This window comes from Ranitomeya imitator, chromosome 2, assembly GCF_032444005.1.
Source record: "Ranitomeya imitator isolate aRanImi1 chromosome 2, aRanImi1.pri, whole genome shotgun sequence".
Lineage (NCBI taxonomy): Eukaryota > Metazoa > Chordata > Amphibia > Anura > Dendrobatidae > Ranitomeya > Ranitomeya imitator.
Window position 1 is genome coordinate 37,677,215 of NC_091283.1, and position 144,179 is coordinate 37,821,393.

A 144,179-nucleotide genomic window follows, 5' to 3' on the forward strand; every position below is an offset into this window, starting at 1 on the left:
TTACATAGTAACATAGTAACATAGTTAGTAAAGCCGAAAAAAGACATTTGTCCATCCAGTTCAGCCTATATTCCATCATAATAAATCCCCAGATCTACGTCCTTCTACAGAACCTAATTGTATGATACAATATTGTTCTGCTCCAGGAAGACATCCAGGCCTCTCTTGAACCCCTCGACTGAGTTCGCCATCACCACCTCCTCAGGCAATGTCCTGTCCAATATGGAAAAAAAAATCAGAAAAGAAGAAGAAATTAAGCAAGGAAACTTGTAAATATTTTTAGAACTTAGCTTTAAATTAAGCAAAATAAAAAGAAATTGACAGCAGCATTTAACTCGCACTTAGGAAGCGTGTCACTAATCCTGCCCATTGGTGACCCTGTCACACGATCGTGGCTCACCGATGGGTCGGCACGAGAACTAGAGGTCTGCAGCAGACCTCGATGTTTGTCATTTCCAGATTGCTATGAGCGTCGCCCCAGGGTCGGTGCTCATAGCGAGTGAGCATTTCTGCTACGTACAGCCGATCTGATCATCGCCTGTGTGTAGCAGAGGCGATCAAAGTACTGCAGCTTCTAGTCTCTCATCGAGAAAAATGTTTAAAAATATTAAAAAAATATATACAGTACAGACCAAAAGTTTCACACCTTCTCATTTAAAGATTTTTCTTTATTTTCATGACTATGAAAATTGTACTGTAAGGAGGTGAAGCACAAGAAGAGTCCGGGAGCGGTTACCTTCTTGGCTCCGTGCCTGGAACCATTGAGCTCTGCTACAGGATCCCCAGGGGGCAGACTTAGAGACCGGGACAGGAAGGAAGCCGGGCAGAGAACGGGAAAGGTGCACATGCAAGGGTCAGAGCAGCGGTCAGAGTAGTGTGAGCAGCGGTCAGAGCAGGACGCAGCTGCGCTCCGGGAAAGAGAGAGAGCTCCCAGTCAGAGGACAAATACAGGGAGATCGCCCAAAAAGACTGCATCTTGTGAGTACATGAAAGCAGACTCTGCTGTGACTGGACAGTGGCCCGTGCAGAGGCTGTGACCCCTGGTACCCACGGTACCAGAGCCATTGATTCCTGTTGAGTGACTTATAAATAGACTGACCATTGTTTTACCGGGATAGGCTGTGCTGTAAAAGTTAATGACTCAGAGCCGGCGTGTGTATCACATTAACTCCCGAAACCCCAGGCAGCGGGTTCCTCCAGACTACTCAGCCCACGGACAACAGAGGGGCGACAAGTGCCGCTGTATCTCGGCGCCTATATTGGAGAAGACGACCCTTCAAGCAAGTCCTCACCAGACTGATAAGTGTTTTTCCCAAGAAATTCCATTTTATACTGTTACACTGTTTGACTCCCATATTTTTGCACTGTTATATTGTTAGTTATATTCCACTGCTTCCTCCCTGCGAGGAGAACCTGATTCCTGTTAATAAACCCCTCAACTGTTCGTCTGTCTGTTCCGTGGTGACACACTCAGTACCTGCATACTATTACATTACATTCACACTGAAGGCATCAAAACTATGAATTAATTAAAAATGTGGAATTATATACTTAACAAAAAGTGTGAACAACTGAAATTATGTCTTATATTCTAGGTTCTTCAAAGTAGCCACCTTTTGCTTTGATGACTGCTTTGCACACTCTTGGCATTCTCTTGATGAGCTTCAAGAGGTAGTCACCGGAAATGGTCTTCCAACAATCTTGAAGGAGTTCCCAGAGATGCTTAGCACTTGTTGGCCCTTTTGCCTTCACTCTGCGGTCCAGCTCACCCCAAACCATCTCGATTGGGTTCAGGTCTGGTGACTGTGGAGGCCAGGTCATCTGGTGTAGCACCCCATTACTCTCCTTCTTGGTCAAATAGCCCTTACACAGCCTGGAGGTGTGTTTGGGGTCATTGTCCTGTTGAAAATAAATGATGGTCCAACTAAACTCAAACCGGATGGAAGAGCATTCCACTGCAAGATGCTGTGGTAGCCATGCTGGTTCAGTATGCCTTCAATTTTGAATAAATCCCCAATAGAGTCACCAGCAAAGCACCCCCATACAGCACACCTCCTCCTCCATGCTTCACGGTGGGAACCAGGCATGTAGAGTCCATCCGTTCACCTTTTCTGCGTCGCACAAAGGCACGGTGGTTGGAACCAAAGATCTCAAATTTGGACTCATCAGACCAAAGCACAGATTTCCACTGGTCTAATGTCCATTCCTTGTGTTCTTTAGCCCAAACAAGTCTCCTCTGCTTGTTGCCTGTCCTTAGCAGTGGTTTCCTAGCAGCTATTTTGCCATGAAGGCCTGCTGCACAAAGTCTCCTCTTAACAGTTGTTGTAGAGATGGGTCTGCTGCTAGAACTCTGTGGCATTGACCTGGTCTCTAATCTGAGCTGCTGTTAACCTGCGATTTCTGAGGCTGGTGACTCAGATAAACTTATCCTCAGAAGCAGAGGTGACTCTTGGTCTTCCTTTCCTGGGGCAGTCCTCATGTGAGCCAGTTTCTTTGTTGTGCTTGATGGTTTTTGCCACTGCACTTGGGGACACTTTCAAAGTTTTCCCAATTTTTCGGACTGACTGACCTTCATTTCTTAAAGTAATGATGGCCACTTGTTTTTCTTTACTTAGCTGCTTTTTTCTTGCCATAATGCAAATTCTAACAGTCTATTCAGTAGGACTATCAGCTGTGTATCCACCAGACTTCTGCTCAACACAACTGATGGTCCCAACCCCATTTATAAGGCAAGAAATCCCACTTATTAAACCTGACAGGGCACACCTGTGAAGTGAAAACCATTTCCGGTAACTACCTCTTGAAGCTCATCAAGAGAATGCCAAGGTGGCTACTTTGAAGATCCTAGAATATAAGACATATTTTCAGTTGTTTCACACTTTTTGTTAAGTATATAATTCCACATGTGTTAATTCATAGTTTTGATGCCTTCAGTGTGAATTTACAATTTTCACAGTCATGAAAATACAGAAAAATCTTTAAATGAGAAGGTGTTTCCAAACTTTTGGTCTATACTGTATATGAGGCCTGTCACGGAAATAGCACACTGCCAAATATGTGGCCTGAATTTTTAGTTTAATGCAAGATAGTGCTGTGTATAAGTTGACTAACAGACAGGAAAAAAGTGGTAAACCGGCCTACAATGCCCAAACTTTGAGCACGCAGATATATGAGGCCTGTCATGGAAATACCACACTGCCAAATATGTGGCCTGTTTTTTTAGAACGCAAAATAGTGCTGTATACAATTAGAGTAACAGACAGGAAAAACAGTGGCAAAACCGCCTAAAATGCCCAAACTTGGAGCACGCAGATATATGAGGCCTTTTTTTGGTGAATTTAAAACACAAAAAACACATAAAAAACACAGTGGCACAAGGCTAGCACACACAACTATGCTGCATATGCCTGCCAAACTATGATTTTTAAACAGGCCTCAGTCTGACAGAACAGACTGGATAATTTTTTTTTTTTTTTGGGTGGGGGGGGAGGGGGGTGAATTTTTGGGGAAAAAAAATGCAACTAGCTATATAGTAAAGAAGCTGCAGCAGCAGCAGACAGTTATGGAGCTTTGGGAGGGATGCAGTGGGAGCAATATTCGCACATACAGTGCCTGCAGGCCTTGCACTGATGTGGATATGCTGTGCCCTGCCTACCTAGCGCTGCAATATCGGGACCCACGAATTAGCCTTAAAAAGAACTGTTGGTTTCTCAGGAGTTGTGGATTTAACAGTTGCAGACCTACACTAATTATAAAAACCACGATTCTGACCCTATCTCGGCAGCAGCTCTCCCTACTCTCGCTGAATCTGGAGCTGAATACGGCGAGCAGGGCGGCGCCAGGTCTCTTATACTCGGGATGATGCTGTGTGGCCAAGCCAATCACTGCACGACCACAATAGAGATGGCTGTGGCGTTTCATGGCCTGGCAGACAGTCCCTGCAGTGTGATTGGGTCTCTAAAGTCCGCCAAAAATGCTGGGTGGAGACACCAGTTACCGCCGAATAATTCTTCGGTGCTCGGGCGAGTAACGAGTAGTGGCGAGCATGTTCGCTCATCACTAATATTTATATGACGTGTTCACTTTGGCCAAGGTTTGGGGCCCTACAGTTCTGCTCGACTAATGCCCCGACCCTCTCAGCCGAGGAGATGGAGACTGCTCTATTCGAATGCACCTTCAGTTTTTCTGGAGGGGAAATCCCTTCTGAACTATGCACCAAGGAAATTGTTGAGATGATCCACTTTCCTATAGTGGGCTTGGAAGCTTTCTTCCCCCTATTCTTGCCCTCATACTGAACAAACAGATTGGAATCCTGCCTCCAACTGCACGTGGCCTACAAGTACTTTATGACTGCCTTCCTAACATCCAGAGTATGGAAGAGGGATTCCTTCTGATTTGCCGGATGTTCACAAAAAGAGAGTAGCACTATCTCCTGGTTTAGGTTCTGGACAGACACTACCTTAGTCAGAAAATTCGGGTCTAATTTAAGGACTATCCAGTCATCCAGAATCTGGAGATATGGATCCCGGATGGACATGGCCTGGATCTCCCCTACCCTTTTAGCGGAGGTAATGGCCACTAAGAATGCTGTTTTGAAGCCAAGTCTGGATATGCTTATGTGTTTTACAGGCATGTAAGGGGTCTTACAAAAGACGTTAAGAACTAAGTTTAAATACCACTAAGTTTAATAAGGCACAAATTGCCTTATTGTAGGTCTCAACTTCTGCACTGCTTTAATAAATCTAGACACCCACGGGTGAGATGCCAAGGGATGATCGAGGAAGATGCTCATGGCCGACATCTGAATAAGTGTTAAAGCCTGCTTAAAGAAAATCCAAAATCAATATACCTAAGTCAATATTGGAACTGCAACACTCCATACAAAACCTCTTCCAAATTTTATTATACATTACCGATGTGAACGGCTTCCTACTGGCCTGGATCATATATATGACTTGGTCAGATAGACCCCAGGCCTTTAAGATATTCCTTTCAGGATCCAAGTTAACAGATGGAGTCTCTCCATGTTGTGGTGAAAGACTGGACCCTGATGAATTAAGTCTTTTCTCCGAGGAAGCAACATAGGATCTTCCAGAGCCATGGTCTTTAGCAGAGGGAACCAACTTCTTCTTCGCCAGAAAGGAGCAATTAGAAATACATTCTCCCATTCCCCCTGAATCTACCTGAGCACTCTTGGAATGAGCGCTACTGGAGTAAAGGCGTATGACAGGCTCCACTTCCACTTCTGGCTTAATACGTTGATCCCTTCCGGATGGTCTGCGGAGTTCAGGGAGTAGAATCTGATAACCATTGCATTTTTACCTGTTGCAAACAGATCTATCTGGTGAGTCCACCAAAGGTGGCAAAACTGCTGAAATACATCCTTGTTCAACTCGCATTCTGTAGGTCAGATTTCCCATCTGCTCAGATATCTGCTACATTGTTCTGGGCTCCTTCCAGATGAACATCTGAGATTGATCGGACTGTTTTTTCTGCCCAGGTGAAGATAACTGAGGACAAATCTTGGAGTGGTCAATGTCTTGGGCTACCTGATGGCGCAGAAAGGACACTGTTGTCATATTGTCTGACATGATCTTCACATGCTGTCCTCCTTAGTGATGAGCGATTTTGTCAGGTTTAAGCAGATTCTTCTGTCGAGCGTAACCTGGCGTCTGTCCCAGGAGGTTAGGATAGCCCTCTGTTGACTCCTGGAATGGAACTGGGCCCACTGAACGCAAGGAATGCAGAATGTGAGTAACCCTAGGATCTTCATTGCCGTCCTGATCAAACTGTGACTGTTTAGGAACAGCTGGACCTTGACCTTCAAGGACTTCTGTTTTTCCTCTGGTAAGAAGGATGTTCTTAGCTTTGAATTCAGCAGGACACCCAAGAAAATCTTCCTGGTGTCTGGCTCTAAATCTGATATCTTCAGATTTAGGATCTAACCAAGATGCTCCAAAGTTGCTATCGTCCTCTTCTTGTGAGCCTAAAGTTCTTCCACTGAGTTGCCGTGACAGGATTGCTTTCGCTTTTTTTTTTTTTTCTTTTAGTGCCTGTCCTCAAGGTCCATACTCTGTTCACGAATGTTGGAAGAGTGAAACCAGCCTAAGGTCAGAGACAGACTGCTGCTTTTCTCATGCAAGAATCACATCGTAAAGCTCATACGGGTAATCAGTTCTCCGACCTCGACAGCTGCATAGAAATACATCATACTGTTGTGGTGCCCCTGAGGATCCAGTCGCCACAGAGTACTGCACCTCACCCAGAGATGTGGGACTTCGCTCTCAGGTAAGGAGGGGCACGGCACAGAGCCCTACACCCACATCCAACACAGACAATTCAGTCAAGGCCAGGCTGGATAGGAAAGGGAGTTAGGAGGAGTAGGTGGGGGTAGGTAGAGGAGCTTGTCAGGGACGAGAGCGCGTGCGAGAGCAAGATGGAGCTGAGCAGATGTGGGGGGTCTGCACCTCCTGGCAGACAAAGAAAGACTGAAAGACAGAAAGGCACTCCCAGAGAGAGGAAGTGGAAGAAAAGTGAAATGACAAAGAACTGAAGGAAGGGGGTCCTAGAGGCACGGGTAGTGAGAAGTCCACCTGTGGGGCTCGTATCCACACTGACCATCGTCAGGCGGAGGGACCGGCCCTCAAACTAGTGGAGAAACTATGAACTCAGCTAGCTAACTGGAGGCTATAGCTTTTGCTAGAGGCACAATCACATCTGCACACATTCACTGAAAAGGCAGCAGTATAGGATTCAGTGAGTAGAAGAAAAATTACCGCAATCCAGGACAGCGCAGCTGGGCGCGGGATGCGCCGCTGACTCCCGGACAAGCACGCAGGACAGCTCCACATGCTGCGGCCCACCCTAAACAGGATCCTTTTACCTATACCACAGGAGCAATTACTGGACTTACTATAAGGTTATGCCTTAAAGGGACCATTGTCTTGCCTTCTATCACTGCCACTCCTATGTTTGTGTATCAAAAGAGTTAAGTAACCCCATGAATAAGACCCAGGAAGGTCAAAACGTTGGGTTTCTATCTACGAATTATCACAGCGGCAATTCTAAATGTTGACTTGTTTTTTTGAATAAATCTGGCATATATGGAGTGCCCCCAGACACAGGGCCGCGGGTGACTCGGTACCGGTCCTCTCTGTCTCGGTGCTGGGGTTGTCACAGTGGCTGGACCCGGTCCGTGACCCTACTAAGGGGCGTCCAATGAAAGGGGTGATGGTAGTTTGTCAAGGGTTTGTGACGCCACCTGTGGTCTTCGGTCAGGGTGACCGACGCTGCTTGGGGGGTCCGCTGGGGTGATGGAATGCAGCTAGATGTTATACCTTCCCACAGGTGAAGTGTATCCCCAGGGCTTCCCAGTAGTGTAGGTGGCGATGATGTGAGGCGCAGTTAATAACGAGGACACAAGATTGCAGTCTCTTTACCTTTTACTGAAGACTTCAGGATCCGCAATCCAGAGCACTGCTAACAGGGCTGGCTGGGTCCGGCCGGTCCGAAGGCACATCCAGAGTTCCCTTTGCAGGTGGAAATCAGTGCCTACCAACTAGTGCCTGTGTGTTGTAGTTCTTCCCTGCTGAGCATTTGGGATAGTCCTCACAACTTTCTTATCTGTTCTCTTTCTCTCAGTCCCAAGTTATTGTCTGGATAGGACGCACCCGTATGAGGGGAAGGCTCGGAGCTATTCTGGGACCCTAGAGACGCCCCTCTCCAACTTTGCCCCCCTATGTCTGCTTAGGTGATGTAAGGTAGACAGCCAACCTAAAATCAACTGTCCTGCCGCTGTTTGAAGTAATGCTTGGAGTCTGTTACTTCGGCGTTCCGGCCACCGGCTACGCGCCTCAGTAGGATGTTGCCGTTCTCGGGGCACGACTCCTACTGGATATCTCCTTGTGCTGCGATTTTGTTTCTCACTTCTCCACAATATCCTTCACTTCGTGTCCTTCCTTAGGATGCCATTGCAAGGTAGTGCAGGCGCAGCTCCGTACGTTCTGTCCTTTCTGCTAGGTACCTGCCAGGAACCCACCCCTAACAGGTCCTCCCTGGAGCTCTCCCAGGCTGCGTTCTCTAACCCTTCCTATCAAACACCCAGTTTTACCAAAGTGTGAGGAGTGGCCTAATACATAGTGTTTTTTGCTCCCCCTGGTGCCCGGAGTGTGAAGTGTAATGTGTGACTGATACCTGGTCAGGTGAACTCCTTTAGTGCAATCAGACATATCACTCCCCTTAGCGGCAGAGCGACATAACTGCAACGACCAGGAGTCTGGGGCGCTGCATATACCTTTTTGCATCATACCAGTTTCGAGTGTGCGGTAATTTTTCTTCTACTATTGACTTGACCACACGGTCTGTTTTATCAGCACCTCCATGTCCTTGACCAGAGTGCACACCATTATCCTTGTCCATAGGATTCAGTGAGGACTTGGCACTCACCACCCGGCAGGATCTGTGGCCGCTGGCTTGGGACACTGGCAGGTGCAGGGCAGGAGAGGCAAAGCCAGCGCAGAAAGATGGCCAGAGAAAGGAACATAAGAAAGTGGGTTCAGGAAAGTGAACCCAAATCGCTTGAGAGCTGGCTGGACCACAAACCTGGAGGACACAGCACCACGGCTGGGGCAACCAAGAACTGTGAGTAAAGCTTTGGAAACTGCACCACGCTGGGTCCTCACATTTATTGACTGCGCCATCCACCCTGCACCAGAGCTACTACAACTACCACAAGCACCATCTTCACCTTTAACACTACAGCTGCCCTGCGGTTTAGCTCTACCTGTGGAGAGCTGTACCAACTCTGCTGCATCACCATCGGCCCCAGCGGACTCCTTTAAGCAGAGTCGGCTAACAGGTGGCATCACAAACAAACTTTATTCCCATTTAAAATACTCTTTTATTGGATGCTCAGGGCCATGTACAGGGTCATTGCCGCTGTGACCACCCTTTAAGAACAGAACCGGTACCGAGTACCCCATGGCCCTAACCATGAGAAATATAGCAGTGTCTCTGCCCTAAGAGTCAAGATTGTTGGTCATAAATGTACGATAGTTGGTGGTTCAAGATGTGGAAACCCAACTATCAGAATACTCAGGGTCAGATGGTTGTTTAGCAGTATTGGTTAGTAGGCACATTCAGGCAGAGACTGAATGAAGAAGTCACTTTTCAAGCTTGGATGAGTCAGTAACATCTGGACCACACAACCAGTGATCAGGTGTAACAGTTCATTAAAAGGAAAAACCCTGAACTTTCTGCCCCCTCCCCCCAGACAGAAAACACTGGAATGTTACATAAAAAAAAAAAAACTTTATTGAAAATTTGGAAGACAGAGCAAATTGCCAGATAAGTTACATTTTGTGGGGAGAGGGGAGATACAAGTTACATTGATTAGTAGTAATACCAGTATATGGAACAAAGACTCATTAGTGCAATGGAAACAAAAACAAAAACACACACAGATCCTACAGGTACAGGCTTAGAAAACTTTAGCAAGTACCAGAGCAAGAATGGCAGCAATTCCAGTTATCGCTGAAACTTTAGGGACAGCGGCTGTATTACATAGGTTGGTAATACAACAGCTACGTGTTGTAGTCACAGTTAAGCCCAGATAGGTGACAGACGACTCGCTCATGCAGTCTGTTAAGTTAATGCATCCTTTCTTCTTCAAGCCGACGTAACCTGCAAGAAATAAGAGGACAGCGTTAAAGTAAAACAGTAAAGAATCCCAGTTGTCTCAAGTGGCAAGGAGTTAGTTGTGACCTTAAGAATTGAAACGTCCAGGTCAGTCTTTGCAGCTGAAGAGGAATGTCACCTGAAAAGTGGCACGTTGGACAGCTACTTTGCTTTTTTTTGGGTTCTTGAGCGAATGTCACTGAACAAATGGTTAGCTAACCAGGTGACTGCTAGTGTCTAGGGCTTGAGGAACTTTCCAACCTCCAGGTACTTTCACTAGTAAGAAGTTATAGTAATTTTAACCTTCTAGCCAAAGTCATACATTCCCACCATGTAGCATGTCCCCATAGCCATGTGTAATGACAACGTTATCCAGACTTCTATTTTCAGCTGGTTAAGAACCATAAGACTTGTCATACGAGTCTTAAATGTTGTGATATGCTTGAATGACTGTTTGCCTCTTATATCAGCTCCTAAGCTTATTGTCTGCCATCTTTGCAAGACAGATGAAGGGTCATTAAACAATGGATGTTTGATAATAGGCATTAAGTAAATAAGGCAGCACACTGCAGCGCTAAAACATGCAAACATGAAACACGAAAATTGAACTGCATTACTGCACTAGAAATACGAAAAATGAGAGCGTTTAGCGCATAAAAATGGCCAATTTTATGTGTACCTGGTAGCCACATTAGGGCATCTCTCTTATACCAGGTCCTAAACTTGCCTTTCCTCGCTGAGAATAAACGTCTCCATCTGAATGGGTACCTGTGAAACCTCTTAGACTAAAATTCTCTCTCTCAGGCTGGTTTCACACTTGCGTTTTAAAACGCATGCGTTAAAAAAAAAAGACGCATGGTGAAAAAACGCATGTAAACGCTGCGTTTTTTTAGATGCATGCGTTTTTGCATGTGGTGAAAAATATGCGGCGTTTTGACGCGTTTACGTTTTTTTAAACGCATGATGAGAAGTGTGCGACAGCTACCAATCATCAAAATCAAGCAAAAAACCCACTATAAACAGAAATAGCTAGGGTTAGGGCTACCAGGTACACATAAAATTTTTAGGGTAGTAATGCAGTTCAATTTTCGTGTTTCATGTTTGCATGTTTTAGCGCTGCAGTGTGCTGCTTTATTTACTTAACTATATATGAGTTGGCAACTTCAGGTTCAGCACCTGTTCACACTTAGTCTATGTTTGGATGCGACGGTCAGGTTTTTGAAATAATAGGCATTAGACCTACCGGTAATTATTTTTCCAGGAGTCCATCCTGACAGCACCCTGGAGGACGTCCTCCTCCTCCTTGCCAGGACAAGAAACACATGAGAGTTTAAAGGACCGGTCCCACCCCCAATTCCTCAGTGTTGTAACAAGAACCATCTCATGGAAAATGCAAACACTTTAATGACAGGATCATATTACATATAAACAAGACAGGGGGAACTACCAGTGCTGTCAGGATTGACTCCTGGAAACAATTACCGGTAGGTCTAATGCCTATTTTACAGGATGTCCCTCCTGATAGCACCCTGGAGAGCACCAAAACACCTCCTTAGGGTGGGATTACCGCTTGGAGGACCTTTCTCCCAAAAGCGGTCTGCTGGCCAGATATAACATCAAGTTTGCAATGTTTACAGAAGGTGTCAGCACTGGCCCATGTTGCTGCCCTACAAATCTGTTCTAATGATGCTCCTGCCCGCTCAGCCCAGGAAGCAGAAACCGTGTGTAGAGTGGGCACTTAGACCTACTGGAGGGGAAATCCCCTCAGACTGATAAGCATCTGAGATTACGGTCGTGATCCAACGTGCAATTGAGGCCTTTTACCCCTGTTATTTCCCCCAAAAAGAATAAAGAGGATTTGGTCTACCCGCCAAGTACTTGTGGCCTCTAGATAATCTATGACCGCCTGTCTGACATCCAGTGAATGGAGGGCTTTCTCCTTCGCGTTGGAAGGGTTGTTCCACAAGTAAGGAAGCACCATCTCCTGATCTCTATTATTAGCAGAGCCTACCTTTGGTATGAATGCGGGGTCTAGTTTCAGGAATAAGCCATCATCCCTGATCTGGAGATCCAGGCCCTATGTACCAGACCTGTATCTCCCCAACCCTATTGGCCGTGGTAATCGCCACTAGAAACAGTTTTTCGTGAGCGAGTTGATATAGGCATATCACCCAGAGCGTAAGAACCCTTACACAAGGACCTGAGGACTAAGTTAAGGTCCCAAGATGGAGACAACTGCCTAATGGTGGGACGCATCCTCTGGGTAGCCCAAATGAACCTTACTATCCATGGGTGAGATGCTGAAGGATAGTCAAAGAAAGAGCTTAATCCTGAATCTTGTACCTTTAAGGTGCTGGGTCTAAGACCCTTGTTGAACCCTTCCTGAAGGAAGTTTAAGATACTAGGAATGTCCGGAGAGCCTGTCACAACGTCAGACCTGCCACCCTCCAGACAGAATCGTTACCAAATTTTTAGGTAAATTGCTGAGGTTTTCTACTAGCCTGGATAGTGGCTATGACCTGATCTGATAAGTCTTTAGCCTTCAAGATGTCCCTTTCAGGATCCAAGCTGAAAGAAGGAGCTTTCCTGGGTTCGGACAGTAAATCGGACCCTAGTGAATGACATCCTCCCGAACAGGCAGGTCGATTGACAACCCAATCGCTAAGGCCCCTAGTAGAGGGATCCAGCCTCTTCTTGGCCAGACCAGAGCAATCAAAATGACCTTTGCTTGGTCCTCTGTAGCAGCTGGAATCAGTGCCAGGGGTGGAAACTCATATGAGAGAGGTTCCACCCAGTGGCGTATCTAGGGGGAGGGGAGGGCAGCCGGGGGAAGGGCTTCGGGGCGCAGCCGGGCCACCTAATGCAGCAGTCCGCAGCGTCTCCCCTGGCGGCTGCTTTCTGCTGCCCCCCCGGACTGGGAGTCAGCTGTAGCGCACCGGCTCCCAGCGTTCAATTGTACTGCATCTGAGATGCGAGTACAACTGAAGCTCTGACTGCCGGGTCAGAGCGACGCCAGCAGTGTGATCAGGTCATGTGATCACGCTGCTGATGTCACTCACCCGCGCTGCAGAGCAGAGTCATAGACGCTGATCGGTGGCAAGTGGAGCTGAAGACACCGAAGGTGTAGGGGTGGGGATTTATTATTGTTGGATGGGGAGCTTTAATATGAGTGGAGATGGGGGGGGGGGGATTGAATGTGTGGGGGGAGATTTGTCATGGGGATGGGGTTATTTATTGTGTGGGGGAGATCTGAGGACACAGAATGAAGAGCAAAGGGGGAGATGGGGCATGTATGAGGAAACAGTACAGGGGAATGGGGGGGCATGTAGACAGTATGAGTAGCAATGTGAAAAGCGTACGTGGACAGAGTACAGGGAGTGAGGATGATGGGATGTGTGCATGCGTGGCATGGGGGGGGGGGGGACAATATACCAAGGAGGGGGGAGTTTGATGAGAGTACACTATAAATACTGGACCCTATAGGGGGACACAGTATGAGAGGACAGTGTGAAGAGGGGGCCGGTATGGAAAGGAGAGGTCCGTGAAAAGAGCATGTACCATAAGAGGGACAGTGTGGGGGTCATATTTTATGCAGACAATATAGTGAGGGGCATTTTTTTTTTTATTCAGGAGCATTATAATGACACTTGTATCTTTAAGGGCATCATGTGGATATTTTCTGCAAAAGTGCGGAGAAGAGGGAAGTCTGCAGAGACAGCTGTAGATGAGAAAACTCATCATGGGATCTGGAAAAGATGAAGAAAGGAAGAACGGCTCCAGAGACGACATCTATAAGGTACCTGGATGTAAATGTTATGTGTGATACTAACTAATTCTCATGTTTTTATTTATGTTAGGAGCATTAAAGGGGATGTCCAGGTATGGAATGAGTCTGCAGTCATTCTTTGTGACTGCTGACTTCTCACAGTGCGCACTGCACGCTGTCAGGATTCTCTCGTGCTGGCGATTTACATACATGCGGTCACGTGCTGACTAGACATGTGTGGCCTCAGTCACTGAAAATGAACTGAGTGAGGCCGGGCACGTCTAGTCAGAATGTGGTCAGAAGTATACAAATCACATACTTGTGCTGACATGACTGTCCACCAGCCAGGGAGAATCCTAAAAGTGTGCAGTGCATGTGTTGTGAGAAATCAGAAGCCTGCGATGCCAGGATTCAGCTCTGCAGGTTCCAGTAGTCGTCACATGGACACTTAACTCATATGTGACTTTCATACTTGTGGTCCTGTGACAACGAGCTTCTCTTCTGCCTCTTTCAGTTTTTCACTGAACATTGAGAGCATTAGAGAGAGGAGCTCGTCGGTACATGACCAAGTGTGAAAAATCGCATGTGTCCTTGGTGGGGGGGGGGGGGGTTGGAGCCAAAATGAATTCTTGCCCCGGGTGCCAGAAACCCTATAGATACACCTCTGGTTCCACCCACCTTTGGCTCATGGCATCTATCCCGTCTGGAAGATCCAAGGGGTTCAGAGAAGAATTTTAAGTGCTTCGAGTTTCTTCTGTTTGCAAATAAGTCAATATTGGGGATTCCCCAATGATGACAATTTCTGGAAGATATCCCGGTTCAGCTCCCACTCTGTTGGGCACACTCACCGTCTGATATGTTCTGAGAGCCTTCCAGGTGGATTGCCATTATGGATAGAACTGTATCTTCTGCCCTGCTGAACATTGTTTCTGCTAGGTCCTGCAGTGGTTGATGTCTCAGGCCTCCCTGATGTTTCAAGAATGAGACAGTTGTCACATTGTCAGAAAATATTCTGACATGACAATTTGAGAACATGAGCCGATTTCATCTTAAGGCCTCCCAAACGGCATATAGTTCTTTGAAGTTGGAAGATCTGTCTCTGATGTTTACTGGCCACCTGCCCTGGAGGATTCTGCCTTGTAGATGCGCTCCCTAGCCCCATGCGCTGGCGTCTGTAGTGACCACTACGTAGGGGGGAGGTGGACCATAATACGCCCACCTTTAGGTTCTCTGTGTGTCCACTAGTGGAGAGACCTCCGTACTGGTCCTGATAGCCTCAAGGGAGTGTCTAGGGAAGATTAGTGGCGATCCCAAATGGACAGAATCTGTCTCTGCAGCAGTTGTAAGAGAATGCTCAGTCATAACATATTGAACAGCCATGTTGGCTTTAGCAGCCATCTTGTGCAAAGTTAGACCAACTAATTCTAAGATGTACTTCTGAAGATCATAGACCGATTGGAGACAAGATGAGATCATGGCCTTTAGCAGGTATAGTGGACATACACAGGTTAATTGGATCAGCTGCAGGGCAATGAGAAAATAGAAAAAGGGTAAACATATGGTAAATAAGTGTATTAAGTGAACAATGACAGTTACAAGAGGAACATGGAGATTTACGAGTTCTAATGGAGTTTGGTGTAAAGATCCTCAGTCATTACATTTAACCATGGTTTTGTCCGTGAATGTGAATGTGTTTTTCTCTGCAGTATGATGTTATGTAAACACCCTTTTTGCCGCAATGTGCATTTTGTCTTTGTCTGTATCACGTATTAAAAGCCCCTGTTACTGTTGTTCAGGGCCATTACATCGCCAACCTGCTGCCGTGCCACAATATGGCCATTCCATCGCCATTCTGCCACCGTGCCACACCATGGAGAGGCTATGGCCAGATATCCCAGCGATACTTTGTCTGGACTTCTGTTCGTGCTCACATGCTTTATTTCACCGACTATCCATGTGCTGTCCTGCTGCGAATCTCAGAATAAACCTCAGTCTCTGCTTGATAAAAGGAGTTGTCCACATTTTTCCCAGCTCTTCCAGCTCTCAGTAAGGACTTTTACAGTGGTCTTGAGTGTGACTTTGCCCATCTAACACATGGTATACATGCCGTCATTAGGCCTAGTACATTCATAGCAATCCTTATGGAAATTTGATGTTCCAGGAAGTACCTGACTCGGACTCGAATTTTCTCCTGCTTGTCCTCTGGTAAGTGGGATATTCTGCGTCTGGAGTCTAGACACACTCCCAGGAAGATTTTTCTGTGTTCTGTTAACAGGTCGGATTTCTGCCAGTTTATGACCCAGCCTAGATGTTCCAGAACCGATATTGTCCGGATCCTGTGATCCGTCAAAGCTTCTACTGATTTTGCCATGAGGAGAAAGTCGTCCAGGTATGGAATTATTATGATACCCTGGATTCTCAGGAAGACCACCACCTCTGACACCAGCTTTGTGAAGGTATGGGGTGCCGAAGACAGCCCGAAGGGGAGGCCTTGAAACTGGTAGTGGCAGGTCCAGGTTGGCAGTGCTACCGCAAACCTTAGATTCTGTGAGGAGGTTTGCACCGGGACCTGATAGGCACTCTTCAGGTTGAGAGTGCACATTACAGCGTCCTGATCTATGAGATGAACTGCCGATAGATTCCATTCAGCACCTTTTGTATCTGACCCATGCATTCAAAGGATTTAGATTTATAATAGTGTGGGTTTCACCGGACGGCTTTGTGATGGCTAATAGGGATGAATAGTGCCCCCTTCCTATTTCTGATGGAGGAATGGGAATTATGACTGCCGCACTGAGCATGTCCTGCAAGTCTATCAGTATGGCCGAATCTGCCGAGACTATGGTAGGAGAGATGTAACTTTCTGGATGAGGGGCGTGAAGCTCTATGCTGTATCCCTCCGATACAGTTCTGCGAACCCACCGATTCTGAGTTATTGGGCCCAAATTTCCTGCAAAGTGATGTAGCCTTCCCCCAATGCAAGTGGCGTCATTGTGTCCTGGTTTTGGAGGTCGAGTTAAAGAAGAAACCTCTGCTCTCATTACCCTGGCTACGGGAGCCCCTGTAGGACCCTCTGATGGACATAACTCTGCCCTCTGAAATCATTCTGCTTTCTGGAGAAGAATACTCTCCGAAAAGGCTGGGGCCGTTTAGGTTTGTCCTCAGGGAACCCCTTCTTTTTGTCAGAGGCCGATTCAAGGATACTATCTAATGCTGGTCCAAATACACTTTGCCCTGAGAATGGTATGGAGCAGAGCTTGGTCTTAGAGGCATTATCTCCTGACCAGGACCTTAAGGCTACTTGCACACTGGCGTTTTTTGCAATATGTCGCAATGCGTCGTTTATGGCAAAAAAACGCATCCTGCAAAGTTTTTTGCAGGATGCGTTTTTGCCCCATAGATTAACATTAGTGACGCATTGCCACACGTAGCAACTGTCGTGTGACGTTGCGCCGTGTTGTGGCGGACCGCCGGGAGCAAAAACCGTTAAATTTAACGTTTTTTGCTGCCGACGGACCGCTTTTTCTGACCGCACATGCACGGCCGGAACTCCGCCCCCACAATGGGGCAGCGGATGCGCCGGAGAAATGCATCCGCTGCACCCATTGTGCGGCGCATCAAACGCTAGCGTCGGAATCTCGGCCCGACACATTGCGACGGGCAGATTCCGACGCTAGTGTGAAAGTAGCCTAACCATACAGCCCTCCTAGCAGCATTAAATAGGGAACTGTTCTGGCTGAAAATCTAACCGACTCAGCCGTCATCAGATAGGAATGTCATGGCCAACTTCATAATAGGAAGGGAACTCAGAATGTCGGATCTAGGGGTCTTATTGGACAAATGTTCTTCCAACTGACCCATCCATAGGTACATAGATCTGGCCACGGAAGTGGCTGTTATGTTTGTCCTAATTAGGGTCGCAGAATCTTCCCAGGCACTCTTTAGGAGAATGTCAGCTTTTCTATCCATAGGGTCACACAAGTTAGAAGAGTCCTCAAAAGGTATGGCAGTCTTTTTGGTGACCTTTGCTATAGGAACATCAATTTTAGGCATTTCCTCCCATAACTTGACTTCCTCGGGGTCACGAGATAGCACCAGCCGGCGCTCAGCATCCTTTTACTCCTCTAGAATCATAGCCTTAATATGTTCACTTATAGGGAAAAGTGTCTGATTTCACGACATAAGTCCCCCGAACATCAAGTCCTGTCTGGACTGTGGCTTGGAGGTCTCCTCGATCTGCATGGTACTTCCCACTGCCTGGACAAGCTCGTCCATCTCTTCTGACTGGAAAAGCTACTTTCGATCCTGGTCCTGGTTTTCTGCTGGGAGCTCCCCCCCTTCTTCTGAAAGAAGAAGGAACCTTCATCAGAATTATACTCTGGCTCCCTTTGGTCTCTCTCCCGCCTGGCTCGCTTGCGGCCTGAGATGGGGCTGGACGAATGTGGCTGTGAGGCTGGACATAGAGGCCTGAAACTCCTCCCGAATTAGGGATCTCATCTCTGAAAGCAGCGATGACTGCTCATCTTTCATGACCCTTGATGAACAAGATGCACAGAGTCTTGCCATGGGAGTCTGGAAGTTTTACGTGGCATACAGGACATCTGTTAGACTTCACCAAGACTTTGCCGGATTTTTTAGTTGTGACCGGGGGAGAAGTGGGGGTTCCCTTATCCTAAATAACATCAGATAGGGAGTAATAGGCTAGAAGGCGTGCTGGGATCTTTATCTGAGGTGAGGGTGGACTGCGCCAGGCGCACTTACCCCTCCGTCCTCGATCATGTCTCCTTCCATAGATGCGATCCGAAGCTGGAGCCAGAAGCACCCCAGCACAACGCTGGAAGCCATCATGAGCGACCACGCTGCTGTGCGTTTTACCGCTGGAGCACTCGCTCTACCCCGCTTTCAACACGTCACCAGAAGTGACGTTACCGGAAGTGATGCGGCTCCACTGAGACTCCTGAAGCCGCTGCTTGGAAGCTCTGCGTGCCATGCTGGATGTAGCATCGCAGGACAGCGCCCCCCCCCACTGACTGCAAAATGCTCTTCACACCAGGATTTTCATCCTTGCGGCACCGCTTCCTGAGCCTGCCACTGGGAGGAACGGCTCTATCCCGGAGCCTCGTCCTGCTCCAGGCATTTGGGGTAGAGGGACTTACCCCTACCCCTGGAAAGTTTCGACCCTGAGCCTCTTGACAGGGGGGAAGGTTATTGGCAAGCCGCACGATCGCCTTGAGCCCGGTAAGCTTGCGCAGCTCTTCTCGTGTGTCCCTCCATGCAGGGACAGCAAAAACACTGAGGAATTGGGGGTGGGACTGGACCTTTAAACTCTCATGTTTCCTGTCCCAGCAAGGAGGAGGAGGAGGAGGAGGAGGAGGAGGAGGAGGATGATGAGGATGATGAGGATGAGGATGTCCTCCAGGGTGCTGTCAGGAGGGACGTCCTAGAAAATATGATGGTTGACCATCCTGTGGCTTGAAAAACAGGAGTAAGAACTATGCAAGTTGACTAAATACTCACACCACCACAAGTTAATCTGATCACACCTCCTTGATGTCTGGATGATGGCTTGAAAGACAAGCGTTGTGAAATATATAAAGGAAATATGCCTCTAGCAAGAGGAGAAAAAAAAAAAAAAAAAAAAAGCCAGGAATGCCCTACAAGACAGTTGCCAGAACATCTTGGCCCCATCATGAAGGACACCATTTTGACTTTCTACAGCAGTGTTTCTCAACTACAATCCGAGACCCACCAACAGGTCAAGTTTTCTGGATTTCCTTAGTATTGCATAGGTGATGGAATTAATGCTTGAGCAGGTGAGGAAACCACCTGTGCAATACTAAGGAAATCCTGAAAGCTTGACCTATTGGTGGATCTTGAGGACTGGAGTTGAGAAACATTGTTCTACAGAATTCCAGCTTAGGGGACCCTGGCTGAATGAACACAGATCTAATACATTAACCATCACTGAACCCATGCATGTGTTTGAGGGAAGTCAGGTTGTGACCCTCCTGTCACCTGGCTTTGTACCTCAATGGACTGTCAGCTTCCTAAGGTTGTCGTTACCTCTTCTTTGAGTTCCACAGGTGGGGGTGGTTGGCCCTGGAAGTCACAGCTGAATTTTATCCCAGGGAGTCAGCGGAAGGGTCAGACTAATTTTGCACCAGGTCTGATATTTTGCTGGGACTTTTCTACATGTTATTTGCCAGTTTTGTGGTTCAATAAAGTACTGCCTCACTGTTTTACTTTCACCCTGTGTTGTCTGAGTAGTATTATGCCCATGTAAGAGCAGGCATTCAGTGGGATTCTCCCTGGTCCATGTCGTCTTGAGCCAGCAGATTAGAGCACCTTCTGACCCCTGTGTCTCCACACCATGCATTTGGGATCAATGATCTAGATCAGCCTTTCCAAACCCCACCCCTAACTCCAGTCGCCAAAAGTCATCAGATTTTTTTATTTTTTTTAATAAGTATTGCCCAGGAGATAATTCCATCCCCTAGGCAGCAATGCTCAGGAAATCCTGAAAGCATGATCTGTTGGTGGCCCTTTAGGACTGTAGTTGGGAAACCCTGATCTAGACCATACTGACAAGCACCATATTTTAGGCTGCCAGTCAATGCCCCCCCCCCCATTTTTTTTTTTTTTATTTAAAAAAGAAAAATGACCACAAATATTTGCACTATAAAAGTGTACAGATATATTACATATACAGTACCTCAATATGTTTTACTCCCAGTTGACCCACTTGTTAAAGCATTATTCTGGCTTTACTCACTTTCATTTCATGAGATAAGCAATATCAGTCACATGCATTGATATCTCCATGATTGGCATGCATCATACACCGGTCCTGTTCATTAGGATATGACTGGAGTACAACATCTATCAACCCTGTCTGCACCTCTGAAGGCATCAGTAGATGCAACATCACCTCTTTGTATTGAAAAAGTGGAGCCAGAACAAATGGAACTACTTCTATAAACATTTCGGAGGTCCACACTTAGTAAGCAGCTTACATAAGATCTTACAGTTCTGTGGAAGGGTGGAGAGCCAGTTATCAGACACAGCCAGACTCCCCACAGAAGGACAAATATGGTTTATTACTATACGTTTACCTACTTCACCACTGTGTACATGGATTAAAGAGCACAGACAGCACTTCCTTCTTCAGATCCAGCGCTCATGTTATTCCTGTGTGTAGGGAGTGAGCTGGAACTGTTAGATCATAGGAGATCCAGTCAGCTCTGCAAGCAGGAGGCTGAGAGTCCCCTGGAACTAATAGACAGAAGGGGGGCTGTAATGGGCGCAGCTGGATGAAAGCCCCCACATGACTGCGTTGCCAAGAAGGGAGTTTTAGAGTTTTGAATAAAAAAAGGGATCTTATAGGTGATTGGTGGAAATTTTTGAATAAGGGGTGGACCTAGTGGGGAAAGGAGGCAGGGGCTGGAGAAGTGCGGGAAGGATCACTTGTGAGGTGAATCATCAGGAGAGAAGAAGTGTGCAGCTACTCACCATGGCCTCCATAGACAGCCTCGTGGAGCAGCTGCGCAGGGAATCCAGGTCCAGGAGCGATGGATGGCTGGAAGAGCAGCTCACCAGGCTGCTGGGCGACTGCGGGAGCCGGGGCAGCAGGACCAGGAGAACCCGGCCCCCAGAAAGATTGTCCCCCGACATGTCACCGCGCGGCAGGCGCAGGCCGCGGAGCCCCTCCGGGGACCCTGCGGGGGCTGCGGGACGCGGCGCGACCATCCTGCCCGTCCCCCCCTCCGGCAGGAATCCACCCGGCGGCTCTGCCGGCGCGAGGCGGCGACGTGGAGCGGCGACCAGCCAGGCACGGCCCGATGCCAGGGCCGCAGCGGAAGCCAGGGCCGCAACGGAAGTGCGGCCTAGTCCGGGAGCGAGCGGCGGTGCGGCGCCCTCTAGCGGTGCCAGAAGCAGCCGGAGCACAGCGCGGGCAGCGGCGGCAGAGTCAGGAGGAGAAGGGAGCACAGCGACGTCAGCGGTGAGGGCCGCACAGGTAGTGCGGCCTAGTCCGGGATCGAGGGGAAGTGCGGCGCCCCCCAGCGGCGCCAGGAACAGCAGACTTACAGCACAGTCAGCGGCGGCGACAACAGGAGGAGCCAGGAGTCCAGCGACGGCAGCAGTGAGGGGGAGCTATGGAGCAGCGGTGACAGCGGCGGGCTCACCTCCCCTAGGTGGGCCGGGCAGCGGCACGAGACGACAGAGTAGGGCGACGGGCAGGCTGGCATCGGTGGTTCAGCTGGGCCCGGGACGCGTTGGTCGTGGGGCAGGTGCCGGTCGGGCAAGTAGGCCAGGAGGCCGAGGTGGATTGCAAACAGCCGTCAGGTCAAGATCCGCCAGGAGGTCCAGCGACAGGAGTGTATCGCCAGTCTCGGTCCCCCCTGGTGACGTGGAGGCCAGGGGCGCGGGCCTGGGGCAATTCAGCGGCAGCGACGACCCCGGATCTGAGAGCGAACATCCAGAAGATGGCGAACAGCGGGATTCCGGAGACACGGCTGGTGGGGACACAGCACCTGCGCAGCCTCGTGAGTACATGTCTATTCCTATTTCGGTGCCGGGTACGGTGGGGTTAGTGGAGGGGGTAGGGGACGCTGGTTCTGGGCTTCCTGGCGTTAGAGAGCTTTTGGCAGGTATGTCGCATATTTTGAGGCGATTGGACGCGGGGCCAGCAAGTAATATGGGAGGGTCACCTGCTGGGGCTTGGTTGGTGGATCCTGTTAGTACAGCCGGGGGAGGGGGCTCCGGTGAATTAGTGAGGTCTGGGGCGGCCGCGTCGGCCCAGGCAGCTGGGGTGTCAGTGTCGGTTCAAACGGAGACGGGTAAGAAGGATGAGATAAAGTTGGATGATTGGGCAAAAGGGGAGGTCTTTGTGTGCTTTGAGGGTCCCCTCGGTGCCCATTTAAAGAAGGAGGTGAAGGAGAAGATCTGGAAGGATGAATTTGTCGAGATTTTCTCCCTCCTCCCTTTGGAAAAATTTAATCTGGACAAAGGGAAAAAAGATGATAGCAAAAAGGAAGAGGAGGAAAAAAGGCGTTGGCGCCTGATTCCGCAAACGTTTGTTAATTGGCAACAGGCTTTTGCTATCTTGGCCAGTGTGATAGGAGAAAAATTCCCGGAAAATTGCTCGGGTCTTTTCTGTTACTTTGATTCTATTGGTGAGGCACATCGTACGTATGGGGGCCAGGCTTGGCAGCGTTACGATGAACAATTCAGGCAGCGGAAGGCGGTTAGGCCTGAGATAAAATGGGAGCATAAGGACATTGGATTGTGGCTGAAGGTGATGGCCCCTGTGAGGTACGGGCAGTCCTTTCAAGGGGGCGCGGGGAGTAGTAGTCAGCAATCAGGACAAGGGGGAGGAGGAGGACAGGGGTATCAAGGGGCGAAGGAAAAAACGGGAACGTGCTGGCAGTTCAATGACGGCCAGTGCAAGTATGGCAATACCTGCAGGTTTAAGCACGTGTGTTCCCATTGTAGCGGAGCTTCACACGGGGCTTCAAAATGTTTCAGAAAAGCAAGGGGCAAGCCAGCAGGGGGTAGCGGTCATGGGGGTGACGCCGGTGAGGCTTCAAAAGATGGCCCCTTATCTAAGTAGATATCCGGACCGGTTGAAGGCGGTGGTGATTAGGGACGGTTTTGCTGAAGGTTTTAGGATTCCTCACCCGAATCATACGGTCCCCTTTTCTACAAAAAATCTGAGGTCAGCAAGTTTACATGCGGATGTTGTTTCGAGTAAGTTAGCAAAAGAGGTGGAGTTAGGAAGAATGGCGGGCCCGTTTAGTTCGCTGCCTATGGAAGGGGTGATCGTTTCTCCATTGGGGGTGGTGCCCAAGAAGGAGCCAAATAAGTTTCGTTTAATCCAGCACCTATCGTACCCAAAAGGTTGTTCTGTTAACGATGGCATTGCGGAGGAATTATGCTCGGTTGTATACACGTCGTTCGATGCGGCAGTGCAATGGGTTCGTATGTACGGAGCGGGGGCCTTGATGGCGAAGACAGACATCGAGTCTGCCTTTCGGCTTCTGCCGGTACATCCGGAGAGCATTCCGTTACTAGGTTGTTTTTGGAATGGAGAATTTTATTTAGACAGGTGTTTGCCGATGGGCTGTTCCATTTCTTGCTCGTTGTTTGAAACTTTCAGTACTTTTTTGGAATGGGTTGTTAGAGACGTTTCTGATGTTGCTTCGGTCATTCATTATTTGGATGACTTCATGTTTGTGGGCCCCCCGGACTCTGCGGTTTGCGGTAATTTATTGGCCACCATGGAATGGGTGTCCGGGCATTTCGGGGTCCCTTTGGCGCAGGAGAAAACAGAGGGTCCCTGTACGGTCTTAAGTTTTCTCGGGATTCTTATCGATTCTAGAAAGATGGAATGCAGGTTGCCCGACGACAAATTGTTGTTGCTGAAGCAGGAGGTGTCCAGAATCGGAAAATTGAGGAAAGTGACGTTGAAGGAGTTACAGTCGTTGCTAGGGCGCTTAAATTTTGCGTGCCGGATCATGCCTATGGGCCGGATTTTTTGCCGAAGGTTGTCCAGAGCTACGGCGGGAGTCCGTGCAGCTCATCATTTCATACGTTTGAGCCGGGAGCACAAGGACGATCTGTTGGTTTGGCAGCGTTTCTTGGAAAATTATAATGGCAGATCATTGATTCAGCAGGAGGATTTGAACGCCTTTGATTGTGAAATTTATACGGACGCAGCAGGGGGAGCCGGTTATGGCGCCTACTGTGCAGGCAAATGGAGTGTTGGAGTGTGGCCGGAAGAATGGCGGCAAAACGGGCTAACCAAAAATTTGGCATTGTTGGAGTTGTTCCCAATTGTAGTGGCAGCGTTTATTTGGGGCGAGAATTTTAAGGATCGTCGGGTACGATTCCATTGTGATAACTTGAGTGTCGTGTCAGTTATCAACAGTTTATCTTCCTCTTCTCCTCCCGTGATTAGGTTGGTTAGGGAATTGGTGTTGAGGTGTTTGGAATTGAATTCGTGGATTTCGGCGGTGCATGTACCAGGTGTCCAAAACAATATAGCTGATGCTTTATCTCGTTTTCAGTGGGACCGATTCCGGGAACTGGCGCCAGATTCGGAACCTACAGGAGCGGGATGTCCTTCGCATCTGTGGCAGATTGTTGCGGAAGGGGAGGTCGCTTGATACAGGCCTCACTGTCGAGCAGGACATGGTCGGATTATGCAGCGGCGTGGGAGATGTGGGAAGGTTGGTTGGTCCAATGCGGCCCAGTGGAATCCGACGGCGATAAGATTATGGCTCTGCTGGCTTTGATGGGTAAGGCGGCCGAATGGGGATGGTCCGTTTCGAGGTTAAACAAAGTTGTTGCGGGTCTGGCCTTTGGTTTTCGGTTGCAAGGTTCAGCTGATCTGACAAAAGATTTTTTGATAAGGCAGGCTTTGAAGGGTTTTCGGAAGGGCAATGTGTCTTTTGATAAGCGTAGGCCGATTTCTTTTGGTATGCTGGAACGGCTTGGGGAGGCTTTGGGCGGTATTTGTAGTTCGCAGTTTGAGGTTGTATTGTTTAGGTTAGCCTTCTCTTTAGCGTTCTTTGGCGCTTTGCGCCTGGGGGAGCTGGTGTCCCCAAATAAAAATAAGGTGGGTGGTCTGTTAGCGGAAGATGTTGACTTTTGGGCAGGAGGTATTGTATTTTGGATCAGGCGTTCTAAGACTGATCAGCTTGGTAGGGGTAGGCGAGTGGTGCTGGGGAGAGTTGACGGTAGCGGGATGTGCCCGCAGCACTGTTTGGAATCTTATTGGCGTCAGTCGGCACTGAGGGCAGGCCCTTTGTTACGACATCAGAACGGGGAATTTTTGTCGCGCTACCAATTTACGGCGCTGTTGAAGAGGGGTTTGGGATCGTTGGGTGTTGACCCGAAGAATTTCGGGTCGCATTCATTTCGAATTGGTGCTGCGTCCGAGGCGGATGGTCTGGGCCTAGGCGTTGATGTTATCAAAAGAATAGGCAGATGGAGTTCGGATCGATATCTGTCTTATATTAGGAATTAGGTCTGTGGGGGAGAGAGCCTTGTTATGGTGTTAATCATTGTTGTGTTTTTTCAGGTCGAACCTCCCTCCTGGCATGGATTATCGGACATTCATTTGTTCATTGGGGTGCGCTTCGTGCGGATGTCAGGCGAAATGGTAGGCAATTAGGCTTTGTAAGGGATTCGGTGGTTATTAGATGGTTGGGATTCCGGGGTATGTTATGGCGGAGTTTGTTGCCGGCAGTTGCCAACGCCGCTAGATTGGATCGACCCCCGGACATTTTGGTGGTTCACCTTGGAGGAAATGATTTGGGAGTTAGGCCAGTGAGGGAGTTGATCAGAGACATTCGTTTTGATTTTTTACGGTTGTGGGTATCTTTCCCGGGTGTTGTGACGGTGTGGTCGGACATTGTACCAAGGCGGAAGTGGCGTGATGTACGGTCCCATAGAGGGATCAATAGAGCCCGGGTGAAGCTGAATAGGGCGGTGGCAGGATTTGTGTCTCGGAACGGGGGTATTGCCGTTAGACATTTGGAGCTGGAGGATGGGATTGGCAATTATTGGAGGGATGATGGAGTGCATCTTAATGATGTTGGTATGGATTTATGGGCACTCGGGCTACAGGAAGGAGTCGAGAGAGCTTTGGTGGCGGTGGGGCACTCACGAGCCTGAGGTGGTCAGGGCTGTTCGTGTGTGGCGGGGGGTGGGGTTCTTGGAGGTGGTGATGACGTTTTTACGGGGTTGATCTGGCTTTTGTTTACGGGCTCTGGACGGGGAATTTACCTCGGGAGCTTTGGGGTTTTGGTTTGCCCGAAATGGGTTACATGGTGCCCTTGAGCTGGTGGTCACGGCTGAGGGTAAAGAAGTGTTTGGTTTTAAAGTTGGTGGTGGCTTTATGCCTATTTTTGAGCCAGATTTCTTACCCCCAAGAACCCTCCCCTCCAGGTTTTTACATATGGTATATATGTTGTTATTTATGTTATTGTTTGTTTAATAAAATGGCCGCTGTGGCCAAAATTATCCAAAGAAATTTACGTGTTGGTGTTTAATTTAAATTTACAGGAGAAGGGGAGAATGGCCCCCTGGGGATGGGGTGGGGGTCAGGAAGATTGAGTACGGGAAAGACCCTGTTTTGGCGATACGCGGTCAAGAAGGGGGGCTGTAATGGGCGCAGCTGGATGAAAGCCCCCACATGACTGCGTTGCCAAGAAGGGAGTTTTAGAGTTTTGAATAAAAAAAGGGATCTTATAGGTGATTGGTGGAAATTTTTGAATAAGGGGTGGACCTAGTGGGGAAAGGAGGCAGGGGCTGGAGAAGTGCGGGAAGGATCACTTGTGAGGTGAATCATCAGGAGAGAAGCCCACCCTCCCTCCCTTTATTGTGGATTAGTTTAAGTGAACAGTTTGATGGAGGGGTAGCCGGGGAGTTGGGTTTTTTCTCATCTCGGTTTTTTAATCAGTTATTGCCAGAGGGGAGTTTTCGTTATCATTGTCACAGTGGCAGTTTTGGCGGGGGGTGGGGTTCTTGGAGGTGGTGATGACGTTTTTACGGGGTTGATCTGGCTTTTGTTTACGGGCTCTGGACGGGGAATTTACCTCGGGAGCTTTGGGGTTTTGGTTTGCCCGAAATGGGTTACATGGTGCCCTTGAGCTGGTGGTCACGGCTGAGGGTAAAGAAGTGTTTGGTTTTAAAGTTGGTGGTGGCTTTATGCCTATTTTTGAGCCAGATTTCTTACCCCCAAGAACCCTCCCCTCCAGGTTTTTACATATGGTATATATGTTGTTATTTATGTTATTGTTTGTTTAATAAAATGGCCGCTGTGGCCAAAATTATCCAAAGAAATTTACGTGTTGGTGTTTAATTTAAATTTACAGGAGAAGGGGAGAATGGCCCCCTGGGGATGGGGTGGGGGTCAGGAAGATTGAGTACGGGAAAGACCCTGTTTTGGCGATACGCGGTCATGTATAGATATGTTAAAGTGTCCCCAAAACAAACCTGAAAATGTGCCTGGTCTGGAACAAGAGAAGAGACTTGGTCATGTACTGGGGAATAATTGCTCACCTGCTTTTGCAGTCTCCGTTCCACAAGATTGTAGAAAACTACATGTTGTCTTTGAGGGAAATAAACAGGTTCCATAGTCACAAGAATAGCAGTCAAGAGCTTGACCTAGAACAAAAGCATACAAAAGATAATTAAACAAAAGACTGGCACTTCCAAATCAGAAAACTGGTGCGACCCAGGACTAGCCATTTCTTTACATAAATTATAGAGAGACTTGACTCATCCGAAACATTCTTATAATCCATAGCACAGGGTCACTTCATACTGAGTGTAAGGAGGATCCAATTTGGCACTGTTAGCACAAAACGCCATGGCCAATTCCCACCCCGTGGGGAGGGGGGCATTTAGCCTGCTAAATACCAAAGTGCCTGTACTAATTCCCATAGCTACTACGATGTTGCACAAAGTCTTTGACTGGTGGTGGGAGGGCCAATATATTTACATACTTTGAATATTGACGTGTGATTGATTTTTATTTAATTTGTCTTCCATTTCATTCCCATGATGCTGTTCGTTAGACTGAGTAAAGGGGATGTGTGCACCTGAAACAGCAGTCTGTCATGATTTTTTTGTGGATGGAATAAAGCAATTCGTTTAGGAAGTACCGTGCATCTTTGGATTACAAGTATTGTTTGCTGTGGATCACTAGCGCATGGTACTTGATTATACGAGGCTGGTGACTTCATGCACTGACAGTGGTAAACTCAGCTTCTCATTTTAGGTCATCAAATACAATCTGACAAGCCAAAGGCTTGTGTTCACACACTGACTAGACATTCAAAAACACTCCTTCAACTATTGTCTTAACCAAAAATTGCAAGCTGAAAGTCTAATACATGACCAATAGAGTATGTGTAAAAATAGTAGTCAATGAGCTTCAGAAGTTTTTCCTAAAGGACAAAATGTTCCCATTAACGTACTTCTTCTGGTCAGTTATCGATTCTAAACTTCAGGGTGGTACTTTAGTCCCATTCTAAGGTATCCATCACCAACTCCATTCCACATAACCCTAGAAGCAGGAAACTGGACAGTACCACTTTAGTTTATCTTAATTCTGCTTTTGTATTACATGCTACAACCCTTAAAGGGAACCTGTCACCCCGTTTTTTGAGATTGAGCTATAAATACTGTTAAATAGGGCCTGCGCTGTGCGTTACTATAGTGTATGTAGTGTACCCTGATTCCCCATGTATGCTGAGAAATACATTACCAAAGTCGCCGTTTTCGCCTGTCAATCAGGCTGGTCTGGTCAGGTGGGCGTGTTCACAGCGCTCTTTTCTTCCCCAGCTTTCCGTTGGTGGCGTAGTGGTGTGCGCATGTCCAGAGTTCCGACTTCCCTGCGCCCACGTGAAGACAGCGCGCGATCTGCGCTGTAATCCCTTGCATCGGTGGGGGCGGCCATCTTCCTGGGGCCGCGCGTGCGCAGATGGAGTGCTCTGCTGCACAGGGCTTCAGGAAAATGGCCGCGGGATGCCGCGCGTGCGCATTAGAGATCGCGGCGGCCATTTTCCCAAAGCCGAGTTTGCACCTCGGCTTTGGGAAAATGGCAGCCGCGATCTCTAATGCGCACGCGCGGCATCCCGCGGCCATTTTCCTGAAGCCCTGTGCAGCAGAGCACTCCATCTGCGCACGCGCGGCCCCAGGAAGATGGCCGCCCCCACCGATGCAAGGGATTACAGCGCAGATCGCGCGCTGTCTTCACGTGGGCGCAGGGAAGTCGGAACTCTGGACATGCGCACACCACTACGCCACCAACGGAAAGCTGGGGAAGAAAAGAGCGCTGTGAACACGCCCACCTGACCAGACCAGCCTGATTGACAGGCGAAAACGGCGACTTTGGTAATGTATTTCTCAGCATACATGGGGAATCAGGGTACACTACATACACTATAGTAACGCACAGCGCAGGCCCTATTTAACAGTATTTATAGCTCAATCTGAAAAAACGGGGTGACAGGTTCCCTTTAAAACTCTAATGTGTGAACCAGGACTAAAAAGGATCAGGATTTCATCCTTGACCACAAGTGCCCACCAGAAAGGTTTACCCTACATACTGATGGCATTAGGTCAATCCGTCAGTGGTGAGGAATAGCTCTATACTGCAGAAACTGGGGTGTATTTTGATATCTTATAGAGTAAGGTATATTTCACATTCTAAAATGGATGCAAGATCTAGACATCCTCATGATTCAAGTGAGCTGAACTTAAGATGGTTATGGGTTCTATAGTTATGCAAGTTTGGATAGGTAGAGAGATTTTTTTTTTTTTTCAGTCTGAGGTTTTGTTGTACAGATGCTTCCCCATTCTTGGGACAGATCAGACAAGGGGAACTCCGAACTCATGCGCAACCACATGATTGTCATAATTATATTTCCACAAGCTTCTTCTTCCCCGGGCACCCACCGAGAGCACCTGTCCTACTCTTGCATGCCAACGTGTCAGGCATGCATCCTGATCTGGTCAAAGTATTTTACGAAGGACCATGCTTCAGGGTATTCCAGCAGATAAGTTCCAGAACTGGAACCAGTTAAACTTGATGGTCACAAAAGCAATATTTGATACCTAGTCACACGATAGAAGCATGATTGCCAGTGGTATCGACCAAGACTTCCCCTCTCTCCATCAAGCCCAAAATTTGGGCTCCAGAAATGATAGTGATTGGAGCAGTATTGCAAGTACGTGCAACCACAACACCTTGAGCTACAGAAATAATGAAGTAGTGGCCACACATGCTCACCAACAATGTACTCACAAATGGGACCTTCTACGAATCAAGAGGATTGAGAGGGGGTGGGATGTCCCAAGGGTCACACTTATCACCTATCCACATGACAGGTTTAGGAAACAACCCCCACCTTAGATGAGATCACCTTCAGTATGACCAGTCCTCTACCCTCCTACTAGAAACATTAACCCCTAGTTCCACAGCAAGGAACCATCAGCTGCACTGGACATATTGGTGCCATAGGGAGGCTTTATTGGGAGGGGGGGGGGATGATGAAGGTCACTACATGTAACTCCACTTATCAAGCAGCACTACAACGTGCCAGCAGATTTCTTTCTTAGCTATTTTTATACAGTCAGCCATTAGAAGAACGGTTATTTATTCATGGACCTAAAAATGAAGCGAAGATAGAACCTCCGGCAGCAAGTGAGCTCTAATGAAACCCACCGCTCTTAACGAAGGCTGGCGGGTCGGGTCGCAGGATCTGCTATATGGCTGCAGTTACTGGCAAACTTATCCAGACACTTAAAATTACAACACAATCCTCTTTATTTCTGTCAATCATATGGTAAAATAGAACAATACATTTCATATTTCCGCACCAGCTAAAATATCAGGAAAAGAATCTAAAAGGCAGCATTCATTTTGTCAAGACAATGCATATCTGCACTGCAGGACGAAAACCCATTCAAAGGCTACAGAAAAAAAAAAAAAAAAAAATTATATATTATAAATTTATTCACACATACACAAGCTTTAGCATTTTGGATAATCCACAGCTTTACCTACCAGTTAATGTTATGGATTATTTTTTTTGGTAAAAAGCATTTTTGGCTCCCATATAAAAAAAAAAAGAACACTACGTAATATAAAATGCTAAATATATATTATATTCTATGCACATGACGCGTCCACCCACATAGACCAGGTCTACATCTCTGCAGATGCCTCCATCCACATTACCTATATGGCAGCAGCTCAATAGGAGGAGGCCAGCAATTATCACTCCTTTCCCCTTCATGTCTTCTCCAGGATGTGGCTCAGCTCTGCAGTTTGCCTCTCTTTGTCTGTCTTAAATTGAGACCCCTCCCTGCATTGCTACATGGACTGGAAACCACTAAGGTGTGGGCCCTAGCGGGGGATGGAGCAATGATGTAGAAAGGCACAAAAGAAACTGATCTAGTTTTCGTTTTCCCCGAAAAGGGCACCGCTCTACGGTCATACACATCTCACAAGAGCAAGATGACACAATACAGTCCCCGCTTAACTGTAAAGTGCTGCGGAATATATTGGCGCTATATAAATAAAAATTATTATTATTGATATTATTCATACAACATATATACTTCTCAAAGAAATAAATCCAGCAAAGGCCCCGATTAATTAAACTTCAGTCCAGATTGGCTGTGTTCACACATTGCAGTTTTTCGTCTGAATTGAACAATAAAAAAAAAATCAAAGAAACGCTCCATTTGCTTCCATTTAAAAAAAATAATAAATGGCGCAAAAAGGTTGAGGTTGTGTAAAAAAAAAAATATACGTGTGAACACCATCTTCGAAAGCAGAAGTAATGGCGAATCGACTTCACCTGCTTTGGTGCAATTGAAAGTGACAACAGGTAGAATGGAGGGGCAACAGCAAGATAGCCACCAAAAAGGTGGTGTACACTGACAATCAGGCGTTCACAATCTTGAGGAGTTTTTCTGGGGCAGATCCTCTCCTAAATCCACTTTAAAAAAAATTGCTTCAAAAACTCTTGTAAAACATGGCCTAATCATGTCTATGGGAAATCCTGTTTGCTGTACTTATGAGGGTTTTCATTGCCTTTTTTTTTCTGGAGGACATTTTCCTTTTTTATAGAGAGTCAATTAGATTATGTGTACAAAGTTTTTTGAGCAGTTTTTTTCAGCCGAGACTGAGCATACGCCAAGTATAAACTTTTCAAATCCTCCCCTGAAAATACAAAACTCCTTAAAAAGTTTGAGTTTCTGCTCAGAAAACTCTGCAAAATGACTCTGTGTGCACATTGCCATACATAGTTGCCAACATTGGCTGGAATCTTCTTGACATAAGTATTGTCGACCACCGTGAATAAGTGTCTCCCCAAGGGGTCTCCGACCCCGCTTTCCTTCCCAACCTCCGAATAACGACATGATTCTCAAGTTGGATATAATTGGCCACAGCGGCCTTTATTATAAACAAACAAAACATAACCGTAACATGATCTGGGAAGGGGTCCTTGAAGCTAAAAGTCTGGTGTTAACCATAGTATAAACAAGTGGACAAGAGACCAACTGTAGATTACTCTCAGCCGTTACCCCACAGGCTCAAGAGCACCAAAATACCCCGAAGGGTTACCCTTGTCCACTTCCAACTTAGGAATCTGGCCCACCGTTACCAAGATTCCCCCAAATCACCAGACCCGCAACCAAAACTTATACCAACTGGAGAATCTGTATCCCGACGGACCCCCCAGGCCAATTTAGCACCAACTCCAAGGACCCCTCCCCCACCTACAGCCACTATGACCCAAAAACAGAAAGCCAACTGAAATTTTCAAACACACAAACATAAAGGGCAGGTGACCGGGCTCTGCTCACAGGTCCTCAGAGCGGGAAGTGATCGGCTCCTCCCCCCCACTCACCCCATACCCTCTCTGGCCAGCATTAACCCTCCCCTAGGAGCGAACCCCATGCCACCTTCTTCATGCTCCAAACCCCCTGTCATGGCGGCTTTCACGTACACCGCCTGGGGGAGGGGGTGGGGCGGCTCGCTCCAGCCTGGTCTTGACATTGGTATTGTCGACCACCGTGAATAAGTGACTCCCCAAGGGGTCTCCGACCCCCCTTTCCTTCCCAACCTCCGAATAACGACATGAGTCTCAAGTTGGATATAATTGGCTACAGCAGCCTTTATTATAAAAAAACAAAACATATAACCGTAACATGATCTGGGAAGGGGTCCTTGAAGCTAAAAGTCTGGTGTTAACCATAGTATAGACAAGTGGAAAAGAGACTAACCGTAGATTACTCTCAGCCGTTACCCCACAGGTTCAAGAGCACCAAAATACCCCAAAGCGTTACCCTTGTCCACTTCCAACTTAGGAATCTGGCCCACCGTTACCAAGATTTCCCCAAATCACCAGACCCGCAACCAAAACTTATACCAACTGGAGAATCCGTAACCCGAGGGACCCCCCAGGCCAATTTAGCACCAATTGCAAGGACCCTTCCCCCACCACCACAAGGATACTTGACCCCCTCAAGTACCCGAGACCCCACCAACCTTAACCACTATGGCTTGTTCAATTCAAGACTGCAGCCCCAGGGCCCACAAATCAATGCCCACCGCGTTCAGATGAACGCCATCACCCAAAAGAAATTGGTCACCACCACGCTCCAACTCAAAATGACGCACGGCAAAACCCCCATTCCGCACGACAAACCCAGACACGGCCCGATTCACCTTGATGCGGACTTTATTAATCTTGTCCACCGACCTAGCGTGCCTCCAGGATTTCCGTGGAACAATCTCCGACCACACAATAGACATGTCCCGAAAGGAAACCCATAACCGCAGCAAGTCATGTTTAATGTCCCGTATCAACTCACGACAAGGACGAACTCCCAAGTCGTTTCCCCCAATGTGTAAAACCAAAATGTTGGGAGGCCTGTCCATCCGAACGCCATTGTGTACTTCCTGCAGGACTCTGTTCCAACCTAAGTCCCGAAACCCCAACCCCCTTATGACGGCCACGTCCCTGGAAAAGCCGAGCTGTCTTCCATCCTGTCGGATGTCTGCCCGCTTTGCGCCCCAGTACACATAAGAGTGGCCGACAATCCACACCAACAGCGAGGATGAACCTGAAAAACATAAACAGCTTAGACACGCGCCAACAACGAGTACAATGACCGAACAGTCCCCAGCTTCTCAGGGCCTCACATAACTCCGATAATGGCCAGACTCCCACCGCCTTATCCTCTGTACCACCGCAGGAGCCAATCCGCTCCACACCGCCTCCGTAGCGGCCCCGATCCGAAAAGAATGCGAGAAGAACCTGGAAGAATCCACACCGATGGCCTCCAACAACTGCCGAAAAACTGCTACAAACTGATATTTAGACAGAAAAGACCCGTCCTCGTGACATAACAAAGGCCCATCACCATGCAGGTGAAGCCTATCAAAATCCTGCCAGCAACGAACAGGACACATAACGGAACCGGGAATGGCGCCCAAAACCACCTTTTTACCCCGTCCCGTCTGATCTGTCTTAGACTTCCGAATCCAAAATTGAAACGACCCCTCGGAAACAAAAAAGTCCCCCGCCCAAATGCCCCCTTGACGAATTGTAGTAGGAGATACCAACTCCCCAACCCTCAAAGCTCCATAAAAGGCCAACAAAAAGCTAGGCGAAATAGCGCAACCTCGAAGCTGGAAACACATATATCACCCAGACGTGCCCGCAACCGCTCCAACATCTCAAAAGACACTGGGCGCCTGCGATCGCCTCGGCTACCTGATCTTCTCAACCCCTTCGCAGCTTGCTTTACCAAAAAAGACTTCGTTAAGTCTTGTAGGCCCCGGAGCCTGAAACCAAAAGCTAAAGCTGCTATAGTCCTATCAACCTTTGCTGCCGACCATCCCTGGTCCGCACCTTGCCTCATCCATAACAACAATGCCCCTACTTGGTCCCGACCAGTACCCGCAACACCACAAGACGCCAACCAGCTCTCTCAAGTGCTCCATACCACCTGATAACACGACCATGTACTCGGCGCCAAGGACGCTTGAATTAAAGGTTCTGCAGCCCGGACACCACGCTCCAAAGCTCCGCCGGGCATTCCAGCCCCGTCTCCTCGGCCTCCGGAGCATGCGACCGAAAATGCTCCCACTGGAAACGAGATAGAGAATCGGCAATACAGTTATTAACACCAGGCACGTGTGATGACGTGAAATAAGCATTCAAGGATAAACAAGACAAAACCAACTGCTGAAGAACTCTGATCACAGGGGGCGATGCTGTCGTCAAACTGTTAATGGCACACACGACCGCCATATTATCACAATTAAAACGAACCCTTTTATTTCAAAAATCATCGCCCCAAAGCTGCACCGCCACCAAAATCGGAAAAATCTCCAACAAAATAATGTTCCGTACCAACCCTGTTGCAAACCAAGCTTCCGGCCATCTAGCAGCACACCAACGGCCCCCGAAAAAAGCCCCAAATCCAATACCGCCTGACGCGTCAGTAAACAAATCCAAGTCAGCATACTGCTTCCTCCATGAACAATGAACGCCCGTTGTAACAGGACAAAAAACAGTCCCAAACCTCCAAGTCGGCCTTGTGTTCGGACGACAAACGAACAAAATGATGTGGGGCGGTAATCCCGGCCGTAGCGCTAGCCACTCTACGTGAAAAAATCCTCCCCATTGGGATAATTCGGTATGCAAAATTCAATTTCCCCATAAGTGACTGCACCTCTCGCAGCGGCAATTTCTTCAAACGTCTAGCACGGGCCACCTCATCTCTCAAGTTGCCAACAACCGGCAACCTAAACTCCCACTTCACGGAGTCGATGACAATACCCAAAAAAGACAGACTCGTGCACGGACCCTCAGTCTTGCCCGGTGCCAGCGGGACCCCAAAACGCCCAGCAACCCAAACAACCGTGCTCAACAAGACCTCACAACATTGAGACTGATCGGGGCCAATGCACAAGAATCCATAATAATGAATCACTGAATCCAAACCAGACACATCCAGCACCGCCCACTCAAAAAAAGAACTGAAGGCCTCAAAATAAGCGAACAGCCCATCGGCAAACAACGGTCAACATAAAAACCGCCGGCCCAATAACAGCCTAACAACCTCACGCTATCGGGGTGAACCGGAAATAAGCAAAAGGCTGACTCAATATCGGTCTTAGCCAACAATGCCCCTTTACCACAACTGCACACCCACCTGGCTGCCTCGTCAAATGACGTATACACCACCAAACAAAGCTCTGGATCAATCCCATCATTCACGGACCTCCCTTTCGGGTATGACAAATGCTGAATGAGCCTAAATTTATTGGGCTCCTTCTTGGGGACCACACCCAACGGCGACACCACCAAATCGTTCAAGGGAGGAGTGGGAAACGGTCCAGACATCCTACCCAAAGCCACCTCTTTGCTTAAAATTTCTGACACGACTGATGCGTGCAACACGGCCGATCTGAGGTTCTTCAAACTCGGTGGTACCACAAAAGCCGGGGCAGGTATACAAAAACCAACACTAAACCCAGCTCGGAGCAACTCTGCCCTCTCCCTGTTGGGAAACCTATTTAGATAGGGGGCCATCGCGTCCAACCTAACTGGAGTCACCCCCTTTGGAATTACCCTCTGGCTTCCCTTTTTTCTTAAAACACTTGGAAGCTCCGTGTGAAGCGCCATTGCAGTTCGAGCACAAAAATGCTTGAACTTACAAGTCGCTCCGAACTTACACTGGCCCTCGTTGAACTGCCAACACACGCCGTGCTTCAGACCGCCGGATTGTCCCGACTGACCCCCGATTCCTGAAGATGAACCTTGCGAAACGCTTTGGCCAGAAGTTCCGGCCCCGCTTTGAAAGGAGTGACCAAACTTCGATGGTGCCATCACCCGCAACCACAAACCAATGTCCTTGTGATCCCACCGGATCGCAGGACGAACCGCCTTCCGCTGCCGGAACTGCTCATCGTATCGTAACCATGCTTGACCACCATAGGCCCTATGCGCCTAACCTATGGAATCCATATAACAAAACAAGAGACTAAAACCAAAGCAGTGAACCAGGAAAACCACCAGAAAGTATACCAATTCAAGGGTAATTAAAATTATGCCTTTATTTTAAACAAGTGGCAAATGATTACATAAAATGTGCAAAAGAGATATATAAATAAATATACACAAAAAATACACAAAAAAGTGCGCAAGAGCAGGATAAAATCATAGATATAGCCCCCTGACGAAGGACAGTGCTCCGAAACGCGCGTCGGGTGTGCGCAGATACGGGACCCAGCTCACCCCATAGGCATATGAGATATATATATATATCGCTGTGCTATCTCAAATTTCTTTGCACATATCCTCACATGATTGGTGTGGTGTGCACAGTTTTTGACCTTAAAGGCCCCGTCACACATAGCGACGCTTGAGCGATTCCGACAACGATACGACCTGTCAGGGATCGCTCAAGCGTCGCTATGTGGTCGCTGGTGAGATGTCACACAGTGCGATCTCCCCAACGACGCAGCAGCGATGCGGCGAACTGTAGCGACCTGTAGCGACCTGTAGAACGATGCTATTTCATGATGATTCAATGGGACGTCCTGTCAGCGAGGTCGTTGGTAAGGTGTCAAACACAGCGATGTGTGCTACCCAGCGGGACCTCAACGATCAAAAAATGGCCCAGGCCATTCCGACATGACCAGCGATCTCACAGCAGGGGCCTGGTCGCTGCTACGTGTCACACATAGCGAGATCGCTACTGAGATCGCTGTTGCGTCACAAAACTTGTGACTCAGCAGCGATCTCGATAGCGATCTCGCTGTGTGTGACGGGGGCTTTACTTTGGTCGTGGCACTTTGGCACTTTATTTGTTCAGCTTATAGATATATTTTTTTTAATCAAATCCATTTATGCACATTAGCACCTTTTTAACTGTTGCAAATCTTTACATTTTTTTTGCCCTTATTAACATATTTTTAAATAATTTTTCACTAATTAGCACCAGTTTTATGAAGCATTGGCACAATTGATATGCACAGCTGATGTAAAAATCCTTGTAATGTGATATCTGGGGTTATTTCCTTGCTGGGAATTACAATATCTATGATTTTATCCTGCTCTTGCGCACTTTTTTTGTGTATTTTTTGTGTATATTTATTTATATATCTCTTTTACACATTTTATGTGCCACTTGTTTAAAGGCATAATTTTAATTACCCTTGAATTGGTATACTTTCTGGTGGTTTTCCTGGTTCGCTGCTTTGGTTTTAGTCTCTTCCTTTGCAGTGGTTTCCACTGTTGATCTTCACAGCGCACCCTTTTTAGTGGTTTCTGTATGATATTGATATAGTGAGATATTTTATGTGATTTGTATATATCTTTGGGTGTGCTGTGGTATCTACATGTATCCATAACAAAACAAGGCAGAGCAATTCTTGGGAGCCTTCTCGCCAATAACGCTTGCTCAAAATCGCGAATGCCTGAAGCCAATTTACAAATGTCTGAGGAATAAGACGCCATCGCCGCTTTTCCTCATCCTCCTTCTTACTATCCTCCTTTTTACTCTTATCAAGGTTAAATTTTTCCAACGGCAAAAGCGAAAATATCTCCACATACTCGTCCTTCCAAATCTTTTCACGCACCTCCTTTTTCAAGTGCGCCCCTAACGGCCCTTCAAAGCAAACATACACCTCGCCACGCGCCTTATCATACAGCCGAATGCCCCCCTCTTCCTCTTTTTCAGTCTGCACAGATACCGAGACCGGCTCGGTCGACCTGCCCGCTTCGGCAGACCCGCTGCCGGATAACGCCAACCCCTGATCAGACGATCCGACCCAAGCTGACAAAGGGGACGGCCCTGGACTACCACTGCCCAACCGTGACAACAGCTCTCGTACACCCGACAACAACTCCCCCACCCCATCACGACTCGCATCCGCCCGCATACCGACTCCATCACCCCACTCTACATACCCCCAACCCGATCCACAGAAGTCAAAGTCGGAGTCGAAAACGCAGGGGACAAACAATACATAGATGGATTCTCACCAGGCTGCAGGGGAGCTGTGATCCCCCCAGCCGCAGACGCTGTCGCCGTCCAGCCGTCTCTCGATCCCAAAGCCGTCCTTGGGCCCTCCCAGATGTGAACTTCGCTCCGCAATACAGCTCCAACCGATCCGCCCCCTGCGGAGGGGACCGTGCTGACCCCGTCAGCCGAGGTGACCGCCTGGTGTCCTGTAGGCCCAGACCCGGACCCGCCGTCCGAAATGCTGCCGTCTGATGCCGCCACCTGAGAGGATGCAGGCTCGGTCGCCGGTGCATGGGGGGAATGGTGCTCCCTGGCAGTGTCCAGCAGCTCTGCTGGATCTGGGGCGCTGCCTGCCGCTGGGATGCTCCCCCGCTGTCTCGCGCTGCCGCAGGAAGCAGGCCGCCTGGCCTGGTCATCACCGCAGAGGCCCGCCGTGACATCGCTCTGGCCGGTAGAAGCTTTGGTGTGCATAGGCCCTGCCCCCCGGCATGCTGGGGGAGAAGGCCCAGCGCAGCTGGCGGATTCCTCCCAGACCGCAGCCTGCTGGGGCGCTTCTGAGCAGGCGCTCCGGGGGCCGCACACGCCTGGACCGCCGCTCACCGGGCCATCCGCTGGGGGATCCACACCGCTGCTGCCGCCGCTGCCGCCGAGGATGGTGGACACTTGGGCCTCTAACCAGCCTGGAGGCTGTGACGCCGCCACCGCCCGCAGCTGCGCCAGGACCTGGTCTATGGAGGCCATGAGGTAAGTGCTGGCGTTCCTTCCTGCTCACAGGTCCTCAGAGCGGGAAGTGATCGGCTCCTAAACCCCCCACTTACCCCATACCCTCTCTGGCCAGCATTAACCCTCCCCTAGGAGCGAACCCCATGCCCCCTTCTTCATGCTCCAAACCCCCTGTCATGGCGGCTTCCACGTACGCCGCCCGGGGGAGGGGGCAGGGTGGCTCGCTCCAGCCTGGTCTAGAACTTTCAGAAACAATCAAAGGCAATTCAAGCACATCCCGGCAGGTTTGCATATTCATACCCACAAAGTAGATATTACTGCCTGGTATGGGGTGGGACTTAAAACATTTCTATATTACCATCAGTGATGTTGGTGTGGTTGGAGGAAACCCACATAAACACATAGCGGAAAAACAGATTCCTATTGATCAGAGACAACATTGTTAACCATTGACTGTGCTTCTTTGTTTTTGGGGTATGGGGTGGGACGGAAAGGCTATTTGCACACGTTGAGGATTTTGCTGAGGAACCGCAGCGGATTGGCCGCTGCGGATTCACAGCAGTTTTCTCTGAGTTTACAGTGCCATGTAAACCGATGGAAAACAAAATCCGCAGTGCACATGCTGCGGAAAAAAACGCGCGGAAACGCTGAGTTGTTTATTCCGCAGCCTGTCAATTCTATGTGCGGATTCCACAGCGGTTTACACCTGCTCCATAATAGGAATCCGCAGGTGTAAAACCGCAGGTGGAATCCGCAAAAAAACCACGGTAAATCCGCAGTGCGGTTTACTTGCAGATTTACCAAAATCAGTGCGGAAAAATCCGCACACCTTTCCGCAACGTGTGCACGTGGCCAAAACATTTCTATCTTACTATCAGTGATGTCAGTGTGTTTGGAGGAAACACACGTAAACGCATAGAGGAAACGCAGACTGCTCTTGATCAGAGACAACGTTGTTAACCATTGACTGTGCTTCTTTGTTTTTGGAAGAATGGGGCCATATTGCATCTTGGCACAGCACATCCCCAGCCTAAGGGGCAAAGCAAAACAGTGATACCTATCTCATGTCGGCATCGGCGTGAGAAATGCCCTGTAGGGTGCTAGTTTACGAGAAGCTTTGCCAATTTCTCAGTCCTGGAGTTCTCCCCTTCATTGTGACCTCTTTTAACTGCATCTTTTTTAGAGATGAGCAAATTTGTTCGGAAAACGTTCGCCAATCTTATAGTCAGCTCGAACCTTGCAAATTTGGATTCGTGTTCAGTTTTCTTAACATTTTCCTCAAAATCGACAAGATTCGGCCAAAGTTTGGTAAATTATCAAGAGTCAACACCCATGGAGAAAAAGAAGAATGCGGGCAGGAACGGACTTAAAAGAAACAACGCCTTTTCATCCCAACAGCCTATTGTCTGGATATCAGAGCACCAGGAAGTATTTGAAGAACTAGTGGATTACCTGGTAAAACCGCCCATATTGGGATATCCTGATTTCAATTTACCATTTGTTCTTCATTGTGACGCTTCTCAAGTTGGACTGGGAGCTGCCCTGTATCAGCATCAAGATGGGAAATTGAGAGTCATTGGTTACGGTTCCAGAACATTGACAAACGCCGAGAGAAATTACCCTCTACATTCAGGAAAATTGGAGTTCCTGGCATTGAAATGGGCCATCTGTGAACGATTTAGAGATTATCTCTATTACAGCAAAGAGTTTGAGGTTTACACGGAAAATAACCCCTTGAACTATGTTCTTACTATAGCCAAACTGAATGCAACGGGTCAGAGATGGGTAGCTGAACTAGCTGAATTTAATTTCAGTATTAAGTACAGGGCAGGGAAATGCAACGTGGATGCTGACGGATTGTCGAGAATGCCACTAGAGCCTGAGGAGTACATTCAGAGAGATATTGAGAGGTACGTGACCAGGGAGTGTGGGTGTCTGAAAGAGAAACGTCCCAACACATCAACCTGGGCACCTATGGGCAACATGCAGACTACGTATCCGTTTGAGATGGTCTCGATAGACTTTTTACATGTCGAGACATGCAAGGGAGGTTACGAATATATCTTGGTGGTGATGGACCATTTTACTCGATTTGCTCAAGCATATGCAACCACTACTAAATCTGGTCAAACAGTGGCAGAGAAGATCTTCAATGATTTTGCTTTGAAGTTTGGGTTTCCTACGAAGTTACACCACGACCAAATTAGGAAAGTACTGTAGAATTCAGAGATCCCATACAACACACTATCTCCCAGAGGGTAATGGACAAGTGGAACATTTTAACCGGACATTATTGTCAATGCTGAGCACTTTAACTACTGACGAGAAGAAAGATTGGAAGAGTTCTCTGTCAAAAATTGTACATGCATATATCTGTACCAAGAGCGAGGCAACGGGTTACTCACCTTTCTTCTAGTTGTATGGACGATCGCCAAGACTGCCAATTGACATCATGTTTGACACTCTGGTGTCAGAGACTTACAAAACGTATCCAGAGTACGTTTGGAAATGGAAAGAACGGATGGCAGAGGCATACAACATAGCCTCCAAGGTGGCTACCCAGGGCAGAGCAAGAGTAAGGAGTAATATGATTGAAAATGTTATGGAGCAGAATTAACACCGGGAAGTCAGGAGCTTGTCAAGAACGTATATGAAAAAAGGTGGTCCAGGAAAACTGCGTTCATACTGGGAAGACAAGGTGTATGTGGTCGTAAGGAGGAAAGCCGATGACAGTCCAGTGTATGAAATCCAATTGGAAACGGGGGACAAGAAAACCAGAATAGTCCATCGGAATGTACTACTACCCTGTGATTATCTCCCACCACAACAAGTCTCCCCAGAAGTAGACCGACATCAATCGAGATCAACTATGGGACTACCACAGACTGAAGCTCCAGAGGTGGATAGTGACCTTGAAAGTTCCGATGAAGAAGAGCGCATTGTTGTACCTCTCGGACTGGCAAGGAGAAGGATGTACTATTCTCAGGAGAGTGAACTAAGTCCAGAGGCTCCAAAGTTTGTACCAAGGAGTACAGATGAAGTCCAATTCAGTTCTGATCGAACACCGATCACTGCAGAGACCAATGAACACTCCGGAGGAGCGGTATTATCAGACTGTGTGGAACCTGATTATTCAGAAGAAGTACAGGAACTTATGCAGCACCCCAGGTTTCCGGTTGCTGCAGTGATGTTGCTTTTTATTCGGGAAGGTAATATCATGCTCAGAGGCAAAAGAGTTCTCTTCACCAGCTAAGGCACACACATGCAACACACTCTAAATCCAGGCCAGGAGGGGGAGCTCAATACTAGGATTTAGATGAGCTTCCCTAGGCTTTATGTTTCCTGACCTGGAGGAGGAGTTTAGTCTGGGAGAGACACAGAAGTAGAAGGAAGTCTGGAAATGAGTGCAGACAGAGAGGCCTGGAAGCCACAAGGGAGCTGCAGCCTCTGGAAGGACAGATAGCCTGAAGGGTTGTTGGATGTGGAGTAGCCAAAAGGGAAGGAGCACAGGAGAGGAACAGAGCTCAGAGAGGAACTGTGTCAGGGCACCCTCAGAGCTGAAGCGCAATAGCCGGGAACTGGGAGCCCGAGGCTCTTGTGGGATTCTAGGACACAGAGCAGAACCGGAGGGCACGACACTACACGTTACCTGCCCGCACCACACCTGAGACTCAGCAGCATCTGAGGAGCCCGGAGCATGTTAGAGTCCCTGTAATAAGGCTCAAACTGCCCGTCGTGCAGCTACCTGTCCCAGGACAGGGGGAAACTGGAGGACCCTGTAGGGAGCTTCAGGCAGCAGGGACCTCACCTTGAAAGGTGCTAGTTGGAAAGGCTCACGGACCTCTACTGGTACAGGAGAACTCTCACTTGCCTCCCAGCCGGCCGGACCTCCATCCTCCATGCCTGGTTCCCTGGACTGTGGCCAGCAACCTGCAGTTTACCAGGTAAAGACTTACAACTTGTCTCCTCTCATTTATTCACCTTACCATCTACACCACACACCATAGGACCCCTGGGACCCCACTTCACCTGTGGTAAGTGTAACATCTGGGCTGCCGCAACATCCCCCAGGGGACCCCTCTAATGCAGTGTCGGTCCCACTACTGACCGAACTCCACAGGTGGCATCACCACAAACTTTCAGCATTTAACCCCCTTTAATGTTGATGCCCAGGGCCACGGACCGGGCCGCAGCCACTGTGACATCCCCCTTTGCGACCGGACCCGGTACCGAGTATCCCACTGCCCTGTGGGTGCGTCACTTACAGAGGCATTTCCAAGAGCATGTGAGGAAGTATGAGAAATGAGTGCGGCAGAAGAGACTCCTGCAACTGAAGAACCCAGGGTATCTGAGGAACCACCCATCAGGAAGATGTCCACTCGAGAAGTGAGGAGGCCCGTGATGCTGATGTATGAGACACTTGGTGAACCTAGTCAAGTGCCAAGGGCTATCGATTGGAAACAGGTATCCTTGCTTATGGACCAGGTAAGCCCACTTGAGTGGTATTCACCACCGAGAGGCAGTATGGAAGATGTTGCTAGGTGGAAAGACTTGTTTTCACGCTTTGATTTTCCTTAAAACACTTTGTAGAAACAAAGAACTGTTATGTCTAGTGAGAGCTGGTTGTAGAGGTATGAAAAGCTCCAGCTGAAGAGATGCTGTTTGTTTTAATTGTTTATTTCTTACAGAAGTCCTACAAGCAAAAGCTTGTAATAATAGGTTGTTATTAATGTTTATGAATGTTATGCCAATATGTATATGAAGTGACATGACTCACACCATTGTATTAGAATTGGTCAGATCGATCAATTGAGGCAAATATCGATGACGACATTCAAAAAGGAGGGAAGAGTGTGACATGCAGAAATAGTGGTAACTGCTGTTGCTTCAAAAGCATCCAGCAACTAGAGGGGTTTACACAGTCACAGGAGACAGGGATCGGTTAACAGAGCCCCATGGGAATTGTGGGAAACTTTTTTACCATTCTGGCAGCAGCCAAAGAAATGAGTGCTGTATTTCTGTGATCTCTCTCACAGAAATTCAGGCAAGTGAACCATGGGGATACTGGATTCATATACAGAGTGGAGTTGGGCTACCCATATACTGCTAGTTGAGGAAGTCTATCAGGAGCAGAACAATAAGAACTGGAAGAACTTGTGTACAGGGATAATATCCCTCAGCAAACCCCCCTCCCTCTTCCATTACACTGTGCAGGAAGGATTGCTGTATACTCCTGTGCTTTTTTAATGTCTTGATCTGTGCTGAACTGTGCTATCTAAAGAGACTTTTCATCAATGTGCCTCTAAGAAGCAGCTGTCCTGTTTATGAAGCCTGCACTTAAGAGAATTGAATTGTACTGAATGTGCTGTGACATTAACCCCTTCCCGACCTGTGACACAGCGTATGAATCATAAAAGTCGGTGCCAATCTGACCTGTGATGCATATGCTGTGTCACAGAATGATCGCGTTCCTGCAGGTCGGGTGAAAGGGTTAACTGTAATTTCACCTGACTTACAGGGACAGGGGGAGTGGTACTTCAGCCCAGGGGGGTGGCTTCACCCCCCCATGGCTACGATCGCTCTGATTGGCTGTTGAAAGTGACTTTTTCTTTCAATCAGAGCAATCGTAATATTTCACCAATGAAACCAATGAATATTGGTGAAATATTACAATCCAGCCATGGCCGATGCTGCAATATCATCGGCCATGGCTGGAGACCACGATCTGCCATTGCCACCCTTCTCCTCCCCTCCGTCCTGTCCTCTACTGTCCTCTTCCGCTCCCCACCGTCCTCCTTTCTGCTCCCCCCGTGCTCTGATCCCACCCCCACATACTCACCGACCTCTGGTGCCCCTCCTGGTGTCCGTCCGTTTTCTGCATGGGTGCCGCCATCTTCCAAAATGGCCGGCGCATGCGCAGTGCGCCCGCCGAATCTGCTGGCCGGCAGATTCATTCCAGGTACATTTTGATCACTGTGATAGAACCTATCACAGTGATCAAAATAAAAAAAATAGTAAATAAACCTCCCTCTTTATCACCCCCATAGGTAGGGACAATAATAAGGGTTGCAATTAGGGTTAGGGTTACAATTAGGGTTAGGGTTGCAATTAGAGTTACGGTTAGGGTTGCAATTAGGGTTAGTGTTGCAATTAGGGTTAGGGTTAGAATTAGGGTTAGGGTTGCAATTAGGGTTAGAATTAGGGTTAGAATTAGGCTATGTGCACACGGTGCGGATTTGGCTGCGGATACGCAGCGGATTGGCCGCTGTGGATTCGTAGCAGTTTTCCATCACGTTTACAGTACCATGTAAACCTATGGAAAACCAAATCCAAAGTGCCCATGGTGCGGAAAATACCGCGTGGAAACGCTGCATTGTATTTTCCGCAGCATGTCAATTCTTTGTGTGGTTTCCGCAGCGTTTTACAAGTGTTCCTCAATAGGAATTCGCAGGTGAAATACGCACAAAACACATTGGAAATCTGCTGTAAATCCGCAGGTAAAAGGCAGTGCCTTTTACCTGTGGATTTTTCAAAAACGGTGCAGAAAAATCCTCACACGAATCCGCAACGTGGGCACATAGCCTTAGGGTTGGGTTGGAATTAGAGTTAGGGTGGAATTTGGGTTAGCGTTGGAAATAGGGTTAAGATTAGGGTTAGGGGTGTGTTGGGGTTAGGGTTATGGTTAGGGGGGGTTTGTTGGGGTTAGGGTTGTGATTAGGGTTATGGCTATAGTTGGGATTAGGATTAGGGGTGTGGGGGGGTTAGTGTTGGAGTTAGAATTGAGGGGCTTCCACTCTTTAGGCACATCAGGGGTCTCCAAACGCGACATGGCACCACCATTGATTCCAGCCAATCTTGCGTTCAAAAAGTCAAATGGTGCTCCCTCACTTCCGAGCCCCGACGTGCCCCCAAACAGTGGTATACCCTAACATATGGGGCATAAGCGTACTCAGGAAAAATTGCACAACAACTTTGGGCGTCTAATTTATCCTGTTACCCTTGAGAAAATCAAAAAATGGGGGCTAAAAAATTATTTTTGTGGGAAAAAATGATTTTTTATTTTCAGGGCTCTGCGTTATAAAATTCTGTGAAGTACTTGGGGGTTCAAAGTGCTCACCACATATCTAGATAAGTTCCTTGGGGGTCTAGTTTCCAAACTCTGGTTACTTGTGGGGGGTTTCTACTGTTTGGGCACATCAGGTTCTCTGCAATGTGAAGCCCGCAGACCAATCGATCTAAATCTGCATTTCAAAACATCACTACTTCCCTTCCAAGCCCCGACATGTGCCCAAACAGTGGTTTACCCCCACACATGGGGTATCAGCATACTTAGGACAAACTGGAAAACAACTATTGGGGTCCAATTTCTCCTGTTACCCTTGTGAAAATAAAAAATTGTGGGCTAAAAAATAATTTTTGAGGAAAGAAAAATGATATTTTATTTTCACGGCTCTGCGTTATAAACTTCTGTCAAGCACTTGGGGATTTAAAGTGGTCACCGCACATCTAGATTAGTTCCTTGGGAGGTCTAGTTTCCAAAATGGGGTCACTTGTGGGGGAGCACCAATCTTTAGACACACAGGGGCTCTGCAAACGTGACATGGTGTCTGCTAACGATTGGAGCTAATTTTTCATTCAAAAAGTCAAATGGCGCCCCTTCCCTTCTGAGCCCTACCGTGTGCTCAAACAGTGGTTTATCCCCATATATGAGATATTGGTGTACTCAGGAGAAATTGCCCAACAAATTTTAGGATCCATTTTATCCTGTTGCCCATGTGAAAATGAAAAAAATTGAGGCTAAAAGAATTTTTTGGTGAAAAAAAAGTACTTTTTCATTTTTACGGATCAATTTGTGAAGCACCTGGGGGTTCAAAGTGCTCACTATGCATCAAGGTAAGTTGCTTGGGGGGTCTAGTTTCCAAAATGGGGTCACTTGTGGGGGAGCTCCAATCTTTAGGCACACAGGGGCTCTCTAAACGCAACATAGTGTCCGCTAAAGATTGGAGCCAATTTTTCATTCAAAAAGTCAAATGGCGCTCTTTCCTTTCCGAGCCCTGCCGTGCGCCCAAACAGTGGTTCCCCCCACATATGGGTTATCGGTGTACTCAGGACAAATTCTAAAATAACATTCAGGGTCCAGTTTCTCCTTTTACCCTTGGGAAAATAAAAAAATTGTTGCTAAAAGATCATTTTTGTGACTAAAAAGTTAAATGTTCATTTTTTCCTTCCACATTGCTTCTGCGAAGCACCTGAACGGTTAATAAACTTCTTGAATGTGGTTTTAAGCACCTTGAGGGGTGCAGTTTTTAGAATGGTGTAACTTTTGGGTATTTTCAGCCATATAGACCCCTCAAACTGACTTCAAATGTGAGGTGGTCCCTAAAAAAATGGTTTTGTAAATTTTGTTGTAAAAATGAGAAATTGCTGGTCAAATTTTAACCCTTATAACTTCCTAGCAAAAACAAAATTTTTTTTCCAAAATTGTGCTGATGTAAAGTAGACATGTGGGTAATGTTATTCATTAACTATTTTGTGTCACATAACTCTCTGGTTTAATAGAATAAAAATTAAAATTTAGAAAATTGCAAAATTTTCTAAATTTTCACCAAATTTCGATTTTTTTCACAAATAAATGCAAAAATTATCGACCTAAATTTACCACTAGCATGAAGCCCAATATGTCACAAAAAAGCAGTCTCAGAACCGCTAGGATCTGTGAAAGCGTTCCTGAGTTATTACCTCATAAAAGGACACTGGTCAGAATTGCAAAAAACGGCCAGGTCATTAAGGTCAAAATAGGCTGGGTCATGAAGGGGTAAACTACACTGTTCATCTGTTCATGAGGACTCTATCAATTGTATCTGTGTGAGCACGTGGATCCATCTTGTGCCTGAGGAAGCTGCAATACATGGTCGCCCTGAGTTACGGTTCCCCCAGAGTTCCAAAGAATTCATGAGACCTGTTCCGCCCCTATCTGAACCTAGCGGCGTGCATGTAATAATAATGTAATGGGGCTCTGACACCCCTTCCACTACAGGCAACCCACCAGATAGAGACACAACTTGGAGTCTCCCCATTTAAAAAATTGTTAGTAACATCAGCAGCAATAGCAACAGCAGGCACAGAAGACACCACAAAGATGGCACAGACTACAATAACGCGAGATCAATGCAGAACACTAAAAACCACACCATCGCCTAGTCTGCCCAGTTTGTGACTGGAGTGCAAAAGTCATGACTTGTAAATTTTGGTGAAGCTTAGGCAGTCTACACTTTCAGGGGCCTGCCAGATGCGCTTATCTATCAGGACACCGTCAGCAGTGCTGAAGACACATTCTGAGAGAGCGCTGGCTGCCGGGCATGACAAAACCTCCAAGGTGTGACAGCAACACTCACACCATTCTTACAGTTTTGAAGACCAAAATGCAAAAGGGTTCGAACATCCCCTGATGGCATTAATATTGAGCTCCAGATACTCCTGCACCATCCTCTCCAGTCATTCACTATATGTCAGACTTGTACTCTTTTCTGGTGGTGCACGGGCTGGTCTAAAAAATGTGTGAAAAAACTCACAGAAATTGCTTCGGCCACTCACACTGCTGCTGCTAATGTTTTTGCATTGATGACTCTATGTTCCCGGGGTTGGAAGTCTAAAACTGCAATGCACACTCTGTGCCTTACTGCTGTCTTGGGGAAAACCACTCTTAAGATTGTCTACAAGCGTATTTCAGTACTCCAGCATGTGCATATTCCTTTCCAGGGAGGAAGCATCTGGCAACATTTACTCTTGTACCGTGGATTTAACAGATTGGCAACTCAGTAGTCAGCACTATTTTTAATCCTAACAATACGGCATTATGTTGCAGATATTGTAGCAAGATGATGCTCATGTGTCAGGCGTTTCCATGATGTCCAAGTTTATGGTGTGTTGGTGGTGGGGTATCACTCAAGCTTGCTTCCTTCATCACCTCTCGTCAACCACGGACAACAGATAGGGGATCAATATCCTCTTCATCTCTTGACAGTGGCGCGCCCATCACCCATTTGTTCCTCAGCTCCTGCACCTTCACTAAAGGCTCATACCCATCACTGTGAAAAAAAATTCCAATTTTGGTCCAGAAAAGTAGGATTAGTGTTAGGCAAGTGTCATGTGATTTTTATGTGAGTACAATCCAATTTTCTCACTTTGCATTTGATTGACGTCTGAATGCCATGCGATTGCTATCCGATCGCAATGCGATTTTACATAGAGATATTCTCTGTAAAATTCTCTGTAAGCCACATTTTAGTGCAGTGAGATTACCAGACTAATGCATGTTGAATGCATATATGCTGGTTCATGCATGTTGTAGTCAAATTATTGCAATTATTGCTTCTACTGAGTCTTTTATTTACAAAATTGGCAGATAATGTGAGTTGGGTCATCCTTTTTGGTTATAAAAGAGGCCTAGGCTTGGCAACTCTTGCCGCCCATGCAAACTTCAGACCCACAACCACTGCTTGCCACAGCAAGAATTATGACTGAGGATGCAGTGCTTGTCGTTGTTGCATCAGTCTGTGTCTGTGCGGAAAGCCGCAATGTAACCTCCTCGTCTTCCTCCTCCTCCACCTCCCATGCTGAGATACTCAGCTGCATGCCTCTTTGTTCACACCAAGTGGGATCTACAACCTCATCGTCATGCTCTCTGTTCTCCCACTCCTCACCCTGAAAGTCACCCTCCTCCTCTTTCTGCCCTGACAGCATAGTATAGTCGGCGTGCGCCTCAGGTGCCTGAGATTCATCAGCTTCACCTCCATCCCCAGGGTTAACATATGGTGATGAGGGTCTAGATTCTGCCCTACTTTGTCTGGCCTCGGATCCAACTGAAAAAAAAATTGTGGTCATCGATGCAGATGCTTTCCTCCTCTTGATTCTGTGAATCTTTGGAGCAGACCTTTGATGCCCATAGAATAGATTGTGAGAACAGCTCTGCAGACTCATCTATCTGTGGTTCCCCACAGTCAGTTGGGTGGTGGAGAGTTGTGACATGGGGGAAACAGTGGTATTTTGGGAGCTCTCTATGAGGAATGTACTGTGTTTGATATAAAGGATAAAGAAGAGGAGGAAAGGCCACTTGATGCAGCGCTTGCCATCCACTGGGGCACATGCTCTTTCTGTCCCTTATCTACAAGGCATAAATTAGGGCGTTTAGCAAGGTTGCTGCCTTGGGGTAACCCTGGACTCTGGTCTCTCTTTCAAAACACATATCCATGCCCTTCATATTACCTGCAACTCAAAAATATTTCCCAGATCTGTACATTTTTTAATCATGAATCTGAAAAAATCCTAGTCCAGGCACTCATCATCTGCAGCCTTGACTACTGCAACCTCCTTCTTTGTGGGCCTCCTTCTAACAGTCTCACACCACTATCCTAAACTCTGCTGCCTGATTTATTCACCTAACCCTCCCGCTGTTCCCTGGCCTCTCCTCTCTGTCAATCTCTTCACAGGCTCCCCATTACCCAGAGACTCTAGTTCAATACCTTAACCATGGCATACAAAGCCATCCACAACCTGTCTCCTCCGTACATCAGTGACCTATTCTCCTGGTACTTACCTGCATGCAACCTCTCATCCTCACAAGATCTCCTTCTCTACTCCCCTCTTATCTCCTCTCCCCACAATTGCATAATAGTTTTCTCCCGTACATCCCCCTTCTCTGGAACTCTGTACCACAGCATATCAGAACGACCTTTTCTGACAAGCCTACAACCCACGGTAACCATCATTCCACCATACCAGAGCACAAGCAGCTCTACTCTCACCTTTTGTATCCTCACCCATCCCCTGTAGACATGGAGCCCTCGCGAGCAGGGTCCTCTCTCCTCCTGTACCAGTTTGATGACTTGTATTGTTTAACATTATTGTACTTGTTTTTATTACGTATACCTGTTTTCACATGTAAAGCACCATGGAATAATAATAATAATGCTGTGCACTTGCCAAAGAAATGGAGTCAAGTAGCACGTCCAATAACAAAAGTTGTCAAAATGCTGCACAATTCTGCTATTTTTACTTTGGGGAAATTGATGCCACTTTTGTGCTGTGTGGCAATAATTTTTGGAAATGTTTGGACTCCAAGTTGGGTCTCCTTCATGTGTGTTGCCTGAATTCAGCAGGGCTCTCAGAGCACCAGGCCTGCACCTGTCACTCATCCAGCTGTTACTATTCAATGATCAAGCTAAAAATGCTGGCCTAGCCCTGCCCAAGGCACTGTTCCATGCATCCATGCTGCGCAATTAAACTATTTGTACTCTGAGTCAATTGATGCCACTTGTCTGCCCCTAATTTGAGCTGTTCTGGCAGCTTTTTGCCCTCACTGAAGAGGTTGTCTAATCATTTGGTTTTGCCTCCGATTGAATTCAGTTGGGTTTGGATATATTTGCCGAACTGAACCTTGAAAGGAATGCTCATCTCTGATCTTAGTTTCTAGACAAGTCTCAAAACTGTAGGCGAACAAACATACTGTCTAAAACACAGAAAAAAGTTGGCGCCCACCTTGTACACCAGAAAGCTGGATTTCTGATGTCTATCACAGGCCCCACAATGAAGAGACTGGGCCTTCTAGAGAAGATCAGAAAGGGCTCATTGATTTTTTCACCCGACAGAAGGACCTACGGTTTGCACCTTGAAATCTCCATGATTTTTTTGGCATGGGTTCTCAACAACCAATGGCAAAGTGGACTCATCGAACCAGATCTGTATCCCTTAATGCTACTTCTGGCCTTTGTGTCTAATTTAGTCTGCCGGGAACATTTTCAACACTAATTATGAGCAGCTACCAATATGACAGAAAGTCCTAGGGTTTAGACCTTATATATTTCCATAATTTTTTTGGTATGTGTTCTCATCAACCAAGAGTAAAGGGAATTTACCCAAACAGAGCTTGGGTCTGTAAGAACCTGTAAGGTTCTTCTGTCATTGTGTTTAATTTAGTGCGCAGTGGACATTTTTGACACTACTTATGAGCAGCTACTAGTAGGGCCTATGTTGCCGCCAATGATTATTTAGATGAATATTCCATCCAGACTGGTCCTTATAGACTTTATTGACTACCTGTATTCCATTACCTCTAGAGTCAGGGTGCCCCCATATATCGTAGACTTGACATGTTAGATCTTTTGTGATCTAACCGTTTGGGCCAACACCAATCACTAGTACTAGCGTTTCGATCTCGCTTTTCCTTCTCATCAGAAAGGTACTGCCGCTCAGCTTTTTTTCAATGTCCATGCATGGAAAAGAAGGCTTGTTCGCTGCACCATACATCTAAAGTACTTCTCACTCCAGACCTTAAGAGACGATTGTCTACATGGTCTACATTGAGTGTATTAGGCACAGCCACCCATGATTGTGAGTCATGAGTGGAAAAATCTGTAGAACCCAAAACATTGATGATGACATCACTGTTAAAACCTGGTTCCCGCTTAACATATGTTCTTGCATCCGTACTTATACGTTTTACATCACAGACACACCCTTGCTGAAAATTTGTCCTTCACTTTTTTTATGGTATTTATTTATTTGTAAGTTTTTATGACAAATTTGAAAGAAAGGAGTGATAGGAAAAACAATATCTCCTCCCCTGAGGGTTTTTTTTATGTTTTCATGGGATTATTTTGTGTAGTTTATCCTCCACTACTACAAAGCTATGCTCTTGGGTGTTCACCGCTCTCTGACGACTTGATCTGGTGTCAAACTTGTTATAATAGTCATCATTATAGAAGAACTGGTAGCACAAGTTGTGCCTTTTTTAATCCTTTTCTTATTTTTACCTCCCTCACATGTGACCCTAGGCCATGCAGAACATAAATCAGAAACTGTCCCTAAAGCCAGGGCAGGACACCAGACTTCACTACATAACTGTTACCTTTTTTTAAGTCAAAGAATATCTTTCAGTCCCCATAAAGAACTTAAAACAATTTCCATTATCAATATGACATCATTATCTCCCATCTTAATTATAGTCATATAGATAAATGCCTTTTTTAAATGGGCCGTTGTTTTGTCATTACTTTAGGACATTTTAAAGTGTAGCTACTCCGTTTGTAATAATCCTTTCCTATCCTGAAGCCTGGACTGCCTTTCCTAAAACATGTCAATCATGTCCACGTCTCTTGTACTATTTCTGATGATGCTTCTTTATACTGACTGTATTACGCTTTCCTCGGCCATCGGTCCTCCGATGTTGGCCAAACCCATCAATATGCGTCTCCGTGGCAGGCAGGTCTTGTTTTACTGGTCTAGCACCCCATAATGACTGTGAGACTGAAAATTCTGAAATGATTGTATCAACAACAAAAACACCAGTGGCACAAGCTCTCTCCAAAAATAAAACGTTTGTTTATCCATAGATTACCTCCATACCGTTCCTCTACAAAACGCACTCTGCGAAGACCGACATTACCAAAAACCCAACTACACAAGGCCCAAATAATGACCTCTGCTGTACTCACCACATAGTGATGCAATGATATTACTATAATGTTAAAAAATCAGTGTAGAAAAATCAATATTACTCCTATCCAGGGATCATATAATGGTAGATACTAGTTCTACTCCTCATTTCACCCTTTCCCACCATCCTCCGCACATACATGGCCGATGCAAACAACCGGATACAGTCAACAGCAGCAATTAAAGCAGTGTTCATTCCAGTGTCTATCGCTCTTGGTGGGTCACCCGAGTCTGCTAAAATACATATGTTTAGGAGGACACTCACCTTCTGTCTTCCCTCTGGATGGCACTGGCCACTCAGGTGGTCGGCGCTGGCTCTAAAAGTGATGACTGCGCCATCCAAATGTCATAGTTTGGTTGTGATTAGCTACAGACCTTCAATGGATGTTTTCCTGATGGCACACTGTTTTGGTCACCTGACTATCACTATTATCACTATTGGGGTTTCACCTCCCTCAATTCATATACTATTTATATAAATATAACTAATATCTTTTTCTGTTGGCACTACTTGCCCTAAGATGTTTTGGGGCTGCATTTTAATTCACTAATAATCAATAACTTATTAGCCTTAACACATTCTAAATAATAGCAGTCACTTATTGCTCCTTTTATTCACCCTTTCTCACATACATTAGGTTTATACCATAACCCTCACTTATATCTTCGCTGTTAGGTATACACAGCACTGTGCACACAGCAGTGTCATCTCCTCCTCACACTACTACACCATGACATGTATATGGATCGCCCCCATAGAGCCGTGGGGTTCTCGGTACCGGGTCCTTCGGTTCATGGGGGGATGTCACGGTGGCTGACCCGGTCCGTGGCCCTGGGACGTCTGTGTAAAAGGGAAAGGTTTTTAAAGGGGAAATGTTCGTGACGCCACCTGTGGTATTCGGTCAGGGTGACCGAGGCTGCTTTAAGTGGTCCGCTGGGGTGATGTTATGGCAGCTAGATGGAATACCTTCTCACAGGTGAAGTATGTCCCAGGGCTTCCCAGTGTGTAGATGGTGGATGGTGTGAGGCGCACTGAAGAACAAGGACACAAGGTTGCAGTCTCTTTACCTTTACTGAAGACTCCAGCATCCACAGTCCAGGGCACCAGATCACAGGGCAGGCAGAGTCCGGCCGGTTTGGAGGCAAGTCCAGAGTCCTCTTGTCTAGGTGGAAATCAGTAGCCTTCCTCTAGCTCTGCAGTGTTGCAGTCCCTTACTGCTAAGCTTCTCATAAGGTCCTCACAACTGTTGTTGAAGTTATGTCTCTCTGTCCCCCGGATAGGATTGGGCAAACCCGTATGACTGGTGGCTTGAGGCGGCTTATAGGGACTCTACCATGCCCCAGCCTCTAAGGGGTGCCACCGAGCCTCCTTGGCGTAGGGCGGACAGGTAACGTGAAATTAGCTGTCCTGCTGGTCTCTGAAGCAAGGCATAAAGATCATTTCTCCCTCGGTGTTCCGGCTACTGGGTTTCTGCACCTCATAAGGAGGCAGCCTGTGTAGGGCTGGTCCCCTTCTGATATCCACTCCTTTGCTACGACTTCCCTTGCATGCTCACTGCAATACAGTTCTGCCTTCAATGTCTCTTTCTAGGAGCTGCAGCTCTGAGGGCATGCACAGCTCTGTGTCCTTCTCCTTCAATCTCTGACAGGATCCCACCCCTGCCAGGGACCAACTAACTAAGCGGAGCTCAGCCAGCAACTGACTAACTTTCCCTACAGGTCACCAGTTTTGCCAAAGTGTGGGGAGTGACCTAATAAATAGGAGCAGAGCTCCCCTTGGTGGCCTGGAGTGTGAAATGTGTTGCATGTTTGTGATACCTGGATGCAGTTGGCCTTCTTTGCCTCCAAACGTAGCATCACTCTCCCCTAGAGGAGAATGATATTACTGCAATGGCCAGGACCCTGGGGCGCTGCATATATGCAGCACAGTACACACAGCAGTGTCATCTTCTCCTCACACTACTACACCATGACATGTATACACAGTAAAGTGCACATAGCAGTGTCATCTCCTCCTCACACTACTACACCATCACATGTATACACAGTAAAGTGCACACAGCAGTGTCAACTGCTCCTCACACTACTACACCATGACATTTATACACAGCACAGTGCACTCAGCAGTGTCATCTCCTCCTCCCACTACTACACCATGACATGTATACACAGCACAGTGCACACAGCAGTGTCATCTGCTCCTTACACTACACCATGACACGTATACACAGCACAGTGCACAGCAGTGTCACCTCCTTACACTACTACGCCATGACTCATATACACAGCACAGTGCACACAGCAGTGTCATCTCCTCCTCCCACTACTACACCATGACATGTATACACAGCACAGTGCACACAGCAGTGTCATCTCCTCCTCACACTACTACACCATGACATTTATACACAGCACAGTGCACACAGCAGTGTCATCTCCTCCTCCCACTACTACACCATGACATGTATACACAGCACAGTGCACACAGCAGTGTCATCTGCTCCTTACACTACACCATGACACGTATACACAGCACAGTGCACAGCAGTGTCACCTCCTTACACTACTACGCCATGACTCATATACACAGCACAGTGCACACAGCAGTGTCATCTCCTCCTCCCACTACTACACCATGACATGTATACACAGCACAGTGCACACAGCAGTGTCATCTCCTCCTCACACTACTGCACCATGACATTTATACACAGCACAGTGCACACAGCAGTGTCATCTCCTCCTCACACTACTGCACCATGATATGTATACACAGCACAGTGCACACAGCAGTGTCATCTCCTCCTCACACTACTACACCATGATATGTTTACACAGCACAGTGCACACAGCAGTGTCATCTCCTCCTCAAACTACTACACCATGACATGTATACACAGCACAGTGCACACAGCAGTGTCATCTCCTCCTCACACTACTACACTATGATATGTATACACAGCACAGTGCACACAGCAGTGTCATCTCCTCCTCACACTACTACACCATGATATGTATACACAGCACAGTGTACACAACAGTGTCATCTCCTCACACTACTACACCATGATTTGTATACACAGCACAGTGCACACAGCAGTGTCATCTCCTCATCACATTACTACTTGCACTTTCTGATTAAAATTACCAATGAAACTAGGGCACAGACAGGGTGAAAATACTTTATTAAGCTTTACTGTTTCTCCACATTGCAAATTTCCTAAAGCCTAAAGGTACCTTCACACATAACGATTTCGTTAACGATATCGTTGCTTTTTGTGACGTAGCAACGATTTCGTTAACGAAATCGTTATGCATGACAGCGACCAACGATCAGGCCCCTACTGGGAGATCGTTGGTCGCTGGGATTGATCAGGACCTTTTTTTTGGTCGCTGATCACCCGCTGTCATCGCTGAATCGGCGTGTGTGATGCCGATCCAGCGATGTGTTCACTGGTAACCAGGGTAAACATCGGGTTACTAAGCGCAGGGCCGCGCTTAGTAACCCGATATTTACCCTGGTTACCATTGTAAAAGTTAAAAAAAAAACAAACAGTACATACTCATATTCCTGTCACGTCCCCCGGCGTCAGCTTCCCGCACTGACTATGTCAGCGCCGGCCGGCCGTAAAGCAGAGCACAGCGGTGACGTCACCGCTCTGCTTTACGGCCGGCGCTTATACAGTGCAGGGAAGCTGACGCTGGGGGACGTGACAGGAATGTGAGTATGTAGTGTTTTTTTCTTTTTACTTTTACAATTGTAACCAGGGTAAATATCGGGTTACTAAGCGCTGCCCTGGTTGTTCTCCTGATTGTTGGTCGCTGGAGAGAGCTGTCTGTGTGACAGCTCCCCAGCGACCACACAACGACTTACCAACGATCACGGCCAGGTCGTATCGCTGGTTGTGATCGTAGGTAAATCGTTTAGTGTAACGGTACCTTTAGACTTCTCCATATCCCAGTAATAATAATCATTTGGTAAACATTAGATCTAGTTATCTTTGAATTCTGTATCTAATGGTGCCAGGATCCTGAGATTTGGGGAGTTGTTTTATTGTGACCTCAAATACAAGACAGGAGGGGATGGAGGGGGATGAAGCTGCAGGTTACCATTGTTTTTATGTAGCAGCATGAGCGGAAAGGAGCAGCATTGAGATACATTTGACTGACATGTCAGATCTACCGTAGAGCTAGTCTTTGGTAATGGCTGCAACTTTGGTTATTTGAAGAAAGCCTCTCTCCTTTAGGGCTTGTTTCCATTTGCGAGAAACACGTCCGTTTCTCGCATGTGGAAACGAAACTCTGGTGCCGGCACTTGGGAGCGGAGCGTGCGGCTCCATGTGTTGCTATGCGGCCGCACGCTCCGCTCCGGAGTGCCGGTGCCAGAGCTTCGTTTCCACATGCGAGACACGGACGTGTTTCTCGCAAATGGAAAAGAGCCCTTAGGATGAGTAAATCTTGGCCTAGAAAATTTAATTTGCTGTGAATTTATTCAATGCAAACCAAAAACGTGCATTCTTATGGTCCAAGTTCCCTCCAGACGCAAAAGCATAATAACTATGGGTTAAAAAATTTTTGTCAAGGCAGCGCCTTTCAATTGACTCTACGAGCTGTTACTTTCCGAGGTGAGGTTCTTGTATGCAGATGCTCCATAGTCTCTTGTGTGTCACTCTGCCGTTGTTTAAAAAGAAGAAGACAAAAAAGGAACCGCTTCATGTAAATGCACACCACAAAAATGAATATAGGTAAAAAGGTAAACTTTTATTGACACACAAATAAAAACAATTAAAATGGCATCATACCATCATCCCCACACATGCCCGCCAAAACAATACAACATGGACAAATAAAGGCGCAAAAAAATACTGAATAACCATAAATGACACAGCACACTAATCAATGTCCTGTAAGGCACGACATAAGCATATCAGACCTGAGATAACATAAAGAGTACACCAAGCACCCCCACAAAATGAATGCAGATATAGCCAGCTGTGGGACAAAAGATAGGCCCATACACACTAGTATAGCGTATAAGGACAAAGGGGTGCCTATGCAACTGGACCCAGACCCAATGATGACAGCAAAAAAATGCCCATCCGTGACAATGCCCATGTAAAATGATAGCTACCACATGGAAGGAAGGTGTATCCAGGTCCCAGGTCCGGCCAGACAGAACGCAAGAACGTGCTGAGAAAAAACCCACATGAGGGTATAGAGCGCCAAAGGCAGGGCGGGCGTGGGGAGGAAGCCCAATGCGTATCGCCGTCGCAAGGACGGCTTCGTCAGGGGAAGATGCGCTACAATGGCCAACACCAGTTTAAATACCTTACATGAGGAAACGCTGAGGGACGAGCTACGCCGGGAGCCGGAACCGGAAATGACGCCGAGAGGGCGGAAGTGTATGCAATGGCAGACGTCTCTGCCAATACTACACAATGCGCATGCGCCGGAACTCTCCAGCGCCGCGCATTGTGCAACCAGCTCAGGAATACCCCTGATAACAAAGTGGGTGGGCTAATACCTAGAGAGAACGCCTAACTGGACACATACTAATAGTGAGGAGTCTTGGAGTTGTAAGAAATCCTGGATTGATGAAATAAACATGACATATAACATAGAACACCCAGACAAAACGGAATACATGACGGAATTCACAGGGGGACAAGCATACATAATAATGTTAGGGTATAATGGTACCCAGATACGAAAAATGCAAGAAAACATCGGAGAATGATGTATCCATTATAATGTGACAAACAATCAGATGCCACATACCTGAAAAAACAAAATAATGATACAAACAAACAGGCCACATGATTATGAGAGTTTATTCAATATTTTAGAACGCACACCCTGTGGCTCCTACTAAATATAAAGATCATTTTATAAGAGCACTGCTGACGAAAGATAAAGCAGTATATAGGAGGAGCCTAGGGCACGTACCACCTAGGACAATACCGAAGGATAACGACATGGCCAACGGACCTGGATACAAAACAAGAGGACAAGTAGCACATTGCGGGAAACGTAATAAAACAGTGTGTATGGGCCAAAAGGTAAGATAACACCGCTAAAATGGAACTACCACTCTGTACCGCATCCAGATACAGATGAGGGCAACAAGCCCTCACACGGTAGCAAATTGAATGCCGGTACCCAGGTAAATGATAAATATGGATCCACTGAACACAGTGTAATGTCCAAAAAAGGGGGGAGAAGTCACGTCCCACTAGCTTGTAGAAGATAAATCTTCGTCCATATTGAAAGAAACAAATAAAAAAAATTTCCAGGCACGCCAAGATCCAAAAAGCGCACCAGAGGGTGCCGAGCCTTTATAGGTCTGCCAGATGGATATAACCTGGACGCCAATACCATGGCATATAATAGCGCTACGGTCCTCTAGGAAACATAAACCAAAAATAGAGAGAAATCTTGTTGAAATGTCCAAGCGGTCCACACATTGCTTGTTGCCAGAAACAGAGTCCTCATCCATAAACACAGGGACATATATTATTATTATTATTATTATTATTATTTATTATTATAGCGCCATTTATTCCATGGCGCTTTACATGTGAGGAGGGGTATACATAATAAAACAAGTACAATAATCTTGAAAAATACAAGTCACAACTGGTACAGGAGGAGAGAGGACCCTGCCCGCGAGGGCTCACAATCTACAAGGGATGGGTGAGGATACAGTAGGTGAGGGTAGAGCTGGCCGTGCAGCGGTTTGGTCAATCGGTGGTTACTGCAGGTTGTAGGCTTGTCGGAAGAGGTGGGTCTTCAGGTTCTTTTTGAAGGTTTCGATGGTAGGCGAGAGTCTGATATGTTGTGGTAGAGCATTCCAGAGTAGGGGGGATGCACGAGAGAAATCTTGTATGCGATTGTGGGAAGAGGAGATAATAGGGGAGTAGAGAAGGAGATCTTGTGAGGATCGGAGGTTGCGTGCAGGAAAGTACCGGGAGACGAGGTCACAGATGTATGGAGGAGACAGGTTGTGGATGGCTTTATATGTCATGGTTAGGCTTTTGTACTGGAGTCTCTGGGTGATGGGGAGCCAGTGCAGGGATTGACAGAGGGGAGAGGCCGGGGAATAGCGGGGGGACAGGTGGATTAGTCGGGCAGCAGAGTTTAGAATAGATTGGAGGGGTGCAAGAGTGTTAGAGGGGAGGCCACAGAGCAGGAGGTTACAGTAGTCAAGGCGGGAGATGATGAGGGCATGGACTAGGGTTTTTGCAGATTCTTGGTTTAGGAATGTGCGGATCCGTGAAATATTTTTGAGTTGGAGGCGGCAGGAAGTGGAAAGGGTTTGGATATGTGGTTTAAAGGAGAGATCAGTGTCAAGGATTACCCCAAGACAGCGGGCTTGTGGGACTGGGGAGAGTGGGCAGCCGTTTACTGTAATGGATAGGTTCGTTGGGGAGATCGCGTGAGATGGGGGAAAGATGATGAATTCTGTTTTGTCCATGTTAAGTTTTAGAAATCTAGTGGAGAAGAAGGATGAAATAGCAGACAGACATTGAGGGATTCTGGTTAGTAGGGAGGTGATATCTGGTCCAGAGATGTAGATCTGTGTGTCGTCAGCATAGAGATGATACTGAAAGCCGTGAGATTCTATGAGCTGTCCCAGGCCAAAGGTGTAGATGGAGAAGAGCAGGGGTCCTAGAACTGAACCTTGCGGGACTCCGACAGATAGGGGGCGAGGTGAGGAGGTGGTGTGTGAGTGGGAGACGCTGAATGTACGGTCAGTTAGGTATGATGAGATCCAGGATAGGGCCAATTCTGTATCAGGGGATCCAAAGAATATCCCAATCCCAGAGAGCTCCATACTTCAGGGGGTGCAGGCACCACCTCAAAGGTGTATGATGGATGCAGAGAACAATCCCGGTGGTCATCTGAAGAAGATTGAAACATCTGGATTGGGTAATCTGGAACAAAGAGGCACCATATTAGTTTAGCCCAAAAATCCGGTAAAAAGAAGATCTTCATTAATGCCAGAAGGAGCCGTAGAATGTAGTAAGAAAATCCACCGGGCCTCTGCTTGTAAAAGCCTACTCTCCAATGGTCCCCCTCTGTCAGACCCACGGATGCGCTCAAGACCCACTACCTTAGTACCAGAATATTTACCAGCATGATGTCTCAGAAAGTGGGCTGCCACCGTAGTGAGCGTTTTGTCCTTACGTGAGTCTGCCGCGGCCATTCTAATGGTGGAAAGATGTTTCTGTATGCGCCGGCGCAACTCCTGGGACGTCTGTCCCACGTAAACCAGTGGGCAGGGGCATATAATAGCATAGATGACATTTGTAGTCCTACAATTAATATAGCTCTTAAGCCGATGCTCCTTCTGATCAGTTGGGTTACAAAAGTTATCCCTCACCGGATGTATAAACTGGCAGACGTTGCAGTCACCACAGGGAAAAGAGCCCTTCAATGAGATGCCCCTATTCAATTTTACCGTGGGTCTAGCATAGTGACTCCTTGTAAGAATGTCACGGAGATTAGGCGCTCTTCTTGCAGTTATTAGTGGTCGCTCACTAACAATCTGAGATGTTGACAAATCCGTTGTGAGGATGCCCCAATGTCTCTGCAAAATATGCCTTACCTGAGACCAATGTGTATTAAACCCGGTGATGAAGCGAACAGATCTATCCGATGTCTTCTCTCTTGGCTGTAAAAGGGCAACTTGTGACTGCCCCTTGGCCCGTTGGTACGCCTGAGAAATGTATTTATTGGGATAAGTCCTCTTCTTAAATCTCTGAGTCAGATCATGTGCTTCCCTATAGAAATCCTCATCCCGCGTGCAGTTCCTCCTCGTTCTAAGAAATTGTCCCACCGGGATGCCTTTCTTCGTGTGGGATGGGTGGAAGCTCCGAAACTCCAATAAGTTGTTGGTGGCAGTAGGCTTGCGATACAGGCAAGTGGATGAGACGCCATCCTGACAAACCACGTTCATGTCCAAAAAGATCACTGAAGAGGAAGAACATGAGGAGGTAAGGAAGATGTTATACGGATTGTCGTTGAGAAAACCAATGAAAGTCTCAACCTCATCCTGGCTACCCGTCCAAATAAAAAACACATCATCGATGTATCTGCGCCAACATCGTACCTTAGATGAGAAAAAAAACAGACTTATAGACCACAGTGGACTCCCACCACCCTAGGAATAAATTAGCCAGGGCCGGGGCACAACGAGCCCCCATAGCGACACCAGAGACTTGAAGAAAAAAATTTCTATCAAAAAGAAAAAAATTGTGTCTCAGAGTAAAATCAAGGAGGTCCACTATGAAAGAATCATAAAAAACCAAAAAAGGACTCGCACCAGGCCTAAAATAAACCCTAGGTCCAATATGGATGATATAGGGAGAAGTAGTTAACCGTAGGTCTGGGCAAGAAAAATAGAGGTACAAAAGGGGTAAAGAACAATAATCTTTATTAGAATATCAAATATACACAGGATAATAATAGAAAATATAAATACAAAGACAGAAAAAGGGGCAACATGAGAAAAGCAGCTAAAAGAGTGCATGTACTAGATGGCACAATACAATGCTAAATACAGCATAACGTGCAAAATTGAGCATCCCACCCTGACTGCAGACCAAAGGACAAATAGGTCATAAATGAATAGTAAGTAATGTAGTCTCATAGGGGCACTAAAGGATACTGAATAGTGCAATTGCAAGAAATCCACAGCAAAGTGTCCGGGGAAGCAGAAAATATGAGACGGGGAGAAGGCAACGTGAGTGGATATATAAACAATATATTAGATAAATGAGCCGTTACCTTGCGACATGGTAGCAAAAAGAGCCCGGGTACTGCAGGCAGGGAGGGTAGCCTCAACGCGCGTTTCACCTAGATGGCTTCGTCAGGACGCCTCCTGACGAAGCCATCTAGGTGAAACGCGCGTTGAGGCTACCCTCCCTGCCTGCAGTACCCGGGCTCTTTTTGCTACCATGTCGCAAGGTAACGGCTCATTTATCTAATATATTGTTTATATATCCACTCACGTTGCCTTCTCCCCGTCTCATATTTTCTGCTTCCCCGGACACTTTGCTGTGGATTTCTTGCAATTGCACTATTCAGTATCCTTTAGTGCCCCTATGAGACTACATTACTTACTATTCATTTATGACCTATTTGTCCTTTGGTCTGCAGTCAGGGTGGGATGCTCAATTTTGCACGTTATGCTGTATTTAGCATTGTATTGTGCCATCTAGTACATGCACTCTTTTAGCTGCTTTTCTCATGTTGCCCCTTTTTCTGTCTTTGTATTTATATTTTCTATTATTATCCTGTGTATATTTGATATTCTAATAAAGATTATTGTTCTTTACCCCTTTTGTACCTCTATTTTTCTTGCCCAGACCTACGGTTAACTACTTCTCCCTATATCATCCATATTGGACCTAGGGTTTATTTTAGGCCTGGTGCGAGTCCTTTTTTGGTTTTTTCTGTTTTGGCTTAGAGGTACGCCCCTCGTTGGCCGCGAGGGCATTGCTATGTAGGTGCTTTTTCCACTATGAAAGAATCATGTAGCCTATCAGAGTTCTGTTGTTGGTCAAGGAAGAAAAGCACTGCTTGCAGGCCATGGTCATGATCAATGTTGGAGTACAAAGACTCAACATCGCACGTCACCATGATCTCACCTGGGGCCAGAGTGATATCTTGTAAAGATGCTATGAAGTCAGATGAGTCCCTGGTGTATGACGGAAGATTCAACACAAGTGGCTGCAAGAAAAAATCTACATAAGTACAGGCCTTCTCACATAAACTCCCTATACTGGAAACAATAGGACGTCCAGGTGGTCTATGAACGTCCTTATGGACCTTGGGTAGCATGTAGAACGTTGATGTGGTAGGATGCTTCACCCAAATGAAGTCTCGTTCCCCAATGTTGATGATACCTAACTCCAGGGCCCTATCAATCAATGTTCTCAGTTTGGTTGAATAGATACCCGTAGGGTCAGACGGAAGTTTCCGATAAAACCTAGGATTCTCAAGTTGCCTATAAGCTTCCTTAGTATATAGATCATGGGGCCAAAGGACGATGTTACCACCCTTGTCAGCTTCACGTATAATGAAGTCGCTATTGCTTTTAAGGCGAAATAAAGCACGCTTTTCCTGTGCAGTCAAATTGTCCACAAAGGGGATTTTTGTAGGTAGATTTTCAATATCCCTCTTAGCCATTTCAAAAAAAATTCTTACGGCTGGGACAATTGAAAAGGGTGGCGAGACACGGGATTTGTTTCTATGGGGAAATTTAGACCTACCCGTGTCAACTTGTCCTTCATGCAACAGGTCCATGAGATCCTGAAAGACTCTCTGTTCCGTTTGATCCAAAAGTGGGGTAATTTGAGACTTGTTATGGAGCACCTGTAAAACAATTTTTCTGCAGAAAAGAAAAAGATCTTTGATTAAAGTGAATTTATCGACTTGTTGTACCGGCGAAAAGGTCAAGCCTTTCGAGAGGACTGAAACTTCATGCGCAGAAAGAGCATATCCAGACAGATTGATCACTTGAAGGGCATTTCCTGGGTCATACTCACGGGTATTGTCCAGATTTAAAGGAGTCACTTCTGTTGGTGTCTCCGTGGATTGCGACGTGATGGCTTGTAATTGTAATTCCTGACGGTCCGTGTGGCGCCGCCTCCTATGCCCTCGCCTGGTCCTGGGTCGATTTCGCTTTCTGCCGATGACAAAAAATCGCTCGAAGTATGCCCATCCGTGGGCGGTGAACGTCTCTCTGAATTGAATCCCCTTTGTCTATGGTTATAGCCCCGGCGTTTATTGCCATGATGTGTCCAAGTAAAAGCCGTTTTCTCATCAAAGTCAGTCTTATCCCTTAGAAATTTAGAACGTTTTTTAGCCATAATTTCCTTATCGTACTTATCCAGAAGATCTTTGAGTCTAACTCTGAAAGGCTGGACCTGAGAGACCTCATCAAATTTACTCAATTTAGCCTCCAAATTTATAATCTCCGTTTTAACAGTAGTCAAAAGCTCTCTATCATGTGTAATCAATAGATTAATCAGAATGTTGGAACAGCGTGTCAGGCCTTGTTCCCACAGTATCCGAAACGTCGGAGAGGGTTCCCAGGCTGGAAAAATAGAGACCCTCAGTCCCCTTGGGATAATATTAAGTTTCAAGTATTCTTCCAAACACCGAATATTCCAAAGCAATCTTATGCCATGTTTCTGAGAAGCAATTAACTCAGTGGTGAGGCTAGAAAAATCCGCATCCCCTGATACCTGATTAGTCTCAAGAAAGGCACTAGATGAAGCAGCCCTCCACGCTGCCTCCCGCGCCTCCCAATCCATGAGCACCGGCAAAGCCCACACAATAGCCCTCAACACAAAAACTAATAAGAATATAATAAACTCAATAAACAAACCCTAGACTCTGGTGAGTCGTGTGCTGCTGGTCAGAACGGTTACCAAAAGGAAACCTGATAGGCATATAATATTAATAACTATATACCAGCGCACTACCAATATAGAAAAATATATATAAGGGGTGCAAAAGAAGCAGTATAGAACCATGGAAAAAAAGAAGAAGACAAAAAAGGAACCGCTTCATGTAAATGCACACCACAAAAATGAATATAGGTAAAAAGGTAAACTTTTATTGACACACAAATAAAAACAATTAAAATGGCATCATACCATCATCCCCACACATGCCCGCCAAAACAATACAACATGGACAAATAAAGGCGCAAAAAAATACTGAATAACCATAAATGACACAGCACACTAATCAATGTCCTGTAAGGCACGACATAAGCATATCAGACCTGAGATAACATAAAGAGTACACCAAGCACCCCCACAAAATGAATGCAGATATAGCCAGCTGTGGGACAAAAGATAGGCCCATACACACTAGTATAGCGTATAAGGACAAAGGGGTGCCTATGCAACTGGACCCAGACCCAATGATGACAGCAAAAAAATGCCCATCCGTGACAATGCCCATGTAAAATGATAGCTACCACATGGAAGGAAGGTGTATCCAGGTCCCAGGTCCGGCCAGACAGAACGCAAGAACGTGCTGAGAAAAAACCCACATGAGGGTATAGAGCGCCAAAGGCAGGGCGGGCGTGGGGAGGAAGCCCAACGCGTATCGCCGTCGCAAGGATGGCTTCGTCAGGGGAAGATGCGCTACAATGGCCAACACCAGTTTAAATACCTTACATGAGGAAACGCTGAGGGACGAGCTACGCCGGGAGCCGGAACCGGAAGTGACGCCGAGAGGGCGGAAGTGTATGCAATGGCAGACGTCTCTGCCAATACTACACAATGCGCATGCGCCGGAACTCTCCAGCGCCGCGCATTGTGCAACCAGCTCAGGAATACCCCTGATAACAAAGTGGGTGGGCTAATACCTAGAGAGAACGCCTAACTGGACACATACTAATAGTGAGGAGTCTTGGAGTTGTAAGAAATCCTGGATTGATGAAATAAACATGACATATAACATAGAACACCCAGACAAAACGGAATACATGACGGAATTCACAGGGGGACAAGCATACATAATAATGTTAGGGTATAATGGTACCCAGATACGAAAAATGCAAGAAAACATCGGAGAATGATGTATCCATTATAATGTGACAACTCTGCCGTTGTTTTTCATTTTGTTTTCTCCGCCCCATTTCGAATTCAATGGGCATAATAACAGGTTATTTTTTTGTCTTTCCGTGGACCTTCCACAAGTTCCAGAAGAAGACACAAAGGACTCCTGACTCGAATCTGACTTGTAGTAAATTCTTTATCACATTTTGGAGGAAGTCACTTTTTGGAATTTCTCCAAAATCAAAAAAGATCTCTGAAGGTTCCAAAGAAAACTAGCTGATGTTTATTTATTTTTAATCAAATGTTTTTAATTAGTTTCTTATTCTCCATGTAGAAATTATCTGCTACTAATCAACAGCCAGTCCCCACGATGCTGACGGCAGATAATACTGGATGGATCTGGATGTGACCTGTTTATCAGGATTTTGTAAAATTATTTAATTCATTTGGTAGATTATTATTATTTATTATTAGATTGAGTAATTATCGGTGAGAATGAGCAGCAAAAGTGATGCCACATAATCCACATATCATAAATACTATATACTACCAGTCATGTTACATACGACTAACGCTGCATACTACTTATGACTTGTGCCAAGACGGTTTGGAAGAAGGTTTTATTTTTTTTTAATCATTCCCACATCCAAATCTGTAGGTTAGAAGAGTGTGCTTGTTGTAATTAATTTTTAATTAAGTGTTTTAATGAATTAATTATGTTTGCTGTAAACATAATCTGCAGCTAGATAACAGCCAAGATGCCAACAGTGAAAGGATGGCGGTTGTTGGTGTATCATCTGTGCCAGCTACTGCTTTGGTCACTAAGCAGCGCCACATTCTTGTTGCGGGTGATGGTTGAAAGCATCTATCCTATGTTATTTCTGGGATTTTTGGCTTTTGCCAGTCCAGAAGCTACGTGATTAATCTTGCTAATTTAGGCTTCTATCTGCTGTCAGCATTGGTTGGGGCTGTTACTATATCAACCCCTGAGAGCTAGGTCCCAAGGCCAGTCAATAGTTCTACTATCCTTCTTTGACCAATAATTCAGTTCCTCCTCACTACTGTCATTTTTCTAAATGTCTGGTTAGTTCAGTAGACCAAGATAAGTTTTAATGCATGTAGAAAAGCCGCGGAGACACCATCACGTGTTTCTCAACGCAAGCAATAAATAGCCAGATCTTTCACCGGGAAGGAACAACCATGGGAAGGACAGCATCCAAAAAGGAAAACCACCTATGCCAAAACATGGTGTCCATCCACAGAACGCTGTTTCGGGGTATTTGCCCCTCATCAGTGTGGAGTAGGAAACTGGCTATTAGGAGCAGTGCTTAGTAGAAGGACTATAAACAAAAGGATGAATGATCTCGGGGAGATCAAAACATCCAACACCGCAGAGACACCATCACGTGTTTCTCAACGCAGTGATCCAGAACACTGCCCCCATCCCTTATGGGAAATATGCAAATGCATGTAGAAAAGCCGCAGAGACACCATCACGTGTTTCTCAACGCAAGCAATAAATAGCCAGGTCTTTCCCCGGGAAGGAACAACCACGGGAAGGGCAGCATCCAAAAAGGAAAACCACCTATGCCAAAACATAGGGGTATTTGCCCCTCATCAATGTGGAGTAGGAAACTGGCTATTAGGAGCACTGCCTAGTAAAAGGATTATAACCATAAGGATGAATGATGGTGGTGGTTTTCCTTTTTGGATGCTGCCCTTCCCGTGGTTGTTCCTTCCTGGTGAAAGACCTGGCTATTAATTGCTTGCGTAGAGAAACACGTGATGGTGTCTCCGCGGCTTTTCTACATGCATTTGCATATTTCCCATAAGGGATGAGAGCAGTGTTCTGGATCACTGCGTTGAGAAACACGTGATGGTGTCTCCGCAGTGTTGGATGTTTTGATCTCCCCGAGGTCATTCATCCTTATGTTTATAGACAAGATAAGTTTTAAGTCATGAATCTTCATGCTGTTTCAAGTCCATAAGAAAACAAAGCCGCTGCATTTCTAGATCAAGTGAGGAATGTGATGCATTTTTGCGGGGTTGACCAGGCAGAAGTTGGATTTCTCCCACAGGTAGATAAGCATTATACAAAAGGTCCACTGAGCATCTTAGGCTACTTTCACACTAGCGTTAACTGCAATCCGTCACAATGCGTCGTTTTGCAGAAAAAACGCATCCTGCAAAAGTGCTTGCAGGATGCGTTTTTTCCCCATAGACTTGTATTGACGACGCATAGCGGCGGATTGCCACACGTCGCATCCATCGTGCGACGGATGCGTCGTGCTTTGGCGGACCGTCGGGAGCAAAAAATGCTACATGTAACGTTTTTTGCTCCTGACGGACCGCTTTTTCCGACCGCGCATGCGCGGCCGGAACTCCGCCCCCACCTCCCCGCACCTTACAATGGGGCAGCGGATGCGCCGGAGAAATGCATCCGCTGCCTCCGTTGTGCAGTGCGTTAAACGCTAGCGTCGGAATCTCTCCCCGACGCATTGCGACGGGGAGATTCCGACGCTAGTGTGAAAGTAGCCTTACTCCAGGCAGAAACCCCTTCAATGCTATAATTTTCATTAATGGCTCATTATTATGTTACACTAGGGTTGAGCGACCTTTACTTTTATAGGATCGGGTCGGGTTTCACGAAACCCGACTTTTTCAAAAGTCGGGTCGAGTGAAATCGGCCGATCCTATAAAAAAGTCGGGGTCGGCCAAAACTCGAAACCCAATGCAGTGCATTGGGTTTCCAATGGTTCCCAGGGTCTGAAGGAGCGGAAACTCTCCTTCAGGCCTTGGGATCCATATTTAAGTGTAAAATAAAGAATTAAAATAAAAAATATCGCTATACTTACCCTCTGACGCGCCCTGGTACTAACCAAGAACCTTCCTTCCTTCGAATCAGCGCTTCCAGGACCTTGCGGTGACGTCGCGGTGACGTAGCGGCTTGTGATTGGTCGCGCGGCCGCCCATGTGACCGCTCGCGCGACCAATCACAAGCCATGACGTCACTGCGACGTCACCGCAGGTCCTGGAAGCGCTGATTCTTAGGAAGGAAGGCTGCCGGAAAGAAGCAGGGCGCGTCCGAGGGTAAGTATAGCGATATTTTTTATTTTAATTCTTTATTTTACATTAAATATGGATTCCGATACCAATTTCCGATATTGCAAACATACCGAAAATCGGGATCGGAATTCCGATACCACATTCAGAAGATCGCCGACTTCATGGCCGACCCCACACAGGGGTCGGGTCGGGTTTCATGAAACCCGACTTTGCCAAAAGTCGGCGACTTCTGAAAGTGGCCGACCCGTTTCGCTCAACCCTATGTTACACAAGTTGAGTAAAGTTAGCCATATAGATTAGACTGTCGACCAAATGATGGTTCTGCCAATGGCTGCCTCTTCCTACTCCCCCATACAGAGAAACACTAAAGCCCTCTGACTGTGAGCCATCTGATGATTCAGCCTATAGTTCGCCTGACAGCTTTTTGCCCTCTAGTCAGCACAATGGAGCGTTCTTGTGTTTTCTATAAGAAAGTCACTGTCAGACATCTCTGGCGGCGGCTTAACTCTGAGAGAGCAATACAATTGGCTATCCAAAATTGGATATGTCTGATCCTTAACCCCCTCGACAATCAATTGTCCCATATACCTTAGACCAGTGTTTCTCAACTCCAGTCCTCAAGACCCACCAACAGGCCATGTTTTCAGGATTTCCATAGGTGATGGAGTTAATATTGGAGCAGATAATGAAATTATCACCTGTGCAATACTAAGAGATCCTGAAAACTTGACCTGTTGGTGGGTCTTGAGGACCGGAGTTGAGAAACACTGCCTTAGACTGTTTGTTATCTGCAGTGTTGGCAGCGGATTAATCTCTGTACTGTCAAGCCGTTTAACATTGAATATATATATATATTTATTCAAGAACAAAGCTTACAACAGGTATTTCTTATCGCTTAGGATCTTAGCATCTTGTCTGCCAGCTTGCAAAGTGAAAGTAAAATGTGCTCCAGCTGAACACACAGTGAGTGAACAGGACCTTACTGTTTTTTTTAATAGTAATATAATAATTATTATTATTATTCCAACATGCAGGTTAGGCTAATGGGGGGAAGCTTTAATTCCTATATTCTTTATTAGAGAACCATGTATGTTTGATTCCAAGCTGAACAAATTGATCAACCTTTGAAATTGAACAGACTGGATCCTTCTTTTCCCTGATTTCATCTCTTGGTGGAGAATCAAGAGGCAGTCGTACACATTAGATGGATGCCAATCCAGCTGAAATTGACGGGTTTGGTGTTTTGCTTTGTGAAGGTGAAATGACCTACTGCCAGTCAGCAAGAGCAGTCAGTCATAATACGATCCGATACACTTTATTGATCCCCGGGGAAATTACGGTATTACAGCAGCAATACAAACAGCAGTACCTAAAATATTAGGACACAAATCTTGCACAAGTATACCAACATTACATAACAAATCAATGTTGGTAGCTGAGGTATATAAGTCACTGTAATTGACATTAGTAAACCAGCAATCAGTCATTGTTGTCTACCACCCTTAGGAAATTATTATATATCCCCATAGCAGTAGGTACAAACGATTTCCTGAATTTCCCTTTCTTGCACCTTAGTAGGATTAGGCAGTTGCTGAATATGCTCTTCTGCTTCAAGAACAGCTTGTATAGTGGGTGTGTATTATTGATCATTACAGCCCTACTCGTCTTCTGAATTTTATCCTCCAATACCTCCTCAAAAGAATCCAGATGGGGACCAACAGCCGCGCTTGCCATCTTGCTAAGTTTGTTGAGCTTATCAGGGTCAGATACTCGCACACTACTGCCCCAGCATATGCAAAAATTTACATGGTTGACATGACCCAGACCACCAGTGATCCGCTTGCAGAACACAGTACTTAATTTTTTCCCAACTTCTACACTACACCAGATGAAGAAAAAAAGGCGACATAGTGTCGCTCTGCACAGTAACGGGACCGCTCCACCCCCCATTTAAAACAGTATCTTCAAAAAATAAAATTAATATATCCTGCTCCATGATCCTGCCCCATCTGTCTCCATCGTATCCATCCTGTCCCATGATCCTGCACCAAGTTTCTCCATCCTGCAATATGATCCTGTCCCATCTTTCTCCACCCTGCCCCATCTGTCTCCATCCTGCCCCGTGACCCTGCCCCATCAGTTTCCATTCTGCCCCATGACCCTGCCCCATCTGTCTCCATCCTGCCCCATGACCCTGACCTATCTGTCTACATCCTGCCCCATATTCCTGCCCCAATTGTCTCCATCCTGTCTTGTGGCTCCATCCTGCCCCGTGTCTCCATCCTGCCCTGTGTCTCCATCCTGTCCGCGTGTCTCCATCCTGCCCCCGTGTCTCCACCCTGCCCGTGTCTCCATTCTGCCCTGTGTCTCCATTCTACCCCATGTCTCCAATCTGCACCATGTGTTTACATCCTGCCCGCATGTCTCTCATCCTGCCCCTGTGTCTCCCATCCTGCTCCATGTCTCAATTATGCCCCATGTCTCCATTCTGCACCATGTGTTTAGATCCTGCCCCTGTGTCTCCCATCCTGCCCGTGTCTCCCATCCTGCCCCTTGTCTCCTTTCTGCCCCAAGTCTCCATTCTGCCCTATGTCTCCATTCTGCCCCATGTGTTTACATCCTGCCCCCGTGTCTCCCATCTTGCCCCCATGTCTCCCATCTTGCCCCATGTCTTCCATCCTGCCCCCTTATCTCCAATCTGCCCCATGTCTCCATTCTGCCCCATGTCTCCATGCTGCACCTTGTGTTTACATCCTGCCCCCGTGTCTCCCATCCTGTCCTTGTGTCTCCCATCCTGCCTGATGTCTCTATTCTGCCCCATACCTCCATTCTGCCCCGGGTTTGCTGCTTTCAATAAAAATAAAAACAAAAACTTTGTCTTTACCTGGCCGCATTTTTGCAGCGATGTTTCCTTCAGGTATTTCAAGCACGGACTTGCCAGCGAATGACAATGATGTGTGATGACAATGATGACAGTGCTGAGCGCACTGACGTCAGCTGCCAGCCTCTTATTGGCTGGCGGGTTTTAACTATTGCTGTGCGAGCCCACAAGGCAATAGAGTTTAATTGAACCTGCGTCAGGTTCAGTCTCTGCACCGGCAGAATCCTGCCTCTGGGGCCCGATGAGCAGGAGAGATGGGGATCGATGTGGGTCCTCTCTGCTCATCGGGCCCCATATGCCAGTCACTGCAGTAATGCCCTGATGGCGGCCCTGATGAACCTCCTCAGAAGCACAGAAACACTGACCTTAATCACCCACCAGAACTGAGACTAACCAGCAACAAAAGGAGGAAATTGCAGGTTAAATTTGGTAACACTGGGGCAATGCCCAATCTCCACCACCAGACCACAAAGACACTGGAGGAGGGGAGAGAAGACTGCAGGAAACCTCCGACCATCTGATTGTCCCAGCAGGTACGGCGTCCTGCACCTGCTGGCAGAAGCTAACACCAGGGGACCTGGCGTCCTGGGTCCCCCCACAGCATAATCGCTGGAAGCAGCAGCATCCCGCCTTCCAGGATGCAAGCTCCACCCCTGGAGGTGACACCCTATCCATCATGGCCAGTGAAGGGGTGACGGGTGACCCAACAAAGAGCTGGAGCCTGCCCAGGAACACGAGGGGCCTGCTCAGGTATTGTCACGGATGTGTCAGAGGCAGAAGGTCTCAGCAGTTTGCTTTGCAGACTAATGGTCACCTTCCCCGGTGCTAATGGCCACACCTGGACCTGGGTGTTTATAACTCCCAACTACCTGTTGGGAGTTGTGGGTGATATATTTCCTATTTGCACTTCTCTGTTGAGGCTTGGAGCTGTAGCAGTCTGCTAGCATCCTCTTGGAGTTTAGAGGGCATTGGCATTTCTCTCTGAGTCTACTCAAGCTAAGTGTCCCCCTTGTTTCATTTATCCTTTGCTGTCATTAGTGTTAGTGGGATTAACTCGTGCTCATCCTGTCCTACCTGATGCATGGCAGGGTTGACAGGGTCTCACAGGGATTAGGGATCCTGCTCGGCGGTAGGTGTAGAGCCTATATAGGAACAGTCGGACAGACCCAGTGATGTTAGATCTGTCTAGGTATCTTCACTTCCCCTTCCCTAATGTTTGGTTCCCCTTCCCTTATCACTTTGTGTTGCACTTAGTCTGTCCTACACTGTGCGTGACAGGTACCGAACTACCATTCCTGACATTTGGAGAACTTTTGTCTATTGTGTTTGTGACCCATAAATGTGCACGGACACAGAAACAGAACATGGGCTGATCCTAGAGCAATCATTTCATTGTAGATGTGGTCTGCAGTAGTAGCATGGGATTGGCATTGGCACGAGTTAACAATAACATGACAGGAACAATGAATGCCTAAAGGTACCGTCACACTCAGCAACTCTGCAAAAAGAACGACAACAATCCGTGACGTTGCAGCGTCCTGGATAGCGATCTCATTGTGTTTGACACGCAGCAGCGATCTGGATCCCTCTGTGCCATCGCTGGTCGGAGCTAGAAGTCCAGAACTTTGTTTTGTCGCCAGGTCGGCGTGTAGCGTCATGTTTGACATCAAAAGCAATGACGCCAGCAATGAGCATAGGGCCCCTAGATGTGTGTCGGATCGGTACACTCTGGCTGTTTGACATGGAGCTAACAACCAGCGAAAACGAGAAGTGAGTCGCCGTTACGTCACTGGATCGCTCCTGCATCGTTCTGGAGTTGCTGTGTTTGACGACTCTACAGCGACCTAAACAGCGACGCTGCAGCGATCTAGTTTAGGTTGGATCGTTGTCTATATCGCTGCAGCGTCACTGAGTGTGACGGTACCTTAAAGCAAAAGAGAACTAAAAGCAAACAATCAGAACAATGGTAGAACATGTTATAATCTTGCTTCCAGGAGGTGGTACGCATCATGGCTAAATTTTATTTTCCTTTGGTACAGGTCTGAATGCAATAAATGTTTGTTTTGCTCTGCTGCACCTATTGTGCAATGTTGTTGTTTATTCCCTACCTGTCCACCATTGTTTAACCCTAAACCGATGGTGGTTATTCCTTTCCTTGAGTGGGTGTGAGTTTGTGGACATATCGTGGCTGTAATATAATGCTCTGAAATTATCCCTATATTTGCACACACACATTCCTATTATTACCGCAGGTTTTGTAAGGTTATTGATGCATTTGTATTATTTTAGCCATAAAGCAAGACATTGGACCTGTTCTGTAACCGTATTATTTGAGAGGCACAAAAGGGGCCTTATTATTGTATGGGGGTGCAAAGGGGAATTATTGTTATTATAAAAGAGGCAGAATTATTGAATGGGGCACAAAAAGGTCTTTATTGCATGTGGGTCCAAAAGGGGTATTATTACTGTACTAGATGGTGGCCCGATTCTAACGCATCGGGTATTCTAGAATATGCATGTCCACGTAGTATATTGCCCAGCGACGTAGTATATTGCCCAGTCACATAGTATATTGCCCAGTCACGTAGTATATTGCCCAGCCACGTAGTATATTGCCCAGCCACGTAGTAGTATATTGCCCAGCGACGTAGTATATTGCCCAGCCACGTAGTATATTGCCGAGCCACGTAGTATATTGCCCAATCACGTAGTATGTTGCCCAGTCACATAGTATATTGCCCAGTGACGTATATTGCCCAGCCACGTAGTATATTGCCCAGCCACGTAGTATATTGCCCAGTGACGTAGTATATTGCCCAGCCACGTAGTATATAGCAGAGCCACATAGTACGGTATATTGCCCAGCCACATAGTATATTGCCCAGCCACATAGTATATTGCCCAGCCACGTAGTATATTGCCCAGCCACGTAGTATATTGCCCAGCACAGAGCCACGTAGTATAGAGACTTAAAAAATAAATAAACATATACTCACCTTCCAAAGGCCCGTTGGAAGTCCTGCTATACTCACCCTCCGCCGCCTTTACCGCTCCTCGCCACGCTCCCGGGACCGCTCCATTGCAAGCGGCAGCTTCCGGTCCCAGGGCTGGTGTGAACAGGACCTATGATGACGTCGCGGTCACATGACCGTGACGTCACAGCAGGTCATTGTCGCACACCAACCCTGGGAGCGGAAGCTGTCTCTTGCAATGGAGCGGTCCCAGGAGCGTGGCGAGGAGCGGTAAAGGCGGCGGAGGGTGAGTATAGCAGGTTTGTTTTGTTTTTTTATTATTTTTAACATGACATATTTTTACTATTGATGCTGCATAGGCAGCATCAATAGTAAATAGTTGGGGACACACAAGGTTAATAGCAGCGGTAACGGAGTACGTTACACCGTGGGCCGTTACCGCTGCCATTAACCCTGTGTGAGCGGTGAGTGGAGGGGATTACGGAGCGGGCGCCGGGCAGTGAGTGCAGGGGCGTAGGGGAGGGACTAATATGACTGTACCCGTCGCTGACTGGTCGCGGCAGCCATGACAGGCAGCTGCCGAAACCAATCAGCGAATGAATAACCGTGACAGAAGGACAGACAGACAGACGGAAGTGACCCTTAGACAATTATATACATAGATTAGAGGCAAAAAATGGACATTTTAGGAAGGGTAGCACAGAAAGGGTATTATTATTGTATAGTGCCGTAAATGGGGCATTATTATTGTATGAGGGATGCAAAAAGGACATAATTTTTGCATAGGGGTGCAAAGAGAGACATTGGAAAAGGGAAATAACTTCTGCAAGAGGGCACCATAAATATGTTAAGGTTAGATGTGGAACACACAAAACTGGAGCATTGATGTGAGTGGTTGAATTATTACTGTGTAGGGTGCTGTGCAGTTTGTTTAGAGGAGGTCAAAAATGTAGCACCAAAGATTTCAGTGTGTCACATTCTGCGGTCTGTGGCGGATGTAGAAGAAAAGGGGAAATGAATGACTTTGATCAAGAGTACCCCTGAATGGTAGCCCAGATTGCCCTCATTATAATCCAGCTATGAACTTACTCCTAAATGGACCATATAGAGAGAACAACTTACCGTATTTTAAAAATTTGCCGTAAAGACAAATATTCTGTCAAGAATTTGGGGTTGATCTGACAACCAAAAATGTCTCAATAACAAAGGTGTTTGTGCATTTGTGAAAATATGATGTAAGTTGATCCTAGTTCTTTGTACCTGTGAACTATTACATGATAATTGTCATTTGAACCTTAGAATTGGGTGAGGTTCACACAAGCATTTTTACTTCCATATCACATTGACGTGTTCATTGTGTCACCAAAGATCAAAAGAGACTAAACACATGGGAACCATTACGTTATGTACGATTTATGTTTATAACCGAATATTCTCTAAGATCATACACACAATGCTGCCATTTTGAGCCAAATAATACTGCTATTCAATGTCAAAAAATACACTCATATATAATCTAAGTAATACTACCCTATAGCGCGGATTAAAAGAATCACTATAGCTCTTCTAATATATGTTGCCACACTTTCAGCTCCATCTTGAGCCATGACAACTGGATGGATGAACACACTAAATGAAGATCGATCTTGTTCAAATCTAGATAGGTCTTCTACGCCATTATCTTGATAGCACCAAGCCATCAGGTTGCTGGCCTTGTTCCATCTATTCAAGTCTCGAAATACGAGAATCCAAAATCTTCTCCACAACATACTCCAACTCCCCCTCGACCAAAACCGGGGCAGGAGGATCAACGGAGGGAACTATAGGCGCCACGTATCTCCGCAATAACGACCTATGGAACACATTATGGATGGCAATAGAAGCTGGAAGGGCCAAACGAAATGACACAGGATTGAGAACTTCAGAAATCTTATACGGACCAATGAAACGAGGCTTAAACTTAGGAGAGGAAACCTTCATAGGAACATAATGGGACGACAACCAAACCAAATCCCCAACACGAAGTCGGGTACCAACACAGCGCCGGCGGTTAGCGAAACGCTGAGCCTTCTCCTGGGACAATGTCAAATTGTCCACCACATGAGTCCAAATCTGCTGCAACCTGTCCACCATAGTATCCACACCAGGACAGTCCGAAGGCTCAACCTGCCCTGAAGAGAAACGAGGATGGAAACCAGAATTACAGAAAAAAGGCGAAACCAAAGTAGCCGAGCTGGCCCGATTATTAAGGGCGAACTCAGCCAAAGGCAAGAAGGACACCCAATCATCCTGATCAGCAGAAACAAAGCATCTCAGATATGTTTCCAAAGTCTGATTAGTTCGTTCGGTTTGGCCATTTGTCTGAGGATGGAAAGCCGAAGAAAAAGACAAATCAATGCCCATCTTAGCACAAAAGGACCGCCAAAACCTCGAAACAAATTGGGAACCTTTGTCCAAGACGATGTTCTCCGGAATGCCATGCAAACGAACCACATGCTGGAAAAACAATGGCACCAAATCAGAGGAGGAAGGCAATTTAGACAAGGGTACCAAATGGACCATCTTAGAGAAGCGATCACAAACCACCCAAATGACATCCTTTGAGAGACAGGGAGATCTGAAATAAAATCCATGGAAATATGTGTCCAGGGCCTCTTCGGGACCGGCAAGGGCAAAAGCAACCCACTGGCACGAGAACAGCAGGGCTTAGCCCGAGCACAAGTCCCACAGGACTGCACAAAAGAACGCACATCCCGTGACACAGAAGGCCACCAAAAGGATCTAGCCACCAAATCTCTGGTACCAAAGATTCCAGGATGACCAGCCAACACCGAACAATGAACCTCAGAGATAACTCTACTAGTCCATCTATCAGGGACAAACAGTTTCTCTGCTGGACAACGGTCAGGTCTATCAGCCTGAAACTTCTGCAGCACCCGCCGCAAATCAGGGGAGATGGCAGACAAAATTACCCCCTCTTTTAGAATATACGCCGGCTCAGGAATACCTGGAGAGTCAGGCACAAAACTCCTTGACAGGGCATCAGCCTTCACATTGTTAGAGCCCGGAAGGTACGAAACCACAAAATCAAAACGGGAGAAAAACAGCGACCATCGAGCCTGTCTAGGATTCAACCATTTGGCAGACTCGAGATAAGTCAAATTCTTGTGATCCGTCAAGACCACCACGCGATGCTTGGCTCCTTCAAGCCAATGTCGCCACTCCTCGAATGCCCACTTCATGGCCAACAACTCTCGATTGCCAACATCATAATTGCGCTCAGCAGGTGAGAACTTTCTAGAAAAGAAGGCACATGGTTTCATCACCGAGCCATCAGAACTTCTTTGCGACAAAACAGCCCCTGCTCCAATCTCAGAAGCATCAACCTCGACCTGAAACGGGAGTGAAACATCTGGCTGGCACAACACAGGGGCAGAAGAAAAACGACGCTTCAACTCCTGAAAAGCCTCTACAGCCACAGAGGACCAATTGACCACATCAGCACCTTTCTTGGTCAAATCAGTCAACGGTTTAGCAATACTAGAAAAATTAGCGATGAAGCGACGGTAAAAATTAGCAAAGCCCAGAAACTTCTGCAGGCTCTTCACAGATGTCGGCTGAGTTCAATCATAAATGGCCTGAACTTTAACAGGGTCCATCTCGATAGTAGAAGGGGAAAAAATGAAACCCAAAAATGAAACCTTCTGAACTCCAAAGAGGCATTTAGACCCCTTCACAAACAAGGAATTCGCACGAAGGACTTGGAACACCATTCTGACGTGCTTCACATGAGACTCCCAATCATCCGAAAAGAACAAAATGTCATCCAAATATACAATCATGAATCTATCCAGGTACTCTCGGAAGATGTCATGCATAAAGGACTGAAACACAGATGGAGCATTGGAAAGCCCGAATGACATCACCAGGTACTCAAAACGGCCCTCGGGCGTATTAAATGCTGTTTTCCATTCATCGCCCTGTTTAATACGCACAAGATTATACGCCCCTCGAAGATCTATCTTGGTGAACCAACTAGCCCCCTTAATCCGAGCAAACAAATCAGACAGCAGCGGCAAAGGGTACTGAAATTTGACCGTGATCTTATTAAGAAGGCGGTAATCAATACAAGGTCTCAAAGAACCATCCTTCTTGGCCACAAAAAAGAACCCTGCTCCCAACGGTGATGACGACGGGCGAATATGACCTTTCTCCAAGGATTCCTTTATATAACTCCGCATAGCGGTGTGCTCTGGCACAGATAAATTGAACAGTCGGCCCTTAGGAAACTTACTACCAGGAATCAAATTAATAGCACAATCGCAATCCCTATGAGGAGGTAGGGCACTGGATTTGGGCTCATCAAATACATCCTGGTAATCCGACAAAAACTCAGGGACTTCAGAAGGAGTGGAAGACGAAATTGACAGCAATGGAACATCACCATGTACCCCTTGACAACCCCAGCTGGACACAGACATAGATTTCCAATCCAATACTGGATTATGGACCTGTAGCCATGGCAACCCCAAAACGACCACATCATGCAGATTATGCAACATACAAAAAGCGAATATCCTCCTGATGTGCAGGAGCCATGCACATGGTCAATTGAGTCCAGTACTGAGGCTTATTCTTGGCCAAAGGCGTAGCATCAATTCCTCTCAATGGAATAGGATATTGCAAGGGCTCCAAGAAAAAACCACAGCGCCTGGCAAACTCCAAGTCCATCAAATTCAGGGCATCGCCTGAATCCACAAATGCCATAACAGAATAGGACGACAAAGAGCAAATCAGAGTAACGGACAAAAGAAATTTAGACTGTACCGTACCAATGGTGGTAGACCTAGCGAACCGCTTATTGCGCTTAGGACAATCGGAGATAGCATGAGTGGAATCACCACAGTAAAAACACAGCCCATTCCGACGTCTGTGTTCTTGCCGTTCAGCTCTGGTCAAAGTCCTATCACATTGCATAGGTTCAGGCCTATGCTCAGAGAATACCGCCAAATGGTGCACAGCTTTGCGCTCACGCAAGCGCCGATCGATCTGAATGGCGAAGGACATAGACTCATTCAGACCAGCAGGCGTGGGAAATCCCACCATGACATCCTTAAGGGCTTCAGAAAGACCCTTTCTGAAAATTGCCGCCAGGGCACACTCATTCCACTGAGTAAGCACAGACCACTTTCTAAACTTCTGACAATATACCTCCGCTTTATCCTGACCCTGACACAAAGCCAGCAAGATTTTCTCTGCCTGATCCACTGAATTTGGTTCATCATAAAGCAATCCAAGCACCAGAAAAAACGCATCAACATCACGCAATGCAGGATCTCCTGGCGCAAGGGAAAATGCCCAGTCTTGTGGGTCACCACGCAACAAAGAAATAATGATTTTTACTTTTTGAACGGGGTCACCAGAGGAGCGGGGTTTCAAAGCAAGAAACAATTTACAATTATTTTTGAAATTCAGGAACTTAGATCTATCCCCAGAAAACAAATCAGGAATTGGAATTCTAGGCTCTAACATCGGATTCTGAACCACAAAATCTTGAATGTTTTGTACCCTTGCAGTGAGATGATCCACACAAGAGGACAGACCCACTCTGCCCCATGTTTCCATTCTGCCCCATGTCTCCATGCTGCACCTTGTGTTTACATTCTGCCCCCGTATCTTCCATCCTGTCCTTGTGTCTCCCATCCTGCCCTATGTCTCTATTCTGCCCCGTGCCTCCATTCTGCCCCGGGTTTGCCGCTTTCAATAAACATGAAAACAAAAACTTTCTCTTTACCTAGCCACGTTTCTGTGGCGATGTTTCCTCCAGGCATTTCAAGCACGGACTTGCCAGCGAATGACAATGATGTTATATGACAGTGATGAGTGCGCTGACGTCAGCTGCCAGCCTCTCATTGGCTGGCGGGTTTTAAGTATTGCTGTGCGAGCCCACATGGCAATAGAGTTTAATTTAACCTGCGTCAGGTTCAGTCTCTGCACCGGCAGAATCCTGCCTCTGGGGCCCGATGAGCAGGAGAGATGGGGACCAATGTGGGTCCTCTCTGCTCATCGGGTCCCATATGCCAGTCACTGCAGTAATGCCCTGATGGCGGCCCAGATGAACCTCCTCAGAAGCACAGAAACACTGACCTTAATCACCCACCAGAACTGAGAATAACCAGCAACAAAAGGAGGAAATTGCAGGTTAAATTTGGTAACACTGGGGCAACGCCCAATCTCCACCACCAGACCACAAAGACACTGGAGGAGGGGAGAGAAGACTGCAGGAAACCTTCGACCATCTGATTGTTCCAGCAGGTACGGCGTCCTACAACTGCTGGCAGAAGCTAACACCAGGGGACCTGGCGTCCTGGGGTCCCCCCACAGCATAATCGCTGGAAGCAGCAGCATCCCGCCTCCCAGGATGCAAGCTCCACCCCTGGAGGTGACAGCCTATCCATCATGGCCAGTGAAGGGGCGATGGGTGACCCAACAAAGAGCTGGAGCCTGCCCAGGAACACGAGGGGCCTGCTCAGGTACTGTCACGGATGTGTTAGAGGCAGAAGGTCTCAGCAGTTTGCTTTGCAGACTAATGGTCACCTTCCCCGGTGCTAATGGCCACACCTGGACCTGGGTGTTTATAACTCCCAACTTTCTGTTGGGAGTTGTGGGTGATATATTTCCTATTTGCACTTCTCTGTTGAGGCTTGGAGCTGTAGCAGTCTGCTAGCGTCCTCTTGGAGTTTGGAGGGCATCGGCGTTTCTCTCTGAGTCTACTCAAGCTAAGTGTCCCCCTTGTTTCATTTATCCTTTGCTGTCATTAGTGTTAGTGGGATTAACTCGTGCTCATCCTGTCCTCCCTGATGCATGGCTTATTGACAGGGTCTCACAGGGATTAGGGATCCTGCTCGGCGGTAGGTGTGGAACATATATAGGAACAGTCGGACAGACACAGTGATGTTAGATCTGTCTAGGGATCTTCACTTCCCCTTCCCTAATGTTTGGTTCCCCTTCCCTTATCACTTTGTGTTGCACTTAGTCTGTCCTACACTGTGCGTGACGGGTACCGAACTACCATTCCTGACATTTGGAGAGCTTTTGTCTATTGTGTTTGTGACCCATAAACATGCACGGACACAGAAACAGAACATGGGCTGATCCTAGAGCAATCATTTCATTGTAGATGTGGTCTGCAGTAGTAGCATGGGACTGGCATTGGCACGAGTTAACAATAACATGACAGGAACAATGAATGCCTAAAGCAAAAGAGAAGTAAAAGCAAACAATCAGAACAATGGTAGAACATGTTATAATCTTGCTTCCAGGAGGTGGTACGCATCATGGCTAAATTTTATTTTCCTTTGGTACAGGTCTGAATGCAATAAATGTTTGTTCTGCTCTGCTGCACCTACTGTGCAATGTTGTTGTTTATTCCCCATCTCTACCTGTCCACCATTGCTTAACCCTAAACCGATGGTGGTTATTCCTTTCCTTGAGTGGGCGTGAGTTTGTGGACATAATATCGTGGCTGTAATGTATAATGCTCTGAAATTATCCCTATATTTGCACACACACATTCCTATTATTACCGCAGGTTTTGTAAGGTTATTGATGCATTTGTATTATTTGAGAGGCACAAAAGGGGCCTTATTATTGTATGGGGTGCAAAGGGGAATTATTGTTATTATAAAAGAGGCATAATTATTGAATGGGGCACAAAAAGGTCTTTATTGCATATGGGTCCAAAAGGGGTATTATTACTGTACTAGATGGTGGCCCGATTCTAACGCATCGGGTATTCTAGAATATGCATGTCCACATAGTATATTGCCCAGCGACGTAGTATATTGCCCAGTGACGTAGTATATTGCCCAACCACATAGTATATTGCCCAGCCACGTAGTATATTGCCCAGTCACGTAGTAGTATATTGCCCAGCGACGTAGTATATTGCCCAGTCACATAGTATATTGCCCAGTCACATAGTATATTGCCCAGTCACATAGTATATTGCCCAGTGACGTATATTGCCCAGCCACGTAGTATATTGCCCAGCCACGTAGTATATTGCCCAGCCACGTAGTATATTGCCCAGTGACGTAGTATATTGCCCAGCCACGTAGTATATAGCAGAGCCACATAGTACGGTATATTGCCCAGTCACGTAGTATATTGCCCAGCCACATAGTATATAGCAGAGCCACGTAGTATATTGCCCAGCCACGTAGTATATTGCCCAGCACAGAGCCACGTAGTATAGAGACTTAAAAAATAAATAAACATATACTCACCTTCCAAAGGCCCGTTGGAAGTCCTGCTATATTCACCCTCCGCCGCCTTTACCGCTCTTCGCCACGCTCCCGGGATCGCTTCATTGCAAGCGGCAGCTTCCGGTCCCAGGGCTGGTGTGAACAGGACCTATGATGACGTCGCGGTCACATGACCGTGACGTCACGGCAGGTCCTTGTCGCACACCAGCCCTGGGAGCGGAAGCTGTCTCTTGCAATGGAGCGGTCCCGGGAGCGTGGCGAGGAGCGGTAAAGGCGGCGGAGGGTGAGTATAGCAGGTTTGTTTTGTTTTTTTTTATTATTTTTAACATGACATATTTTTACTATTGATGCTGCATAGGCAGCATCAATAGTAAATAGTTGGGGACACACAAGGTTAATAGCAGCGGTAACGGAGTACGTTACACCGTGGGCCGTTACCGCTGCCATTAACCCTGTGTGAGCGGTGAGTGGAGGGGATTACGGAGCGGGCGCCGGGCAGTGAGTGCAGGGGCGTAGGGGAGGGACTAATATGACTGTACCCGTCGCTGATTGGTCGCGGCAACCATGACAGGCAGCTGCCGAAACCAATCAGCGAATGAATAACCGTGACAGAAGGACAGACAGACAGACAGACGGAAGTGACCCTTAGACAATTATATACATAGATTAGAGGCAAAAAATGGACATTTTAGGAAGGGTAGCACAGAAAGGGTATTATTATTGTATAGTGCCGTAAATGGGGCATTATTATTGTATGAGGGATGCAAAAAGGACATAATTTTTGCATAGGGGTGCAAAGAGAGACATTGGAAAAGGGAAATAACTTCTGCAAGAGGGCACCATAAATATGTTAAGGTTAGATGTGGAACACACAAAACTGGAGCATTGATGTGAGTGGTTGAATTATTACTGTGTAGGGTGCTGTGCAGTTTGTTTAGAGGAGGTCAAAAATGTAGCACCAAAGATTTCAGTGTGTCACATTCTGCTGAAATAAGACGTGGATGGAAAAAGTTGTTATGGCGGTCTATGGCGGATGTAGAAGAAAAGGGGAAATGAATGACTTTGATCAAGAGTACCCCTGAATGGTAGCCCAGATTGCCCTCATTATAATCCAGCTATGAACTTACTCCTAAATGGACCATATAGAGAGAACAACTTACCGTATTTTAAAAATTTGCCGTAAAGACATATATTCTGTCAAGAATTTGGGGTTGATCTGACAACCAAAAATGTCTCAATAACAAGGGTGTTTGTGCATTTGTGAAAATATGATGTAAGTTGATCCTAGTTCTTTGTACCTGTGAACTATTACATGACAATTGTCATTTGAACCTTAGAATTGGGTGAGGTTCACACAAGCATTTTTACTTCCATATCACATTGACGTGTTCATTGTGTCACCAAAGATTAAAAGAGACTAAACACATGGGAACCATTACGTTATGTACGATTTATGTTTATAACCGAATATTCTCTAAGATCATACACACAATGCTGCCATTTTGAGCCAAATAATACTGCTATTCAATGTCAAAAAATACACTCATATATAATCTAAGTAATACTACCCTATAGCGCGGATTAAAAGAATCACTATAGCTCTTCTAATATATGTTGCCACACTTTCAGCTCCATCTTGAGCCATGACAACTGGATGGATGAACACACTAAATGAAGATCGATCTTGTTCAAATCTAGATAGGTCCACCATGTCTTCTACGACATTATCTTGATAGCACCAAGCCATCAGGTTGCTGGCCTTGTTCCATCTATTCTTCCGATCAAGATGGCCTTCTCCAGTGATTGCTCTCTTCGTATGAAGGGTCCAAAGTCGGTAAGTCATGCTTTGGTGATTATTGCTTTGAATTACGTCTGGCTAGATTTGTTCCAAAATTGATTTATTTGATATTCTTGCCATCTTATATTACTTAGCTTAATTAATAATCCTGCTCCTATTAGTACTCATCACACTGTATTGCACATTTCTCAGTGCAGAATGTTATGAAAAACCCTGAGTTAGCACCAGGACTTCCAGTCTGTAACTCCCATACATAGGAGATCCTGGAGTCCAGTTTAACATTTCCCACCCATCAGATGATTTGGTGATAATAATTCAAGGTAATCTGTCAGTAGGATTTTGCTATGTAATCTGAGAGGTGTGTAAGGTGCCTGAGTGAGGTAGTTGTGGACGAGCTGCTGCTTCTGCACGCTTCGGCACCCTATTGATAATATGTGTCCCAGTCCCAGTGCGCTGACAGGTGTGGGGTGCATCACACTCACTTGTGGGCCATAGGCCTCTGCTGACTTCAGGCTTCCGTCTTCAGGTACCGCCGCACACAATCCAGGGAACACCAAGTGCTTTTCAACAGTCAAACTTTTGCTGAACAGTTCACAGTCATTACAGTGGAGCATGTGGGATAGGGCACAACAGGTTACAGTCTTTCCCTCAAGTACTCAGACATGACATTGGTATTGTCGATGACCAGGTAATAGCGGCATACCCATGTGTCCCCGACCCCTCCCCACCGACCCAATAACGACAGGACTCCCAAAATGGATAATAATTGGCCACAGCGGCCTTTGTTATAGAACAAACAAAACACATAACAGTAAGATAAGCTGGTAAGGGTCCTTGAAGCTCAAAATCTGGTGTTAACCATATGAGAAAATTAGTGGACAGAAAACCAACCATAATTTACTCTCAGCCGTTACCCCACTGGCTCGAGAGCACCAAAATCCCCCGAAGGGTTACCATTGTCGCTTCTAACTTAGGAATCAGGCCACTGTTGCCAAGATTCACCCCAATTCACCAGACCCGAAACCAAAATTTATACCAACTGAAGAATCCATATCCCGACGAATCCCCCAGGCCAATTTAGCACCAACTCCAAGGTCCCCTCCCACCGCCTAAAGCCACTATGACCCAAATACATTAGATCAAAACTAAACAACGATCGACACAAGGGCGGGTGGATAGGACTGCTCCACGGCCTTCTGAGCGGGAAGTGACAAGGCTCCACCCCCAACACTTTCAAAAACCAATCCTTCTTATTCCCTCCCCTCGATAAACCCCACCTTACCTACCCCTTCTCTCCAATCCCCCTGTCATGATGGCTTGCACGTACGCCGCCCGTAGGAGGGGGTGGGGTGGCTCGCTTCAGCCTGCTCTTGACATTGGTATTGTTCATGACCAGGTAATAGCTGCATACCCATGTGTCCCCGACCCCTCCCCACTGACTCAATAACGACAGGACTCCCAAATTGGATAATAATTGGCCACAGCGGCCTTTATTATAGAACAAACAAAACACATAACAGTAAGATAAGCTGGTAAGGGTCCTTGAAGCTCAAAATCTGGTGTTAACCAAACGAGAAAATTAGTGGACAGAAAACCAACCATAATTTACTCTCAGCCGTTACCCCACTGGCTCAAGAGCACCAAAATCCCCCAAAGGGTTACCTGTTGTGAATTTTGTTGTCGGGCTCCCTCCTGTGGTCATGAATGGTACTTCAGCTGGTTCTGTCCATGGACTTCCTCTGGTGGGTGTTTCTGAGTTTCACAGGTGACGAGGTTAATTCGTTAGCTGCTGCTCTATTTAACTCCTCTTAGATCTTTGCTCTATGCCACCCGTCAATGTTCCAGTATTGGTCTAGTTCACTCCTGGATCGTTTTTGTGACCTGTCTTCCCATCAGAAGCTAAGTTCCAGCTTGTATTTCTTGGATTTGCTATTTTTCTGTCCAGCTTGCTATTTAATTTGTTGTCTTGCTTGCTGGAAGCTCTGGGACGCAGAGGGAGCGCCTCCGCACCGTGAGTCGGTGCGGAGGGTCTTTTTGCGCCCTCTGCGTGGTCTTTTTGTAGGTTTTTGTGCTGACCGCAAAGTAACCTTTCCTATCCTCGGTCTGTTCAGTAAGTCGGGCCTCACTTTGCTAAATCTATTTAATCTCTGTGTTTGTATTTTCATCTTTACTCACAGTCATTATATGTGGGGGGCTGCCTTTTCCTTTGGGGAATTTCTCTGAGGCAAGGTAGGCTTTATTTTTCTATCTTCAGGGCTAGCTAGTTTCTTAGGCTGTGCCGAGTTGCATAGGGAGCGTTAGGCGCAATCCACGGCTATTTCTAGTGTGTTTGATAGGTTTAGGGATTGCGGTCAGCAGAGTTCCCACGTCCCAGAGCTCGTCCTTATTATCAGTAACTATCAGGTCATTCCGTGTGCTCTTAACCACCAGGTCCATTATTGTCCTGACCACCAGGTCATAACAGTACAGGTGGCCCAAAGTACTAATGCATCTCAATAGAGGGATAAGAGAAGTTCTGAGACCATTTTTTTTTTCTTTGCAGTGTGTTTTGTCTCTATTTTCCCCTTTACCTCTGGGTGGTTCAGGACACTGGTGTAAACATGGACATTCAAGGTCTGTCCTCTTGGATGGATAATCTCACTACAAGGATACAAAACATTCACGATTTTGTGGTTCACAATCCGATGTCAGAGCCTAGGATTCCAATTCCTGATTTGTTTTTTGGTGATAGATCTAAGTTCTTGAATTTCAAAAATAATTGTAAATTGTTTCTTGCCTTGAAACCTCGCTCCTCAGGTGACCCTGTTCAACAAGTAAAGATCATTATTTCTTTGTTACGTGGTGACCTTCAAGACTGGGCATTTTCCCTTGCGCCAGGAGATCCGGCATTGCGTGATGTTGATGCGTTTTTCCTGGCGCTTGGATTGCTTTATGACGAACCTAATTCAGTAGATCAGGCAGAGAAAATCTTGCTGGCTCTGTGTCAGGGTCAGGATGAAGCGGAGATATATTGTCAGAAGTTTAGAAAGTGGTCTGTGCTCACTCAGTGGAATGAATGTGCCCTGGCAGCAATCTTCAGAAAGGGTCTCTCTGAAGCCCTTAAGGATGTCATGGTGGGGTTTCCCATGCCTGCTGGTCTGAATGAGTCTATGTCCTTGGCCATTCAGACCGATCGACGCTTGCGTGAGCGTAAAGCTGTGCACCATTTGGCGGTACTATCTGAGCATGGGCCTGAGCCTATGCAATGTGATAGGACTTTGACCAGAGCTGAATGGCAAGAACACAGACGTCGGAATGGGCTATGTTTTTACTGTGGTGATTCCACTCATGCTATCTCCGATTGTCCTAAGCGCACTGGGCAGTTCGCTAGGTCTGCCACCATTGGTACGGTACAGTCTAAATTTCTATTGTCTGTTACTCTGATTTGCTCTTTGTCATCCTATTCTGTTATGGCATTTGTGGATTCAGGCGCTGCCCTGAATTTGATGGACTTGGAGTATGCTAGGCGCTGTGGTTTTTTCTTGGAGCCCTTGCAGTATCCTGTTCCATTGAGAGGAATTGATGCTACGCCTTTGGCCAAGAATAAGCCTCAGTATTGGACCCAATTGACCATGTGCATGGCTCCTGCACATCAGGAGGATATTCGCTTTCTGGTGTTGCATAATCTGCATGATGTGGTCGTTTTGGGGTTGTTATGGTTACAGGTTCATAATCCAGTATTGGACTGGAAATCTATGTCTGTGTCCAGCTGGGGTTGCCAGGGGGTACATGGTGATGTTCCATTTTTGTCTATTTCGTCTTCCACTCCTTCTGAAGTTCCAGAGTTTTTGTCGGATTATCGGGATGTATTTGATGAGCCCAAAGGGAGGTAAGAACATTTCTAAAACAATCCACAGTGAGGAGATTGGAACAAAACAAAATCCTCTAAACTGCATGCTCGCAAACGCCAGAAGCCTGACAAACAAGATGGAAGAACTAGAAGCAGAAATATCTACAGGTAACTTTGACATAGTGGGAATAACCGAGACATGGTTAGATGAAAGCTATGACTGGGCAGTTAACTTACAGGGTTACAGTCTGTTTAGAAAGGATCGTAAAAATCGGAGAGGAGGAGGGGTTTGTCTCTATGTAAAGTCTTGTCTAAAGTCCACTTTAAGGGAGGATATTAGCGAAGGGAATGAGGATGTCGAGTCCATATGGGTTGAAATTCATGGAGGGAAAAATGGTAACAAAATTCTCATTGGGGTCTGTTACAAACCCCCAAATATAACAGAAAGCATGGAAAGTCTACTTCTAAAGCAGATAGATGAAGCTGCAACCCATAATGAGGTCCTGGTTATGGGGGACTTTAACTACCCGGATATTAACTGGGAAACAGAAACCTGTGAAACCCATAAAGGCAACAGGTTTCTGCTAATAACCAAGAAAAATTATCTTTCACAATTGGTGCAGAATCCAACCAGAGGAGCAGCACTTTTAGACCTAATACTATCTAATAGACCTGACAGAATAACAAATCTGCAGGTGGTTGGGCATTTAGGAAATAGCGACCACAATATTGTGCAGTTTCACCTGTCTTTCACTAGGGGGACTTGTCAGGGAGTCACAAAAACACTGAACTTTAGGAAGGCAAAGTTTGACCAGCTTAGAGATGCCCTTAATCTGGTAGACTGGGACAATATCCTCAGAAATGAGAATACAGATAATAAATGGGAAATGTTTAAGAACATCCTAAATAGGCAGTGTAAGCGGTTTATACCTTGTGGGAATAAAAGGACTAGAAATAGGAAAAACCCAATGTGGCTAAACAAAGAAGTAAGACAGGCAATTAACAGTAAAAAGAAAGCATTTTCACTACTAAAGCAGGATGGCACCATTGAAGCTCTAAAAAACTATAGGGAGAAAAATACTTTATCTAAAAAACTAATTAAAGCTGCCAAAAAGGAAACAGAGAAGCACATTGCTAAGGAGAGTAAAACTAATCCCAAACTGTTCTTCAACTATATCAATAGTAAAAAAATAAAAACTGAAAATGTAGGCCCCTTAAAAAATAGTGAGGAAAGAATGGATGTAGATGACGAGGAAAAAGCTAACATATTAAACACCTTCTTCTCCACGGTATTCACGGTGGAAAATGAAATGCTAGGTGAAATCCCAAGAAACAATGAAAACCCTATATTAAGGGTCACCAATCTAACCCAAGAAGAGGTGCGAAACCGGCTAAATAAGATTAAAATAGATAAATCTCCGGGTCCGGATGGCATACACCCACGAGTACTAAGAGAACTAAGTAATGTAATAGATAAACCATTATTTCTTATTTTTAGTGACTCTATAGCGACAGGGTCTGTTCCGCAGGACTGGCGCATAGAAAATGTGGTGCCAATATTCAAAAACGGCTCTAAAAGTGAACCTGGAAATTATAGGCCAGTAAGTCTAACCTCTATTGTTGGTAAAATATTTGAAGGGTTTCTGAGGGATGTTATTCTGGATTATCTCAATGAGAATAACTGTTTAACTCCATATCAGCATGGGTTTATGAGAAATCGCTCCTGTCAAACCAATCTAATCAGTTTTTATGAAGAGGTAAGCTATAGACTGGACCACGGTGAGTCATTGGACGTGGTATATCTCGATTTTTCCAAAGCGTTTGATACCGTGCCGCACAAGAGGTTGGTACACAAAATGAGAATGCTTGGTCTGGGGGAAAATGTGTGTAAATGGGCTAGTAACTGGCTTAGTGATAGAAAGCAGAGGGTGGTTATAAATGGTATAGTCTCTAACTGGGTCGCTGTGACCAGGGGGGTACCGCAGGGGTCAGTATTGGGACCTGTTCTCTTCAACATATTCATTAATGATCTGGTAGAAGGTTTACACAGTAAAATATCGATATTTGCAGATGATACAAAACTATGTAAAGCAGTTAATACAAGAGAAGATAGTATTCTGCTACAGATGGATCTGGATAAGTTGGAAACTTGGGCTGAAAGGTGGCAGATGAGGTTTAACAATGATAAATGTAAGGTTATACACATGGGAAGAAGGAATCAATATCACCATTACACACTGAACGGGAAACCACTGGGTAAATCTGACAGGGAGAAGGACTTGGGGATCCTAGTTAATGATAAACTTACCTGGAGCAGCCAGTGCCAGGCAGCAGCTGCCAAGGCAAACAGGATCATGGGGTGCATTAAAAGAGGTCTGGATACACATGATGAGAGCATTATACTGCCTCTGTACAAATCCCTAGTTAGACCGCACATGGAGTACTGTGTCCAGTTTTGGGCACCGGTGCTCAGGAAGGATATAATGGAACTAGAGAGAGTACAAAGGAGGGCAACAAAATTAATAAAGGGGATGGGAGAACTACAATACCCAGATAGATTAGCGAAATTAGGATTATTTAGTCTAGAAAAAAGACGACTGAGGGGCGATCTAATAACCATGTATAAGTATATAAGGGGACAATACAAATATCTCGCTGAGGATCTGTTTATACCAAGGAAGGTGACGGGCACAAGGGGGCATTCTTTGCGTCTGGAGGAGAGAAGGTTTTTCCACCAACATAGAAGAGGATTCTTTACTGTTAGGGCAGTGAGAATCTGGAATTGCTTGCCTGAGGAGGTGGTGATGGCGAACTCAGTCGAGGGGTTCAAGAGAGGCCTGGATGTCTTCCTGGAGCAGAACAATATTGTATCATACAATTATTAGGTTCTGTAGAAGGACGTAGATCTGGGTATTTATTATGATGGAATATAGGCTGAACTGGATGGACAAATGTCTTTTTTCGGCCTTACTAACTATGTTACTATGTAAAGCCAGTGCCCTACCTCCTCATAGGGATTGCGATTGTGCAATTAATTTGATTCCTGGTAGTAAGTTTCCTAAGGGCCGATTGTTCAATTTATCTGTGCCAGAACACGCCGCTATGCGGAGTTATATAAAGGAATCCTTGGAGAAAGGCCATATTCGCACGTCGTCATCACCGTTAGGAGCAGGGTTCTTTTTTGTGGCCAAGAAGGATGGTTCTTTGAGACCTTGTATTGATTACCGCCTTCTTAATAAAATTACAGTCAAATTTTAGTATCCTTTGCCGTTGCTGTCTGGTTTGTTTGCTCGTATTAAAGGGGCTAGTTGGTTCACCAAGATAGATCTTCGAGGGGCGTATAATCTTGTGCGTATTAAACAAGGCGATGAATGGAAAACAGCATTTAATACGCCCGAGGGCCATTTTGAGTACCTGGTTATGCCATTCGGGCTTTCCAATGCTCCATCAGTATTTCAGTCGTTTATGCATGACATCTTCCGAGAGTACCTGGATAAATTCCTGATTGTGTATTTGGATGATATTTTGGTCTTTTCGGATGATTGGGAGTCTCATGTGAAGCAGGTCAGAATGGTGTTCCAGGTCCTTCGTGCGAATTCCTTGTTTGTGAAGGGGTCAAAGTGTCTCTTTGGAGTTCAGAAGGTTTCATTTTTTGGGGTTCATTTTTTCCCCTTCTACTATCGAGATGGACCCTGTTAAAGTCCAGGCCATTTACGATTGGACTCAGCCGACATCTGTGAAGAGCCTGCAAAAGTTCCTGGGCTTTGCTAATTTTTATCGGCGCTTCATCGCTAATTTTTCTACTGTTGCTAAACCGTTGACTGATTTGACCAAGAAGGGTGCTGATGTGGTCAATTGGTCTTCTGCGGCTGTAGAGGCGTTTCAGGAGTTGAAGCGTCGTTTTTCTTCTGCCCCTGTGTTGTGCCAGCCAGATGTTTCGCTTCCGTTTCAGGTTGAGGTTGATGCTTCTGAGATTGGAGCAGGGGCTGTTTTGTCGCAGAGAAGTTCTGATGGCTCGGTGATGAAGCCGTGTGCTTTCTTTTCTAGAAAGTTTTCGCCTGCTGAGCGTAACTATGATGTTGGTAATCGTGAATTGTTGGCCATGAAGTGGGCATTCGAGGAGTGGCGTCATTGGCTGGAAGGAGCCAAGCATCGCGTGGTGGTCTTGACAGATCACAAGAATTTGATTTACCTCGAGTCTGCTAAGCGGTTGAATCCTAGACAGGCTCGGTGGTCTTTGTTTTTCTCCCGTTTTGATTTTGTGGTTTCGTACCTTCCGGGCTCTAAGAATGTGAAGGCTGATGCCCTGTCAAGGAGTTTTGTGCTTGACTCTCCGGGTGTTCCTGAGCCGGCGGGTATTCTCAAAGAGGGGGTAATTTTGTCTGCCATCTCCCCTGATTTGCGGCGGGTGCTGCAAAAATTTCAGGCTGATAGACCTGACCGTTGCCCAGCGGAGAAACTGTTTGTCCCTGATAGATGGACTAGTAGAGTTATCTCTGAGATTCATTGTTCAGTGTTGGCTGGGCATCCTGGAATCTTTGGTACCAGAGATTTGGTGGCTAGATCCTTCTGGTGGCCGTCTTTGTCGCGGGATGTGCGTTCTTTTGTGCAGTCCTGTGGGACTTGTGCTCGGGCTAAGCCCTGCTGTTCTCGTGCCAGTGGGTTGCTTTTGCCCTTGCCGGTCCTGAAGAGGCCCTGGACGCATATTTCTATGGATTTTATTTCGGATCTCCCCGTCTCTCAAAAGATGTCGGTCATTTGGGTGGTTTGTGATCGCTTTTCTAAGATGGTCCATTTGGTACCTTTGTCTAAATTGCCTTCCTCCTCTGATTTGGTGCCATTATTTTTCCAGCATGTGGTTCGTTTACATGGTATCCCGGAGAACATCGTTTCTGACAGAGGTTCCCAGTTTGTTTCAAGGTTTTGGCGATCCTTTTGTGCTAGGATGGGCATTGATTTGTCTTTTTCCTCGGCTTTCCATCCCCAGACAAATGGCCAAACCGAACGAACTAATCGAACTTTGGAAACATATCTGAGATGCTTTGTTTCTGCTGATCAGGATGATTGGGTGTCCTTTTTGCCGTTGGCTGAGTTCGCCCTTAATAATCGGGCCCGCTCGGCTACTTTGGTTTCGCCATTTTTCTGCAATTCTGGTTTCCATCCTCGTTTCTCTTCAGGGCAGGTTGAGTCTTCAGACTGTCCTGGTGTAGATACTGTGGTGGATAGGTTGCAGCAGATTTAGACTCATGTGGTGGACAATTTGACATTGTCCCAGGAGAAGGCTCAACGTTTCGCTAACCGCCGGCGTTGTGTGGGTCCCCGACTTCGTGTTGGGGATTTGGTTTGGTTGTCGTCTCGTTATGTTCCTATGAAGGTTTTCTCTCCTAAGTTTAAGCCTCGTTTCATTGGTCCGTATAAGATTTCTGAGGTTATCAATCCTGTGTCATTTCATTTGGCCCTTCCTGCTTCTTTTGCCATCCATAATGTGTTCCATAGGTCGTTATTGCGGAGATACGTGGCGCCTGTGGTTCCATCCGTTGATCCTCCTGCCCCGGTGTTAGTTGAGGGGGAGTTGGAGTATGTGGTGGAGAAGATTTTGGATTCTCGTGTTTCAAGACGGAAACTCCAGTACCTGGTCAAGTGGAAGGGTTATGGTCAGGAAGATAATTCCTGGGTTTTTGCCTCTGATGTTCATGCTGCCGATCTGGTTCGTGCCTTTCATTTGGCTCATCCTGGTCGGCCTGGGGGCTCTGGTGAGGGTTCGGTGACCCCTCCTCAAGGGGGGGGGGTACTGTTGTGAATTCTGTTGTCGGGCTCCCTCCTGTGGTCATGAATGGTACTTCAGCTGGTTCTGTCCATGGACTTCCTCTGGTGGGTGTTTCTGAGTTTCACAGGTGACGAGGTTAATTCGTTAGCTGCTGCTCTATTTAACTCCTCTTAGATCTTTGCTCTATGCCACCCGTCAATGTTCCAGTATTGGTCTAGTTCACTCCTGGATCGTTCTTGTGACCTGTCTTCCCATCAGAAGCTAAGTTCCAGCTTGTATTTCTTGGGTTTGCTATTTTTCTGTCCAGCTTGCTATTTAATTTGTTGTCTTACTTGCTGGAAGCTCTGGGACGCAGAGGGAGCGCCTCCGCACCGTGAGTCGGTGCGGAGGGTCTTTTTGCGCCCTCTGCGTGGTCTTTTTGTAGGTTTTTGTGCTGACCGCAAAGTAACCTTTCCTATCCTCGGTCTGTTCAGTAAGTCGGGCCTCACTTTGCTAAATCTATTTCATCTCTGTGTTTGTATTTTCATCTTTACTCACAGTCATTATATGTGGGGGGCTGCCTTTTCCTTTGGGGAATTTCTCTGAGGCAAGGTAGGCTTTATTTTTCTATCTTCAGGGCTAGCTAGTTTCTTAGGCTGTGCCGAGTTGCATAGGGAGCGTTAGGCGCAATCCACGGCTATTTCTAGTGTGTTTGATAGGTTTAGGGATTGCGGTCAGCAGAGTTCCCACGTCCCAGAGCTCGTCCTTATTATCAGTAACTATCAGGTCATTCCGTGTGCTCTTAACCACCAGGTCCATTATTGTCCTGACCACCAGGTCATAACAGTTAACATAACACATAACATAACAGTTAACACAGTGGACATAACAGTCCACTTCCAACTTAGGAATCTGGCCACCGTTGCCAAGATTCCCTCCAATTCACCCCCCCAACAGAAACCAAAATTTATACCAACTGAAGAATCCATATCCCGACGTATCCCCAGGCCAATTTAGCACCAACTCCAAGGACCCCTCCCACCGCCACAACGAGGGTATTTGACCACCCCAAGTACCCGAGACCCCACCACCCTTAACCGCTTTGGCTCGTTCAATACCATTCTGCAACCCGAGCGCCCACAAATCAATGCCCACTGCGTTCAGATGGACACCATCACCCAGAAGAAATTCTTCACCCCCATGTTCCAACTCGAAATAACAAACCGCCAGGCCCCCATTCCAGACAACAAAGCCAGGCACAGCCCGATTTACCTTAATGCGAGCTTTATTAATCCTAACAACCGATCTAGCATGCCCCCAACACTTCCGCTGGACGATATCCGACCACACGATGACCATCTCCCGAAAAGAAACCCATAATCTGAGTAAATCGTGTTTAATATCTCTTATCAACTCGCGACATGGGTGAACCCCCAAATCATTTCCCCCAACATGCAAAACCAAAATATTGGAAGGCCTGTCCAACCGAACCTCATTATGCACCTCCTGCATAACTCTATTCCAGACCAAACCCCGAAAACCCAACCACCTGATAACAGCCACATCCCTGGAAAAACCGAGTTGTCTTCTGTTATGTTTGCTAATGACAGGTGTTATGAAGGCAATCCAGAAACACAGTGTGCTTAGCGATCAGAGCGCACACAGTGATCTGACAAATACCCAAAAATACAAGAACGAGCTCTGAGACGTGGAAACTCTGTAGACTGCACACCTGATCCTATCCTAAACACAACTAAAAGCGGCTGTGGATTGCGCCTAACAACTACCTAGGCAACTCGGCACAGCCTAAGAAACTAGCTAGCCTGAAGATAGAAAAATAGGCCTGACTTGCCCCAGAGAAATTCCCCAAAGGAAAAGGCAGCCCCCCACATATAATGACTGTGAGGAAGATGAAAAGACAAAACGTAGGGATGAAATAGATTCAGCAAAGTGGGGCCCGATATTCTAGGACAGAGCGAGGACAGTAAGGCGAACTTTGCAGTCTACAAAAAACCCTAAAGCAAAACCACGCAAAGGGGGCAAAAGAAAACCCACCGTGCCGAACTAACGGCACGGCGGTACACCCTTTGCGTCTCAGAGCTTCCAGCAAAACAAAAGACAAGCTGGACAGAAAAAAAGCAACAAAAAAGCAAAAAGCACTTAGCTATACAGAGCAGCAGGTCACAGGAACAATCAGGAGAAGCTCAGATCCAACACTGAAACATTGACAAGGAGCAAGGATAGCAGCATCAGGCGGAGTTAAGTAATGAAGCAGTTAACGAGCTCACCAGAACACCTGAGGGAGGAAGCTCAGAAGCTGCAGTACCACTTGTGACCACAGGAGTGAATTCAGCCACAGAATTCACAACAGTACCCCCCCTTTGAGGAGGGGTCACCGAACCCTCACCAGAGCCCCCAGGCCGACCAGGATGAGCCGCATGAAAGGCACGAACAAGATCGGAAGCATGAACATCAGAGGCAAAAACCCAGGAATTATCTTCCTGAGCATAACCCTTCCATTTAACCAGATACTGGAGTTTCCGTCTAGAAACACGAGAATCCAAAATCTTCTCAACAATATACTCCAATTCCCCCCCCACCAAAACCGGGGCAGGAGGCTCAACAGATGGAACCATAGGTGCCACGTATCTCCGCAACAACGACCTATGGAATACATTATGTATGGAAAAGGAGTCTGGGAGGGTCAAACGAAAAGACACAGGATTGAGAACCTCAGAAATCCTATACGGACCAATAAAACGAGGTTTAAATTTAGGAGAGGAAACCTTCATAGGAATATGACGAGAAGATAACCAAACCAGATCCCCAACACGAAGTCGGGGACCCACACGGCGTCTGCGATTAGCGAAAAGTTGAGCTTTCTCCTGGGACAAGATCAAATTGTCCACTACCTGAGTCCAGATCTGCTGCAACCTATCCACCACAGAATCCACACCAGGACAGTCCGAAGACTCAACCTGTCCTGAAGAGAAACGAGGATGGAACCCAGAATTGCAAAAAAATGGAGAAACCAAGGTAGCCGAGCTGGCCCGATTATTAAGGGCGAACTCAGCCAACGGCAAAAAGGACACCCAATCATCCTGGTCTGCAGAAACAAAACATCTCAGATATGTTTCCAAGGTCTGATTGGTTCGTTCGGTCTGGCCATTAGTCTGAGGATGGAAAGCCGAGGAAAAGGATAGGTCAATGCCCATCCTACCACAAAAGGCTCGCCAAAACCTTGAAACAAACTGGGAACCTCTGTCAGAAACAATATTCTCAGGAATGCCATGCAACCGAACCACATGCTGAAAGAACAAAGGTACCAAATCAGAGGAGGAAGGCAATTTAGCCAAGGGCACCAGATGGACCATTTTAGAAAAGCGATCACAGACCACCCAAATGACTGACATCTTTTGAGAAACGGGAAGGTCAGAAATGAAATCCATCGAAATATGTGTCCAAGGCCTCTTCGGGACCGGCAAGGGCAAAAGCAACCCACTGGCACGAGAACAGCAGGGCTTAGCCCTAGCACAAATCCCACAGGATTGCACAAAAGTACGTACATCCCGTGACAGAGATGGCCACCAGAAGGATCTAGCCACTAACTCTCTGGTACCAAAGATTCCAGGATGACCAGCCAACACCGAACAATGAAGTTCAGAGATAAGTTTATTAGTCCACCTATCAGGGACGAACAGTTTCTCTGCTGGACAACGATCAGGTTTATTCGCCTGAAATTTTTGCAGCACCCGCCGCAAATCAGGGGAGATGGCAGACACAATGACTCCTTCCTTGAGGATACCCGCTGGCTCAGATAAACCCGGAGAGTCGGCCACAAAACTCCTAGACAGAGCATCCGCCTTCACATTTTTAGAGCCCGGAAGGTACGAAATCACAAAGTCGAAGCGGGCAAAAAATAACGACCAACGGGCCTGTCTAGGATTCAAGCGCTTGGCAGACTCGAGATAAGTCAAGTTCTTATGATCAGTCAATACCACCACGCGATGCTTAGCTCCTTCAAGCCAATGACGCCACTCCTCGAATGCCCACTTCATGGCCAGCAACTCTCGAATGCCCACATCATAATTACGCTCAGCGGGCGAAAACTTCCTGGAAAAGAAAGCACATGGTTTCATCACTGAGCAATCAGAACCTCTCTGTGACAAAACCGCCCCTGCTCCAATCTCAGAAGGATCAACCTCGACCTGGAACGGAAGAGAAACATCTGGCTGACACAACACAGGGGCAGAACAAAAACGACGCTTCAACTCCTGAAAAGCTTCCACAGCAGCAGAAGACCAATTAACCAAATCAGCACCCTTCTTGGTCAAATCGGTCAATGGTTTGGCAATGCTAGAAAAATTACAGATGAAGCGACGATAAAAATTAGCAAAGCCCAGGAACTTTTGCAGACTTTTCAGAGATGTCGGCTGAATCCAATCCTGGATGGCTTGGACCTTAACTGGATCCATCTCGATAGTAGAAGGGGTAAAGATGAACCCCAAAAATGAAACTTTCTGCACACCGAAGAGACACTTTGATCCCTTCACAAACAAAGAGTTAGCACGCAGGACCTGAAAAACCATTCTGACCTGCTTCACATGAGACTCCCAATCATCTGAGAAGATCAAAATGTCATCCAAGTAAACAATCAGGAATTTATCCAGATACTCACGGAAGATGTCATGCATAAAAGACTGAAACACAGATGGAGCATTGGCAAGTCCGAACGGCATCACTAGATACTCAAAATGACCCTCGGGCGTATTGAATGCAGTTTTCCATTCATCTCCTTGCCTGATTCTCACCAGATTATACGCACCACGAAGATCTATCTTAGTGAACCAACTTGCCCCCTTAATCCGAGCAAACAAGTCAGATAACAATGGCAAGGGATACTGAAATTTAACAGTGATCTTATTAAGAAGGCGGTAATCAATACACGGTCTCAGCGAACCATCCTTCTTGGCTACAAAGAAGAACCCTGCTCCCAGTGGTGATGACGATGGGCGAATATGTCCCTTCTCCAGGGATTCCTTCACATAACTGCGCATAGCGGCGTGTTCGGGCACGGATAAATTAAATAATCGACCTTTAGGGAATTTACTACCAGGAATCAAATTGATAGCACAATCACAATCCCTATGCGGAGGTAGAGCATCGGACTTGGGCTCTTCAAATACATCCTGATAATCAGACAAGAACTCTGGGACCTCAGAAGGGGTGGATGACGAAATCGACAAAAATGGAACATCACCATGTACCCCCTGACAACCCCAGCTGGATACCGACATGGAATTCCAATCCAATACTGGATTATGGGTTTGTAGCCATGGCAACCCCAACACGACCACATCATGCAGATTATGCAACACCAGAAAGCGAATAACTTCCTGATGTGCAGGAGCCATGCACATGGTCAGCTGGGCCCAGTATTGAGGTTTATTCTTGGCCAAAGGTGTAGCATCAATTCCTCTCAATGGAATAGGACACCGCAAAGGCTCCAAGAAAAACCCACAACGTTTAGCATAATCCAAATCCATCAGATTCAGGGCAGCGCCCGAATCCACAAACGCCATGACAGAAAACGACGACAAAGAGCATATCAAGGTAATGGACAGAAGGAATTTGGACTGTACAGTACCAATGACGGCAGACCTAGCGGACCGCTTAGTGCGCTTAGGACAATCAGAAATAGCATGAGTGGAATCACCACAGTAGAAACACAGACCATTCAGACGTCTGTATTCCTGCCGTTCAACTCTAGTCATAGTCCTATCGCACTGCATAGGCTCAGGTTTAACCTCAGGCAGTACCGCCAAATGGTGCACAGATTTACGCTCGCGCAAGCGTCGACCGATCTGAATGGCCAAAGACAAAGACTCATTCAAACCAGCAGGCATAGGAAATCCCACCATGACATCCTTAAGAGCCTCAGAGAGACCCTTTCTGAACAAAGCTGCCAGCGCAGATTCATTCCACTGAGTGAGTACTGACCATTTCCTAAATTTCTGACAATATACTTCTATATCATCCTGACCCTGGCACAAAGCCAGCAAATTTTTCTCAGCCTGATCCACTGAATTAGGCTCATCGTACAGCAATCCGAGCGCCAGGAAAAACGCATCGACACTACTCAATGCAGGGTCTCCTGGCGCAAGAGAAAATGCCCAGTCTTGAGGGTCGCCGCGCAAAAAAGAAATAATAATCAAAACCTGTTGAATAGGATTACCAGAAGAATGAGGTTTCAAGGCCAGAAATAGCTTACAATTATTTTTGAAACTTAGAAACTTAGTTCTATCTCCAAAAAACAAATCAGGAATAGGAATTCTTGGTTCTAACATAGATTTTTGATCAATAGTATCTTGAATTTTTTGTACATTTATAACGAGATTATCCATTGAAGAGCACAGACCCTGAATATCCATGTCCACACCTGTGTCCAGAATCACCCAAATGTCTAGGGGAAAAAAAAAGTGAGCACAGAGCAGAAAAAAAAAAAAAATGATGTCAGAACTTTTTCTTTCCGTCTATTGAGAATCATTAGTTTGGCTCCTTGTACTGTTATGTTTGCTAATGACAGGTGTTATGAAGGCAATCCAGAAACACAGTGTGCTTAGCGATCAGAGCGCACACAGTGATCTGACAAATACCCAAAAATACAAGAACGAGCTCTGAGACGTGGAAACTCTGTAGACTGCACACCTGATCCTATCCTAAACACAACTAAAAGCGGCTGTGGATTGCGCCTAACAACTACCTAGGCAACTCGGCACAGCCTAAGAAACTAGCTAGCCTGAAGATAGAAAAATAGGCCTGACTTGCCCCAGAGAAATTCCCCAAAGGAAAAGGCAGCCCCCCACATATAATGACTGTGAGTAAGATGAAAAGACAAAACGTAGGGATGAAATAGATTCAGCAAAGTGGGGCCCGATATTCTAGGACAGAGCGAGGACAGTAAAGCGAACTTTGCAGTCTACAAAAAACCCTAAAGCAAAACCACGCAAAGGGGGCAAAAGAAAACCCACCGTGCCGAACTAACGGCACGGCGGTACACCCTTTGCGTCTCAGAGCTTCCAGCAAAACAAAAGACAAGCTGGACAGAAAAAAAGCAACAAAAAAGCAAAAAGCACTTAGCTATACAGAGCAGCAGGTCACAGGAACAATCAGGAGAAGCTCAGATCCAACACTGAAACATTGACAAGGAGCAAGGATAGCAGCATCAGGCGGAGTTAAGTAATGAAGCAGTTAACGAGCTCACCAGAACACCTGAGGGAGGAAGCTCAGAAGCTGCAGTACCACTTGTGACCACAGGAGTGAATTCAGCCACAGAATTCACAACAGTCTTCCATCGTGTCGAACGTCTGCACGCTTCGCGCCCCAATAAACATAGGAGTGGCCGACAATCCAAACCAACAGCGAAGTTGAACCTGGAAAACATAAACAACTTTGAACCATGCAGATGAAAGCAAAATTTCAACCTCTAAGAAAACACACTAAAAGTCTAACGTAACTCTGGTACCAGCCAGACTCCCATCTCCTTATCCTCTGTACCACTGCAGGAGCCAAACCTCCCAACGCTGCCTCCGTAGCAGCCCCAATCCGAAAGAAATGAGAGGCAAACCTAGAAGAGTCCAGACCAATAGCCACCAAGGCTCGCTGAAAAACTGGTATCTGGAAAGAAAAGACCCATCCTCATGGCACAACAAAGGCCCGTCTCTATGCGGTTGCAAACTATCAAAAACTTACCACAATGGATTGGACACATGGCAGAACCTGAAACGCCCAATACCACCTTTTTGCCCTTTCCCGCCTGATCCGTCTTAGACCGCTGAATCCAAAATTGCAAGATGCCCCCAATAACCAGCACGTCCCCAGCCCAAAGCATCCCCTTGCCTGCCCGTAGTAGGAGACACGAGCTCCCCCACCGTCAAAGCTCCAAAAAAGGCAGGGGAAAAGGCCAGGCGAAAAAGGGCAACTTCAAAACTGGAACAACAAATGTCAGCCAATCGGGCACCCAAAAGCTCCAATACACCAAAAGAAATCGGGCGCCTGCGATCTCCCCAGCTTCCTGCTCATCTCAATCCCTTAACCGCTTGCTTCACCAAAAAGGTCTTCGTCAAATCCCTAATACCACGAAGCCGAAAACCAAAAGCCAAAGCCGCTATAACCTTCGTCGCCGACCATCCTTGATCAGCCCCATTCCTCAGCCACAACAACAAAACACGCACTTGATCATCACCAGCATTAAGAGCCCCGCAGGACACCAACCAAGTCTCCCATGAACCCCATACCGACCGATAAGCAGACCACGTGCTGGGGGCCAACGATGCCTGAATTAAAGGTTCTGAAGCCCGGACACCACGTTCCAAAGCTCCGCCGGGCATTCCAGACCCAGCACCTCCGCATCCGGAGCCTGCAACCAAAAACGCTCCAGCTGAAAACGAGACAAAGAGTCGGCAATTAAATTTTTAACACCAGGCACATGAGATGCCGTAACATACGCATTAATGGACAAGTAAGACAAAACCAACTGACGAAGAACCCTAATAACTGGCGAAGATGTCGTTAAACTGTTAATCGCACATACAACTGCCATATTGTCACAATTAAAACGAACCTGTTTGTTTTGGAAATCATCTTTCCACAGATACACCGCCACCAAAATTGGAAAGATCTCCAGCAAAGTGATGTTCTTCACCAACCCAGCTACAAACCATTCTTTCGGCCATCTAGCGGCACACCACCTGCCTCCAAAAAAGGCCCCAAAACCAATACCACCAGAAGCGTCAGTAAAAAGATCAAAGTCCACATTACCAACCACCTCTTCCATTAACAAAGAAAGACCATTGTAACGTGTTAGAAAACAGGTCCCAAACCTCCAAATTGGCCTTGTGTTCACCCGATAAGCGAACAAAATGATGTGAGGCCTTAACCCCGGCCGTAGCACTAGCCAGCCAGCGGGAAAAATCCCTCCCATTGGGATAATCCTGCATGCAAAATTCAATTTCCCAAGAAGCGACTGAACTTCCCGCAACGGCAACTTCTTCAACGGTCTGGCTCGAGCCACCTCACTCCTCAAATCAGTCACCTTTTCATCAGGCAACCTAAACTCCCATCGCACCGATTCAATCACGATGCGTAAAAAAGAAAGGCTCGTGCACGGACCCTCAGTTTTACCCAGCGCCAATGGAATGCCGAATCGCTCAGCTATCCAAACAACTATTTTCAAAAGGACGTCGCAACGGCTAGACTGGCCCGGCCCAATGCAATAGAAGTCATCCAAATAGTGTATCACAGAATCCAAACCGGACTCATCCCGCACCGCCCATTCAAGAAAAGTACTGAAGGCTTCAAAATATGCGCACGACAAAGAGCAACCAATGGGCAAACATCTATCAACGTAACAAACCCCGTTCCAATAACAGCCTAACAACCTCACGCTATCAGGGTGAACCGATAATAAACGGAAAGCAGACTCAATATCCGTCTTAGGTCTTAGCCAACAACGCGCCCCTGCCACAACTACGCACCCATCAAGCCTCCTCATCAAAAGACGTATAAACCATGGAACAAAGCTCAGGGTCGATCCCATCATTCATGGACCTCCCCTTAAGATAAGACAAATGTTGTGTAAGCCTAAACTTGTTCGGTTCCTTCTTTGGAACCACCCCTAAAGGCGACACCACCAAGTCGTTAAACGGAGGAACGGGAAAAGGTCCAGACATCCTACCTAAGGAAACCTCCTTTTTCAATTTCTCTGATACAACAACCGCATGCAACTCAGCCGATCTAAGGTTTTTCAAAGTCTGAGGTATTACAAAAAGGGGCCCCGGGTATACAGAAACCCTCGTTAAAACCCGCTAACAGCAGCTCCGCCCTATCCTAATCAGGGAATATATTTAGATAGGGGACCATCGCGTCCAGCCTCACTGGCATCACCAGGGCCGCCATCAGGGCATGACGGCCATGACTGGCGTATGGGGCCCGGTGGGCAGAGGGGGCCCGCATCGGGCCCCGTCTCATCTGCTCACCGGGCCCCCCCTGCAGGCGCTGCGGCTCACTATTGACGTGCGGGCCCGTGCCCGCACGTCAATAGTTAACAGTCGCCGCCAGCCAGTCGGAGGCTGGCAGCTGACTTGAACGGCGGCAGTGCGCAGTCGCACCTCGCCGGCGTCTGACGTCATCGTCAGCCGCCGGCGAGTGCGTCCTTCACCTGCGTGGAGGAGCTTCGCCCGCCGCGGGAGCATGGCAAGGTAAGAAGTTTTTTTTTTTTTTTGGTAGCGGCGATCCAGGGGAGGGGGCCCGGGGCAGAGGAGATGCTGGACACAGACAGGGGCAGAGGAGATGCTGGACACAGACAGGGGCAGAGGAGATGCTGGACACACAGGGGCAGAGGAGATGCTGAACACAGGGGCAGAGGAGATGCTGGACACACAGGGGCAGAGGAGATGCTGAACACAGGGGCAGAGGAGATGCTGGACACAGACAGGGGCAGAGGAGATGCTGGACACAGACAGGGGCAGAGGAGATGCTGGACACAGACAGGGGCAGAGGAGATGCTGGACACAGACAGGGGCAGAGGAGATGCTGGACACAGGGGCAGAGGAGATGCTGGACACAGGGGCAGAGGAGATGCTGGACACAGACAGGGGCAGAGGAGATGCTGGACACAGACAGGGGCAGAGGAGATGCTGGACACAGGGGCAGAGGAGATGCTGGACACAGACAGGGGCAGAGGAGATGCTGGACACAGACAGGGGCAGAGGAGATGCTGGACACAGGGGCAGAGGAGATGCTGGACACAGACAGGGGCAGAGGAGATGCTGGACACAGGGGCAGAGGAGATGCTGGACACAGACAGGGGCAGTGGAGATGCTGGACACAGGGGCAGAGGAGATGCTGGACACAGGGGCAGAGGAGATGCTGGACACAGACAGGGGCAGAGGAGATGCTGGACACACAGGGGCAGAGGAGATGCTGAACACAGGGGCAGAGGAGATGCTGGACACAGGGGCAGAGGAGATGCTGGACACAGGGGCAGAGGAGATGCTGGACACAGGGGCAGAGGAGATGCTGGACACAGACAGGGGCAGAGGAGATGCTGGACACAGACAGGGGCAGAGGAGATGCTGGACACAGACAGGGGCAGAGGAGATGCTGGACACACAGGGGCAGAGGAGATGCTGAACACAGGGGCAGAGGAGATGCTGGACACACAGGGGCAGAGGAGATGCTGAACACAGGGGCAGAGGAGATGCTGGACACAGACAGGGGCAGAGGAGATGCTGGACACAGACAGGGGCAGAGGAGATGCTGGACACAGACAGGGGCAGAGGAGATGCTGGACACAGGGGCAGAGGAGATGCTGGACACAGGGGCAGAGGAGATGCTGGACACAGACAGGGGCAGAGGAGATGCTGGACACAGACAGGGGCAGAGGAGATGCTGGACACAGACAGGGGCAGAGGAGATGCTGGACACAGACAGGGGCAGAGGAGATGCTGGACACAGACAGGGGCAGAGGAGATGCTGGACACGGGCAGAGGAGATGCTGGACACAGACAGGGGCAGAGGAGATGATGGACACAGGGGCAGAGGAGATGCTGGACACAGACAGGGGCAGTGGAGATGCTGGACACAGGGGCAGAGGAGATGCTGGACACAGGGTCAGAGGAGATGCTGGACACAGGGGCAGAGGAGATGCTGGACACAGGGGCAGAATGGAGATACGGGGTATGATGAAAGACATGGGGGCATGACTGGAGACAGATCTTGCAGGATCATGGGGCAGGATTGATATGATGGAGACAAATGGGTCAGGATGGGGAGATCATATGGGGCAGAATGGATACTCATGAGGGCAGGATGGGAGAACATATGGCTGACGCCAGGAATGAGACACACGGTGACCAGGATGGGGAATATTATTACCATAGGGACTAATTTAGGGATATTATTACTGCAGTGATGTATTTATTTTATTTTTTGAGGATACTGTTTTAAATGAGGGGGCGATCCTGTTACTGTGTAGAGTGATACTATGTCGCCTCTTTTTCTTCATGTGGTGTAATGTAGAAGTTGGGAAAATTAATTAATGTATTCTACAAGCAGAGCTCGAGATAACTGTGTTATTTGCTGCAGAAACGAGTCCTGGCTGGATGAAATGATGGCGGTCTGTGCTGGATGAAAGATGAAGGACTTCAACCTAGAGACGTCACTGGTAAGTCAGTGTGTTACCTATACACTGACACTATACACTGTATACAGAGCTCCTGTGTATAATTTCACTAGTGATCACTGTATTATCTGTACACAAACACTGCATACTAAGTACAGATCTCCTGTGTATAATGGCACTTATGGTGATAGTATGGTGCTTTTTTTTTTATTACTGATCAGAATTGTAGTATTCAGTCACTATGTGGTGGTAATATGTGGTCTGGTCATGGTGTTGTGGTATTTGTTCTTTGTATGTGATATTATTGGTCATTTAAAAAATTGAAAAATAAATATAAATATACCTAAATTGTATTGCATATTTTAACAAATATTTAATAGGTTACAGTAGAGTAGGGCCCGGCCAAAAGTGTCTACTGTGTTATGGTGGCAGCATAAAAAATCTTTTGGCCAAAACAAAAGCTGCCGGCTATATGTGTGATCTGGTGATGGGAACTGTTAATGTGTGATAGGTGAGAAGTGGAGTTTTTCCAAGAGAGAGCGGTGGGACTGTGGACAGTTCGAGGGGTGGAGCCCGGAGGCGGGGCTGGGGTGGAGCCTGGGCGGAGTCTCAAGGGGGCCCCGAAAATTTTGCCAGTATGGGGCCCCGAAATTTCTAGTGGCAGCCCTGGGCATCACCCCCTTTGGAATTACCGTCTGGCTTCCCTTTCTTCTTAAAACATGTGGAGACGCTTTGGGAAGAACCATTGCAGTGCGAGCAGAAGTGCTTGAACTTACAAGTGGTTCCAAACTTACACTGGCCCTCATTGAACTGCCAGCATACGCCGTGTTTCTGACCTCCGGATTGTCCTGACTGACCCCCTGTACCTGAAGAACTGCCTTGCGAGGCGGCCTGGCCGGAATTACCGGCCCCGCTTTGAAAGGAATGACCAAATTTCGTTGTAACGAGAACCGCAACCACAACCCTATGTCCTTCTGATCCCACCGAATCGCAGGACGAACCGCCTTTTGCTGTCTAAACTGTTAATCGTAACGTAACCATGCTTGCCCACCATAGGCTCTATGAGCCTCCCCTATTGAATCCATGTAGCAAAATAAGGCAGAACAATTTTCGGGAGCCTTCTCACCAATAACGCTTGCCAGAATCGCAAATGCCTGAAGCCAATTCACGAAAGTCTGAGGAATAAGGCGCCATCTCCATTTTTCCTCGTCCGCCTTCTTGCTATCCTCCTTCTTGGTCTTATCCAAATTAAATTTCTCCAATGGCAAAAGCGAAAATATCTCCACATACTCGTCCTTCTAAATCTTCTCACGCACTTCCTTTTTCAAATGAGCCCCCAAAGGCCCCTCAAAACAAACATACACCTCACCATGCGCCTTATCATCCAAGCGAATCCCACCCTCCTTTTCCTTCTCGGTCTGCACGGATACAGATACCGGCTCGGCCGACCTGTCCCGCACCGTGGAACCACTACCCAACAACTCATGACCCAAATCTGGAGGTCCCACCCAAGCCGCCAAAGGAGACGGCCCAGACCTAACGCCGCCCAACCGTGTCAACAGCTCATGAACATTCGACAAAAGCTCCCCCACCCCTTCAACACCACTATCAGCCCTAACGCAAACGCCCTCACTCTGACCCACAGACCCCACAGCCAGACTAACGGAGCAACTGACCAACTGACGGAGACAGTGAGAACGCCGGTAACAAACGAGGCATAGACGCATGCTCACCAGGCTGCAGGGGAGCTGTGATCCGCTCAGCTGCAGATGCCATGGTTATCCAGCCGTCTCTTGACCCCAATCCAGTCCTTAGACCATCCTGAAGATGAAGTCCACCTGCAGAAGATCTCGAGGTCCCGGCCGCAGTAGAGGGCGCAGACCCAGAATCGTCTACCGCAGATGCAGCCTGATGTGGGGAAGCCCCAGATCCAGGCCCACCATCTAGTCCACTTCCAGCAGATCCTCCCGTCATATAAAGTCCAGTCACAGTCGCAGGTAAAAGAAGGGGTCCGGAATCTCTCGCCAGGTCCAGCATCCCCGCCACACCGGGAGCGCTGCCCGCCGCTGCATCAAAAGAGCTCCCCTGCCGTCTGCTGCCGACGGATGTGGCAGGCCACCCAGCCTGGTCGTTTACCCGCCGTGACATCACACTGGGCCCTAGTAGATCTGGCGCACGCAGTCCCCACCCCCAGGATGCGGGAGGAGAAGGCCCCAGCGCAGCTGGTGGATTTCTCCCAGAACATGGCCTGCTTGGATGTTTGCGAGCAGGCGCATGGTCCGGAGGGTCCCTGGAGTAGCTCTTGTGCCGCCGACATCTGAGGCAGGTTGGGGGATAAGCTCTCAGGAGGCCTGACGTGCCTAGACCGCCGCTCCATGGAATCACTCATCGGGGAACCCCCGATGCCGCCACCTAGTATACCGGACACCTGGGATTCCAACCAGCCGGGGGGCTGATTTACAGCAGCCGCCCGAAGCCGGTCAAGCACCTGATCCACGAAGATCATCGCTGGTGAGTATGGATGTCCTGTTCCATGGCCTCCTGAGCAGGAAGTGACCAGGCTCCACCCCCCAACACTTTCAAAAACCTTTTCTTCTCATTCCCTCCCCCGATAAACCCCACCTTACCTACCCCTTCGCTGCAAACCCCCTGTCATGACGGCTTGCACGTACTCTGCCCGTGGGAGGGGGTGGGGCGGCTTGCTCAGCCTGCTCTAAACTTCAGCCCTAGCACTTGTTCCCGATAGAGCATCCCATTTCCTGCTGTCTCCACTACCTCTAGGGATCCCTCTCCACCAGTGGCAGTGCTCCTGGATTCCGTAATCCTGTGCCTTTGAGGATCCTTGTCCATTTTCCCCACTGTGCAAATCTCAAGGTCCTGAATGGAACCGCATAGAGGAGTTGCATGGCAATCCACTGCACCAAGTGATAGGCCCATGTTGGCCCTAGCAGCCCACTGCACTTAAAGGGAACCTGTCACCCCCAAAATGGAAGTTGAGCTAAGCCCACCGGCATCAGGGGCTTATCTACAGCATTCTGTAATGCTGTAGATAAGCCCCCGATGTATCCTGAAAGATGAGAAAAAGAGGTTAGATTATACTCACCTGGGCGGGCGGTCCGATGGGCGTCAAGGTCCGGTCCGGGGCCTCCCATCTTCATAGGATGGTGTCCTCTTCTTGTATTCACGCTGCGGCTCCGGCGCAGGTGTACTTTGTCTGCCCTGTTGAGGGCAGAGCAAAGTACTGCAGTGCGCAGGCGCTGGGCCTCGCTGAACTTTCCCGGTGCCTGCGCACTGCAGTACTTTGCTCTGACCTCAACAGGGCAGACAAAGTACACCTGCGCCAAAGCCGCAGCCTGAAAACAAGAAGAGGACGTCATTGTAAGAAGATGGGAGGCCCCGGACCGGACCACGTGCCCATCGGACCGGACCACAGCTGGAACGCCCCTGGGTGAGTATAATATAACCTCTTTTTCTCATCTTTCAGGATACATCGGGGGCTTATCTACAGCATTCCAGAATGCTGTAGATAAGCCCCTGATGCCAGTGGGCTCAGCTCATTTCAAATGCATAAAAAGCATAACACTGTTCACATTACAAATAAGCATACAGCGGTTGTCTTCAGGGTAGGGACAGGGTAAGACAGTCTATATCTTCAGAGCTGCATAGCGCAAAGGCAGAAATCCTGATTCTAGTGATGTATCACTTACTAGGTTGCGTGTTGCTGTTTCAATAAAATCAGTGTTTTTTTTGGCCTTGCAGTGCCGTTCACGGCTGTCTGCACGGTCTCTGTGTGAGTGCAGCTCACTCTGTAGTCTGTTCTGCGAAAAAAACAAAAAGTTAATAAAGTTCACAAAACACTCCACTTTACAGTTGTGTAGGCCACATTAGCTCATATTAAAGTCTAGTCCACACTTTGTAAAATTAGTGTTTCTTATACCTGTTAGCAGCTGTTCAGGAATAAGCACACTAAGCCCTTAGTACTTTTCTGCCTCTCTTTATCAGTCTACCAAGATGAAGAAGGCAGGGAGTAAGGCATGTGGGTGTGGAGCAGGGAGAGGACATGGGGATTCTGTGCCTGCAGCGGGCACCGGTGACTCATCATCCCCCAATTTTAGCAGGGAACAGTCCTTCATGCGCAGCTTTGTAGGAGCTTGCCGTACCCCGCTGCTGCGGGACGAACAAATTGAAGCCGTTGTCGGATGTATGGCAGCTAACGCATCGACTTCAATTAGTGCCACATCCTCTCAGGCACAGAGCACTGAAGAGCACCCATCTGTCTCTTCACCACCTGCCAAATTGCAGTCAGAAAGCCCAGGACAGGAGCCGTCTCTACTTCTGTTCTCTGTATCTCTTGGCTTGGAAAGAGGGGTCCAGTCAAGCAGCATTCGAGAAATGGAAGAAGAGGCAGTATGCAGTGATGCCCAACAGCTTTGTCTCTCTGAATCTGAAGAGGTGGGTGGGCCAGTGCCTCCGGTCAGCATACCTCAGTACGCATCTAATGATGAGACTCAGGTGCCACTTTCTGGTGCGTACTATGCTGCCGAGAGTACCCAGGAGAAGCAGTTGTTGGAAGAGGGTAGTGTAGTTGATGAAGTCCTTGACCCATCATGGCGTGAGGTACAGGAAGGTGGTGGGAGCAGCTCTGAGGAAGACATTTCCCGAACAGCCCAAAGAGGGAGAGGGAGGGGGAAGACTGTGGTGCCTGTAGCCTCCACTTCGGCACCCATTAGGAGCATGCCTCTTCCAAAATCCAAAACTGGCGCTCCCAAGACTTGCAGTGCCTGGTCCTCTTTTGACACAGTTGCAGATGACATTTGCTTTGTCAAATGCAAGCGGTGTCATCAGAAAGTCAAAAGAGGGAAAAGTGTCAGCAACCGCAATACCACAAATATGTGGAAACATGTGAGGACCAAGCACGTGGTGGAGTTACAAAAACACACTGAAGACCTAGACCAACCTACAGCGGTACCTACCACCTCTTTAGCTCGTGTTGTAGCCTCTTCCTCCGGCTCACACACAGCTGGTTCGGCTTCCTCACAGGATCGCCATGGAAGAACCTCTGTCACTGTTGTCCAGAGACCCAGTGTAATTCCACCCACAGCACCACGTTCCCAGTCATCCTCACACTCCCAGCCCAGTCTACAGCCATCGGTAGCACAGGCATGGGAGAAAAGGCGGCCATTCTCGGCAAACCACCCCCGAGCAAAGGCTCTGAATGCTGGCATTGCAAACCTACTGTCCCTTGAAATGCTGTCATTCGGGCTTGTGGAGACTGACACCTTCCGCAACTTGATGGCATTGGCAGTCCCGCAATACAACGTGTCCAGCCGCTTTTATTTCAGCAGGCAAGCCATCCCTGCCCTGTAAAAGCATGTGGAGGAAAACATTAAACATGCGCTACTAAATGCCATCAGTAGCAAAGTCCACCTCACCACCGATGCGTGGACCAGTCACCATGGACAGGGACGATACCTTTCCCTCACTGCCCATTGGGTAAATGTTGTAGAGCCAGGTACAGATCGTGAGAGTTGCGCTGTACGTGTTCTGCCAACTCCAAGGATTGCAGGAATCCAGTCTGTACACATTGACTCCTCCTCATACTCCAGTTCCTCTGAATCAGCGCATGGACCCGTGAATGCTTACCTATTATGACCGATATGAGCACAGCCGTGGCCAAACGTCAACAGGCCGTATTGAAATTAATTTCTTTGGGGAATCTAAGCCACACAGCGCAGGAGCTCTGGAATGCCATCAAGCAGGAGAGCGACGTGTGGTTTGTGCCAGCGAATCTCCAGCCAGGCATGGTAGTGTGTGACAATGGCCGAAATCTGGTGGCAGCTCTGGGCCTAGGCAACCTCACTCACATCCGATGTCTGGCACATGTGCTCAACTTGGTCGTGCAGAGTTGTTTGAGGGACTATCCGGATCTTGATGCACTGCTGCACAAGGTCCGCCTAGAGTGTGCTCACTTGCGGCGTTCCAGCATGGGAAGATCGGGCATTGCAGCTCTGCAGCGCTGATTCTGCCTTCCGGAACATCGCATCATATGTGACCTACCCACCAGGTGGAATTCAACGTTACATATGTTGGAGCGGTTGTGTGAGCAGCAGCCAGCAGTAATGGAGTACTAGCTGCATCAGGCGCAAAGAAGTCGCACTGCGCGCCGTTCAGACTTCACTATGAAGGACATCTGCCAGGTTTTGCGTGCCTTCGATGATTCCAAGCGGATGGCGAGTGCAGATGATGCACTAGTCAGCAAGACTATCCCCCTTATCTGCCTGCTTAAAAAAACACTGCAAGCGCTAAGGGATGAGGTTGTGGAAGAGGTGGAGGATGAGGAGTCACAAATGCCATCTGCTTCTGGACAGTCTGCGTGACGTGGTTCCTCACAAAGGCCTAGGTAGGGGACACTTTGTGAGGAGGATGAGCAGGAGTCAATGGAGGAGGAAGACATCTGTCCAGAGGAGGGAGTTACACAATTCTCCAGTAGTCAGTATGTAGATCGAGGGTGGGGTGATGCAGAGCAAGCAGAGATCACGCCTCAAGCAGGGGACAGCATTTCTTGGCCAGTTGGTAGTCTGCAGCACATGGTTGATTTCATGCTGCAGTGCCTGAGAAACAACCGCCGCATCGCCCACATTCTCAACACGGCTGATTATTGGGTGTAAACCCTCCTAGATCTTCGCTACCGGGACAACTTACAAAGCCTCATAACACAGTTGAACCAAAAGCATAAAATGCGAGTACCAAGACACACTGGTGCATTCCATCATCTTCTCCAGTCCAACCGAGAGCAGTGCTGCTAGTGCTTTACAAAGCAGCTCAGTGCGTTGAGGCAGTGGAGGAAGCTCTGCACAAAGAGGGTGAGCAGAAGCAGTGCTTCAGCACAAGGCAAGACCAGTATGGCCCAACTGTGGCAAAGTTTTGTGTGCCCGCCACAAATGTCTACACCATCACAGACGGCCCCAGTCAGCAGGAGGCAACGTTTACGTCAGATGGTGACAGACTACATGTCTTGCCTTCTCAGTGTACTCCCAGACAGCTCTTCCCCCTTCAAGTTTTGGGCCTCTAAGCTGGATACATGGCCAGAGCTTAGCCTTTATACATTGGAGGTGCTGGCTTGCCCTGCTGCTAGTGTATTATCGGAACGCGTCTTTAGTGCCGCAGGTGGTGTACTAACAGACCGTTGCATGCGACTATCCTCCGATAATGTTGACCGGCTTACTTTTCTGAAAATGAACAAGGCTTGGATCTCGCAGGAATTTGCCACTCCTCTTCCAGATTAAATAATTGGTTGGCAACAGTATCCATGTCTCCTATTGTGTTCATGTTTCTACCACCTGAACTGTAATCCCTGGGCTCCAACACAGCCAGTTGCTGCTCAGAAGTGCTGTCTGCACAGTCAACACTTGCTGCCATGTTATTGGGGTTTAGTAACGTCAGCTGCTCCCCTGCTGTGTATCTGGCAATTGCTTCTGCTACCTCCACGCTGACACAACAACAGATATTAAACTGCCTCGAGTGCAGGACTCGGCCTACACTCTGCTTCTCCTGGATTCCCTGGGCTGCAACACCACCAGTTGCTGCTTGGAAGTGCCATCTGCACAGTGAACGTGTTATTGGGTTTCAGCAACATCAGCTGATCCCCAGCTGTGTATCCGGCAATTTGGCCTACTACCTCCACGCTCACACTACAACAGCTATTAAATTGCCTTGAATGTAGGCCTCAGCCTACACTCTGTTTCTCCTGGATTCCCTGGGCTCCAACACCGCCAGTTGCTGCTCAGAAGTGCCGTTTGCACAGAGAAAAACACTCCTGTGTTAGTGGGGCTCAGTAACGTCAGCTGCTCCCCTGCTGTGTATCCGGCAATTGCTCCTGCTATCTCCACACTCACACTACTTCAGATATTAAACTCGCTCCAATTAGGCCTCGGCCTACACCTAATTGCTCCTGCTACCTCCACGCTGACACAACAACAGATATTAAACTGCCTCGAGTGCAGGCCTCGGCCTACACTCTGCTTCTCCTGGATTCCCTGGGCTCCAACACTGCCAGTTGCTGCTCGGAAGTGCCGTCTGCACAGTGAACACTTGCTGCCGTGTTATTGGGTTTCAGTAACGTCAGCTGCTCCCCTGCTGTGTGTGCAGCAATGTCTCCTGCTCCCTCCACACTAAGACTACAACTGATAATAAACTAGATCCAATTAGGCCTCGGCCTACACTCAGTTACTAGCATTGACCCTGGGCTCCAACACCGCCAGTTGCTGCCTGGAAGTGCTGTCTGCACAGTCAACAGTTGCTCCTCTGTTATTGGGGTTCAGTAATGTTAGCTGCTCCCCTGCTGTGTGTGCGGCAAGTTCTCCACTCAGTTTCTATCATTGACCCTGGGCTCCCACACTGCCAGTTGCTGCCCAGAAGTGCTGTCTGCACAATCAACAGTTGCTCCTCTGTTATTGCGGTTTAGTAACGTCAGCTGCTCCCCTGCTGTGTGTACGGCAATGTCCCCTGCTCCCTCCAAACTAAGACTACAACCGATATTAAACTAGCTCCAATTAGGCCCCGGCCTACACTCAGTTACTAGCATTGACCCTGGGCTCCAACACCGCCAGTGGCTGCCCGGAAGTGCTGTCTGCACAGTCAACAGTTGCTCCTCTGTTATTGGGGTTCAGTAATGCCAGCTGCTCCCCTCCTGTGTGTGCGGCAATGTCTCCTGCTCCCTCCACACTAAGACTACAACCAATATTAAACTAGCTCCAATTAGGCCCCGGCCTACACTCAGTTACTAGCATTGACCCTGGGCTCCAACACCGCCAGTTGCTGCCCAGAAGTGCTGTCTGCACAGTCAACAGTTGCTCCTCTATTATTGGGGTTCAGTAATGCCAGCTGCTCCCCTGCTGTGTGTGCGGCAAGTTCTCCACTCAGTTTCTAGCATTGACCCTGGGCTCAAACACCGCCAGTTGCTGCCCGGAAGTGCTGTCTGCACTTGCTGCCATGTTATTGGGGTTCAGTAACATCAGCTGATCCCCAGCTGTGTATCCAGCAATTTCTCCTGCTCCCTCCACACTCACACTGCTACAGAAATTAAAGGGAACCTGTCCCCCCCAGGCGTTTGTAGCTGAAAGTGCCACCTTGTGCAGCGCCAATGCTGCATTTGGACAAAGTGGCTCTTTTAGTTATTCTCCTTGCACACACTGAACTGAAGAAGGCGGAAGGAGATGAGTGAGAGGGGAAGATATGCACTGCGCATGCCCATGAATCCCAGCCCCGCAGTTTGAATAAATCAGAAGACATAAAAGCAGAAAGGTATCGGGCACCGCACAAATATATTCCACAGGGATCAACCACGTGCATAAGTAAAGTAAGTAAAGCAAACAAAGATCCCGAGATCCCGCCCTGCAGTGTCTTCTGATTTATTGCAAACAAAAAAAGAGAAAAAAAAAAGATATGCACACTAGTGGGATCAACCAACCATAATAATTTTTATTTTAAATAACACTTCAAAAGAGGCAAAGAGAAGGACACAGAGTTAAAAACATTTAAAAAGCCAAATGGCTAAATGGACCAACTTGGATCCCCCAGGACAAATACAGATGGCAGAAAAATAGGCTAATGTGGCAATACATGAAACAATGTATAGGAGCGCATAAGAATATACAGTTGAATGTAAAACAAGTTAACATACAAAGATAAATTATGACTGTCCTGTGCTGCCAGCTGACCTCAGATACATGCCATAAGCCTATAAGTGACCTGATAACTCATAATGCACATGCAAGGATAAAGACAGCATCACAATGAATACCACCTGTTTAAATATCATGTAATACACCTAGATCCTGCCACAATCAATGACAATACAATATGAAATAAGTGACCAGATAATTATAACCTAACCTACGCTGCTGTGGAGTGTTGACCAGATAGAGAGAAGAATATAACAATAGCTCCCTAGGGAATCTCCAAGCAGCTGGTGCACATAAGTTTATGTGCAGGTAAATAGGTTGCAGATGCATAGAAGGGTTACCAAAGTGCATAGGGGGATCAGGGCCCCACGCGTATCGACGCTACTAGAGCGTCTTCATCAGGGAAGGTATGAGAGACATATCCAAACCGTGCCTCTTTTATATCAAAAGATAATGAATAGAATAATAATCACCTGTGAGGATGCTGCGGCGTGTAAGATCATCCCACCATGTGTAAAAGCCAAGTGGATATCCGGTTCAACGCTGATGTCAGATGCGCACCTGCGCACATGAACACCCAGCAAGCCGGCCGCGCCTAAAATGCGCAGGCGCTAAAGTAACCATAGGGATAAGCATTTCAACATCCTGCAGAGCACAAAGAGCGCATGCGCTGACAAGTGAACTGAAATATCGCTGCTGGAATAAGTAGTGCTCAAAGCATCCGATACAGTAAGGCACAACAAACCGACAGTACGGAGCTAGTGTAAATCCCAAGCACGAGTCTGCGCATATGGACACCCAGCAGACCAGCCGGGCTTTATTGCGCAAGCGCAAGAGTCGCCATACAGATAGAGCATTCAAGGTCTACAGTACACCAAAAGGCGCATGCGCTAACTGATTTACCAATACTAGCATAAACAGTGCTCAAAGCATCTGTCCGATGTATCGGATTTTGAATATCACTAGACCTAATGTTTAAGGATATCTGTGGCACATATAGGTATTTCACATGCGTCAGTCATCACCACAGCAGTTCACACCGCTTATGGGAAATGTGGCCGGCTAAGTTATGGTGTATACACGCATTTAATATAACAAGGCCATACTGAGAGCACCGTCTAGAAGGGAGTGTGCATGTATCGCAATCAATGATATATGTATCACGCTTAAAGAGGAATATAATCAATACCAGATTGGAGATGGTACCAAGACACAACAGATCCTATAGAGACGAATGATATGGAGAGTGGCAAACATGCAATAAAAAGCAATGCTTTGCCAATGGCAATGTATATCCAAATGCCCCAGCCCAATATAAGAAAAGCCCCTTATCAAACTATGAGTGGTACGATAGATATAGTAAGCACCTTAAGGGCATATACTGCCCCAGTAGTGGAAGAAAAAGGGGGGGGGGGGGAGAGGGGAGAGGAGGGGGGTTCAAGGGTGAATGGAAACCATAATCACCCATTTACACATAGGTTCTGGAATGAGAACAAAATGAACAGCCCCAACCAGGACTGAAAAAGTCATACGTTACGAAGGCTAGAGCCAAACATTCTGATAAAATGGGCAGTATATGCCCTTAAGGTGCTTACTATATCTATCGTACCCCTCATAGTTTGATTAGGGGCTTTTCTTATATTGGGCTGGGGCATTTGGATATACATTGCCATTGGCAAAGCATTGCTTTTTATTGCATGTTTGCCACGCTCCATATCATTCGTCTCTATAGGATCTGTTGTGTCTTGGTACCATCTCCAACCTGGTATTGATTATATTCCTCTTTAAGCATGATACGTATATCATTGATTGCGATACATGCACACCTCCTTCTAGGCGGTGCTCTCAGTATAGCCTTGTTATATTAAATGCGTGTATACACCATAACTCAGCCGGCCACATTTCCCATAAGCGGTGTGAACTGCTGTGGTGATGACTGACGCATGTGAAATACCTATATGTGCCACAGATTTCCTTTAACATTAGGTCTATTGATATTCAAAATCCGATACATCGGACAGATGCTTTGAGCACTGTTTATACTAGTATTGGTAAATCAGTTAGCGCATGCGCCTTTTGGTGTACTGTAGACCTTGAATGCCCTATCTGTATGGTGACTCTTGCGCTTGCGCAATAAAGCCCGGCTGGTCTGCTGGGTGTCCATATGCACAGGCGCATGCTTGGTTTTTACACTAGCTCCGTACCGTCGGTTTGTTGTGCCTTACTGTATCAGATGCTTTGAGCACTACTTATTCCAGCAGCGATATTTCAGTTCACTTGTCAGCGCATGCGCTCTTTGTGCTCTGCAGGATGTTGAAATGCTTATCCCTATGGTTACTTTAGCGCCTGCGCATTTTAGGTGCGGTTGGCTTGCTGGGTGTTCATGTGCGCAGGCGCGCATCTGACATCAGCGTTGAACCGGATATCCATTTGGCTTTTACACATGGTGGGATGATCTTACACGCCGCAGCATCCTCACAGGTGATTATTATTCTATTCATTATCTTTTGATATAAAAGAGGCACGGTTTGGATATGTCTCTCATACCTTCCCTGATGAAGATGCTCTAGTAGCGTTGATACGCGTGGGGCCCTGATCCCCCTATGCACTTTGGTAACCCTTCTATGCATCTGCAACCTATTTACCTGCACATAAGCTTATGTGCACCTGCTGCTTGGGGATTCCCTAGGGAGCTATTGTTATATTCTTCTCTCTATCTGGTCAACACTCCACAGCAGCGTAGGTTAGGTTATAATTATCTGGTCACTTATTTCATATTGTATTGTCATTGATTGTGGCAGGATCTAGGTGTATTACGTGATATTTAAACAGGTGGTATTCATTGTGATGCTGTCTTTATCCTTGCATGTGCATTATGAGTTATCAGTTCACATATAGGCTTATGGCATGTATCTGAGGTCAGCTGGCAGCACAGGACAGTCATAATTTATCTTTGTATGTTAACTTGTTTTACATTCAACTGTATATTCTTATGCGCTCCTATACATTGTTTCATGTATTGCCACATTAGCCTATTTTTTTGCCATCTGTATTTGTCCTGGGGGATCCAAGTTGGTCCATTTAGCCACCTGGCTTTTTAAATGTTTTTAACTGTGTGTCCTTCTCTTTGCCTCTTTTGAAGTGTTATTTAAAATAAAATTTATTATGGTTGGTTGATCCAACTAGTGTGCATATCTTTTTTTTTCTCTTTTTAGGTTTGCAATAAATCAGAAGACACTGCAGGACGGGATCTCGGGCAGAGCGGCCGCACAGGCGCAGCCAGCCTGACAACAAATGATGTCAGAAGATGGGCATCGCTAATTGCACATGGCCAAGGGATAACATAACAGCGCAGGGCCTGGGACAGATTCAAACAACGTTGAGGAGGCGGCGCCCGGCGCCAAGGGGGTACGAATGACGGCTGTGCTGCGTCTCATTAACAAGGAAAGTCCCGCCTCCGGGAAGGTTTCACGGTACGAGGGGCCACATTTTATAAGTGTTTACTTCAGAGTGTGCAAGGAGCATAATTAAAAGAGCCACCTTTTCCTTGTGCAGCATTAGTGCTGCACAAGATGGCTCTTTTAGTTGCAAACGCCTGGGGGGGGTGTTAAAGGTTCCCTTTAAACTTGCTCCAATTAGGCCTCAGCCTACACTCTGTTTCTCATGTAATCCCTGGGCTCCAACACCACCAGTTGCTGCTCAGAAGTGTCTTTGGCACGGGTACTCCCTCCTGCCCAGCCCGCCAGCTTTTTCCGGGTAGTGTCAAGGTCACTTTGCCTCCAATACGTTGTCCTGTCGTGTTGCGGTTGGGTTAGCTGACTCTATGGTGCCTGCAGTTTAGGTGCTTCCTATGTGGGCTGCGGGAACTGGCAATCAAGGCTGGTTCCGTAGTGCCAATAGGACAAGCTCCCCCTGTAGGACTGTGGGTTTTCGGTAACTACGACTGGCTCGCGGCCCAGCAATTTTTTTTTTTTCCTGTGGACCTTCTGCTGCCTATCTTCCAGCACCATTAGCTGGTTCTTAGGAAGACAAGCTTGAATAGGTCCCCCTGGTTCCAGTACTGTCAGCTGGTTCCTTTGGCTTAGGTGCCTCCTTCTGGGTATCCGAGTTCCATCAAGGTCTGGTGGTCCTTGGTAGTGCTTTCTGGCACGGGTGCCTCCTGCTTAGTAACCGGGTTCCAGTACCGTCAGCTGGTCCTCGGTAGTTCCATTGGCTCTTGTACCTTCGGCTACCCATCCGGGTTCCAGTACCGTCAGCTGGTTCTCGGCAGTGTCTTTTGCTCTTGTACCTTCTGCTCCCCATCCTGGTTCCAGTACCGTCAGCTGGTTCCGGGCAGAGCCTTTGGCTTAGGTGCCTCCTTCTGGGTATCCGAGTTCCACCAACGTCTGGTGGTCCTTGGTAGTGCTTTCTGGCACGGGTGCCTCCTGCTTAGTAACCGGGTTCCAGTACCGTCAGCTGGTCCTCGGTAGTTCCATTGGCTCTTGTACCTTCGGCTACCCATCCGGGTTCCAGTACCGTCAGCTGGTTCTCGGCAGTGTCTTTTGCTCTTGTACCTTCTGCTCCCCATCCTGGTTCCAGTACCGTCAGCTGGTTCCGGGCAGAGCCTTTGGCTTAGGTGCCTCCTTCTGGGTATCTGAGTTCCATCAAGGTCTGGTGGTCCTTGGTAGTGCTCTCTGGCACGGGTGCCTCCTGCTTAGTAACCGGGTTCCAGTACCGTCAGCTGGTCCTCGGTAGTTCCATTGGCTCTTGTACCTTCGGCTACCCATCCGGGTTCCAGTACCGTCAGCTGGTTCTCGGCAGTGTCTTTTGCTATTGTACCTTCTGCTCCCCATCCTGGTTCCAGTACCGTCAGCTGGTTCCGGGCAGAGCCTTTGGCTTAGGTGCCTCCTTCTGGGTATCCGAGTTCCACCAACATCTGGTGGTCCTTGATAGTGCTTTCTGGCACGGGTACCTCCTGCTTAGTAACTGGGTTCCAGTACCGTCAGCTGGTCCTCGGTAGTTCCATTGGCTCTTGTACCTTCGGGTAGCCATCCGGGTACCCGTCAGCTGGTTCTCGGCAGTTCCTCAGCCTTCTTGTACCTTCTGGTACATTTCCAAGTTCAAGACCCTAAAGAAGATGACCCTGAAGACCACCCCGAAGACGACGACGACCCCGGAGACGACGACCCCTGAGACGACGACCCTGGAGACGACGACCCTGGAGACCACCCCAAAGAAGACGACGACCCCGGAGACGACGACCCTGGAGACGATGACCCTGGAGACAACGACCCTGAAGACCGAGAAGCAGAAGAAAAAGAAGCTGCAGAACAAAAAGCAGAAGAACATTAAGCTTAAGACTAAAAATCAGAGCAAAAGATATTATCTAAATTATAAGCAGAAGAAGACTAAGCAGTGTATGGGGGTGAGTCCGTTCCTCCTCGTGGTGCCCCTGGAAAAAAAATGCTGCTGCAGGCCAAACTGAACGTGGGCAAATCCTGTTGTAAATCTTTTGTGACAGGCAGAACGGAAGGTGTAATCTTAAAACTTTTAGAGATAACAACTACAGGAAGGCCTGTCACAAATAAGAATATGATGAAGAAGAAGAATATGAAGAAGAATAATAGTTGAAGAAAAAAAATATGAAGAATGTAAAAAAAAAATTAAAAGGAAGAAGGTGAAGAAGAAGAAGATGATTAAGGTGAAGGAGAAGTTGATGAAAAAGATGCTGCTGCTGCTGCTGCTGAGGATGATGAAGAAGAAAGTGTGGGAGAAGTAAAAAAGAAGGTGAAGAGCATGGAAGTAGTGAAACATAGGGTTGAGCGACTTTTACTTTTTTAGGGTCGAGTCGGGTTTCGCGAAACCCAACTATCTCAAATGTCGAGTCGAGTGGAATCGGGCGATTATCGCAAAAAGTCGGGGATCGACCGAAACACGAAGCCCAATGCAAAGTCAGTGGAAATTTTTTTTCTTTCTTTCTTTTTTCTTCTCTCTCTCTCTCTCTCCGTCCCTGAACAGAAAATCCTGGTGTTACACATTGCTAATCGCTACAGCGCACATGCGAGAAGATGGCCACACTAAGATCGGGTCGGGTTTCATGAAACCCGACTTTGCCAAAAGTCGGCGACTTTTGAATTTGTCCGATCCGTTTCGCTCAAGCCTAGTGAAACATAAATATCTGACAAAATATAAAAAATCTTAACATAGTCAAAATCTTTGTAACTCCGAACGTCTTAAAAAAAAAATTAATTCCTGCTATTCCATTTGATTGGGCTAAACCTGTATGCCTTTAATGTCTCCGCCACCTCCCCCAAAACATCCTACATTATTCTTAGTTGTTTTCCTTCATGTTGAATTAACCTACAAGGAAAGAAAGGGTTTATTTTAATTCCGATATTTTTGTCCCATTGACTTGCATTGGTATCGGGTATCGGTATCGGCGATATCTGATATTTTTTAAATATCGGCCAATCCAATCCGATACCGATACTTCTGGATATCGGAAGGTATCGCTCAACACTAGTAAAGATTTAAAAGAGTTTAGTTTTGTATTATCACAGATTAGAAGACAAAAGAGAATTATCGAGTGCCTCCCAGTGGAGGTAGTAGCCCTATCAATTAATATCTGACCCTCCGTTGAGGCTTACAATATGACCTAGGATAATGGGCTAGCCAGAAACTCATCTACAGTCACCTGTTTCAGGGTAGTTGCTCCTCAGTGAACAGCAAAGTTTGGTTGGCTGAATTTGACTGCCTTAACGTAGCTATTTTGCCTACTTTTTACCTATGGGGCATAGCCAATGAGACTCTATACTCAGGTGGATCTCTAAAGGAGAGTCATTCCCTCTTGAAGTCCTCCATTTTCAAACAAGTAGCACAGTAGTGCTTAAGGAGTGTGGACCCTGGGTGCGGCTTAAGAGGCAGTGGACTTCCGGGAAGTTCTCCTGAGAAATAGGAGAGGTGTATGTCATCACTAGATTATGACTCTTGGCTGCTGTTCAGTATGTACATCCATCAGGTTCCGCACCCTCCTGCAATCTCTTGAACTTCCTTCAAGAGGGAAGGAGGTTTCTACAGAGGCTCTCGGCAGACACTGGTTTTGGATGTAGATGGGCTCTTTGTGAGGGGGAGAAAGCCTATGGCCAAATCTTGCTATGACTTTTTTTGGTCCATTGAAATATAAAAAGATTTGCTGGAGGATTTTCTCCTTTTGACTTTTTTTCCACGGTGTGTTCAATTTTTCTCGCACTTGGATGAAGGCATGTTCTAGGACTTTCGGATCTTTGAAAAATCTTTGAGGGAGTGATGCCATCTGCTGGAATGAGCTTTCTATACTTTCACTATCTACATGGCCACAAATACCTCACAGGACAACCATTCTACAAGGCCTTTTCTTCAATGACATTCACTTTATACAGCCATGTCTTGTTTTGGGGGAGAAATTGCATCCCACACTTTGATTTTATAGTCTACATATACATATTGGATGCAATAAGCTGTGTTTAGTGACATTTCTAACACCCTTGTGCTCATAACTTGCATTCTCTCCTCTACTAAAGAAATGTTTTCATAAAATTCTAAAAAATAATGTCACTTATCCTCATTATACTCAACCACCAGATTTTGACATCCCTTAGTACATAGGTACTTGCAGCGCCCCAGAGTCCTGGTCGTTGCAGTAACGTCGCTCTGCCACTAAGGGGAGTGATGTTATGTCTGATTGCACTAAAGGAGTTCACCTGACCAGGTATCACAGTCACACATTACACTTCACACTCCGGCCACCAGGGGGAGCAAAAGGCACTATGTATTAGGCCACTCCTCACACTCTGGTAAAACTGGGGGTTGGATAGGAAGTTAGAACAGAACGCAGCCTGGGAGAGCTCCAGGGAGGACCTGCCAGGGGTGGGATCCTGGCAGGGACCTAGCAGAAAGGACAGAACGCTATGGAGCCGCGCCTGCACTACCTTGCGGCGACATCCTAAAGAAGGACACGAAGCGGAGTATATTGTGGAGAAGTGAGAAACGAGATCACAGCACAAGGAGATAGAGCCAGTAGGAGTCGTGCCCCGAGATCGGCAACATCCTACTGAGGCGCATAGCCGGTGGCCGGAACACCGAGGAAGTAACTGACTCCAAGCATTACTTCAAACAGCGACAGGACAGTTGATTACAGGTTGGCTGTCTACCTTAAATCACCTAAGCAGACATAGGGGGCAAACGTGGAGAGGGGTGTCTCTAGGGTCCCAGAATAGCTCCGAGCCTACCCGTCATACGGGTGTGTCCTAGCCAGATAAACTTGGGGGACGGAGAAGAGAAAGAACTGATACGAGAGTTGTGAGGACTATACCGTGGTGCTCAGCAGGGAAGGACTACAACACACAGGTGCTAGTTGGTAGGCAACGATTTCCACCTGCAAAGGTAACTCTGTATGTGCCTTCGGACCGGCCGGTCTCAGCCAGCCCTGTTAACAGTGCTCTGGATTGCAGATCCCGAAGTCTTCAGTAAAAAGGTAAAGAGACTGCAACCCTGTGTCCTCGTTATTAACTGCACCTCACATCATCACCACCTACACTACTGGGAAGCCCTGGGGATATTCTCAACTGTGGGAACCATCTAGCTGCCATAACATCACCCCAGTGGGCCCCAAGCAGCGTCTGTCATCCTGACCGAATACCACAGGTGGCGTCACGAAACCTTGACAAACTTGCATCACCTATCATTGGACGCCCCTTAGCAGGGTCACGGACCGGGTCCAGCCACCGTGACGACACCGGTACCGAGACAGAGAGGACCGGTACCGAGTGCCCCGCGGCCCTGTGTCTGGGGGTGATCCATACTCAATTCAAATACCTTGGTATGGTTGTTTCCAAGTATGTGGAGAATGATCTTAATTTAAAAAGGATCTGTCACTTGTTCAAAAAATGTACTTACATATCTAATAAAATTCCGAAGTTCCCATGATTCTGCCACTTTTTTCCGTTTTGTGCTGTGTCACTCAACTGCAGAGATATTTACATTTGTGTCTTCACAAGCACAGTATGTGAAATCTCTGCTTGTAGTGCAACTGAGCATTTCTTCAGAGTCTCTCTTGGGGTGTTCGCTTAAACCCCTACCTCCCAGACACTGCCAATCACAGTTTGGGTGAAGGGTGTTCAAGATGTTTTCAATTCTGTATATAAATAACAACAAATATGCTGGAACTTGAATGCACTATGATTGTTCCAGGTAGAAGTTTAGTTTACTGGATTATTATGTTAAAGAACCTGTATAGCATTTAATTGGTTTATTCAACAAATGTGTAAATGAATTCCAAGTATGTGAACTGGTTCACAAAAATTGGTTTTATTACTATGTATAAAATTCCAAAATAAAACCTTTTTTTAGAAAAACAAAAAATATATATGTCACGTAGGCGAATAACAATAAACAGTTTTGTACGCTTTACGTTTATAAGATACAATACACCGCCATATATGATTATACAGAACCAAAGAAAAAGGAGACCGCAATATAAAGTAAAGTATAAAACTGCCTCCAAAACACTGATGAGAGTCACAAAAGAAAAGTCAGGAATCACCAAAGCAGCCAATTAGATTTCAACTTTCATTTCTTAGAAACCTTCCGGGAAATCAAAACAGGGGCCTGATTTGTTGGTATGGGCAGCAGTTCCACTGTCACAACTCCTTGCTGTACTGAAATTGGAATTCTGACCACAGATGATTGTAGGATCCCCGTAGGATACAGCACATTGTCTCATTTTTACCAACACTCGCAGTTTTGCTGGGTCATAATTCTTTTGGAAGCTGCCCCACCAAAATCGGGAATGCTCCTGGCCAAAAAGCGGTGGGATTTACATAAACCCCACCCATAACTGGTTAGTCCTGGATGGATTTGTGGTCGTCTTGGAATTGCCAAAATGAATGTTGGTAGCCATAGTGTATTATTGTAAGCAGGATATTTGGATGCAACAACGCAGACAATCAGGAAACAGTGGTACTTAACCAAACTATTGTTGGTCTAACACTGAAAGAAAATCTGTCTATCAGTATATACTGTATACACAAGTACGCACTATATTATGGGTAACAGTAGCAAGGTCAATACAGTATGCTATTATGACACTATCAGAACAAAGCGATGCGACTAAATATAATATCTATCCAACGTTCTATTATATACACTGTTCTTAATGTTCCAATTTTCTAGCAATTAGGTGACTATTAATTAGTGACATCATTCTTAATAGTATATCCGTCCCCATTGCAGTCTCTGTAAGTTCCTCTGATCATTACACTGGTCCTAGTGGGGGTCCACGGTATTTCCCACTTATCCGCAAATCCTGGATATTCGAGTAACCGGGTACACCCTGAAGCCCTACCCCAGCCCACACCCTGTACTGTATGTCTGAGCTAGCGGTAACTGGCCACAGGAATGGTCCTCCGCTACAGCTGGATTGTCTCCTGTACCTGGTTTGGATCTGGTTAAGGTCTTCTACTGGTGCTGCTTACAGTCTTTTACTGGCGCTGCTTACTATCTTTTACTGGTGCATGTCACAGTCTTCCTCACAGATCATGCCTTCTCCGGCATCTGACCGATCTCGGATTCTTCTGTGGTGATGGTGGCTGTAAGCCCACTTTGTGGACACACAATCTATCCTGGTACAGGTTTTGATGCCAACTCCTTCCTTCTTAGCCCGGCCAGGCCTTTCATAATTAGTCACTGCGAAGCAGTTGTCACCTGATCTGGCTTCTTCAATCTCCTCCCCAGGAACAAGCACTTCCACTCTTGGGGTTCCTACTAATATAATTCATACTTTACCTTCATTTTTGCCTTTGACTATCAAATAACGATGTTCGCTTGAAGTTACTCAGCTAAGCATCAACTGTACTCGTTCTCTCTTCTTCATCTCCTTACAATATATCAAGAGGTTGATGGCAGCTGAGCTAGGGAGAAGGATGGTGTTGGTTGAGCATGCACTAGACCGTTTCTGAAGCTCATCTTTACTGAGAAGAGGCATGTGCATGTCCTCCTCACATTTATCCCAAAAAATGACTGACGCGCACTCTGTTGTAATCATAAGGTGCAGGCTGAACCTGGACTACGTCCGGAGGTCAATAGGGTGAAAGAAGCAGCTGCACTCAAAAAAAGGGATTTTATGCTTCAATTCGCAAGCGAAAAAGATTTTAAGTTTATTCAATATTCACCACAGGAAAATATCACTACAATGAAGTGCCAAGGTAAGGTAACGTTTTGACCCTGTTTTCAGGTCTTTATCAAACCTCAATTGAGAAATAGAAAAAATAGCCAGGATTGAAACAGGTATATGGAAGACAGAAGTCCCATAAGGGGTTTAAAGTATCTGGAATAATGGCACCGTCTGTGGTGGTCACTGTCAGTGTCTGTGGTGGACAGTGTCACCATATTTTTCTGTGGTGAATGTTTAATAAACTTAAAATCATTTTTACTTGCAAATTGAAGCATAAAATCCCTTTTTTTGGAGTGCGGCTCCTCCTCACATTTATGGCATATGGGCTATATTAATTTAGTTTCTTACAATAGTCAGTAGACAGCTACTTTTATCGTAGCAGTAGGGCCGGTTGCACGGATGGTATGTAAAGTCAAGTCTCCACCGCATACATTTCCAATGCCACATTGGTGAGTACCACCTGCTACTCCTACGCTCTGCCTCATACATCGCCTCATTTAATTGTATTGTAATGCTTTTTTTTAATTTTTCCATAAAAAAGTATACGTGGGCAATTAAACCATTTACTCAACTTTTTACATTTTAAACAAACCCAAACAGCTTCCTGGTACAGTGGGTGTGATCTTTATATCCTCATGTCATCTTTTTCCTCAAAGTTTCGTGTGCATATCCAAGCTGTGCACATTGACCCAGTATGACGGCATGTGGGGTCCTTCTGATCCTCAGGACAGAGATCCTGCTTCCAGGGTAGAATGCTTCTGTAATATGGCACACGATGGAATATAACTAGATTTTTTTTCTCATCGTTCTTAATTTTAAGTAAAAAAAATACATCTCCCTTCATTTGACTCAGATCTCAAAGCTCCTACTCGACTTTATACTATAAGTGGTGGTGCTTGGTAGGGTTGAGCGACCTTGACTTTTTTAGGGTCGAGACGGGTTTCGCGAAACCCGACTATCTCAAAAGTCGAGTCGAGTGAAATCGGCCGATTATGGCGAAAAGTCGAGGATCGACCGAAACACGAAACCCAATGCAAAGTCAATGGGAATATTTTTTTTTTCTCTCTCTCTCTCTCACTCTCTCTCTCCCCTCCGTCCGTCCCTGAACTAAAAAGCTGGTGTTACACATTGCAAATCGCTACAGCGCACAAGCGACAACATGGCGATAGGCGTCCACGCCTCTAAGACCTATGTCATCACTCTGCCCACGCTCCTTCATTGGCTGAAAAAAATGGCGCCAAGCGCATCATACGAAACGCGACTTTGGCGCAAAAGTCGCGTACCGCATGACGGACCCCACACAGGGATCGGGTCGGGTTTCATGAAACCCGACTTTGCCAAAAGTCGGCGACTTTTGAAAATGAACGATCCGTTTCGCTCAACCCTAGTGCTTGGGGCCACCGTTAGGGAAAACATATTGAGCATGAATTTATACTGCTTACATTCATTTTGAGGGGATTCTGGACATTTGAGCTCCTTCAGTGGTTGCTGGCCACCAGATTTTTATCTTTAAGGCCTTAATCAGACATCCATGATTTTTCTCAAATGTAAAAATACGGACCATTGTTCATCGATGTTTTGGATCCGAGCTTCATTGGTGTTTCAGTTTTTATCAATAATTTTCATGGATCCAAGCCAGGAACATTCAAACAGCACTCCCTCTGGAAAGGGAGTACTGTCAATCAAAGGAAAGAGGGATGGCTCCCAATATGCAAATGAGGAGGTCACCAAATTCTTGGCCACCCCAAGGGTGCACCAAAGCCCATTCATTTGCATACAAGTTCAAAGTTATGTTCTGAGGCGCTGTACCAGTAACAGCTGCAATGCTAGTATGATTTTTATTGAGGCTAAGTCCCCTATATCACTGTATAGCTCATTTAAATTTATTTTAGCAACTCAGAACAAAAATGCAAACATTATTCTCTGGATCACAGCTGGATCGTCCAAACAGTCCTCAACACTCGTTGCCGTGAATGACGACATCACCATATCTCTTCTGGGTGTATTAGCTTTGTTTCCTCTGGCGTGTGTTCAGGCGTTCAGGTTCACAGGGACCTTTATTGCAGGGTTGAATGAAAACTGTGGCCATGGGCCACTTGCAATGCACTGACTGGAGGGAGAGACCCATCCGACTACCGATTCTATATATCTTTCCAAAAATAAAACCCATATCAGGTTTTCCTAAACTTGACGTACTTTTATTTTGCATTGCCACTACAGCTGAAGCTGTGAGTACAATGCACCCGGCGGGTTCACTGTGCCTCTCAGCGCATCCTTGGGGATATATAACAGCCCTCGCATATGATTTCCCTCATTGTTTTTTTTGCAAGGACAGTAACCATCTGGTAACTCAAGCATTCCTCTTCTTGGCATTTCTCATCCAAACCAAGAGTGAATGGGTCCGTAACCAACTAAAACTGTTGACTGAGCAAATAATAATGTAGGGACTCCAAGGCCCACTTAATGGCCAAGCACTCCTTCTCCTCTATGCTATAATTTTGTTCTGCTGGTTCAAGTTTCCTACTCAAATAGGTGACCGGATGTTCTTCTCCTTTCATCTCCTGTGACAGAACTGGTCCTAGGCCTACCTCAGAGGCATCCATTTGCACAATAAAGCCTTACTTGAAGTTGGGGCTGGTGAGGACGGGCTGTCCGCACAATGACACCTTCATGGATTAAAACTCTTCCTCCGCCTGAAGGTTCCACCAAACCATGATTGATTTCTTTCCCTTTAAAAGATCAGTAAAGGGTGCTGATCTTCCAGCAAAATTAGGTATAAACTGTCGGTAATGCCCAATAATGCCAAGCAGTACTCTTACATGTTTTGAAGTAAGAGGTCGGAGACACTTTTGAATGGCCTTCATCTTGTTTATTTGGGGTTTGATGACCTCATGGCTAATCAAGTATCACAAGTAGGGTTGAGCGACCTTGACTTTTTTAGGGTCGAGTCGGGTTTCGCGAAACCCGACTATCTCAAAAGTCGAGTCGAGTGAAATCGGCCGATTATGGCGAAAAGTCGAGGATCGACCGAAACACAAAACCCAATGCAAAGTCAATGGGAATATATTTTTTTTTTCTCTCTCTCTCTCTCTCTCTCACTCTTTCTCTCCCCTCCGTCTGTCCCTTAACTGAAAAGCTGGTGTTACACATTGCAAATTGCTACAGCGCACAAGCGACAACATGACGATAGGCGTCCACGCCCCTAAGACCTATGTCATCACTCTGCCCACGCGCCTTCATTGGCTGAAAAAAATGGCGCCAAGCGCGTCATACGAAACGCGACTTTGGCGCAAAAGTCGTGTACCGCATGGCCGACCCCACACAGGGATCGGGTCGGGTTTCATGAAACCCGACTTTGCCAAAAGTCGGCGACTTTTGAAAATGAACGATCCATTTCGCTCAACCCTAATCACAAGTACCGGGTTTCCTCTAGCAAACGCACTACCTCTTTTACCTGGGACAAGTGGGTATGCCAGTTGGTACTATAGATGATAATTTCATCCAAATACACTGTTGAATACTTCTGATGGGGGTCTACAAATATGTCCATCAGCCTCTGGAACATAGCCGGGCCCCATGTAACCCAACAGTCAAGACGCCATAGTGATGGAAACCCTTTGGGGTTATGAAGGAGGTCTTTTCTGTCGCTGACTCTGTTAGAGGCACCTGCAAGTAACCCTTGAACAGATCGAGCATCCTGAAGTACTGGGCCTGCCCCAGTCTCTCAATCAGTTCATCCACAAGGGGCATTGGATAAATGTAAAGTTTTGACACTTCATTCAATTTTCGGAAATCGTTACAAAATTGTATCAACATGTTCGGCTTCGGAATCAATACAATGGGGCTAGCCCACTCACTCCATGGGCCACGGAGCATTTGTTTCACCTCAGCTGAAGTGACTTGCCTCCGGGCCTCCGAAATGCCGTGCGGTTTCATTCGTACCCTTACCTGAGGCTCTGTGACAATGTCTTGTTGAGTTACAGATGTTCGGCTGGGTTGTTCTGAGAATACGTACGTAATTCTGCTGCACTAATTTCCAAACCTCCCATTGCTGCTGTCTAGTGAGAACGCCGCTTATCTTTACCTCTCCCCGGCCAATGTTGGAGGGTCCACAGGCGATACGACCGGGGGCGTAATCATACATTCCCTGTTTTTCCATGATTTCCAGGTTTACATGGTGTAGTTATTCTGGTATACTCTGTAATTCACTTCTACAACTTGTTGCTATACTTGTGTCCCAGGATGTCCCAATCCTTCCTATCCTTGGAGATCACTTTTTATTTAGCATGGATTTAAAGGGAACCTGTCACCTGAATTTGGCGGGACAGGTTTGCGGTCATATGGGCGGGGGTTTCGGATGTTTGATTCACCCTTTTCTTAACCGCTGGCTGCATGCTGGCCGCAATATTGGGTTGAAGTTCATGCTGTGTCCTCCGCAGTACACGCCTGCGCAAGGCACCGCAAACCTGTCCTGCCAAATTCAGGTGACAGGTTCCCTTTAAGGGTTTTGTTAAATCTGTCAACTAACACAGGTCTGCAACTAAAAAGCTGTTTGATTATTTTCATCTAATTTCCCTGTATTTTGGTGTGCTGAAAACGAAAAAAATATTGAAAAAATCCTGGATGTCAGGATTTGCCACAAAATGCTAAATTCTCTTCAAATTTAGTATATTTTTTCTCAAATTTGGGAATTTTTATCTTAGTTTTGAAAGTCAAAATTACTATTAATTAATTCACATCAATGCATTGATTGAAGATATACAATGCCAAAAAAATATAACTTTCAAAGAAAAGAACTTTCAGAGTGAGCTAATGAAACCAGCATCAGCATGTTGCAAGCTGAACGAGCAGGCTCTGATATGCTCGGGCTTGATTCAATTGTTTTATCTTGGTTCTCGCCTGTTCACACTTTTTCATCTCAGTTCGTGTTAGCTCATCATATTCAACCGTGTTTCCCAAAATTAGCGTTATGGCTCAGCGGAAGCAGGGCCGGACTGGCCATTGGGCAGTTCTGGCAAATGCCAGAAGGGCCGGTGGCAGTAGTGGGCCGCTCGAGTGTGCCACTGTCAGCACACTCCCCCCGCTGTCGGCACACTCCCGGCCCTGCATTCAACTGTACCGGCGTCATAGACGCCGGTACAGTTGATTGCAATGATGGCGGAGAGAGAGCGTCTGCTGATGCTCTCTATCCCATCATTCCCCGCTCTGCCTGCCGCTGACACTGCGGGTGCACGATGACGTCATATCATCGCGCACCTGCTGTGTGACCGGACGGGCAGAATGCAGCTGCTGAGACCGGAGGCTGGAGCAGCGCGGGGCAAGAGGAAAGGTGAGGAGAGTGTTTTTTTTATTATTATTATTATTATATATCAATGAGTTGATAGCTGGATTGTGGGGCTATTGGGGGGGGGCTGCATTACATTTTATGGGGCTGGGCTGCATTATATTGTATGGTGGCTGTGCTGCATTACATCCTATGGGAACTGGCTGCATTACATTCTATGGGGGCTGTGCTGCATTACATTCTATGGGGGCTGTGCTGCATTACATTCTATGGGGGCTGGCTGCATTACATTCTATGGGGGCTGTGCTGCATTACATTCTATGGGGGCTGTGCTGCATTACATTCTATGGGGGCTGTGCTGCATTACATTCTATGGGGGCTGGCTGCATTACATTCTATGGGGGCTGTGCTGCATTACATTCTATGGGGGCTGTGCTGCATTACATTCTATGGGGGCTGGCTGCATTACATTCTATGGGGGCTGTGCTGCATTACATTCTATGGGGGCTGTGCTGCATTACATTCTATGGGGGCTGGCTGCATTACATTCTATGGGGGCTGGCTGCATTACATTCTATGGGAATTGGCTGCATTACATTCTATGGGGACTGAGCTGTAATGCTGGATACAGCTGTAATTATATGTTATATAGTCGTGTTACACTCCTCTCACTTCTTGTAACCTACAAGTGTACAAAGATATTATACAGTCACCATGTGACAAGTGGGCCTGTGTGACTTCAAATGCCAGGGCTGAATCTTAGTCCCAGTTCGGCCCTGAGAGGAAGTGTATTAATTCGCCTCACAGTTTCTGTTACATTTGTGGTGAATATCCTCAAAAAGAAGGGTGGTTTGCATTTAAAGAGGTCGTAGAGAAATTTTTAGGCAATAACAAAGACCCTGACTACAAACAAATCGTCGGACGAATGCTGAAAGCATTTCAAGCTTTAGGTTGCCTGATGAGTAGTGTTGAGCATTCCGATGCTGCAAATATCGGGTATCGACCGATATTGCTGTATCGAAATTCCGATACTGAGTTCCGATATTTTTGCAATATCGGATACCGGAATCGGAAGTTTCCGTAGTGCAATGATGCACTATAATGGCGTGTGGGTGGTGCGTAGGCGGAGACTGCGTGTGTGTGTGTGCAGGTGGGGTCTGTGCGTGAACGTGGGGGCTCTGTGCGTGCCTGCCGGGGCTCTGTGCGGCGTGCCGGGGCTCTGTGCGTGCCACCCGTGGCTCTGTGCGTGCCTGCCGGGGCTCTGTGCGTGCCTGCCGGGGCTCTGTGCGGCCTGCTGGGGCTCTGTGTGTGCCTGCCGGGGCTCTGTGCGGGCTGCCGGGGGTCTGTGCGGACATGCCGGGGCTCTGTGCGTGCCTGCCGGGGCTCTGTGCGGGCCTGCTGGAGCTCTGTGTGGGCCTGCCGGGGCTCTGTGCGGGCTGCCGGGGGTCTGTGCGGACTTGCCGGGGTTCTGTGCGGACTGCTGGGGCTCTGTGTGGGCTGCCGGGGCTTTGTGCGGGCTTGCCGGGGCTCTGTGCGGGCTGCCGGGGCTCTGTGCGGCCTGCCAGGGGTCTGTGCAGGCATCGTCCGATGGGACTACAAGTCCCATCGGACGATGCCTGCAACAGTGACAGTGATTGAAACATTAGCCAATGATGGGACAGTAGTAGTCCCATCATCCGGATAATGTGTTGAATATAAAAAAAAACTACATACATACTACATATATATATATATACATACATACTACATACATACATACATACTACATACATAGATACATACTACATACAGGTCCTTCTCAAAAAATTAGCATATAGTGTTAAATTTCATTATTTACCATAATGTAATGATTACAATTAAACTTTCATATATTATAGATTCATTATCCACCAACTGAAATTTGTCAGGTCTTTTATTGTTTTAATACTGATGATTTTGGCATACAACTCCTGATAACCCAAAAAACCTGTCTCAATAAATTAGCATATTTCACCCATCCAATCAAATAAAAGTGTTTTTTAATAACAAACAAAAAAACCATCAAATAATAATGTTCAGTTATGCACTCAATACTTGGTCGGGAATCCTTTGGCAGAAATGACTGCTTCAATGCGGCGTGGCATGGAGGCAATCAGCCTGTGACACTGCTGAGATGTTATGGAGGCCCAGGATGCTTCAATAGCGGCCTTAAGCTCATCCAGAGTGTTGGGTCTTGCGTCTCTCAACTTTCTCTTCACAATATCCCACAGATTCTCTATGGGGTTCAGGTCAGGAGAGTTGGCAGGCCAATTGAGCACAGTAATACCATGGTCAGTAAACCATTTACCAGTGGTTTTGGCACTGTGAGCAGGTGCCAGGTCGTGCTGAAAAATGAAATCTTCATCTCCATAAAGCATTTCAGCCGATGGAAGCATGAAGTGCTCCAAAATCTCCTGATAGCTAGCTGCATTGACCCTGCCCTTGATGAAACACAGTGGACCAACACCAGCAGCTGACATGGCACCCCACACCATCACTGACTGTGGGTACTTGACACTGGACTTCAGGCATTTTGGCATTTCCTTCTCCCCAGTCTTCCTGCAGACTCTGGCACCTTGATTTCCGAATGACATGCAAAATTTGCTTTCATCAGAAAAAAGTACTTGGGACCACTTAGCAACAGTCCAGTGCTGCATCTCTGTAGCCCAGGTCAGGCGCCTCTGCCGCTGTTTATGGTTCAAAAGTGGCTTTACCTGGGGAATGCGGCACCTGTAGCCCATTTCCTGCACACGCCTGTGCACGGTGGCTCTGGATGTTTCCACACCAGACTCAGTCCACTGCTTCCTCAGGTTCCCCAAGGTCTGGAATCGGTCCTTCTCCACAATCTTCCTCAGGGTCCGGTCTCCTCTTCTCGTTGTACAGCGTTTTCTGCCACATTGTTTCCTTCCAACAGACTTACCATTGAGGTGCCTTGATACAGCACTCTGGGAACAGCCTATTTGTTGAGAAATTTCTTTCTGGGTCTTACCCTCTTGCTTGAGGGTGTCAATGATGGCCTTCTTGACATCTGTCAGGTCGCTAGTCTTACCCATGATGGGGGTTTTGAGTAATGAACCAGGCAGGGAGTTTATAAAAGCCTCAGGTATCTTTTGCATGTGTTTAGAGTTAATTAGTTGATTCAGAAGATTAGGGTAATAGGTCGTTTAGAGAACCTTTTTTTGATATGCTAATTTATTGAGACAGGTTTTTTGGGTTATCAGGAGTTGTATGCCAAAATCATCAGTATTAAAACAATAAAAGACCTGACAAATTTCAGTTGGTGGATAATGAATCTATAATATATGAAAGTTTAATTGTAATCATTACATTATATGGTAAATAATGAAATTTAACACTATATGCTAATTTTTTGAGAAGGACCTGTACATACTACATACATACATGCATACATACATACTAAATACTACGTACATACTACATACTACATACATAATACATACATACTACATACAATACATTCATACATTACATAAAATACATACAGACATACAGTACATATAACATAGAGTACATACTCACCATCACTTGTCACTTTGTTCCCCGAAGCCAGTGTCATCTGTAAAAAAGATTGAAATAACAAACAAGTAATATACTCCCTGTCCGCAGAAATCCACGAGTGTCCCACGACGATCTCCCGTGGAGAGCAGCAGCATCAGCTGATGCAACCACTCTCTAGGGGCTCCAGGAATACAATGACGGGAGGAAGGTTTCCGTCTGCACTGTATTCCTCCACCGCTGTAAAAAAATAGTCCCTAATCTCACTTTTGGCATTGCTGTGTGAGAAATTTTCCCACGCAGCAATTGCCATAAAGTGAAACTTTGCCCTAAGGTAACGTCTCAGTGATGCACTGCAGGAGCCATTGTCTCCTGTCAGTGTGTCACTGAGGGTCCTATAGAGTAGTGACATCACCCGATGTCACTGTTCTATAGGGGAGATCGTTGTGGGACACTCGTTATTAATTGGACTATGGCGGACAGGTAGTATACTGTTTATTATTTTACGTTTTTTGCAGGCACTGAAGTATGGTAAGTATGGTTAAATGAAGAATAATAAACTATTTTTTTCCGAATGTGTGCGTGTTTTATTAACCCTTTATTACTATTGGATTAATAATGGATAGGCGTCTTATTGACCTGGCTTAATGTCACCTTACAATAGCAAGGTGACATTAACCCCTTATTACCCCATATCCCACCGCTACACGGGAGTGGGAAGAGAGGGGCTAAGTGCCGGAATTGGCGCATCTAACAGATGCGCCATTTCTGGGGCGGCTGCGGACTGGTATTTGTAGCCGGGGGGACCAATATCCATGGCCCCTCTCTAGGCTATGAATATCAGCCCGCAGCTGTCTGCATAGCCTTTCTGGCTATAAAATATAGGGGAACCCCACGTCATTTTTTGGGGGGGTCCCCCTATTTTAATAGCCAGTAAAGGCTACGCAGACAGCTGCGGGCTGATATTCATAGCAGGCTACAAATATTAGCCCCCTGGCCATCGGCTTTCCCCCTCTGGCGCAGAAAATTGCGCGGGAGCCCACACCGTTTTTTTTTTTATTCAACGCTCATTAAGGCCTCTTTCACACTTGCGTCGGTACGGGTCCGTCGCTATACGTCGGGTCGACGTACTGACGCACGCTGTGAAATTTGTGCACGACGTGGGCAGCGGATGCAGTTTTTCAACGCATCCGCTGCCCATTCAGAAGTCCGGGGAGAAGGGGGCGGAGTTTTGACCATGCATGTGCGGTAGAAAATGGCAGACGCGACGGTCAAAAAAACCTTCACTTGAACATTTTTTTCGTGACGACGGTCCGCCAAAACACGACAGATCCGTTGCACGACGGACGCGACGTGTGGCCATCCATCGCGATCCGTCGCTAATACAAGTCTATGGTTAAAAAATGCATCCTGCGGGCACATTTGCAGGATCCGCTTTTTTCCCAAAACGACGGATTGCGACAGATTGCTAAAAACGCAAGTGTGAAAGTAGCCTTAGAAACATTGGCCTTTCTATTATATATCTATGGATATATCTATCTATAGAAATATTTATAGATAGACATATCTATAGATACATAGATGTATCTATCCATATATCTGGCTGCTTTCACACATCAGGTTTTTGCCGTCAGGCACAATCCAGCGAGTTTTGAATACTACTACTACTGTCCCATCATTGGCTAATGTGTCAATCACTGTCACTGTTGCAGGCATCGTCCGATGAGACTTGTAGTCCCATCGGACAATGCCTGCACAGACCCCCGTCAGCCTGCACAGAGCCCCGGCACGCCGCACAAAGCCCCGGCACGCCGCACAGAGCCCCGGCAAGCTCGCACAGAGCCCCGGCAAGCCCGCACAGAGCCCCAGCAAGCCCGCACAGAGCCCCGGCAAGCCCACACAGAGCCCCGGCAGGCCGCATAGAGCCCCGGCAGCCCGCACAGAGCCCCAGCAAGCCCACACAGAGCCCCGGCAGCCCACACAGAGCCCCGGCAAGCCCGCACAGAGCCCCGGCAAGCCCGCACAGAGCCCTGGCAAGCCCGCACAGAACCCTGGCAAGCTCGCACAGAGCGCCAGCACGCCGCACAGAGCCCCGGCAGGCTGCACAGAGCCCTGGCAGTCACGCACAGAGCCCCGGCAGTCACGCACAGAGCCCCGGCAGGCCGCACAGACCCCGCCTGCACACACAGACACGCACAGTGTCCGCTCACGCACCACCCACACTCTTCCCCCCTCCGGAACAGGATGTAGAAGGACAGAAAGGGCTTATTTACATTCCGATATTTGTGTCCCATTAACTTGCATTGGTATCGGTTATCGGTATAGGCGATATTCGATATTTTTTGGATATCGGCCGATCCAATCCTATACCGATACTTCTTAATATCGGAAGGTATAGCTCAACACTACTGATGAGTTTGAAAGTGCATTTCCTCCATTCCCACCTTGACAACTTTCCTGAAAATTTGGGAGCTGTGAGTGAAGAGCAAGGTGAACGATTCCACCAGAGATGGAAAGAAGATACCAGGAAAGATGGAGCATTAGGCCGGCGTCACACTAGCAAGTTTTACGGACGTATGAGCGCATAAAATACGTCCGTAAAACTCGCCTAACAAACGTCCCAATTATTCTCTATGCCCTTGCTCCTATCTGCCGTATTTTACTGATCAGTATTATACGGCTTTCTACGGCCGTAGAAAATCTGAAGACACAAAAGAGAATAGTAAAACCAAAAACACTCAGTTTGAAAAAATGTTGCAGTAATCCGCAAGTGCTAGTAAAAGATGTAAAAAACAGGGTATTTGGTTGATACGTTTTTTGCAAAAAATGTATACTAAGCTGCTCTACCAATCTTCACGGTATACCCTTATCAGAGCAGTCCTAACTAATGTATGCAATCCCTATCTGATGTATTTAAAAACCTGATCATCTGTATATAACCTGTGGCTTAATGTCACCTTACAATAGCAAGGTGGCATTAACCCTTCATTACCCCATATCCCACCGCTACACGGGAATGGGAAGAGAGTGGCCAAGTGCCAGAATAGGCGCATCTTCCAGATGTGCCTTTTCTGGGGTGGCTGGGGGCAGATGTTTTTAGCCAGGGGGGCCAATAACCATAGACCCTCTCCAGGCTATTAATATCTGCCCTCAGTCACTGGCTTTACTACTCTGGCGGAGAAAATTGCGCGGGAGCCCACGCCAATTTTTTCCGCCATTTAACCCTTTAATTTAATAGCTAGAACGGCCAAATTTTGCATATACACACTACTAACATTAGTAGTGTGGAATATGCAAAAAAATGGTGATATGAGATGGTTTACTGCATGTAAACCAGGTCTCATATCATGTCGGGTTTAGGAAGGAGAAAGCAAAAGCCGGCAATTGAATTACCAGCTTTAAAGCTATCTAGCGCTGTATGAAGTAATAATATATATACATATATGTGTCTACTGACATATATATATACAGTGGGGCAAAAAAGTATTTAGTCAGTCAGCAATAGTGCAAATTCCACCACTTAAAAAGATGAGAGGCGTCTGTAATTTACATCATAGGTAGACCTCAACTATGGGAGACAAACTGAGAAAAAAAAATCCAGAAAATCACATTGTCTATTTTTTTTAACATTTTATTTGCATATTATGGTGGAAAATAAGTATTTGGTCAGAAACAAAATTTCATCTCAATACTTTGTAATATATCCTTTGTTGGCAATGACAGAGGTCAAACGTTTTCTGTAAGTCTTCACAAGGTTGCCACACACTGTTGTTGGTATGTTGGCCCATTCCTCCATGCAGATCTCCTCTAGAGCAGTGATGTTTTTGGCTTTTCGGTTGGCAACACGGACTTTCAACTCCCTCCAAAGGTTTTCTATAGGGTTGAGATCTGGAGACTGGCTAGGCCACTCCAGGACCTTGAAATGCTTCTTACGAAGCCACTCCTTCGTTGCCCTGGCGGTGTGCTTTGGATCATTGTCATGTTGAAAGACCCAGCCACATTTCATCTTCAATGCCCTTGCTGATGGAAGGAGGTTTGCACTCAAAATCTCACGATACATGACCCCATTCATTCTTTCATGTACCCGGATCAGTCGTCCTGGCCACTTTGCAGAGAAACAGCCCCAAAGCATGATGTTTCCACCACCATGCTTTACAGTAGGTATGGTGTTTGATGGATGCAACTCAGTATTCTTTTTCCTCCAAACACGACAAGTTGTGTTTCTACCAAACAGTTCCAGTTTGGTTTCATCAGACCATAGGACATTCTCCCAAAACTCCTCTGGATCATCCATATGCTCTCTAGCAAACTTCAGACGGGCCCGGACATGTACTGGCTTAAGCAGTGGGACACGTCTGGCACTGCAGGATCTGAGTCCATGGTGGCGTAGTGTGTTACTTATGGTAGGCCTTGTTACATTGGTCCCAGCTCTCTGCAGTTCATTCACTAGGTCCCCCCGCGTGGTTCTGGGATTTTTGCTCACCGTTCTTGTGATCATTCTGACCCCACGGGGTGGGATTTTGCGTGGAGCCCCAGATCGAGGGAGATTATCAGTGGTCTTGTATGTCTTCCATTTTCTATTTATTGCTCCCACTGTTGATTTCCTCACTCCAAGCTGGTTGGCTATTGCAGATTCAGTCTTCCCAGCCTGGTGCAGGGCTACAATTTTGTTTCTGGTGTCCTTTGACAGCTCTTTGGTCTTCACCATAGTGGAGTTTGGAGTCAGACTGTTTGAAGGTGTGCACAGGTGTCTTTTTATACTGATAACAAGTTTAAACAGGAGCCATTACTACAGGTAATGAGTGGAGGAAAGAGGAGACTCTTAAAGAAGTAGTTACAGGTCTGTGAGAGCCAGAAATCTTGATTGTTTGTTTCTGACCAAATACTTATTTTCCACCATAATATGCAAATAAAATGTTAAAAAAACAGACAATGTGATTTTCTGGATTTTTTTTTCTCAGTTTGTCTCCCATAGTTGAGGTCTACCTATGATGTAAATTACAGACGCCTCTCATCTTTTTAAGTGGTGGAACTTGCACTATTGCTGACTGACTAAATACTTTTTTGCCCCACTGTATATATATATATATATATTTTTTTTTTTTACACATGGATCCCTTGTATAGCCGTATGTCGGTTTTGCAAGCCTGCGATAAAAACACGCAGTACGGATGACATACGGATTACATAGGGAGAATGCCATGCGCAAAAAACGCTGAAACACCCTGCCTACGGAGGAGCTACGGACCACTATTTTGGGGACTTTTCAGCGTATTACGGCCGTAATATACGGACCGTATTGTCTTACGCTGAGTGTGACTCCAGCCTTACAATGATGGCAGACTACTGTTGGACGCTTCAGAGAGACATTCCAGATGCTACTCACAAGCGTAAAAGTACCAAGAGAAGCCTCACAGGGAAGAAGAATCGATTTTAGTGTGTGTTAGTGAGCTCATTGCAGTTAAAAAATGATTTTCATGAAACATTTGTAATAAAAAATTAATTTTATGAGTCTATTTTCATTTATTTTGAGGTATTGTCTTATTTTACATACTTACTTAAATTGTCAGAAAACGTGATGTCCTATGACAAAACGGAGGTCATTTTCAGATTCAGAGCACTTAAAAACATAAAGATTAAGTGGAATAACCAAAACAGCAAATTTTTTTTGCAGACAGACCTGTGATTGGTCTTGTAGATAGTACATCGACGTGCACAAGTGTTTTATTTTAAGCAGCTTGCACAGTTCCTTTGTCACCTTGGACATAAAAGGAGTCCCCTGATCCATAAGGATCTCCTTAGCTAGCCCAAGGCTAAAGAACATAGAAAACAGCTCCTGGGCAAAAAATTTAGCGGAGATGTGGCGAAGCGCAATTGCCTCCGAGTAACTAGTAGCGCAGTCTACTAACACTAGTAAGTGTTGGTGTGTTGGTCG

At 46.9% G+C, this 144,179-nt stretch overlaps 1 protein-coding gene across 2 annotated transcripts; it reads right to left on the reverse strand.

Annotated features, from left to right (window-relative positions):
- Positions 1-9,289: 9,289 nt before the first annotated feature.
- LOC138661660 (sperm acrosome membrane-associated protein 4-like) lies at positions 9,290-73,787 on the reverse strand. 2 transcript variants are annotated; one of them, XM_069746498.1, is made up of 3 exons: positions 73,763-73,787; positions 27,509-27,613; positions 9,290-9,681 (listed from the first exon to the last, which is right to left on the reverse strand). In XM_069746498.1, the coding sequence occupies exons 1-3, from the start codon at positions 73,770-73,772 to the stop codon at positions 9,479-9,481; spliced, it is 318 nt and encodes a 105-aa protein (XP_069602599.1). In that variant the 5' UTR covers positions 73,773-73,787; the 3' UTR covers positions 9,290-9,478. The 2 variants fall into 2 exon arrangements, with proteins under 2 accessions (XP_069602599.1, XP_069602598.1); XM_069746497.1 differs by lacking the exon at positions 73,763-73,787 and adding an exon at positions 31,197-31,351.
- Positions 73,788-144,179: the final 70,392 nt, after the last annotated feature.

Coding starts and splice junctions, on each gene's coding strand:
- LOC138661660 (XM_069746497.1), bottom strand. CDS start 31,254: ATGAAGGGGAAAGGAGTGATAATTGCTGGCCTCCTCCTATTGAGCTGC. Junction 27,614..31,196: donor ATTGAGCTGCTGCCATATAG/GTAATGTGGATG, acceptor CTTTTGTTCTAG/GTCAAGCTCTTGACTGCTAT. Junction 9,682..27,508: donor AACGGAGACTGCAAAAGCAG/GTGAGCAATTAT, acceptor TATTTCTTGCAG/GTTACGTCGGCTTGAAGAAG.